The following is a 144,179-nucleotide window of genomic DNA, read 5'->3' as shown; positions in this document are numbered from 1 at the left end:
TATATTTGTGCATGGAATCACTTTTATGTGTTATTTCAAATGCCCCTCCTGAAGTTCCTATGGTGATCTGCAGGTGGAGGGGAGAAGAATTCTGAAGACAGAAGTAAATTTTCCAGTGCCATTTCTATGACTGTGAAATCATGGAAAGCAAGGGGCTCTGACTTTATAACAGTATTTACATTACTGTTACAAATCCAAATGTTTGTGGGCACTCATCACCTATTTTCTAGGTATACTTCGCCCTAGTTAAGAAGAACCAAGCAAAATCACGGTGCAATGGTTATACAATTAGGGTTTCAGAGTAGCAGCCGTGTTAGTCTGTATTCGCAAAAAGAAAAGGAGGACTTGTGGCACATTAGAGACTAACCAATTTATATGCGCATAAGCTTTCGTGAGCTACAGCTCACTTCATCGGATGCATTCCTTGCTGTAGAGGATGTTGATCAGGTGGTTCCGCAGTTTCTTTGAGAGCGTGTGGCACCAGCTGTCAGCATAGTCTGTATGGCATGTAGATTGTAATGGATTTTTTACCTTCAGTCCTTTTGGTACGATGTCCATCTGTTTGCATTTGGAAAGGAAGATGATGTCTGTCTGTATCTGTATGAGTTTTTTCATGAAGTTGATAGATTTCCACTCCATATGGCTAAATGCAGTGCCTTGCATAATGACAGGTTTCAGAGTAGCAGCCGTGTTAGTCCGCTGCTAAAAGAAAAGGAGGACTAGTGGCACCTTAGAGACTAACCAATTTATTTGTGCATAAGCTTTCGTGAGCTACAGCTCACTTCATCGGATGCATTATTATTATTATTTGGTATTATCCATTCACCAAAACTTGTAGATTGTGCAAGGACTATGAGGTTGTGACCTATATAAGTGCAGGTAACAGTGCAAAAATGAGCTAAAACGGTTTTTCTTTCTTTAATAATTGTATTCTCTGCCATGCATTGTCCGGGATTGAAAAAAGCACACGCCCAGCTTTCATTATCTGAAGATAATCTTTCAAAAGTAAACCAATGCAGAGCTGTCTTCCTGAGTCTGCAGACTGGCAGTTCCAGTGCTTCTATTCCTCCTCACAATTCTGCCAAGCAGCATGAAGTTAACAAGGCTTTCGTCAGTTTCCGCTGTTATTCAGAACCTCAAGGGTGACAGTAAAACTGAGAAACATGGTGCCACTTTCAGGCTGCTCAGAACTCTAAGTTCAAGCCGAATCAGGCACTGGACCTATTCACAGAGAAGTTCAATTCCCCCCCTCCCCCCGCCTCCCATGGAGTGGGAGGAGGGAGGTGATTTCTCCCTTTGGGTCTTGAAAAAACAAGAGTGAAAAAAAAAGGAGGCAATGTTTTCAAAAGGGGTGAAAAAAATCAGATTTGTCTTCCCCTCCCTCCATCACTCCCTTCCCTGCATCCCTCCCCCTTCCCCGCTCTGCATCCTTCACCTTCCCCTTCCCTCCATCCCTGCCCCCTTCTTCCCCTCCCTCCCCTGCATCTCTCCCCCTTCCCCGCTCTCCATCCTTCACCTTCCCCTTCCCTCCATCCCTGCCCCCTTCTTCCCCTCCCCCCATCACTCCCTCCCCTGCATCCCTCCCCCTTCCCCGCTCTCCATCCCTGCCCCCTTCTTCCCCTCCCTCCCCTGCATCCCTCCCCCGCTCTCCATCCTTCACCCTTCCCTCCATCCCTGCCCCCTTCTTCCCCTCCCTCCCTCCCCTGCATCCCTCCCCCTCCCCCGCTCTTCATCCTTCACCCTTCCCTCCATCCCTGCCCACTTCTTCCCCTCCCTCCCTCCCTCCCTCCCCTGCATCCCTCCCCCTCCCCCGCTCTCCATCCTTCACCCTTCCCTCCATCCCTGCCCCCTTCTTCCCCTCCCTCCCTCCATCCCTCCCTCCCCTGCATCCCTCCCCCTCCCCCGCTCTCCATCCTTCACCCCTCCCTCCACCCCTGCCCCCTTCTTCCCCTCCATCCCTCCCCCCCCTGCATCCCTCCCCCTCCCCCGCTCTCCCTCCCTGCCCCCTTCTTCCCCTCCCTCCCTCCCTCCCTCCCCCTTCCCCGCTCTCCATCCCTGCCCCCTTCTTCCCCTCCCTCCCTCCCTCCCTGCATCCCTCCCCCGCTCTCCCTCCCTGCCCCCTTCTTCCCCTCCCTCCCTCCCTCCCTCCCCCCCTGCATCCCTCCCCCTCCCCCGCTCTCCCTCCCTGCCCCCTTCTTCCCCTCCCTCCCTCCCTCCCCCCCTGCATCCCTCCCCCTCCCCCGCTCTCCCTCCCTGCCCCCTTCTTCCCCTCCCTCCCCCCCTGCATCCCTCCCCCGCTCTCCCTCCCTGCCCCCTTCTTCCCCTCCCTCCCTCCCTCCGTCCCTCCCCCTCCCCCGCTCTCCATCCTTCACCCCTCCCCCCACTCCGCCCGCCCCACCCGGCTCAGGCGCGCGCGGCGCTGGGGCGCTGCCCGCGGCAATGGGGGCAGCCGCCGCTGGCTCGCGGACTCCTCCCCGGGGGCTGGCGCCCAGGCCGCGCGCGCGCCGCCGGCCAGCTGCGGTGCTGGCGTCACGGCCCGGCCCGGCCCGGCCCGGCCCTCCCCCACGTGCTCCCGGAAGGTTTGTTTTTGCGGTTGCCGCGGCGACGGTGGGCGGAGCCCGGGTGGCCACGCGCGCGGGGCGGGGCGGGGGCCGAGGGCGAGGGCGTTATAAGCGGGGCGGCCCGGCCGCGCGGCCTGACAGCTCCGAACCGACCGGGCCGGCGCTCTGGGCGCGAGCCCCCGCGCGCCCCGCACCGCACCCCGCACCGCAGCGCCCCACCTCGCGGCGGCGGCGGCTCCCCCATGGCCGCGGCGCGAGCAGGGGGTCCCCGGGAACCGTCTCGCGCCGCCCGCCTCCTCCGCGCCCGCCTCCCGCCGCCCCGCGGCGGCTGCCCCGGCCGGAGCCGCCGGCGGGGATTTGGCGCGGCGGGGGCCTCCCCGCGGGCGCTGTAGCTAGAGGGCGTCGGTCTCGCCGGGGTTTGGTTTCCCCCCCCCCCCCCCTGTTTTCGGCGCAGCTTTGCCCCCCCCCCCCCCCCCGCGGCGTCTGAGCCTCTCCCGGGGCTGGGCTCTCTCCGGCGGGCTCCCGGCGCCAGCAGCGGCCCGGGCACCTTCATGAGGTGGGTGGCGCGTGCCCGCCCCGGCCGCCCTCGCCCGTCCCGGGCGGCGGCCGCGCTCTCACCCCGGCGCCCGTTTCTCTCCCGCCTTGTCCGCAGGCAGCCGCCCGGCGACTTCGACATGGCTCTCAGCGGCACGCTGCTCCCCTCCATCGCCACCTTCGCCGCGGGCCCGGCGGCCCGGGACAAAGCGCTGAGACCGGCCGGTGCCAGCAACGTGAGTAGCGGCCCCCGGGCGGGCGGCGGGGCCCCAGGGCGGGCGGGCGGGCGCCGGTTCCCCGGGCGGGCGGGCCGGGCGCGGGGGCTCGGCGGGAGAGCGAGCCCGGCGCGGGGACGGCACCGGCGCGGGGCCGGCGGCGGGGGGCGCCCGCCGGGCCGGGCCAGGCCGGGGCTGATGGGTGCCTGTGTCTGCTCCTGCCCGCAGCGCTGGAGGGAGGAGCTGTCCCATCTCAAGCGGCTGCCGCCCGCGCTCACGGGGCGGCCCTACGAGCTGCCGGCCGAGCTGGAGGCCCAGGCGGGCGGCGGCAGCCGCGGGGCCAGCCCGGCGCTCATGGCCCGCAGGGAGGCGGAGGAGCTCAACGAGCTGCTGGACTTCGACTTCATCCTCTCCAACTCGCTCATCCACCAGGAGCCGGCGGCCGTGGGGGTCTCCGCCGCCTCGCCCCCGGCCAGCGCCGGCCCCTCGGCGCCCGCCGCCAGCGCCTGCCCCTTCGCCTACCCGCTGCAGAGGGGGGAGCCCGGCCTCCTGTACGGCGCCGCCCGGGAGCCCGCCCCCGCCGCCCCCTTCGACCTGGCCGACATCAACGACGTGTCCCCGTCCGGTGGATTTGTAGCCGAGCTGATGAGGCCGGATTTGGACCCGGTTTACATGCAGCAGCAGCAGTCGCCTCTGGGCAGCCTGCACGGGAAATTTGTTGTGAAAGCCACGGTGAACGTGGGGGAATACAACCACATCAGTGTTAGCGGCAAGAGCACCCCGGCTGCTGCCTGCACGGACAGCCCCGGAGCCCCTTACGGCTCCCTGCCCAGGATGTGCCAAAAAATCAAGCAGGAGGCAGCCCCTGCTTGCACCATTGCCCAGCCTCCTCCTCCTCGAGCCCAGCAGCACGAGTTCCCCTTGGGGAGGCCGCTGCCCAGCAGGACTAACCCCTCCTTGGCTCCAGAGGAGATGATGAACAGCAGAGACTGCCATCCTTCCTCCCAGGGGCTCAGTCACCTGCCACTACCCCCAGGCTACCATGCTGCCCCAGGCTACCCTCCTTTCCTGCCAGAGCAGCTACCGCCAAGTGCACTACAGTATCAAGGTCAGTCTAAGTATCTAAATGTTTCAGGAGAGCCTTTAAACGTGCCTCCCTTGGTACAAGGGGTGATGATGCTGACTCCACCCTCTTCACCTTTAGAGCTGATGCCACCTGGGAGCTGTCTGCCAGAAGAAACCAAGCCAAAGAGGGGACGTAGGTCGTGGCCCAGGAAAAGGACCGCCACGCACACCTGCGACTATGCAGGTTGCGGCAAAACTTATACCAAGAGCTCTCATCTCAAGGCACATCTTAGGACCCACACAGGTAAGGTCCATTCAGTAAGGCTTTATTGGCATGGCAAACTATATAAGTGTTACCAAAGTGTATGAGAGAGACGGACCCCTTTCTGGGCTCTCTTTAGGGAGGTATAGTCTGCTCAGGTAATTAAATACAGCTGATCCAAAAATGTTGAATCTCCAAAATGTTTGATCAGATAAAAGATTGCATTTTTGTGGGGAAAAATAATCCCACTTTTTCACCCAGTTTTAAAAAAAAAAAACCACACCCATGCAATTTATGGCTTTACCTACTGGATTGGAGGTTACTTCATGGCTCAAAATGACTGACATGGCAGGGTGTTTTTGCAAATGAAAAGATTTGTCTGCATGTCTATTGCTATGTGGCTAGTTAATTGGCAGGTACAGTAGTTGGAAGTCAAGCTGAATTTGTTGATCTAGATAGCACTGGCTCAGCTGTGTGATAGGAGTCTATGCAGTTACCTCCTTAGATTTTACTTTCTTTGCTCGTGGTTTACAACTTTTTCTGTTCTCCTGGTTTGCTCCTCTAACTGGAGAGAGTCTATTACTGGCATTTCCGTAGTTATCGCAGTTCTGAAATCAATGGAAAATAATGTTGTTGCTTGCAGGCGAAGCAAGATACTCCCAGAACATTTTTATAATTTTGTATTGATGACATGATAAAATTTGTAGTCTACTTTTAAAAGTTATTCTTCAGCTTTATTATCACAGCAAGAAATCTAGTTTAAGGTTCGACTACTATTGGAATAAAAGTAAAATAGTAAATACATTAATATTGGTATTTGAGCTTGATCTCACAGGTATGGTTTAACTTTGCCACTGAAGAATGCTTACTGCAGTAATGAAGTTGGTGAAAGTATTTCTGTTAAATAATATTCACTACTTTTGACATTCTCTAAAAGCATGGTATAACTTAGATTTGAATTATTGAGGATCCCTGAATGAAGTGGTAGGAATTGGAATCAAAATTTATTCTGTGAGTGGAGGAGGTAGGAAAGAGATAAGGGACATCTCAGGGTTTAGAGTGCAAACTATATGGTACTTATCATGTCCCAGCTAATGTCAATGCAAGCAGGATTGGGTTTTGAATTTCTCCAGAGATAAATGGCTAACAGTTTTTCGGTATTTTCAGATTGGATGGATACTTTCCAGAATGCTAATGTGCCGAGTCTATAATCTTTAAGTTCCCACTGAAGTCAATAGAAGCTTTGCTTAAAAGGCCATGAGATTGAGCGCTCTAATTTCATAATAAAGTTGTTCTAATGAAGTTTCAAGCAGGTTCTTTATTCCCTAAATCTACTATAATCTAAATCCATTTCATCTGAGCTGTTTCTGTATTGATACTATTATCTGAGCTTTGTATTCTAAATTCCTGCATACAAGATAAAGACTGGAAATAATAAGTGTTGTAGTTAAGGTTTCAATAAAAGGAACTCTTATAAGAGACATTAAATCATACTGTCATGCAAAGAATAGATGTATTTTGCCCTTTGTCTGATTTTAGCATCTTTGTAGCTAGATATATATAAATTACCACAGAAAGCCTTATCGATCTTATTTTCTTTAATGAAAACATTAATTTTCCTGTATGTTATCAAACATTAATCAAACTTCTTGAGTGAAGATGTTAATAGGAGGCTGGAATATTATCCTTACTGGAACATACGAAAGTATGTGCATGTCTGCAGACAAATATGGATTTAATTGATGTGATTTTTTTTTTTAAGGAGAAAAACCATATCACTGTGACTGGGAGGGCTGTGGATGGAAATTTGCCCGCTCCGATGAACTTACCCGTCACTACAGGAAACACACCGGCCACCGCCCTTTCCAGTGTCAGAGATGTGACAGAGCATTTTCCAGGTCAGATCACCTAGCCTTACATATGAAGAGGCACTTTTAATCAGAAGCAGTGGATCTTTCCCATACTGCCATAAGAGATTCAGTATTTACAGCACAGACTGTCTTCCACAAGAGGGAGGAGCCCAGCTAAAGCACTACAAGGAATCATGGTGAAGTCTTCCAAAGAGTGGAAATAATCAAATGCAAATGTTGGAACTCTTCTTTTTTTAATTATAAATTAAAGAAAAAACATTGGGGTCAATGACTGGATCTTCTATCATTCCATTTCTAAATCCAACTTGAATATCTCTGGACTACAAAATGCCAAGGAGTGACTGGAAGTCAAGGATATCAGGGTTAAATAGACTGTTGGGTGGGGAGGGGAGATTATACAGGGAGATTACATTCCCTTAAATCTTGTTTCAATGCAATATGAGATGTAAATGTCATCTTGTCTTTTTTTCCTTCTAAAAGCCATTACTATGTTAAAAGAGGAGGAAGAAATTCAGGTACAGAATTGTTTAATAGCCTATTTCATGGTGCTTAGTGACTGTTGGTTCTAAAGGTACCAAAAACAGGAAGCCAAAGTTCTCAAACTGCTGCATATCTGACAAGGAAATATTTTTGTCTTCCGATCTACAATTATGACCTAAGTCAGGTAAATAAACCTGATTTATTTCTTTTTTTCTTAAGAAAAAACTTTATGCAGACAGTCTGTAATGCACTGTGGTTTCAATGTGCAATAATTTGTACAATGGTTTATTCCCAAATATGCCTTAAGCAGAACAAATGTTTTCTATATAGTTCTTTACATAATAAATATGTAATATAAATTTAAACAAACGTCTATTTTGTATATTTGTAAACTACAAAGTAAAAATGAACATTTTGTCGAAGTTCGTATTTTGCATATTCCAGTTGAAAATAAGTTTTAAATAAACCTATAATATTTTATCTGAATGGCTTTCCCACTTTTTTCTTCTATGCATTTGTGTCTAAAGAAACCTTGCTTTTAAATACTCATGAATGGCTCAGTACCACAGTCCCTTACTCAGACAAAGCTCATAGGGCAAAGAACACAAGATTAGGCTCATGCATTTCCAGGACTGCTATAAAGCTTTGTCTTTAGGAAAAATGCACTGAAAACTGGATATTCTGATTAGCGAGCCCTTGCTCACCTCTCTCCTCTGCACCAGAGAAGCCTACTTCTCAGTTTTAAACTAAGGTCTTTTGAATTACTCACGGTTAGAGTGTAACCAACTAAAATGTCTGTCTGAGACTTAAGAGCATTAAAATCAAAAACCCTTAATCTTCAGAAACTGGAAGTCTTTCCATGGTTTTGTATTGAGCAAACTTTGTGTGTGTCTTGAGTGCAACACCCATATGACTACCCGACCTGAAGTTTTTACAGTTTGAGTTTTTAGCTTCTGTTCCTGTAAAGTCACATACCTAAGCTGTTAGGTTTACACTGTTTATCTTTTCATACTGCTGAGAAATTCATGTAATATCTTGAAAAAAATCAACTATATGCTAGTAATAAACTTGGGGCATTGTGAATGTAATTTCTTGGCATTACATAGAGTAGTATAATTTCATGTGCACTGAAAATTCCCCATGACTTGTGAATTTTGAGTGTTCAGGGAATACAGGTGTGCATGGCCCAAGTTGCTTCCAAGAACCTCAGTTAAGCCATATTGATTCTTCTGCACTGAATTCAACAAGCTGTGAATGCTATGCATTAATATTAAAGATTTGTTTAGGAGCTACAAAATCAGTGGTTACAACTAAAGTGCTTGATCCTGCAAACACTTCAACATACCCTTATACCTTTCTCACTTTATTGAAGTAAATGGAACTAGTTGCATGAATAAGGTAGTCATTTATTGCAGTAGCATGTAAGGGCCCATGATGGCTTAAGGCCCACTTTGTGGTTGATGTGATATAAATACATAACAATAAGACTGACTGGTGATCAGTGTTAGCAAGATGAGGCCAAAACTGGGACTTTTTGTAAAAAGAAACAAATTGTCTTGCACTGGTTTAAAAATGTCATCTAGGTATTTTGCCTATACAAGTTGATCAGAATGAATAAAGTAGAACATGGAAAATTATTACTGATAGGGTCAGTTTATATTTTGCAGTTTCTGTAAAAACAAGTGGTAATACTGACTTGATTTTCTTTTTTCAAATCTGTCTCAAGAATGCTATTGGATTTCACATTTTGATGTGGTCTTTCTTTGTGATGACTGGTCACATCTTTTACTAAGTCCATGCCTTACTGATTATATGCATTCTTGTTCAGTTGAAAGGTGCCTTGACTTGTTTGACATACAGGTAACAGGAGTGAAGGAGAAAGAGTATCCTTTTGGATTTGCAAATTAATTTAGCTTTGTCTATTGGGTAGAGTTAGGAGTCACTTTTTAATCATCAGGATTTTTAAAGTTTAAAATATTTACAGTAGTAATTGCTTTTGACCTTTCATGTTGCCTTGCCTCAAATATTGATCCTGCCATGGAGGGATTATCAAATGTCAAAAGTGGAAACCTGTTTAACACATTGTGAACCTGCCAAGCTTTCCTGGGTTTGTTTGTCCTAGGCACTTCCCAATGTAGCCGCAGCCTATTTGCAACTCCATAGAGAACATGTGTGTACAGATAACTTGACTGTGAATCAGAGACCCTGTTCATCTTCAGAATCACATATATCCTCCGTCAGGCTCTATTAAAATCTAGCTGTAGAAAAACACTATCATTGGATAAATCTTATACCGGTTTTGAGCTTCAGAAGCACTGTCATGACAATGTCTAAGCACTTTATAAAAAATAATAAAGGTTCCCTAACCTTTGGAGACACATGGTTACTAAAGCAAACTCTATTTTTCCTTTGATGCTTTCACAGGCCTGAACTCTATAGTTGCTGAAACAATAACATTCCAAAAAGAGGCTTTGTTCTCTTCCCTCCTCCATTCAAAATGGTTTCCTACCCCAGGCTGCCTCACATTTACATTATGACTTTCATTCAAAAGCTAAATACAGATGGAAGCAGCGCAATGAAGTATTTTAAAAAACACTTTTAAACAGATCCAACATCCATGTACTTAGGGAGACAGTGCTGGCTCAACCCTTCGTCACTGACGGGGGCAAAGCCCAAATCTCTCCTCCTTGTTCTTTAGGAGGGCTCCTGGGAAATACTGAAACAAGCAATTCTACTAGTTGTACTTTAATAGGCAGGTATAGCTAAAAATAGCATGCTGAGTTAGCCACCTATTACGTTATGTCTTGCCTCCTGGAGGTGCATTTAGCTGAGGGAATACAAAGGCATCTGGAGGCACAATATAGATCATGATAGATGCCCCCTATAAAGGGCATGCAAAAAAAACCAAACAATTTTGTTATACAGTACCTTGAAAAACCATATGCAATTTACTAATGTTTACAGCCTGGGATACTTACATTTTTAGGCACCTTAAAAGAAGACATCTTAAAAATGGCCTCATTTCCAAAGGGAGCCGAGTACCCAATAGTTACCATTCGCTCAAGGCCACTCTTGCAGATTCCTAGAGAAAGCCCCCCAAGTTCAAGAAGGCTATGCATAGTCAAATACAAACTACAGCCATTATCAATCCTTATCCACCATAGCCCTAACCATCCCCTGTAAGCATGCTTGGTGTGTGAAGATGAGCCGTTTACAGGATGACACATGTCTGTCTTCAAGGTGCCAAGTTTTCAGCAGTGTTGTTTGCATACAAAAATACTCAAGGCGATATATGGGATTATTGCTCATTAATCCTTTGTTTCTGTCTGTTGTGGCATTTGGAGTGGAAACTTGTCTACTTCAAATTATTTCATTACTTGTAATCTCATGCAAATACTTCCATCTCTTCCCTATCAGACAGTCTTACTTTAATAAGAATTTCTCTTTTAGTGGATTTACTACTCCCTTGGGGACCAAGTCCTGCTTCTACTGAAGTCAACGCTGGACTCACATTGCCTGATCTACAGCACCTTAATTAAAATCAATCTCTTCCCCTTCGCTTTAAGAAGGTGAGGTCAGAGAAAGTGTAGATAATGACCCCTAGTGTTTTAATGCTCTGTTGAATACGTTTACCACATAGTCCTATAAATGTATCCTGGACCTTGGGACCCTCCTGCTTCCATTGGGGTCAGGGACAAAACTTCTATTGGCAGCAATGGGATCAAGAACATGTACTTTGGTTTTTATGCATTTATCAGGCATTTCAAATAAAGAGGCTAAAATAGTCAAATAACTCAACTGTATTTGTTAGGTGCCTTAATGCTCCTTCTTGTTATGCATAAATTCAGTTGTTTTTGCGTAACTGGGGACCTTGAGTGCCTTATAAAATCATAACTTGTCATGCTGGAATGTTCTGCTACAGAAGACTGGAAAGTCTGAGCATCGTTCTGAGACCGAGCACAGCCTCGGGTATGTGAACCTCCCACAAAACTGAATGACAGAAGCCTGAGCCTTAACTCAGGGAACCTGCATGGGTTGGCTGCATCTGGGAATATTTCCCCCTCTGCAGTGACCTGGGGTGACTTGAACTTCCACTGTTGTTAGCTCTGGTGGCGAATTATAGCTGTGAAGTTTATTATAGCTGTGGAGGTACTCTCTGGGGCACGCATGCCCGAGGCGGTGTTTCTACTGCTTTTGTTCTCGCTATACTTCAGATAAACGTCTTCTAGGCTGCATTTCACCCTTGCATAGGAACCCTCATAACAGAAACCCTATGTATGAACCATGCTTGCTGTTGCAAAGGAAAAAGAAAGTCTTGTTTTACTAGCATCTCCTCTGTGGTTGGAGTGTGAGTGTTGTAAGTGATCCAGAAGGCTAATGATACTAGCAGCTGATCACAGCAGGTGTCTCCCACATGAGTTAGATTTCCTAAGGTGATGCTGCCCTCATTTCTGAAGCTCTGACTCACGGGTGCTGCAACTAAGGGCGCTGCTGCTGCACCCCCAGGCTTGAAGTAGTTTCCATCATCTACAGTGTTTACCGTTTGGTTCAATGGCTCTCAGCCCCCCGCCTCTGACTTTCTCCATAGTAGAGACTGGACTTAAGTGAACGTATGCAGTGAGGTTTGGCAGTGTGAATGGTTACTAATCAATTAAAGTTAACATGCTAAGCTCATTTCACCTAGGAATTTGTATCAGGTTAGAAAAGGATTATAAATGTCTTATCAACACAGCTATCTAACTGCAACTCAAAATATTTTTGCATAATTTTGTTTTGGGTACAGTAGGCTTGTTTATGTGGTACAAGCTAGGGCTTGCTCAATCTTGTAATTCAAGTTCTGTGCTATTAAGGTTTCAGTCTCATTCAACAAAAATGATGCAGCTTCTCCTTATTGGCTGATTAAATATCTTTAAACAATTATAGCAACAGGCATTAGGCAGCTCTTCAAAGCAAACCTCCCCTGCCACAATTTGCTACTGATGGGGTTGGTGGTCTGATATGTAACTCTGCACCACCAAAGCATGATATTATCTACTTGAAATTAATTATGTATCACTTAATGGCTGATCCTGCACCCAGTGCAGTCAACAGTGTTACCATGAGTAGGTCCTAATACAAGATCTGATCTATAGTTCATTGAAATTACTCCCATTGACTTCCCTGGCCTTTAGATCAGGCCCACAGCTACCCAGGGTAACATCCTAACATCAAAGTGAGTTTTGCTGTTGACTTAAATAGGTCTAGGATTTTACTTCCAGGGTTGGAAGAAATACTGGGGGGGGAGTTGCCCCAATAAGCCCCATATTGTAGACTAAAGCCACCATGACATGGGAGTCTGATTTGCAATCTGGGTCTTTAGCAGATCTCTCTTGTTCGATGTCTGGTTCTCAATTTGCATCATGTAAAAAAGCATGACCTCATCAAGGCTTATATAGTTCATCACCTTTATATTCATGGTCTGGTATAATTGATATTGTATGTTACTAAATGGCGAAACTCCTGTGCTGAATGTTTGCATTGATTAAGGAAGTCTAACAGAATTTAGTTTCTAAACTGTCAAGGTTTTATGCCATACTTACTCCGCAAACATATTGACTCAGTAATCTTGTGGGCTACCAAAAGCAAAAACCTGCAACATTCCCATATTTTCCTGCACTGGAGTGAACTGAGCTTAAGCAGCCCATCTAAATTCTTGCATTTGTATATTTTAATAGCAGGTTTCCACTGCTCAGGAAAGAATAGCTGGGAGAGTCTGCTAAGAAATAATTTTTTTAAAAGTGGAATATCAAAAAGTTTGCTCATCTAAATAGCAAAAATGTTATCCTTCTCAGTTATTGTTCATGCCTGGGTATTTACAGCTGCCTTTCCACACATGTATTTCCTTATTGATTGCTATAACAATGCTGTCGTCTGCACAAGATATTTAACTACCTTTCCTTTGGTAAACAGTTTTTACTAACATTTGCTTTGACAACGCTCCCATGTAGGTAATGTAAAACCTACTAAAGAAGCTTTGTATTCAAATAAACTGTCTAATTGGTTGTTATGGTTCAGACAATTAGTCGTCCTTTTAACTCTTTTGTTTAGGAAGATAGGAATATAGATCAGCCTAGTAGTCCATGTAGTCCAGTATTGTGCCTTTGTATGAGTATGCTTCGGAGGAAAGTGCAAGACTCCAGTTGACTTTATTGGCTGTTGGATCAAGCTTATAGCTAACCAGGCAGTAATAGGTAGTTATTGGGTAATCTCCCCCAGTAATTGGAGGTTCACTTAGGCTCTCAAGTTTGAGGATGTATATCCCTTCCAAATATCTTGTTTATTTTATAATGTTTACTATTATAACTCTGGGTAGTCCTTTTGTTCAGTAAATAAATGGGTTCTCAGTACCCATGGGAAAGAATGATGGGTGCTGAGAACCCACTGGCAGCCTCCCTAGCAGCACCTCCCCCTCCCCCCAGCGCCTCCCCGTGGCCCCGCAGGTCAGCACCGCCCCCTCCATCCCAGCATCTCCTGCCTGCCGCGGATCAGCTGTTCCATGGCATGCAGGAGGCTCTGGGGGAGAAGGGGGAGGAGCAAGGGCAGGGCATGCTCAGGGGGGAATGGAAAGAGCAGAGGCGGGAAGAGGCGGAGCAGGGGTGGGAAGAGGCAGGGGGTGAGGCTTGGGGGAAGGGGTGGAGTGGGGCTGGGCCTGAGGCAGAGCTGTGGGGCACGCCCCAGCACATTAGAAAGTCAGTGCCTATGTGAAAATGTATTATTTTTTAAGCCAATCTCGTTATTGGGCGGGGGGGTTGATGTATGATTTGTGAAATGCGAGATTGACAACACCTCACTCCACCAGTGGTTAAAATCCCAGTGCAGACAAGGCCATGCTGAGCTTTTGTGTGTCTCTAAGATGACAGACACTGAAGAAAACTCCAGGCTGCAATTATTACTGCTTTTCATCTCCATTTACAATATCTGGTTTTGCTCTGTGTATTTATTTACATACAGGCATTTCTATGGCACTCATCACCATAGTGTCTAGGCAATTCTCCTCTCCTTTCTCATATCATGTAATGAAATCTATGTAAAATACATAAATTCTTGTCAGGGAAAAAATCAAGCACTCCTTTTGGAAGGAATTTGCGCCCTGCAATTCACTGTTTACTGGTGTCTGTTTCTTGCGCTGTATCATGACACCACAGTTCATTTCACGTTCAGTTGAGAAAAAAATATTTTTAGTCTAGTTAGTATTTCCAACCCACACACTCCCCCCATCCCGTCCCCATGATTGGTGGCCTTATTCTGCTGCTACTGAGGTCAATGGGAGTTTTGCAATTGACTTCAGAGTTTGTAGGATTTGGCCCTGAGTTTTATGCCATGAATAGTTCATCAGCCTGCATTGCTCTCCCTAATTCTGCATGCTGCTACTTGCACGTACTGAAAGGTTGACAAAGAGTGAAACAGGGAAGTACAAGAACCCTAGGGTAGATCCATGGCTATTTTTCAATGGATAATTCTGTATTCTGGGGGGCTGTGAGACACCATATGTGCTGTAGCTATTTATGGTCTAATCTCATAGACTTTAAAGCCACCAGGGACCATCATGAGCATGTAATCTTGAACTGCTTAGTCAGGCAGAACTCCCCCCGAAGCCCACAAACGTGAGCAGAATCCTGGAGTAGGTTCTATTTTTGCACGTGGTTGGTTCTAACCACATGTCCCTGCCCCCAGTGCAAAGAGTCGTATACTGACTCATCACTTAAACCCAATGTAGGAGTCTGCTCCTGCTCCCAAAGCAAAGCTCTCCTGGTGAAATCCTAGCTTCATTGAAATCAATGGGAATTTTGCCCATCTGTTTTCAGTGGCAGTGGGTTTGAGCCCTAAGTGGCTAACAAGTGTAATTTAACTGACACCGATGAAGTGCTGGGAATTCAGTGGCATTCTGTGAGCCGGCTGCATGACCCTGGGTGAGTCACCTCACCTCGCGGTGCTGGTTTGCCAGCTGTAAAATGAAGTTAATGCTGCTCATCTCTTTTGTGAAGCTCTTTGAAATGAAGCGGGCTATTTGTTACGTCGTCTTGTTGCTCAGCCCTCGCTGATTTTTACCCCCATTGACCTTGTGAAACTCCATGTACGATGGAGTAGACAGAGAAGCCCCAGTTGTTTTGGTCCAGGTTCAATATGCAGTTTTGCAAGCTTCTTGTGCTAGATCCTGCTCTCACGGAAATCCATTGTAAAACTCCCATTGAGATCCGCGATGCAGGATCAGGCTTATAACGAATGTCTGTTCCGTGTGAAGCTGTTCTGTGGGCGTGGGGGAAGAAGAAAGATGATGGATGGGATTTTTAGAAGCGCCTAAGCACTCCAAAAGGCAATAGGACTTGTGCTCCTAAATCACTGATGTATTTTTGAAAATTCCACCCAACTTCACTTTAAGATTGTTCCACCGTGCTTTTTTGAGGCATACTCCAGTTTGGTTTGCATCAGTGAAGGGGGGCAATCCTGCAGCTGGTCACTCTCAGAGACAAGCAACTGGATTAGGTGGACCAGTGGTGTATGGCAACTCCTTGTGGCCTGTGTTCATACACAGACAAAACAGATCTCATTTTTATGAATGAGAGAGAGAATCTTGAGTGAAATGCACCCTAGTGCAGATGGCTTGCTAAGGACCTATGCACCACTTCAGTGGGGATTTAGTGGGGAACAGTGTCTTGCTGTGTAGCACCCAGAGTGAATTTAAACCAATATGAAAGTGTTATATGCTCCTATATGCTGAGGCGAATCAGACCCCTTATATTTCAGTGGTGGTGTGTTATTTGCACTGCCATATCAATCCTTGCAGATAGCAAGGCTAAGGCTTTCTGTGATGTGCGGGCTCCCAACTTGACCTGCCTCATAAGGACCTGGTTTTTAGAAAGTAATGAACACCTGACCGTCCTCTAAAAATCAGAAATCAGGCCCCTTTTAAAGTGTCTTAAGCTGGGCACCCAAATATTGAAGCAGCCAAAATCATTCGTCACACTGGAAAATCATGACCCCCACCTTTTTTTTTTTTTTTTTTTTTTTGCATGCCTCCATGTGACCAAAGACTTGTTCATGCAAATCTTCACGAAGCCAGCGGGACTGCTCACGTATTCTGATACCTCGGTGAATCGGGGCTGACAGGCACACCACTCCCAGTGGTTTCTGAAGGCTCTGAGAGGAGAACTGGGCTTCATATAAGGTCCAGCAAACCAGGGATATTCTGCCTGAGGCTCACAAGCCCCAAGGGGCTCTTCAGTGCGTCTCCTGCGTCTCTTTGCAGCACATGCTATTAAAACACGGTGTGATTGAATTATTAACCCCGCAGGAGGCTGTTACGATGGTATTAACCAGTTGGAGTTGCCTGGTCAGTCCTTTTGCTGTGAGAATTCTATTTTCCCCGTCACACTGTTTAAATATGAATACATAGTACTGTAGTAAATGAAACAATGAATTCACGCTCCTGTGAATTCTCCTTTGGGGAATGTTGATCACTGAGCGATGTAGCTAGGTCGGCCTAAGCTTTAGTTGCAGTTCAGGCCTGAGGCAGTGTAAGGGAACTTCAAAAGTGGGAGTAACCTGCCCTTTAAGGTCTCAGGCCGAGAGAGAGCAATAAAAAGTGACCCTAGTGTAAGGGAGACTCAAGCCATGTGTTTATACTAAAGAGCTAAGCAGCTACAGCCCTGCTTGCCAAGCCAGTGATGAATTGATTTGTAGTGCCCCCGTGAGGACTACCAGCCAGCATGCAGTGTACTCCTGCATGTCCTGCACATATCTCTCCGCGCACCAAGGGCCAACAATTTGCTTTCTTAAGCACACAAAATAACTGGCCAGGCAGGAGCTTTGGGCAGCGAGAGAATCCCTGGCAGAGGACCTTTCTGCTTAACCAAGGATGGCTGGATTATTATTTTAAGTTTAGTTTAAGTCAATGGTTGTAAGGCACAGCAAACTCCAGAGAGACAAGGGGGAAGAAGCCTCAGAGCCTCCTCCTTGATTTTTACTCCTCTTCATCAAAGCACATGAGTAGTCACGGTGGGTGAAATCCTGGCCCATGCACAGTGAAAATATTGTTCGGGGTGCCTATCCCGGGGTGTGTGGGGGGAGGGGGGGCACACAGGGGGGGTTGGAGAGCAAACCCGCCCTGGACCCAGTAGTGTAAGTACTGGGGTCCCCCACTGTTGCATCTCTGCAGAAGAGAGTGGGCCCTTTCTGCTCTCGAGGGGAGTGGAGCCCCTACTCCCATTCCCGGGAGGACAAGGAGCTCCGTGCCACTGTCCCAACCTCACGGGAGGTAGAGGGGGAGATGGCCCTTCCCACCAACACTCCAAAAGGATGGTGGGGTCAGAGTGCAGGGGCAGGGTTACAGGGTGGAGCCCTGAGTGCCCCACAACATAGTGGCCTTATCGGGCGGCTGCCAAATCGCCCTATGGCATTGTTAGAGCCCCTGTCACTGTCCTGTGGAGGCTTGTGTGATGAGTTTGGGGGTCTCAGTTCCCTTCCTACTGAGCAAATACCCAGGCCTTATACAAATATTTACAGGTTTATTCCAGAGCACCGCAGCTCAACCCCAGCAGCAAAGGGGCATTCCAAAGGCGCTACATGGCATTCTGAGCAGAGAGGCCAAAGACTGCATGGGTCATGAGCGAGCCTGTCACCCGGAGCTCCAGGGGAAGTCAGGGGGCAGCAGCAGCTCCTGTCCCACAGGGCTGGGCCTGGCTCTATCCCAGCCCCGGTGCAAAGGGGAGGCGAGCCCGCCCAGCCCTCACCCTGAGCAGCCGTGGCTCCTTTTTTGCAGCCGCAGGGCTGGGCCCAGACATGAACCCAACCAGACCAGCACTCATCCTGGGCGGCCGCAGCAACTGCCCTATGGGGTTGGCCTGGGCCCAACTTTCTGGTCCAGCCCATTGGCTCCCACTACTTGGGGGAGCTTACCACAGCGTCACATGGCACCCATTAGGGCTTCGCCTCCAGCTGGACATGCGCACCGGTGAGGGCAGTTGGTGAGCAGGGCTGATAGATATGTAGGGGCTGCCACCTATGGGCCCATGGGAGGTTTGCCATTGACTTCAGTGGGGCCAGGATTTCATCCATTGATTTCAGAGGGACTGGTAATCAATGTTCCCTGTAATTTTTGACAGACCATGTGTGCAAAAATTTTCTTCTGTGTAAATGTTTGTGCGCGTGGTGTTTCACCGTGTGCGTGGGGTTTGGGACCTGTGTGCGCACGCACAGCTTAGAGGGAACAGTGCTGGTAATGTTCTTCAACAGGTAAATGTGTATAAGCACCTTGCTGAGCCCACACCATAATCTTTCTGAGTCTCCGTTCCCTATTTGTAAAATGGGTACAATAATACTGCCTTTCTCCCAGCCTGTGGCTGATTTGCCTATTTAGATGGTTACACACAGTCCCTATGCGAACGTGCTAAGGGCCAGATTGCTTTTTCTAGGGAATGAGTTGACTTGCTTTCCTGCAAAACCAACCCATGTTTATAAAGAGAACTCCAGATTCTCAGAGATCTCAATGCAGCCCCTCATTTTGACAGTGCATTCATTTGCACTTGCAAAGTGTATCGTTTTTGTGGCTCACAAATGCTGTTTGTCTTTGGAAAATCAAATGTTGTCAGTGCTTAACAGATAAGAAATAATTTGCCCCTGCCATTAATAGGGTGAATACAAAAATCAGAAGCAGGTTTAGAAAATTTGCCCCCCTAAGTGTATTTAAAAACCACGAATCCCTTTTGGTATTAAAATGTGGTATAGCTAGAAATAGCTTTTGCTTATCTGTGGAATCTCCTGATAGGACAACACAGTGTTTTTATAGTTGGCACCTTGTAAAAGAAAGCTCCCCTAAACAGGATATTCCTGTTGGCAAAGAGACACCATATTTACTTAACACAACATTTCTATGTTTCTGCAGCCCTTGACAAGTACAAACAAGGAAGCATACTGATAACTGAAGGGGGGTGGGGGGGGGGGGAAGAGAATCTCTATCGACTAGGAAGTATGGAGGCTAGACCTTGCCATTTACACAGATATCTTGGAGTTACACATGTTGTACAAAAGCATGTTTTGATATTTCAAGGTCTCGATCGTTCTCATTCTGCTCGTTTTTCAACTGAACGAGAAGTCTGGAATGCTCTGTCTCCGTTTTGTTTACTATCTTGATCAGTTACTTTCCAGCTGTCACAAGCAGACATTGTCGCTCTGTTTTTCCTTTCTTTTTTTTTTTCAAATTGTCTTTCAAGTTTTTGAGAATTGTTTGAAGTGATTGATAATAGGGCCTGATTCTCATTTATACTAAGGCCTGTGTACATCACTCTGGCAATGTACGTGATACTTAAAGACTCCATTACACTCAGAGGCTAGTGCAAAGGAGCCTAAGTGTAAGTGAAAATCAGACCCTTTAAATCTAAAGTGTGTCTACACTTAGAAGACTGCAGTCGTGGCGCTGCACCCAGACTGCTATCGTGATTCAGGCTACGTCTACACTACAGCTTATGGCAGCATAATTTATGTCGCTCAGGGGTGTGAATAAACCCCCCACCCGAATGACGTAAGTTACACCGACAGACGCGCCCGTGTGCACAGCCCTATATCGGCAGGAGAGCACCGCCGCTCAGGGAGGTGGTTTCGTTATGCGGACGGGCGAGCTCTCTCCCAACGGCCTAGGGCGCCTTCACCGGCTGTGCCGCTGCAACGCTGTATAGGTCGGCATGCCCTCCGTATAGACACCACCCACCCTGCTGGAAGGGGTTCACCCAGGGCCGTAGGCAAGACACCACCCTGAGTGGCAGGAGCTAGGTTGACAGAAGAATTCTTCCGTCGACCTAGCACTGTCTGCCCCGGTGTAGCAACGTCTCGCAGGAGTGTGGGTTTTTCACATCCCTGAGACAAGTGGCTATACCAGTGTGAGTTCCTAGTCTCGACCCGCCCTTACCGTCAGCAGTAACACTATAGGCATTACCCAGCCTTCTCAGTTACTGCTCAGTGCTAAGAAAACCATGACAAGGACATGTGTTCTCTGGAGTAGGGTTTCTCCTTTCATCATTAAATATTCAATCTAAGCAGTTCATTTAGCTTTTCTGAGGAGAAAGTGAAACTGCCCACAGGGGAGGTAGAAAGCAAGTAGCCAGTGCAGTTAAGTGAGCCTCCATGATGTGACTGTTTACTAGAAAGGCAAGTGAGATGTCAGCAGTTTGTAGATTTTGGATGTTTGACTGGATGTTGGTTTTTAGGCAATTTGAACAAATTGGTTTCACTTACATAATGAGATCCACCAAAGTGAATTGTAAGTAGCAATGCATACAGGATAAATAGCTGTGGTAAAATAACTTCAGGCCAAGACTGGAGCCAGGAGAACAATTTGAAACTAATCATTTAACAAATTTACCTCTTTTTCTGCTGATGAAATGTCCAGAAATGTCTGCCAAATTCTCATATGTATTGATGAATTCAAATTATTTGTGAATTTCTTCACTGAAATAGTTGTGGTCTGGAGCTCATTTATGAATTGCAAAGAATCCAAATTTGACATATACGATGTATTGGTTAGTTACGTTCATCACATAGTCCTGCTTCTGTTTCCTGGTTGGATAGCTTATGTAACTAACCAAGAACAGTGCAGCTGCAATCTGAAAAATTGCAAATTGACATTTACAAAGGTTTTTGTTAGTTGCACAATTTGAAATTTCATTGGCTAATGTTTCACAGCATGCTAGTGAAAAAAACCATTTTTTACAAATATTTGTGCTAGTAGAACATGAAAACTCAAATATTCATGTAACAACGTACACAAAAGGACCACAGCTACATGGAGCACTGTGTCCAGTGTTGGGCCCCACACTACAAGGAGCTGCTGGAAGCGGGGGCCAGTACGTCCCTCGGCCCGCGAGGGACGCGGCAGGTAAACAAACTGGCCCGGCCTGCCAGGGGCTTTCCCTGCACAAGCGACAGAACGAGTTTGGGAACCACTGCTCTAGACTGTTCTCAGTGGTGGCAGATGACAGAACGAGGAGTAATGGTCTCAAGTTGCAGTGGGGGAGGTCTAGGTTGGATATTGGGAAAAACTTTTTCACGAGGAGGGTGGTGAAGCACTGGAATGCGTTGCCTAGGGAGGTGGTGGAATCTCCTTCCTTAGAGGTTTTTAAGGTCAGGCTTGACAGCCTGGCTGGAATGATTTAGTTGGGGATTGGCCCTGCTTTGAGCAGGGGGTTGGACTAGGTGACCTCCTGAGGTCCCTTCCAACCCTGATATTCTATGATTCTATGATACATGTGAACTGAAATTCACTTCCAAATAATGGTTTGCACTAATACCTCAAGTCCAGTCTAGACACAAACCAGCAAGGCGTGAGACACTCTGCTGCATCTCTAAGAGGCAGAACACAGTACTTGCAGCCCAGGGGAAGGAGGGGCTAACCTGGTATAAGCCATCCATATACCTTCACAACCCTGGGCTGTTGTGGGGGCTGGAGAGGCCCTCAGCATAAAACTTAGATAGCTCCAGGGGCCTGTCTAAACTACAGCAGCCTCCCTAGGCTGCCCTATGAATGCAGTGCTGCCAGACCCCCCCAGAATGTCCCAATGCTGGAACCTATAAGGGGTTCCTTGGGAGGGTGGCTGTCTTCTGCCATGTCTGTGCCCAGGGAATCCTTGCCTGGCTGGATGCAGGGCTTTTAGGCTCCCTTTAACATAAGAGGCAATATAAATGGAATGGAGAGAGAGTTAGGAGCTCACACTGGTTGCCTAAAGTTAGGCTCTTAGATCCATCTTGAACCTGCGAAATCAGTGGCCTGGTTTCCAGAGATGCCGAGCACCATCAACTCCCATAAAAGTAAAGGGGAACTACTGGAAGCTCAGTACATTTGAAAAATTAGGCCCCTGACTACTTAGAGTGTAAGCTCTTCAGGGAAAAGACTTTGTACAGTGCACAATGGAGGCCCGGATCTTGGTTGGTGCCTCTAAGCACTATCCAAATATAAATAAAAAACAAGCATTTCAGAGCCTTTGAAAACATGTAATTTGAGATCAGTTCTAGGAATGGGCAAAAAGTTTGGGTGAGGTAGTTTCATATGTTTTTGGAACCCGTTTATCTGTCTCTGTTTAAACCTCTTGGCAGGCAGATCTCACTGGTGATAATCAAAATCGCTCTGACCGTGATGTAATTTCTAATTCTTTGCTTCTTGAACATGATTAGCTCTAACTGTTGTCTCCTGCTGAATCTATTTCTTCAATGGACACTTTATGGTCCAGCAGTGGCAAAGCAGAGGTGGTGCCCTCCCGTGGCCTCTAGATCTAAACGTGATGCATTTTTAAGCCTATTTTTCAGTGAAAAACGGCCACCGGTGACTCCTCACCAACCCCACTTCTCTATAGTTACAAAACCTGGCTACACTACTGTGGGCCATATCCTAAAATGCATTTAGGTGTCTACCCGCTATTGATTTCAATGGGAGGTTGCCATTTAAATATCTTTGAGGATCTGGATATGCCAACATCATGTTTATTTTCATGTTGGATCAATGTATTAGCTTGCCAACATGCTGGTGGTAGTATGTTTCATTTCCAGTGTAGCTAGAAAGCTTAACAAACTTTTTCCCGTGTGTGTGTGTGTGTTTTTTTTTAAATCAAATTGACAGACTGATATTAAATTATCCATTTATTGAAGCATTTCTACTGATGAGAAAATAGTAACAAAATATTAATGAACATCTTTGCATATTAGAAACCAAATTTCAACTTATCATAGACCAAGATTTTCAAAAGTGACAAATGATTTGAGAGGCCTCAGTATTTGATGTTCAACTTGAGACACTTTAAAAGGACCTGATTTTCAAAGGGACACAACAGTCCTTTCTGAAAATTGGGCCTCCCTTTCAGGTGTGTCAACACTAGCACCCAAAAATTGGGCTACTCAAAACCACTAGTCATTGTTGAAAGGGGTCAGCCCACCGTGGTTTTGTATTTGGCATCTGGGAGAGCCGTGATTTCTTTATACAAACACTAATAGAAAAACAATTTTCATCCAGCAGCAAAAAATCATTTCATACTTAAACGGAAGTTGATTGAGGTGGAAGCAGAATTAATTTCCTACTTTTTCAGTCGGTGTATCTCAGAAAAGATAGCTGTGTATTGACAGCCTGTTGCCCCAGCAGGCATGTGCCAAAGCACGCTGGTGGTGCCCCGATTAGCACCCACCCCTGGCATCTGCAATGAAACGGTTTCCCTTTCCTCACCTCTCAGCTATTACCTCTCTCAACCTGCTTGGATTTAACATCTGTAGGAGGAGAAAAAGACCTACCTTGGTGCCGTATTGCCAAATGTCTGTTTTTCCAGCCTCATTGTATGTTCCTATAGAAAAAGGCGGGCACCGACAGGGCCTTACATAGAGTAATTTATTTCCATTCCTTTAAACCCTGTACTGCAGTGCCCCCTAGAGGAGTAAGGATTCTGTTGATAAAGCTGAGCTAACTGTGTGATTTTTGCTATTATTTCATGACTAATGTCACAGAGGGAATTATATTCAGGTACATAGTAACACATTTATGATCTCTGTGTGACTTGACAGACAGAGGTGGTTGGTTTCTTCTCCACTGAAAAATCAAAGCTTGGTGAAGTCTTTAAAAAAATATTGTTAATATTGATCCATATGGTATATAGAACTCTTCTCAGAGAGATTATTCTTAATAAAACATGAGGGCAAACATTATGTTTTATGCCAAATAAAGCAGCGTTTAGTCAGGAAATCTGAGGAGGGGGAAATACCAGATTCTCATATTCATTGAAATCACAAAAATTAAAGCTGGAAAAGATTTCCATGATTAGGTTATTGTTCTGGTCATTCCAAGAACATAATCCTCAGGCTATCTAGACATTCACTTAGGAGCCTAAATACATTTGAAGATCTGGGTCTAACTTCCACTGATTTCAGTAGAATATAGGAGCCTAAACACCTTTGAGGATCGGGGCCTTAGTGTCAATGCAGTAAAGCTAAATCCCAGTTTTGATTTTCCTTCCTTTCCTGGCAGGTAAATAAGACCACTCTTTATTTATCCAGGTTTTTATACTGTACCCCTCATCTTATTGTAATGTAGGAGGTCAGATTAGATGATCATAATGGTCCGTGATGGTTTTAAAAAGCTTTTAAATTATATCTGAGCACCTAGTAAGGTACAAACTAAGGATGGTTCTTAAAAAAGTATTAAATAAACAATAGAAGACTCACTAATAGACCTGGGATGGGTAACACATTTGTCCCCAAGGTACCTCAGAGCTGTGCTAGGGAGTCGTAGAGGACAATGCCGTTGGCTCTCAGGAGCAAGCAATTCCGGCGGAACAGGGATGCACAGCAATGGTCAGCCATTGACAACACTGATGCCAAAGTCATTGCATGTGACATGTTAAGATTGAAAGGAGAATGGGCTCTCACATGCTTATCAAGAGTCACCTACCTGAAGTACACTGCAATACAGGTGTGGGGGGGAGCGGGGGAAAGTAGTGCTACTTTTCCCGTAGCTCGTCACACTTGAGTTGCCAAAATGAGCTGCTGCTGCTCACAGTAGATTGTGCAGATATTTAAAATATGCACATGTTGCACTGGGCCCCTCACTGGCCTTTGAACATGCCCCGGGACTTTTGCGCTCCTGGGGTTTGGCTCCTTCTTGACTGGGGGAAAAATATAAATAGTGGTAGCTCCCACATGTTGCCACCCTGTGGCACCAAACTTTCTCGCATTGCTCACAGTGACCTGTGCAGATCTGAGAGCTGCCCTCTCTTTTCTTACAGGAAGGAGGAAATAATTAATGTATACATCACTGGGCATCTGCATTGGCCCCTCACTCAGACGAATGGAGGACTTGTGGCACCTTAGAGACTAACCCATTTATTTGAGCATGAGCTTTCATGAGCTACAGCTCACTTCATCGGAAAGCTCATGCTCAAATAAATGGGTTAGTCTCTAAGGTGCCACAAGTCCTCCTTTTCTTTTTGCGAATACAGACTAACACGGCTGTGACTCTGAAACCTGTCAGACGAATGGAGCAGTTTGCACGCTCTGAGCTATTGTTCCATCTATTGTTCTGAGCTACTGTTCTCATCTTGGCATCAGTTACCCTCATTCAGATTGTGGAGGTTTCCTTCACACCAGTACCAGCTAGTGATATACTTTTTCTTTTTAAATGAAAGCCAGTAATAAGATGGTAGCTTCAGAATGGAGCTGGGACAGCATATGGGCACATACCAGCTATTTCTGAGCCCTGTTGCAATAGTTATGAGATGAGGGCGAGCTGGCATTCCCCTGTCATTAAATTACTCTGCTTTTCCTTCCACAATGTGGGTCATTCCGCTACTTTAGTCCTGTAGATGCCTGCTAGTATACAGGCCTTGCAGATTTTAAAAAGGATTCAGTTCAGTGGAGCTGTTTGTCCCCTGCTCGAACTCCATTGTGCTTGCCTAGGGAAGAGTCATGCCGCCTGGGGCCACGTCTTGTTACAGGTGCTTGCACGTGATCCCAGGGTCTCCAGAACCAGAACTGGGACTAGGGTTCAAGCAGAACTTTGAACTAAACAAAATGAAGGCCTCCTTGGAAAATGGGATGAAGTTCTTATAAACTAAGAATATAACAATTCCTCTTCCCTGGAGGACTCAGAGTCGGCCGTAATGTAAAGTACTTGGCCACTGTCTGCCAGAATTAGGCAGAGACCTAAGGAAGGAGAAAATGATTCCCTCCCCCAGCCACACTCGCAGCGGGATCAGCTCCGACTCTGAGGAATGAAGTGAAAATAGAATTGCTGAGTGAACCTGGCTGGTCACATGGGCTAGATCCAACCAACCAGAGACGCTGGCTGGAGAGATTCCATGTGGCTTCCCACCATTGACCTTGTCCCATCATATGAGCTGTCACAGCAACCCCAGCCTGACCTCAAAGACACACTTCAAAAAGTTCCTGTCTATGTCAGTAAACATAACGTTAGCTGGGGGGCACCCCCTCTAAGGCACAGCTCCCTCCCTGCTTCCTCCTCATGGGCAGGCGATTGCTGCTCACAACACCTGTGTGGCCCAGCAAGTATGGGGTGGAGCCTAAGGTCTGCCCATTCCCTACACATATGCTCTGGGTTGACAGCAAGCAAGCATGCAGCACCTAATTACTAGAGCACACCTGGACTGAAGATCCACATAGCCTTCCTCCCCTGCCCAAAGAGGAAGGGGAGCAGGTGTTCTTAGTCCTCCTTACTCCCTTCTCTTTTCTCACTCCCACATTCATACACAGAATAGCTCAGGACTGTGAAGTCTGGCTTCCACCCACTTTTTTAAATAAAATACATTTTCCTCTTGCATATGTGCAGCACACACCTCTTAAAGTTGAAAGAGAATTTAGTCTCTTTAGACTGCAGCCAAACAGAGAACAAAGTGCAACGTTACTGCCCTGACTAAAGGTAGCATTAGCTTTTATTTCCCCCAAATTTATGATGAAATTTGTGTCTTGTGCTGCGTGTAACGTATTTTAATGCACATCATAAACCTTTGGTCACACGCAGAAACTGATATTAAACAACTGCTGAAGCTGTGACACAGGCTGATGAAAGCCAGTAAATGTATGTTTAATGGGGCATTGTTCGTACCATATGGCCTCCAACGCTGAAACAAATGCAGTCCATTAAAAACCAGTTATGACCGGGAGGTGTCCAGGGCTGGATGGGTCACAGCTGTGTTCTGCTTAAGAAGCAGAGAGGACATTTGCATGGCTCAGCTGAGTGGGTCTGAAATGGGCACTGCAGTTCAGATGGTCACTCACCTGAGTCCCAAAAGCCCAGACCCTGAGAGGCGTATAAGCACATCACTCCCATTGACATCAAAGGGAGCCAGGCATCTCAATACCTGGGGGCTTCTGGGCCGAAGTGCCCGCTGCTGCACACAAACTTGGTGTCCCTGTTTTTACTGAATAATGATTCTTTGTTTTTGCTGTCAGTAGAGGCTAGAAGAAAGGTGGTTTACACTGGGGGGGGGGGAGGGAATCCCACAGCATTTTAACCTCCCTGTGAGACAAAAATGGGGATGTTCTGTATCAATGGGTTGTTCAGGGTTAGCTAGAACCAACCCATCTCAATGGCCGATCCAGAAAGCCAATGGGAACACGAATGGCTAACACTGAACAGTGGGAAGCTCCAGTGTGAACTCAGCAGGACTCTGCAGGGCCAAATGGTGGCTAGCAGGTGTCTGTGTGTTAAGAGCTGAGCTCACAAAGAACAGGAAGTTCTCACCTGAGACTGACAAAGAGACAGAGACAGAAAATCAAGCTGGTTCCCACAGTGGCTTGGCTTATGGGAGACCAGGCATTAGCCAGTAGAGACTATGTCTTAACTTTGCTTCTCTATGTTAACTTAAGGTCTTCCCGGAGCTGTATTCCAGTTGACTCAGAAATCCTGCTCTCATTTGAAGAAGCTGGCTGGTGTCACTGCAATTACTTGCTGAGGTGCACTGATCTCTGGAGAGAGTGAAAGCCTTCGAATACGAGTCAATCTCAGTGGGACTTATCAGGAAGAGCTCATGGTGAGCAGCAGGAATGCTGGAGCTTAGGAGGCATTGAGATTGTGAAGGCTATCCTTGGGACGAGTGGGATCCTTTGGTGGGTCTGGTGCATTGAAGGGGTACCTCCAAGGGACTGTTTAAAAGCTGGGGTATAGCACAGAGCCTCTGCGTCTGTGACTGTCCCTGCATGAGACACATTCAACAGTGAAATCCTTGCTGATCTTAAACACAAAAAAGAAGCTTACAAGAAGTGGAAGATTGGACAAATGACCAGGGAGGAGTATAAAAATATTGCTCGGGGGTGCAGGAATGAAATCAGGAAGGCCAAATCACACTTGGAGTTGCAGCTAGCAAGAGATGTTAAGAGTAACAAGAAGGGTTTCTTCAGGTATGATAGCATCAAGAAAAAAGTCAAGGAAAGTGTGGGCCCCTCACTGAATGAGGGAGGCAACCTAGTGACAGAGGATGTGGAAAAAGCTAATGTACTCAATGCTTTTTTTGCCTCTGTCTTCACGAACAAGGTCAGCTCCCAGACTACTGCACTGGGCAGCACAGCATGGGGAGGAGGTGACCAGCCCTCTGTGGAGAAAGAAGTGATTCGGGACTATTTAGAAAAGCAGGACAAGCAAAAGTCCATGGGGCCGGATGCGTTGCATCCGAGAGTGCTAAAGGAGTTGGCGGATGTGATTGCAGAGCCGTTGGCCATTATCTTTGAAAACTCATGGCAATCCGGGGAAGTCCTGGACAACTGGAAAAAGGCTAATGTAGTGCCCATCTTTAAAAAAGCGAAGAAGGAGGATCCTGGGAACTTCAGGCCAGTCAGCCTCACCTCAGTCCCTGGAAAAATCATGGAGCAGGTCCTCAAGGAATCAGTTCTGAAGCACTTAGAGGAGAGGAAAGTGATCAGGAACAGTCAGCATGGATTCACCAAGGGCAAGTCATGCCTGACTAATCTAATTGCCTTCTATGACAAGATAACTGGCTCTGTGGATGAGGGGAAAGCAGTGGACATGTTATTCCTTGACTTTAGCAAAGCTTTTGACACTGTCTCCCACAGTATTCTTGCCAGCAAGTTAAAGAAGTACGGATTGAATGAAAGGACTATAAGGTGGATAGAAAGCTGGCTAGATAGTCAGGCTCAATGGGTAGTGATCAATGGCTCCATGTCTAGTTGGCAGCCGGTATCAAGCAGAGTGCCCCAAGGGTCAGTCCTGGGGCCGGTTTTGTTCAATATCTTCATTAATGATCTGGAGGATGGTGTGGATTGCACCCCCAGCAAGTTTGCAGATGACACTAAACTGGAAGGAGTGGTAGATACACTGGAGGGTAGAGATAGGCTATAAAGCGACCTAGACAAATTAGAGGATTGAGCCAAAAGAAATCTGATGAGGTTCAACAAGGACAAGTGCAGAGTCCTGCACTTAGAATGGAAGAATCTCATGCACCGCTACAGACTAGGGACCGAATGGCTCGGCAGCAGTTCTGCAGAAAAGGACCTAGGGGTTACAGTGGACGAGAAGCTGGATATGAGTCAACAGCATGCCCTTGTTGCCAAGAATGCTAAAGGCATTTTGGGCTGTATAAGTAGGGGCATTGCCAGCAGATCGAGGGACTTGATCGTTCCCCTCTATTCGACGACATTGGTGAGGCCTCATCTGGAGTACTGTGTCCAGTGTTGGGCCCCACACTACAAGAAGGATGTGGGAAAATTGGAAAGCATCCAGGGGAGGGCAACAAAAATGATTAGGGGACTGTAACATGTGATTTATGAGGAGAGGCTGAGGGAACTGGGATTGTTTAGTCTGCAGCAGAGAAGAATGAGGCGGGATTTGATAGCTGCATTCAACTACCTGAAAGGGGTTTCCAAAGAGGATGGATCTAGACTGTTCTCAGTGGTAGCGGATGACAGAAGAAGCAGCAATGGTCTCAAGTCTAGGTTGGATATTAGGAAACACTATTTCACTAGGAGGGTGGTGAAGCACTGGAATGCGTTACTTAGGGAGGTGGTGGAATCTCCATCTTTAGAGGTTTTTAAGGCCTGGCTTAACAAAGCCCTGACTGGGATGATTTAGTTGGGATTGGTCCTGCTTTGAGCAGGGGGTTGGACTAGATGACCTCCTGAGGTCCCTTCCAACCCTGAGATTCTATGATTCAGGTGTCCTTCACTTGGGGTCTGTGTCACACACTGTGTCCCAAATCTGGGCCATGGCAAGTAGAGACATGTGCCTCTCAATATTTTCAACTGTGCTGTCATAAAGTCATTCAGCTCCAAAAGGGAGCCCATTTCTTGCTTCAGTATTAAACATCTTGCTTGGTTGTGGTCTGAGCTCAGGATTGAAAGCACAGTGCATTGGTGGTTCCCGCCCCTGTCCTGCTATTTGTGTTGTAAGAAAGTAGGCAAACAAAAGTATACTCAAAATGGGCATACAGATTGTGATAAATGAAGGGTGGGAAGTAGCTATCTTTTATGGATACCTAGCCAGCCAACCAGCTATAAAGTCCCTGTTAGTAGCTGTTCTCTTCTTGCTGTACCTGTAAAGAGTTAAAAAGTCCATAGGTAAAAGGAAGGGAGTGGGCATCTGACCAAAAGAGCCAATGGGAAGGCTAGAACTTTTTAAAATTGAAACAAGGCTCCCCTTTTGTCTGTCTGGGTTGTTCTGCTGCAGAGCAGGGACAGGGCTGGAACTATGCTGTAAGAGCTTGCGCCAGGTATGAAAAATCATCAAATCATACCTAGAAACTACTCATTTGAAACCCCAGATATGTAAATAGATTAGGAAATGTCTAGGAGACGCGATTAGGTTTATCTCTTATTTCTGTAAGGCTTGTGGACTCCTCTGTGCTAACCCCCAAATGCTTTTGTTTCACTTGTAACCATTAAGCTAGACCTCAAGAAAACCATTCTTGATGCTTTATTGTATTTACTCTTTTTAAATCTAGCAATAGACTATGTTCCAGATGTATTTTCTTTCTTTTTGTTTTTAATAAAATTTACCTTTAAGAACAGGACTGGATGTTTGTGTCCTCAGAGGTTTGTGCAGATGTTGTTGAATTAGCTGGTGGCAACAGCTGATTTCCTTTGTTTTTCTTTCTCCGCTCTTCCCCAGAGGGGGGGTGAAAGGGCTTGAGGGTACCTCACAGGGTGGAATTCCCAAGTGCGCCTTCCTGGGTTCCAAAAGGGTTTTTTCACTTGGGTGGTGGCAGCATCTACCCATCCAAGGTCAAAGAGAAACTGTAACCTTGGGAGTTTAATACCAGTCTGGAGTGGCCAGTATTAATTTTTAGAATCCTTGTGGGCCCCCACCTTCTGCACTCGAAGTGCCAGAGTGGGGAATCAACCTTGATGCAGGTCAACCTGCATGGACACAGAAAGATAAATGTTACCAGTGTGTAAATTCACTGTCTGGAGACTATTGTAGTCACATACCATTTGGTGTACAGAATTGGTGCATTGTTGTTATATCCAGGGAGACTCGTGTGGCACAATTATAATTACAGTAGCACCTACAAGCCTCAACATAGATTGGGGTTCCACTCTGCTAGGCACAGATACAAAGCCCCTGCCTCAAACAGCATACAAATTAAATAGACAAGACAGACAAAGGGTGGGAGGAGAAACAGAGGTGAAGTGATGTGCCTGAGGTCATGTTGCAAGTCTGTAGCAGAGCTGGGAACAGAAGCCTGCTCACCTGATCCCAGTCCAGTACCTTATTCTCTAGACTATGCTGACTTCCTAGAGCTAGAGAAATCAAGTAAAACATGCTCTATGAATATGCCTTTGCATTTATAAATGACTTTGCTTCAGCCATTACCCTTTTGTATTTGTTTTCCATGTGCTTTGCAAGATTTTGATTCAGCATTTGGATCTAAAGTGGAGCCAAACTGACTTCAGGGATCACTTATAAACCAGAATGCCTCATTTTTAATGAGACAGGATCCATATTTGATTTGGCTCCAAATCCCACCCCCCTGGGTCCATTTAGAGTGGGCAGCTGAGTCATAACAGATCGCAATATGGTATTTAATATACGGCAAAAACCAAGATCAGGTGTCTTGTAACACTTAGCTGAGCTTGGTAATTAGCATGTGTGAATGTGAAAAACTGCTCCATCATGAACCACTGCATACATTCATAGGAGCTTGGTCTCCAAGTATTATCATAATAAGGTAGGGGCTGACAGACCATTATTTAACCAGCACGAGGTGGAGGATAATATGCATGCAGACACAAGTGTGTGTGTATGGATGGATATAAATAAACACAGAGAGATAACAAATGGTAAACACGGAGCAGTGCAAACTTGCTCTCTTTGTCTCTATTCCATTATAATTCACATACTGATTAAGTAGTAGCGTGTATAAATCACTGTGCACAGAATTTGAAATATATGTAAATAAACGGAATTGAAATATTAATTGCTTCAATCTTTCCAGTAATCACACCCCACTTTGCCTCTGACCCATGTTTGAATAGGGCCGCTTGAGGAGAGGAACCGTTAGTTCAGTGGTTCTTAACCTATTTACCATTGTGGGCTGCATCCAATGCTACCTGTATGGCCGTGAGGATGTCACGTGGGCTGCGGCTCTGGGCTGATTGGGCTGCAGGTTGAAAACCACAGCATTACTTGTCTGCTTTACTACTGTGTTCTTTTTTGTTTGTTTGTTTGTTTTAATACATTGGGTCAAAATCCTGAGGTCCTCAGGGTGGGCTCATACATCCCCCCTCCCACTCCCAGGTCCACCCATGTTGGAAAACCCTCTCCAAGCTCCATGGCGGATCCAGGGACCACGTGGGTAGAGGGGGCTTGAAGGGCCAATGGGAGGAAGGAGAATGCATCTTGTTCTCCTCTGTCTTCAGGGAGCTCAGACCTGGGCCTTTATTATTTTTTCCACTGAGCTCACTTCTCCCAGCTCCTCCCGGGAGCTGCTGCTGCCAGGAGGAGATTGTGTTCCCCTAAGTCCGGGGCAGCCTAAGGGCAAAAGGCATGGGGCCTCCCTCTAACCTTGGCTTCCCAGGAATCTCTGGAAACACGTGGGGTTTGTGAGGGCAGGGCCCGTGGCCTGTTCGTGAGGTCAGGGAACACACCACACCTTCTGGAGGAATGAACTCTGTGAGAAAATCCTCATGGATAATTCCTTCCCCAGAGCCCCAACCCACAGGACTTTGTGGGAGGAGTTTGTCCAGCCTTACTTTCTCATCCAGGCCTTGCATTAACTTTTTAGCCTAGCTGGCCTGAAAACAAAACTAAAGGGAGGGGGGGCGGGGAAGAGATATCTGACATTTTCTGACAGAAGAATTCCCATTTAACTTCATAGCTCTGGTTAAATATTTCAACTTCTCTGCAGGAACCATGCCACAGTGTTGTATTTGCCAGAGTGCTTTTCTGTAGCCATTGTTCCCAAAATTTAGTCTTCTTCTTATTTACTATTTATATTATCATAGCCATTAGAAGCCTCAACCAAGCTCAGGGTCCCATTGTGCTAGGTGCTGTACATACAAACATCAAGAGACAGTTCCTGCCCTGGACACTAAGGGTCAAATTCAGAAAAGCACTTACATACATACCTATATCATCCACATTCAGGCCAGCACTCAAGTACACGCCTAGAGCTTGTAGTTTACCGATAAAGCACCTCCAATTAAAAAAATGGTGTTTATTCAACCAATACTGGAAAAACACCTGAAATGGTTACATGTGTTTATGGGCTTGTCTACACAGCGCAGTGATGCGGGGGGGTGAGTTCTAATGTGCTGTGCGTTAGTTGGTCTGTGTAACCCCTGGTGGTGCACACAAAAGGTTCCCACTTTAACTAACGTTGGTTGTGCCAGTAATACGTTAAAGGGCACATCACAAAGAGATTACACGTTACTGTATACACCACTGCAGTGAGTAACGTATGTAACATACGTTATTTATGACAGTGCGTACAAAGCGAAAGCACCGAAAGAACCCCACATTTTGGACTTCTACATAAAACTCAAAAACAAGACCCCCAAATTAATACACTCCCAAAACAGAAGCCCTACACAGACTTTACTTAGGTGCATGCTTAAGGTCAATGGATTTCAACGGGACTTACACACACAGCTAAGGCTCAGCACATCCTTAAGTGGTGTCCTGAGTAGGGATGCCTTTCTGAATTGGGACTTCAATAGAGCAGACACAGAACTAGAAGGAGAAACAAAGTATGGTCAGCCCCATGTTACAGCTGGCCCAGGGAGATTAAGGGAGCCGTTTAAAAGGCCTAACTCTGATCCAACAGAAGCCAATGGCTCCCGTGATTTCAGTGGCAAGTGCTTTAGAAAATCCAAAAAAAAGAAGAGGACTTGTGGCACCTTAGACACTAAAATTTATTAGAGCATAAGCTTTCGTGAGCTACAGCTCACTTCATCAGATGTATACACTGCCTGTGACTTGCCCAAGGTCCAACAAAAAAACCTTTGGCCAGGCTGGCAATCACACGCAGATCTCCTGTATCACAAGCTAATGGCTTAATCCTAAAATCACCACCCTGCTTCTCCTGGTAAGGACAAACTGTAACAGCAAGACATTCTTTCACTAGGGCCTGGAGAGTCCTCCATATGCTTCCTCCCAACTCTGGAAAGATGCTTTGATTTATTTAATGCACTGTGATGGGACTTCCCAAGAAAACACATCCCAAGTGCTCAGTGTGGAACGGGGAGGCCATTGCGGGGTGCACCACAGTGCAGAACAATGCTGAAGTGACAGCAGCTGCAGTCACTTCAATTAACAAAACCTAGCCTCCCCTTCCGTTTTTGAAACAAGACTGGAGGGATGCTCTAGTTGTCAAACTGCGGCTCTGTCACACCAGTTCATGGTGATGTTGCAGTGAAAGGACTTGATTCTCCATTCACACTAGTGCAAAAGAGGAATAATTCCATTGAATTCAGTGGAGTTATACTGGTGTAAAAACTGGTATAAGGGAGAAGAGAATCAGGCCAAGTGTGTCTGAATGAAGCTCCAAGATGTAGCCTCAAGTGCCACAATGGTCACTTAGGACAGAAGTATAAAGAGCTTCACATTCTTGTTGGTTTGATGATAGGTTATTTTACATAGCACCTTTCATAAACAACTTGCAAAACATGTTATAAACATTAATTAATGTCCCAACACCCCTATCATGTGGGCACGTATTACTGTGACCAGTTTTACAGACGGGAGACACCGGCAAAGACTACACTGGGGAAAAAGACTGAAAAATCATAGATCAGCCCAATGACCGACTTAGACCATTTTCTTGTCTCCCACAGTGGTTTGCATCTCACATGGGGAGTTATGAAATAACCTATTTATAGAGGCAGCTTCTGCCTAACCCCCATTAATCAGTCCGGCTTGTACTACAAAGCATGAAAGTTTACATTCCTGCCATATTTCCATGTGGCTTGGGGGTATTTTTTATAATCAAATGTAATGTAACTGTGGATGTCTTATCTATATGAATGGCCAGTGCATATATGAATCTTACTAAATTCTTGGCTTCAGGGATATCTTGTGGCAGTGAGTTCCACATGTTAATTATGCAGTGTGGGAGGGAGAGGGTGTATTTCCTTGAAGCAATTGTAAATTTGGTGCCTCCTAGCCCCCTAGTGTAACAACTCAATCACACTTACTCCCCTTAAAAGTTCTTTAAGGAGGATAAAATACAGGGTACTAAAGGGCTTTTCAATATAGCAGCAAAGCATAAGCACGCATGGCTGACAGCAAACATCAGACACATTCAGATTAGAAGCAAGGCACATATTTTTAATGTGGAGGGTGATTAAACATTGAAACAAACTACTAAGGGAAGTTATGGATTCTCCATCTCTTTCTGTCTTCCAATCAAGACTTTCTGGAACAGATGCTTTAGTCGAACACAAGTTACTGGGCTCAGTATCAGGGAAATTTTTGTGATAGATAGAAAGTCAGACTAGAGGATCTAATGGTTCCTCTGGCCTTAAAAATCTAAGAAGCTATAAAAAAAAGCATTCAAGTTCAATGCACATAATCTCCCCCCACCCCTGAATGCTAAATCTATGGCCTAGCAGAGACTGTATACAGATGCTACAGCTTTTACACCTACCTGGCACTGCTTATGCTGCATTTCCTTGTAGGACACGAGCAGGGAAAGCTGAATGCCCAGGTCCCAGGCCAGTTTGTGTTCTCGTGCGGGGCTCGGGCGTTGGAAATCGTTACACTTGGCGTACACAAGGCACATAAAACTGCTACAATCCAGTCAGAGGCAACCAACCCTATATGGAAAGGTAGGATGTGTTTTAAGTTACCCTTTGGCAGCTTTGTACTACAAAGCAAGCATGTAAAAACCTTACCAACCCCAGAAGAATTTATCTGGGGTGAACTCTCAGCAACAAAATGATGGAAAGAAAAAAAATGTTTAAGTAGAGCTGATGTCCCTGTGCCCCTCAAATTAAATCATAGAGTATCAGGGTTGGAAGGGACCTCAGGAGGTCATCTAGTCCAACCCCCTGCTCAAAGCAGGACCCATCCCCAACTAAATCATCCCAGCCAGGGCTTTGTCAAGCTGGGCCTTAAAAACCTCTAAGGATGCAGATTCCACCGCCTCCCTAGGTAACCCATTCCAGTGCTTCACCACCCTCCTAGTGAAATAGTGTTTCCTAATATCCAGCCTAGACCTCCCCCACTGCAACTTGAGACCATTACTCCTTGTTCTGTCATCTGCCACCACTGAGAACAGCCGAGCTCCATCCTTTTTGGAACCGCCCTTCAGGTAATTGAAAGCAGCTATCAAATCCCCCCTCATTCTTCTCTTCCGCAGACTAAACAATCCCAGTTCCCTCAGCCTCTCCTCAGAAGTCATGAGCTCCAGCCCCCTGATCATTTTTCTTGCCCTGCACTCGATGCTTTCCAATTTTTCCACATCCTTCTTGTAGTGTGCAGCCCAAAACTGGACACAGTACTCCAGATGAGGCCTCACCAATGCTGAATAGAGGGGAACGATCACGTCCCTCGATCTGCTGGCAATGCCCCTACTTATACAGCCCAAAATGCCGTTAGCCTTCTTGGCAACAAGGGCACACTGTTGACTCTCATCCAGCTTCTCGTCCACTGTAACCCCTAGGTCCTTTTCTGCAGAACTGCTGCCGAGCCATTCGGTCCCTAGTCTGTAGCGGTGCATGGGATTCTTCCGTCCTAAGTGCAGGACTCGGCACTTGTCCTTGTTGAACCTCATCAGATTTCTTTTGGCCCAATTCTCTAATTTGTCTAGGTCCCTCTGTATCCTATCCCTACCCTCCAGCGTGTCTACCTCTCTTCCCAGTTTAGTGTCATCTGCAAACTTGCTGAGGGTGCAATCCACACCATCCTCCAGATCATTTATGAAGATATTAAACAAAACCAGGCCCAGGACTGACCCTTGGGGGAACTCCGCTTTATACTGGCTGCCAACTAGACATGGAGCCATTGATCACTACCCATTGAGCCCGACAATCTAGCCAGCTTTCTATCCACATTATAGTCCATTCATCCAGCCCATACTTCTTTAACTCAAACACAAGAAGATCATAGAATCATAGAATCATAGAATATCAGGGTTGGAAGGGACCCCAGAAGGTCATCTAGTCCAACCCCCTGCTCGAAGCAGGACCAATTCCCAGTTAAATCATCCCAGCCAGGGCTTTGTCAAGCCTGACCTTAAAAACCTCTAAGGAAGGAGATTCTACCACCTCCCTAGGTAACGCATTCCAGTGTTTCACCACCCTCTTAGTGAAAAAGTTTTTCCTAATATCCAATCTAAACCTCCCCCACTGCAGCTTGAGACCATTACTCCTCTTTCTGTCATCTGCTACCATTGAGAACAGTCTAGAGCCATCCTCTTTGGAACCCCCTTTCAGGTAGTTGAAAGCAGCTATCAAATCCCCCCTCATTCTTCTCTTCTGCAGGCTAAACAATCCCAGCTCCCTCAGCCTCTCCTCATAACTCATGTGTTCCAGACCCCTAATCATTTTTGTTGCCCTTCGCTGGACTCTCTCCAATTTATCCACATCCTTCTTGTAGTGTGGGGCCCAAAACTGGACACAGTACTCCAGATGAGGCCTCACCAATGTCGAATAGAGGGGAACGATCACATCCCTCGATCTGCTGGCTATGCCCCTACTTATACATCCCAAAATGCCATTGGCCTTCTTGGCAACAAGGGCACACTGCTGACTCATATCCAGCTTCTCGTCCACTGTCACCCCTAGGTCCTTTTCCGCAGAACTGCTGCCTAGCCATTCGGTCCCTAGTCTGTAGCGGTGCATTGGATTCTTCCATCCTAAGTGCAGGACCCTGCACTTATCCTTATTGAACCTCATCAGATTTCTTTTGGCCCAATCCTCCAATTTGTCTAGGTCCTTCTGTATCCTATCCCTCCCCTCCAGCGTATCTACCACTCCTCCCAGTTTAGTATCATCCGCAAATTTGCTGATGGTTATTGAGTTTTCCAGATGTAGTCAGTGGCATGTGTTCTGACCTTTGGGGGCCAAATTATCTGATGGTGTAATTGTGCACAGCTCCACGAACATGAATGGAGTTTCATGTATTTGCACCAACAGGGAGTTTGGCCTGTTGACATCGTTTTTGCTCTTCACTGTAACAGCATTTCTCATTTGCTTGCAATCTCCACACCATGAAATAAGCAGCTTTCCTTTCTCTGTAGCTGCTTCTCAGCAATCTCTAGTCCATCTTAACTTCAAACTGGCAGCTAGCCAACATGTCACCCAGCAAAGCAAGTTACCAAGCATGTGCAGATCAGCAGATGACAGCTGCCAGGGGCTGCCTTTGTGCAATTGAAGAATGAAGATTTTTGGAGAGTCTGGAACCAGCAACTTCCCTCCGAGACCAGAAATGCCCGTAGTAGGGAGGGGGCATCAGGGAACATGAAGACCATATTACAAAACTTCCATGGAAACAGCACAATGACATGGATGCACCATGTATCTTGTTCTGTAGCTTTTGGCACAGAGGCTTAAGGAGTTCTCTCCCTTCATGACTGTCTATTGGAAACCATGTTGGGGTACTTGGGCATTAGAGGAATTGCAAAGCTAATATGTCAAGCAAATTAGCTGACTTGAATTGACGAGCAAGGGATTATAGGCCTCAGTTCAGCTGTGAGCTGAATAATCAGGCATCTTATCTCCAGCTCTGCCACTGTTCTTCTGTTTGACCTGATGCAAGACAATCTCTGTTGTCTCTTCAACCATGTCTGTCATCTCTACTTGGATTGCAAGCTCTTTGGGGCAGGCACAGTCTATGACTATGGGTATGAGCAGTCCTTGGGCCCTGATCGTGATGCGGTTCTCCAGCTGCACTGTAATACAAACAATAAATTTTGTTTTAAAGGATGACTTTTTATGGGCTTTGAGCTTATTAGGTGTTGAGCAATGTGAGTGCTCCGCACATTGTCTGGGTTATTAACAGCCACAGGGCTTGTGACCGAACATTTCCTGCTCAGCAGCATTTGTGATGGCCAGTAATAATGGCAACGTGCACAAGGTGGCTTTTTAGCCCAACGTGGAAAGCAAAGCAGACTAGCATTGCGTTCCTTCCTTACTCATTTGGTTTGCTACCACCGATCAAGGAAAGATGGGTGTCCCAGCCAGAAGAAGCACACTGCTCAACTAAAATACTTGCCTTCTCTCACAGCTGGTGGAGGGTAGTTGCAATCAAAACAAAAGAGAAGCTTGTTTGCTGGGGTTCCTTAACCAAAGCCCATTCTGAAACGTGCCTGAAAAGATATGCTAAATAAAATCAGCATGACATTTAAAAGGGGGTAAGAATGGTCATTTGGTTGAGCATTCAGGAGATGAGAGTTCATTACCTGACTTTGCCACAGGCTTTATGTGTGACCTTGGGCAAGTCACTTAATCTCTCTGAGCCTCAATTCCCCATCTGCATAATGGGAACCATACTTCCTTTCTCCCACCCTTTGTCTGCCTTGTGTGTTTACACTGTAAGCTCTTAGATGCTGAGACTCTCTCTCACTGTGTGTTGTACAACACCTAGAACAGTGCCCTAATCTTGGCTGAGCCCCTAGACGCTGCTATCAGAGAAATAATAATAGTAGCAATGTGCTAATTCTGGGCGCAGTGACTGCATCTCGCTGACCTGATTCTAATGTCTCTAAATAGACAGACATAAGAACATTCAGATCAACAGTAATGCGTTTTATTTTGGGAACTGGGATAAGCTGGTGTTAGGTTTACAGACAGCATATGAAAGACGCAACATTTAGTTGCCTTCCAGCTTTTGGATCGTCACAGAAGCAAGATTCAAGCTACCATCCCTGAGACTAACCTGCCAGACGCTCTTCAGATAATGCCCCCAGTTTCTAGCATTAGCAAACATTTGCAGAACACAGTAGAAATGTCTCGTTATTGTTTCCAAAGCTGATTTGTTGCTTGAGTGTGCAAAATGGTGCTTTGAACATTGCAAAGTAATAGGTGCAGGTGTTGTACCAAAGCAATTGCATGATATTTTGAGTGTGAGAGAGCAAAGTGACAGAAGCAAATCTCAAGCTAATGTATCAGATAACAATACAGAGGCCATAATGGAGCCCTTACATACTGCATCATTAAGGCCAAGAGCTTAACAGGGTTTTAAAAAAGTCAGACTTTATATAGCTGGATGATGAGAACATCTGGAGTTATAATAGTAAGGATTCAAAAATATTATGAGTTTTGGAAGGGCTATAAACCCTTGTGCATCAAGGAATCAGACATTTTCCCTGGGAGCAGGTTATCCAATCACTGCCTACTACAGGGGTTCTTGTATCTTCCTCTGAAGCAACTGGTACTGCCCTCTGTTGGAGGCAGGATACGGGACAAGACAGACCCTTGCTCTGCCCTAGTCTGACAATTCCTCTCTGTACCAAGTTCCTACGGCTATGGTCCGAGAGCTGCTAGGTGCCAGAGACTTGATGGAGATAGTCATATATTACCACCATTTCATAACGGTCACTACATAAACAGGTTTCAGAGTAGCAGCCGTGTTAGTCTGTATCTGCAAAAAGAAATTTGTTAATCTCTAAGGTGCCACAAGTCCTCCTTTTCCTTTTACTTCATAACTAGTTTCACACAGCAAGTTAGTAACAGGTTTGGGAACAGAAAGCACTCAGGTCGCCTAATTCCTCATCTCTTCCCTGACTATAGAAAATGTTGCTGACCTGTGGTTTTATGCACGAGAGCAGATCCCAACTTTCAGTCACACGAGGGTGTCCCTACTTACAGTGGGTGCGACCGAGAAGAAACTAGCCACCTCCTAGAGTAAGAATATTTCCATCGTAACAGTCATCTTACATGGTAAGCCATGGTATGGCATGGAAAGCTATCCCTTCTGATGTCTGCACATTACACCCCAGTCTCAGGTAAGTGAATGGGAGTTTGAACATGCAGCCTGGGCAGAATTCCAACACAGCTGTCACAGTGCGAGTAAAGGGGTGGCGTGTACACTGAATAACTAACTTTCAGTGTAATCCTTGAACTCCAATGACACCAAACTGCGTCCCGGAACTGGAGAGCGACCGTATGCCGTAGTAGTAGTATTTATACGGAGGTAACACATAGAAGCCCCAGTCATGGACCCCATTGCGCTAGGTGCTATACAAACAGAACAACATATGGTCCCTGCTCCAAAGGGCTTCCTTTATATATTTTTCTGAACAACAGAACTTGTTTCAATGAAGGTTGGAGACACTGCTTCAGGTTACTGTTTCACCTATTTCTGGGTCAATTGTGCATATTGAGAAGGGGCCCCACATATTTTAACCCACTTTCTGATACGTGAGAGGTTTAACATGTTGTTATGGTTTATCATAGGTATTTCTAAGGCACCAATTACTGTAAGCCAATGTTTTCAAAGACGAGTGAGCCCCTGAATAAGGAGCCCGATTGTCAAAAGGGCTGGGATCCTAGCAGTTCCTGTCCACGGCAGCAACTACTACGAATCAATGGATAATTTCTTCAGATTTGTGATTATACTCAAGATTTTGAAATGGCCAGGGGTTTAGCTGGATTTTAAGGGCAGGATCTGGCAAAGCACTCAGTGTTGGCCTAACTCTGCTCCTACTGAAGACAACGGTAAAGCGCCTATTGAGACTTCAATGTGTGTGGAGCTGGGCCAGTAACGAGTGCTTTTGAAAAATCCCACCTAAAAGTTATCTACACCAGAGAGAAGCAGAACAAAGACAATAACAGAAGGAGAAGCACCCACAAGGTTGGAGCTTTAGATCAGGGACTCATCCATGAACAGAACAGTCTCTTCTGACCTTGAATTGACCCATCTATGAATGATTCAACAGTTGAATGCTATATTGGGATCAGATCTGAGACACTGGTCCACGTTCTCCTTTCAGATACGCTGATGTAACTCCATTGAAGTCAATGGGAGAGTGAGAGAAGAGTTTGGTGCCATGTGGTATAAAGCATCCTTAAACTGAAGGCTAGGTTCTGATCTCAGCTGAAGATTAGAAGTCATAGAAGTTTCTCCAGAATTATACCAGTATAACTGAATTGGGATCTAGGACTTGAACTTCTCCACCAACCTGTTCCCTTAAATAATATTATTTATTATTGTAGCACCTAACAATCCCACGCAGGGACTAGGCACTGTAAAAAACACAAAACAAAGAGACAGCTCCTGCCCCAAACAGCTTCCAGACTAAGTGCTGAATTACTTGGGACTATGTGTCTGTTTCCCAATGTATCCTTGACTGCTGGAAATATTACTAGTAAGGAATTCTATGTACAGTGTTAGCTTATATTATGCATAATCTTCCCTCTGTAGTTTGTCTTATTCTATGCATGGTGTATATATATATATATGTGAGTGTGTGTGTGTTAATAGTAGGGGATGAGTGACATTTAACTATTTTTATTCTATTCTAGAAGGAAAAAGTGAATACTAGTCTCTGAGAAGAAACAGAAAATAACTAATAGTAATCTACATTTTTACCATAAGCATACAAAGTCTATGTTTCCAACGCTGTTTTAAAACCTGGTGGCATCTGCAGTGTCTAGACAGCAAAACTGTTACACAACGGTGAGAACCCCTGCGATTCTTCATAATTATGGGCTGATTCTTCAGCTGCACCCTAAAATTACCCACATGACCCTGCCAGCCATCCCCAGGACCCAGAGTGGAGCACTTCAGAGCTGTGGAATGTTTAAATGGTGATCCTAAAAAAGGAGGAACTCCCTTTCACAGAAGTGGAACCACTAAGGAACACACTTAAGGAACAGCTGATGATGTGTCTGAATGAATCCCCTTCCTTGGAATCTCCTGCTGTGCTGCTGGATTAACAGAGGGACTAGCTTTAGTAGTTGATTCGAGGACATTTGCAACATAAGGGATATCCTGGCATAAGAATATTTGTGTTTGCAAGGCATTTACAAACATTTTCTAATCATGTCAGGATTTTCAAACAGCCAGCATGTGAAGAAGTGCTGTGTCATTCGCTGTACATTTGAGATTCAGACTCCAATACCCAAGTAACAGGTGCTGTCTCTCAGCGCCTGATAGTTTCCACCACTTACAACTGTTCAGCATAATTAAGATCTTTGTAGCAGGGTCTGAGCTACTAGAAAATTCACAGCAGGCCTAGGGAAATAAAAAAATTAAAAAGCCCCCCTCCAACAAAAAAAACCTCGAATACCACATTTTCAGTGATTTTCTCTGTGTTTACTGAAATCAAAGCTTCAAAACAAAACCCAGAAATTACAGTCACAATGAGAATGACAAAAGGAAGCCATTCAAACCCTCCCACCTGAGACTCTATCCTGAAAACTAGAAGGCCAGTACAGTATGTTAGGCCCCCGTGTTGCACCCCATTCTGCCAAATTCATTCGTTTTTTCTCCACCATTGCCAGCAACCAATAACTGCACAAATAGCATCAAATAGCAAATAGAGTTTCGGGTTTCTTGTTCTGTGCTGGAACCAGGCCAAGCAGGGGCTCTGCCATAGGTAGTATAAAACCACTGCGTTCACAACTGCCAAAGTCTCAAGAAATAATAAAAATAAATGGCAAATCTTTGTCCTTCCTTAGGGAGGCAGATGATGAGTCCTCTGGTGTCTGCAAAAGTTCAAAAGCCAATTGTCCATAAGTCTCACCACATAAGAGTAATAAAAGTAATAAAAAGTGTTTCATAGTCTCCCCTGATTCAGAGCAGGGTTCCTGGGGACAGCCTTTATCTTCCTTTGCAGGTTACCTCTGACATACAGTTTACCATGAAATACTCACCACCGTATACCTCTGTACTTGAAGGAAACGCTGTGATTTCAATGGTACAGCAATGCCCCAATGAGACAATCTTCTGAGCAATTCAGTACTGCTAAATGGTGCTCTGAAAAATATTCCTTACACACCCTCTGGTGTAGCGCTCTCGTAAACTGCGAGCCACCATGCCGGAATGCTGTTGCTTGAATTTGTCAATGGGAAATGGTCCTTCTTCAAGGGGTTGGTCCTTCTTCAGGGGGTTGGACTAGATGACCTCCTGAGGTCTCTTCCAACCCTAATCTTCTATGATTCTATGAAAAACAATACAGCAATGGACTCCAAGGAAAACCTTGTCTTACCCCAGAATGCATCTGTACAGCCTCTCCCCTTCACTCTTTTATTAGTGGAACGAATACTGAATGAACGTAGAAAAGGTGCAGCCAGCTAATAAACTGTGGAGAAATACCATACTGAGAAAGGACCAACCATAAGTAAGGCAGGTTCACTCTATCAAAATTTTGGTCTGATCCAACGCCACAACATAACCCTCCCGATTTGCCCCATTGCAAATATTTCCTGCAAACTACACAAATGAGTCTGACTTTAAGTGCATTAGATTGACTAAGATGCAATCATTTCCCTGTTATTTTCCCCAGTCTCTTGGCTAAAATGGAAGCCAAAATTTGTAATCTGTGTTCCAAAGGGCAATTCACCTCCAACTCCCGATACCTTACAAATCCCCCGCTAGTCAAGGCATCATTGAAAGAACATGAGAGCCCCACAGAGACTGGAACTACCAAGATCTAATGAAAGGCTGCAGTCAAGCCATCTGCCCCCAGGGAAGTTCCCTCCTTCAGTGATAAGATAGTTGCACTAACCTCCATCTGCTTGATTGACCTCATCACAAGCAAATCCTGCCAGTGCTGGAAAACCTGCGTTACTACCCAAAAACTGCAGCTGGAAAGGAAGAATGTTTTGTCCCTTGAAACACTCACTATAATATTCCTGCACTATCCTCAACATACCAGCAAGACCCCTGTGGACCAGGCCTGTGCTAGGATCCCATAATCCCACTGTAGTTTCTTTTCCTTACATCTTGCAAATATATCAGAGGCGGCTGTCCCACCTTTTGTCCTAAAGTCCTTTGCAAAAGTAGCAGTTTCCAGCTTTCCCTTTTGGTGCTGAACCATTTGCTTCTTAACATCCTCTAAGACCCTTATTTCTCTCTGTCCCCCAGTTTGCAGTTGACTGTAAAACTCTCTCAAACAGCTCTGCAACGCTGCAGAACACGTTTAATCAGATGTATACAGACGTCCTGAAAAGGTACAGGAAGCAGTCACCGAACTCCTTTTTCAGTTCCCTCCATTCCATCTGGGTTGCATAAAACTCCAGAAGCGTTTCTCATGCCATAAACATGCCTTTAAACTTTCTAATCGCTACGGCATTATTAAGTGAATAAGTATTTAATTTCCAGTAACTGCGGCCAAAGGTCACTGTTCCATACTCCTCAAGCTAAACTTCGACCACGCGGTCAGAAACCTCCAGGCGGCACTCCATATCTCGGCCAATCACTGACGTAGCTCTCATATATACCTTGCCCAATCAACTATCCAATTCCCCCCCTCCCTCCCAAAAAACAAAACTGCAAACATCCCCTCTTTCCTTAAATCAGGATGGCCAAAAACATCTTTTAACCCAGCAGCATCACACGCTGCTTGTAAGTTTCATCAGCTCATAACCATTGAGGTTTCTTTGTTCTGTCATCCCTCAACCACACAATTAAAATCCCCCAGAAAAAAACAACTGCAATAAAAAGGAGCAACCTCCAGAAAAAAATCTTTTCTTGGCTTCACCACAGATGGTGACAAAACAATACCTCACAGCCAAACAACAGACATCAACCAACAAACCCCTTCCTGACTGCAGTTCTGCTACCCTCCACACTGATGCCACACAAGTATAAAACTGCACCCCCATACCACCATAAACATCAGGCCCTGTGGACCAAAAAGATTGGCCCCCTCTGCCAGTCCCTCAGTGTCACGCCTAGAACCTAGTCTTGCTTCCTGGATTCCTGCTAGATCCAAATCCCGCCTTAAACGGAGAGGTCCTCTGCCTCCAGCACACGCTCAGGGTGGAATGCACGTTCCACCTTGCGATGTGTAGAACCTTCTAGACAAAGACTTACGCCCGCACAGGTACTAGCGAACAGCATCTAGTTAACTGCTTTGTCGCTGCTACTAAACTGCTTGATTTATCCTTCTCTCTAGCCACTTTTTCTTTGTTAACTGGTTCATTACTCACAACTGGGGGCCTCCTGAGTCCCCAGCTCCCAATCCCAACTCTCATAGGTCTTTCTGAAGTTGTCCCAGCCCGCTAACCTGTGTGCCCCTTTCCCCCAAAGAACGTGCTTGTAACCATCCAAAGGGTCCTCCCTCTGCTCTCCCTTGTCCGCAACAGCCCCTAACACAGAATGCCTGTTATCCATTTGAACTGTGACAATGATGTGTGGTTCGGAGAGTTACTCTACCTTCAGTTATCATCACCCCAGCTGGCTGCTTGGCTCCTCTCTTCCCCTGTCCAAGCTCGAGAAACTCCTGCAACAGAGGAGAGCCCAGTACTACCACAGGGCCAGCTGCTAACCTGCCTTTTACCCCTACCTTATTGATACAGCCCAACTGTTGCAAAGCACCACAGTGGTCCTGCCCCTCCTTGAGGCCCCATGCTAAGCTTGAACTGGGGAACAGGCCCTGCAAAGCATTTCCCAGTGCGAGGGGGGCCTAGCTCCATGCCCTCCACCACAGGGGCTCCCTCTGGCAGCTGCAGGGGGACAGTGAAACTCTTTTTCCTTTTGAACACGTACTCCTCTTGCCTGTCCCTTCCCCCATCTCCAGTAGAGTTCTCAAGTCAGCTTCCCCACAAGTGCCTTTGTCCTAAGGGGCTCAACCCCCAACCCACCACAGGAACAAGGCTCAAACTCAGCAGACAGTGCCACAGGATCTACCAGCCCGTGCACCATTCACCGAACAAACAGACTCTTCCACCGTCACATCCAAAGAACTTACTGGAGGGAAAAGCTTCCCTCAGCCCCACCATCTGAGGCTGCAGCCAGCGTGGCAGAAAAAGGAAGTAAGAACAAAATAAGCCAGTTAAATTTGGGCTTTATGTGGAATAACTGTCTCTAACCCCTTCCTAAATCCCTAAACCAGCCCTGAGCATAGGTGTGTGACAATATTGAAAAGGAACTGGCTAGGAGGTGGGGAAAAAAATGATTTGCCAACTCATCCCAGATAGCTACAGCCGGCCCTAGTTGTATACATAAAGGTATCACTTCATGGAGCAGTCAAGCAGTGGTCCTCCTGGAATATTGCATTCAATTCTGGAAACTGCACAACCAGAAAAAACATCCAGTTTAGAGAAGAACAAGAAAGGCACAGGGGCTAGGGCACTGCCTTGGGATTTCAAAGATTTTTAAGACCAGAAGGGACCAATGTGAATAACACAAGCCACAGAACTTCCCCAAAATAATTCCTGGATTTACTCAGTCAGGGCCAGATTTGAACTGGGATTTAGGTACCTAAAGATGCAGATAGGAGCCTAGATTCTTTTGAAAATTCCAATAGCATTAATTTCTAAGGACTTGTCTACACTGGTGGTGGCATGTAGGGTACAAGTAGCTATGCACTGCAATGAAAAGCAGGCTGCATCCACACTGCCGAGTGTAGCTACACATAGCAGTGAGAAGCTCTGGCCGGGGGCAGGCAGTGAAAGGCTCCAGCAGGAGGAAGGCAGCAGGACACTACACTGTTAACAGGGGAGGCACTGCTGAGGAGAGTAGAGACACCCCTAAGGGTTCATTCATGTCTTTACTCACCTATGTAGCACCTCACCATCTACACTGCTATTTATACCTGTGCTGGGGGGAGAGGGGTGCAGTGTATGTACACTACATGCCACTGTAAGTGTAGGCATAGCCTAAGATGCAAAAGGGGCTGATCCAACTTCCACTAAAGTCAATGGAAAGAGTCCCGTTGACTTTAACGGGAGTTGGATCAAGCCAGGAGCTCAGATGTTTAATCTGGCTAAGCAACAAATGAGGCTGATGTAAATCCATGAACATATTGTCAGCACCATGAATAAAGAGGGATTTATTAGGGTGGTAAATGTGTGTGTGTGGGTGGGGGGTGTATTAACTATAATAGGACGAATACGAACAATGGGAAATTATAGACTGAAGAAAAAAACATCCCTACAATTAAACGTATTAATTTGTGTCTGAGTCTCCCACCGGAAGTCACAGAACCCTCATCTATTTTGTGGCTTTCTACAGAGCCTATTGCTGTAGAATCTAAGAGCTGAAAAGGTAAAAAACAGTAACTAACCTTTCACAACTGTTCTTCGAGATGTTGGTGTGGAAAAGATGGCCCGTCCAAGGTAGGAGAAAGGTGTCTGTGAGCAACCTCAGGCTATGACCCAAGAAGGAGCAGAACAGGAGACACTTCCCGTTGTGCTTCATTGTGAATGGATCTATCTGGGGAGTCCCCCGTTTCTGGAAAATGCCTTTCGTGATATCTGGATGGATGGACCACTCGTGGTGGGTGGAGAAGGATCTGCTGAGATGATCCGCTCTCTTGTTCTGTGACCCCAGAGATAGGAGGCTTTGAGGTGGATTGAGTAGGCGATGTAGAAGTCCCACAAGAGAAGTACTTCCTGGCACTCCAGGTAGAATCATAGAATATCAGGGTTGAAGGGACCTCAGGAGGTCATCTAGTCCAACCCCCTGCTCAAAGCAGGACCAATCCCCAACTAAATCATCCCAGCCAGGGATTTGTCAAGCCTGACCTTAAAAATATCTAAGGAACGAGATTCCACCACCTCCCTAGGTAACGCATTCCAGTGTTTCACCACTCTCCTAGTGAAAAGGTTTTTCCTAATATCCAACCTAAACCTCCCCCACTGCAACTTGAAACCATTACTCCTTGTTCTGTCATCTGCTACCACTGAGAACAGTCTAGATCCATCCTCTTTGGAACCCCCTTTCAGGTAGTTGAAAGCAGCTATCAAATCCCCCCTCATTCTTCTCTTCCACAGACTAAACAATCCCAGTTCCCTCAGCCTCTCCTCAGAAGTCATGTGTTCCAGACCCCTAATCATTTTTGTTGCCCTCCGCTGGACGTTTTCCAATTTTTCCACATCCTTCTTGTAGTGTGGGGCCCAAAACTGGACACAGTACTCCAGATGAGGCCTCACCAATGTCGAATAGAGGGGAACGATCACGTCCCTCGATCTGCTGGCTATGCCCCTACTTATACATCCCAAAATGCCATTGGCTTTCTTGGCAACAAGGGCACACTGCTGACTCATATCCAGCTTCTCGTCCACTGTAACCCCTAGGTCCTTTTCCGCAGAACTGCTGCCTAGCCATTTGGTCCCTCGTCTGTAGCGGTGCATGGGATTCTTCCATCCTAAGTGCAGGACTCGGCACTTGTCCTTGTTGAACCTCATCAGATTTCTTTTGGCCCAATCCTCTAATTTGTCTAGGGCCCTCTGTATCCTATCCCTACTCTCCAGTGTATCTACCTCTTCTCTCAGTTTAGCGTCATCTGCAAACTTGCTGAGGGTGCAATCCACACCATCCTCCAGATCATTTATGAAGATATTGAACAAAACCAGCCCCAGGACCGACCCTTGGGGCACTCCACTTGACACCAGCTGCCAACTAGACATGGAGCCATTGATCACTACCCATTGAGCCTGACAATCTAGCCAACTTTCTATCCACCTTATAGTTCATTCATCCAGCCCATACTTCTTTAACTTGCTGGCAAGAATACTGTGGGAGACCGTGTCAAAAGCTTTGCTAAAGTCAAGGCACAACACGTCCACCGCTTTCCCCTCATCCACAGAGCCAGTTATCTCGTCATAGGTACCTCTAGCGCGCTCCACCCTGCCTGTTATAGAACATCGCTGTTGTATTGTCTGTGAGAAATGACATGCACTTGCCCACCATGTGGGGTTGGAACAGCCAGGTGAACCGCCCTGACCTCCTTGATGTTGATGTGTAGCAAGAGGTCTTCCAGAGACCAAAGGCCCTGAGTTTGGAGGGACCCTAGGTGAGCTCCCCAGCCCATTGCGGAAGCGTCTGTGATGAGAGACACTGATGGTTGGGGTCTTGAAAAATGGAACCCCTGCACACACCAGCAGTGGGTCCAACCACCAAAGAAGGGAGGAGATGACTGACAGGGGAAGTGTGATTACCGTATCTAAGTGGTGTTGGCCCAGTGCATATACAAACTCCAGCCACACCTGTAGATGCATGATGCCAGGGGGCCGCGGAGCTTTAGGCAGTTTCTCGCTGTGGTGATGGGGTGATTTCTGAGGCTCTCTATAAGCATCCCTATTGCTTGGAACCGAGCTTCCCGGAGAAGGCTCTGGTCTGGACTGAGTCAAGGATTGCCCCGATGAATTCTATCCTTTAAACTGAGGAGAGGGCAGACTTCTGTGCATTTATTAGCAGACCTATGTCCTGGAAAGTTGACTATTAAATTTATATCAGACTCCACTTGGGCCTTGGTCCGACTGCTGATCAGACAGTCATTGAGGTAAGGGTAGACCTGAACCCCTCGCAGGAAAGCTGCGACAACTGCCATGCATTTTGCAAACTCCCAAGGGGCCGCTGATGGGCCAGACTTGAGCACTGCGAATTGGTAGTGCACATGGCTCACGATGAATCTGATGAACCTTCTGCGTCCCTGAAAGATTGAAATGTGAAAGTAAGCATCCTTCAAATCGAGGGCAGTGTACCAGTCTCCTGGATCCAGGGAGAGGATGATGGAAGCCAAAGAGACCATGCAGAATTTCAGCTTCTTCATGAATCTGTTGTGGTTTCGCAGGTCCAGAATCAGTCTGAGACTGCCATTGGCTTTTGGGATTAGGAAATAATGGGAGTAGAACCCCTGACCCCTTAACTCCTGTTAAGGAGGAGGAATGGGAAGGAGAGGACCTGAACTGAAGGGTGTATCCCAGTGCTATTGTGCACAGGACCCAGAGATCTGAGGTAATTTGTTCCCAAGAGTGCCATCAAAAGGCCTGCTCAGACCCTGCCAAGTGTCTGGGGGGCAGGCATGGACACAGATGAGGACTGGGATGGAGGACTTCTCCTGTAGCCCCTGCTCCTCCTTTTACTATAGTCTTGCCAGGCAGGTGCCAGGAAGAAACGAGTAGCTGGTTGGGGCTTGAAGTGTTTCCTAGAGGGAGTCGGTGCATGCAGACCTAGGGACTTCAGGGCAGCTCTCGAGTCCTTCAGGCTGTACAGTTTGGAGTCTGCTCTGACAAGAGCACTGTAACCTCGACAGGGAGGTCCTGCAATGTCTGCTGCACCTCATGGGGTAGGCACGAGGATTGAAGCCAGGAGTTTCTCCACATTGCCACCATTGAGGCCATGGATTGTGCTGCAGAGTCCATCGCTTCCAAGGCTGGCAGCAGGGATGCCCTGACCACAGATTTTCCCTCCTTTATGGGGGCTGCAAATCCACATCTAGACTTCTGTGGTAATAATTCTTTACATTTTACCAGTGTCCCAGGAATTAAAATCATAGCAGCTCAGGAGTGCTTGCTGATCTGCGCTCCTGAGCGAGAGGCTGCCAGTTGAATAGACATTTCTGCCAAAAAAAAAAGTCTAGTTTTTTGGCATCCTTGGCTTTGGGGGTTGGACCATGCTGACCCTGTTGCTCCCACTCTTTGGCAGCTGATACTACCAATGAGCGCAGCGGTGGATGAGTGTGCAGGAATTCAAACCCTTTAACTAAAACAAAGTACTTTTTCTCCATCCTTTTTGCTGTCGGCTGAAGGGATGCTGAGGTCTGCCATAAGACCTCGATGGGGTCCATAATAGCCTCATTTAAGGGCAAAGCCACTCTTGAAGGGCCCAATGCAGCAGAATATCCATCAGGACATGGGAGGACTCCTTTATCTGGATCCCCAGGATTTGAGATACTCTTTTGAAGTTCTCCTGATGTGCCCCATAATCGTCCTGGGAGGGTACTGTGTCCATTCCCAACACCACCTCATCTGGAGAGGAGGAAGAGGATGTTGCACAGGCGGGGGGCACTACTCTTGGCCCTCAGCACTGGGCTGATCTCAGGGTGCTGGGTCCTGCTCGGAGAGGAGCGGTGGAGGCGTTCTAGACTCCTATACAATGGACTAAGACCTCCTGGACTGTGACCCCTGAGCTGGAGAAAAACCCCAGGGGTTCCATAATGGCCATTGGAGTGTCACCTACCACTGTGCTGGTGGCCAAACCGACGGTGGGATGCATCACCTCGGCCTGCCATCGGGTGATGTCAGCTGGAGCGTCTGTGCCGGCTCCTGCAGGAGACTTACGACTCTCTTCCGAGTCCATCCCCAAGGCTTCCCTTCCAGGCAGCCAGGGTGGTGTGGTGCCGAAGGGTGCTGTCAAACAGTGCTGGGAGAGAGGAGACCGGGGCTGGGCCTTCACGGATGGTTTCCCGTTAGACAGCTCCTGGGGCCTCGGTGCCATGGGAGCTCTTGCCACCGCTGACACCTCCCATACAGAGGGGGATGGTGGTACCGGGAGAGATAGTAAATCTCACATGGCCTCAAGTGCCTTTGATATAGATGGTATTGCCAGGGTAGCAGAGCTCCGACGGCTGTAGTGTGGTGGAGAGTCCATTTGTGCCAGACTCAACAGTGGCCAGGGCCAGAGTCAATGGCGCTAGACAAGTTGCAGGGGTCTGAGAGTGGCCCCGCTCTGCTAGCGTCTCTACTGCACAGAGCCTTGGAGTTGGGGATTGCCCCCATCCATCGTCTTCTGCTTCTCTCTCGGCACCGGCGATGGAGAGCGGCGCCGAGAGTCCCTTGCTGGAGTGATCTTCTTTGGCAACAGGGATGACAGACGATGCCGGGAGTCCCGCGATGCAGAAGAAGCATCCCTTTTCATCGCCGGAGATATGGAACGGCACTGAGTCTCCCAAAGAGAAGCCGGGTCACTTCTTATCTAGGCTGAAGTACTCGGTGCCAAGTCAGAGCGACTTGGCTCCGAGGGAGAGCGAAGAGCTGCCTCCATGAGAAGCAACCTAAGCCTGGTGTCCTTGTTTTTTTGGTCCAGGGCCTGAACTCTCGCAGATTTTGCAGCGTGCCTGCATGTGAGCTTCCCCCAGGCACTTAAAGGAGATGGAGCGGAGGTCACTGACAGGCATAGGCTTGTGAAATGAAGCGCAAGGCTTTAAGCCCAGAAACTGAGGCACGTCCCAGTGCCAGGAGAGACTAGCCCCGCGGAGTGGGGTTCGCTAATCTAACTAAAACTTCACTACTACAAATGAAGATAACGATGTACAATTAAAGAACCAAAGTCCATCGAGAGGAGTATGTGCAGAAAACACAAGGACAAGCTGATGTTCTAGTGACCATCACAGGCGATAAGAAGGGGGCTGCAGGTCGGCGGAACCCTTTATGAGCATGCAACTCCAGGGGGCAGCAGAGCTGACTCGACCCAACGGATACCACGGAGGGGAAAACTTTCCGGCAGCAGTGTCCGGGATGAGCACACACCTACTTTGGAATGGGCAAGCACTTGAAGTAATTAAATTACTTTGGATTTTTAAATGGAGACTATACAGAGTGCTAGGCAACCATCCTGCACTAGCAGAAAGATAGCCTGGATGAACTAAATATGTCTTTTCCAGTTCAAATATCTATGACTTATGACTGGCTGGAAGGACATACTGTCCTGAAGATGCAGCCAAAAACTATTAACTCCAACCATTCATTAATCCCCAGGAAATGCCCCATACGAAAGTCTATAATAACCTGAAAAGAAAGGATGTTTATTAGCAGATGACGCAATTTTACACTTGGAATATGCACGTCATTTCTAGTGAATTAAGGCCTGCTTTTCAAAAGTAGGCACCTGCAATTACAGGCTACGACTCCAATCCAGAAAACACGCTCCTGCTTAATGTTCCATAGGTGAGTAACCCCTTTGAAGTCAGTAGACCTACTCACATGCACAAAGTTAAGCACATGCATAAGTGTTGGTAGGATCAAGGCCCTAATTTGAATACGCGGTTATCATAATCACATACACAAAGCCACTAACTGCAGAGACAAATGCCCACTTACATATTTAACTGGCCTATTTGCATGCATAATTACCCCCATTTGCATGTGCAATCACTAATTCCACATGTAAATTAGCCACATAATGGGCATGCCTAAGTTTTAAAATCAAGCCTATAATGCCTTGTATTTACCTAAGTAGATGCTTTAATGTTCTGTTTGTATTTCTCCGTGCTAAATTGATGCCACAAAATTCAAGTTAAGGTTTCAGAGCTAGAGTCTCCACTGGTATGAAATGACATAGTTCTATGGAAATCAGTGGAGTTATGTCTATTTACACCGGTTGAGGGTTGGGCTGGGCCATTTCAATGACCTTCATTGGCCTGTCGTGAAAGGAAAATGAGTGGCTCCATACATACATAAGCAATCCACTCTGAGTCTTTTACACTAAGGCCCCTTTACATCACTCAGAAAACAAAGGTGCCTTAAACATGTACAGTATCAGGACTCTTTACATGCCCACAGTGGTGGAAAGGGATCATAATATAAATGAGAAGCTGGCTCCACTGTATGAAGTGTTTGCACTAAGCAGGAAGCTAAGTGGACCCCGAGCAGTGGAATCTCCAAAGTCTTTTTGCCTTTCCGTGTTTATTTTTCTCATGTTCTGAGGAGAATCTGGAAAAAATCAAGAGCGTCTGGAACTCTTGCAGCATCCAGCATTCCATTGTGAAGAATATTGGAACAGATGTAACACAAAGATTTTATAGTGTGCTAAGAAAAGCTCTGGAAAAGTTAATGTGAGATCTGGAAAAACGAAAAATGTAATTACGTTACCCAGGTCTTTCCATGTTTTATCTTGAAAGGCACTGGATCACTTTAGCAAACACTTAAAAAAATAATTGTAAAATGTAAAGCTTTTAAAATGATTTGGATGGCAAGCTGGGAGCTCTGGAAAAGTAGCTCTCTCAAGTAAGGTACATTGCCAAATACAGCATGTCTCATTAATGCCTACCTGGCAGAAAGATAGCTCTGAGCAGGTCAGCTTGTGGGGATCAGTTAATGGTTGAAATACTAACAAACAGTAAGTGGTGGAAATTGATTCAGTTCTGTCAGAGGGTTGGTGATTTATGTTTGTTTTTAAATCATAGCACCCAGCTATTTCCACACCTTGGCATTTTATTTCAGCTAATACTTGCATCTTATCAATTCAGTAAGAAAGAGGCTACCAGGTCCACCTAGTCCAGTACCCGGTCTGTGGCATTTGCCACCACCAGATGCTTCAGAGGAAGGCATAAGAACCACACAGTTGCCAGTTGTGGGATAATCTGCCTGAGCTCTAACAACTCTCTAACTATGCCCTTTCCATAACTATTGTTATAATTACTTAGGTTGTGAGCTCTCAGGGCAGGGACTGGCTTTTTGTCCTGGGTTTGTACAGCGCCTAGCACAATCGGTTGCTGGTCCATGACTAGGGCTCCTAGGTACTATGGCAAAACAAATCATAAAAAATAAATAAAATAAGAACAACTCTGGATATTGATATCCCTAGACAGGGATGCGTGAAGGACCGCAGCTATGTCGATTGAAAGCCAATGGGAGTTGGGCCCCTTAACTGTGATTTGTGCCTTTGAAAATCTCCCCCTTATTCTTTTAGGATGAGACTAAGCCATAAAGCTGCAGCCGGAGTTTGAGCTGGTGCCTAGCTCAGCTGCTGCAGGAGGAGTACTGGGAAGGAATTGTAACTGTGACACACCAGGGCACAATCTAGCCCTTATGAATGAATGATTAGTATATCAAGTATTCCCACAGGAGGGGAGGGGGGAATTTCTTGCTAGCACCCTAAAATAATGGTCAGGAACATTGTCCTAATATTAGAGTAAGCTATAGTATTTGGGTCCATTACTATAGCACGGAAAAGTATTTTGAAATGAGCTAATAAGTAAACTGATAGAAATCAACAATTTATTCTTTTACAACAGGGGACCTCAGATATCAGAGGGGTAGCCGGGTTAGTCTGGATCTATAAAAGCGGCAAAGAGTCCTGTGGCACCTTATAGACTAACGTACGTATTGGAGCATAAGCTTTAGTGGGTGAATCCCCACTTTGTCAGATGCCAGGGGATCTCAGACTTTTTCTTAGGGTACAACTTAACCGAGAAATTGTCTCCTGGGCACCTCGTTCATGGACCCTCCCCTCTCAGTCATGAGCATATTACATCCATGGAGTAACTACAGCAATTACGTATGTGGGAAAGCAGTATCGGGCCTGCAAAGACCTACGTTCAATTTCCGCTCCTGCAACTGGCTTGCTGAGTGACCTTGGGCAAGTCACTTCTTGCCCCCTGCCTGTGTCCCCATCATCTGTTAAATAGAGATAATACACCAACCTTCTTTGTAAAGTGCTTGGGCCCAGATCCTCAAGAACTACCATTGATTTCAATGGTAAGTACCTTTGAGCATCTGGACCAGGGGTCGGCAACCTTTCAGAAGTGGTGTGCCGAGTCCACATTTATTCACTCTAATTTAAGGTTTTGCATTCCAGTCATACATTTTAATGTTTTTAGAAGGTCTCTTTCTGTAAGTCTATAATATATCACCTAAACTATTGTTGTATGTAAAGTAAATAAGGTTTTTAAAAGGTTTAATAAGCTTATTTAAAATTCAATTAAAATGCAGAGCCCCCAGAGCGGTGGCCAGGACCCGGACAGCGTGAGTGCCCCTGACAATCAGCTCAGAGCCGCCTTTGGCAGACATGCCATCGGTTGCCTACCCCTGCTCTGGACCTTTGAGATCGACTGATGAAAAGAGCTAGGCAAGGTGCTAGAGCTAGGCGCATCGGTAGCTACCTGTTAATGCAATTGAGCATGGACCCCACATTTGTGTGGGTTGTCGGTAATTTTGGGGCTAAAATGAGTGAGGTCCTTTGAACTGAGACACATTGGAGAGGCATGTTTCACTGTTTAATTGCTGTTTATAGTTTCTTTTGCCTTTGTGTTTGGTTCCAACGTTTGGATTTTTTTCCCAGGCTGTTCTTAATTAATAGGAGATTGTCAGTTAATGTTTTGTTTCTTTAATAACTCTCTTAGAAGCTTCCAAATGAAATTCCTTTCCATACTGTCATTTTCCATTTAACAAAGATTAATTGCTAAGTGCTTTAATGGTGTTGAAAAGAATGCAATTCAGCATATGCTTAAAGGGGCAGGACACACTCGTTAAATGTTATATAGAACTTTACCAAACAACAATCACACTTCTCATCTGGTTGAAGACAGACTTTGGCTTTCTGCCTGCTAACAACCCTGAAGTATTCATCATATCCATACACTTTCTCACGAGTTATGGGCTCATGGCCTGCTTTTCAAAGGTGTGGAGCACCTGCATTTCTGAGTGAAGGCAGCGAGAGCTGTGGGAGATCAGCATCTCAAAGTCAAGCCATAAGGAACTAGGGAAAGGATGTGCACGGGGGGCAGGTGGTGATCAGGTTCTATGTGTTGAAGGAGGGATGCGGGAAAGATTGCTTTAGTCTCTTGACTTAACAGCCTCAACAGGGTCACTGTTACAAGTAGAACTGGTCAGAATTCCTTATTCCCCCTGAACATTTTGACTTTTCAGCAAAGAAACAAACCAACATGGAAATATTTTGATTCAGAAATGTTGCGGCAGTGCTTCATAGGACTTATAGGTGCCTCATGATCCCAGACTGCTCAATAGGCCGAGCTCCCTGGTTGCACTACATGTCCCATGATGCACCATGGCCACCTCTGGTCCTGAGTGGAGGGAGTGCATCATGGGAGACTCATGGCTATAGAGTATTCTGGGAAATAAAATTTCGCTGCGGGGACCCTGGCCGCGAGAGGAGAGGAGAGCATAAGACACCACAACAGAGTATCTGAATTGAAATGATTTCAGGCAACTTTTCCTGGAAAGCAGACACATTTCATGAACAATTTTACTCAAAAACCCAAATTGCTGTCAAAAAGTTTTGACAGAAAATGTTCAACCTGCCCTAGTTATAGTCTAGAGCAACCCTGTTCTGTGACTCCTTCCATCTTTATAAGACTTCATAGAGGTGCTCAACTGGTTTCCTGCACCAGGCAAACCCAGAGCTACTCTACTGGAATTTGTGTCACATCTTAAGGGAAAAAATTATCTAAATATATTGATCCAGGCCCAACAGGGAGGAAAAAAACCATTACATAGCTTATCCAGTCAAAAATAGTAAACAGTTTAGGCCATTTCATTTCACGGGTTTAGAAAATGAACAATTTTTCACTTACCTGATTTTATTTTCACAATCCCACCCTTCTTTTCTTTCCCCAGCTCCCTTTTCTTTTTTTCCCCGTTTCCTCCTTTCCCCCTTTTTTCCATTTTGTCAGTGAAAAATGCACAGGGAGAAGGAAGAACAAAGAAAAACCAAAAAATTATTTCATTAAGAAAACAGAATTTTTTCACACAAAAATATATATTAGGAAAAGAGGACCTTTCTGTCCAAAACATTTTTCAAAAGGAAAAATGTATATGCTTTCTATCAAATATGCTGCTTACGTTAAGGGGAGATCAGGGAAGGCGAGGCTGTGAAAAATGCATGGAGGGAGTGTGGAAACTGTTTCGGTCTTAGGTTAAGAAAAATGGAGATCATTTTAGAACCGATGGTCCCTAGCAGTCCAGTTCCCCAACAGTTCTGAATAGGTTTCAGAGTAGCAGCCGTGTTAGTCTGTATCCGCAAAAAGAACAGGAGTACTTGTGGCACCTTAGAGACTAACAAATTTATTTGAGCATAAGCTTTCGTGAGCTACAGCTCACTTCATCGGATGCATAGAATGGAACATATAGTAAGATATATATATTATATTTATAAATTATATATACATATACACACACAAGGAAGGTGGAAGTTGCCATACAAACTGTGAGAGGCTAATTAGTTAAGATGAGCTATTATCAGCAGGAGAAAAAAACTTCTGTAGTGATAATCAAGATGGCCCATTTAGACAGTTGACAAGAAGGTGTGAGGATACCTAACTTAGGGAAATAGATTCAATATGTGTAATGACCCAGCCACTCCCAGTCTCTATTCAAACCCAAGTTAATTGGATCTAGTTTGCATATTAATTCAAACTCAGCAGTTTCTCGTTGGAGTCTGTTTTTGAAGCTTTTCTGTTGCAAAATTGCCACCCTTAAATCTTTTACTGAGAGGCCAGAGAGGTTGAAGTATTCTCCTACCAGTTTTTGAATGTTATGATTCCTGAATGTCAGATTTGTGTCCATTTATTCTTTTACATAGAGACTGTCCGGTTTGACCCATGTACATGGCAAAGGGGCATTGCTGGCACACGATGGCATATATCACATTGGTGGATGTGCAGGTGAACGAGCCTCTGATAGTGTGGCTGATGTGATTAGGCCCTGTGATGGTGTCCCCTGAATAGATATGTGGACACAGTTGGCAACGGGCTTTGTTGCAAGGATAGGTTCCTGGGTTAGTGTTTTTGTTGTGTGGTGTGCGGTTGCTGGTGAGTATTTGCTTCAGGTTGGGGGGCTGTCTGTAAGCGAGGACTGGCCTGTCTCCCAAGATCTGTGAGAGTGAGGGACCATTTATCAGGATAGGTTGTAAATCTTTGATGATGCGCTGGAGAGGTTTTAGTTGGGGGCTGAAGGTGACGGCTGGTGGCGTTCTGTTATTTTCTTTGTTGGGCCTGTCCTATAGTAGGTGACTTCGGGGTACTCTTCTGGCTCTGTCAATCTGTTTCTTCACTTCCGCAGGTGGTTATTGTAGTTGTAAGAACGCTTGACAGAGATCTTGTAGGCGTTTGTCTCTGTCTGAGGGGTTGGAGCAAATGCTGGTTGTATCGGAGGCTTGGCTGTAGACCATGGATCGTGTGTAGTATCACATTCACACTTCAGTAGGTTATCCAAGTTCTTCCAGACCCTTACAGTAGAACAGCTTGCTGTGCTGTGGAAGAATTGCCAAACCATTTGGGGCCTGATTCTGCTACCTTTCCTCACAATGGTACATTATCCTACAATCAGGACTCAATCCAATTTGAACACACATCAGCTGGAGGGAGGGGTCTTTCTATATTGAATGGGAGTTGAATACAGTTTCATTATTTTCTGCAGGCCTTCTGAAGAGCAAGGCAATTCTTAGCACAGGGCTTTAGTGCATACTAGTCAGTCTTGTTCCCTGGCAAAATCAAGATATATGAAAAGTTAGGATGACCCTCTACATAAATTACACACAACACACTATGTCAATAGAGCCATAAGGTTGCAAAGTCAAGCACTCAACAGTTAGGAAACACCAGTTTTAATGTCTGTGCAACATTAATTCAGCCCCCCCGGGCATAGACATTATAGTGCACTGTTTAATTACAGAATCATGTTTTTCCACTGCAAACTAAAACCAAGATTCCATCATGTGGAGTCACATTGGCCCCTATGCGGCTCATCAGCAAGCTTTCACAGAATATCAGGGTTGGAAGGGACCTCAGGAGATCATCTAGTCCAACCCCCTGCTCAAAGCAGGACCGATCCCCATTTTTAGCCCCAGATCAACTAAACGGCCCCCTCAAGGATTGAACTGAGAACCCTGGGTTTAGCAGGCCAATGCACAAACCACTGAGCTATCCCACCCCACAGCCTTTAGCTTTCCCAGACAGACTCTGCCATTTGAGGGAAGGGAGTAAACTGATGGCAGCAGTAGGTTGTCTCCTCTGTGGGGGCCAGCCCCTGGAGGAGAATGACACTCACTTTGCAAGTGGGGGTCACAGACATTTGCTGACAGCTGAGGAACGGTGTGACGAAGGCAGCCTTGGTTCAGTCCAGGTTCTGAAGTGGAGTGTACACTTGTGACCACAGAGCTTTCCGTCCCGGTTGCTTCCCCCAAAACCTGACCCCCTCTGCCCTACCCACTCCAGCCTGCCCTTGTGCCAGTCCGGTCTCTTCTCCCTAGCTCCATACTACCATCTCCCAACCTCCAGCTCGCCATCGCAGTCCCAGTCTCCATCCCAGATTCCTTGGTCAAGTCCCAGTCTCTCCTTGCTCCCTGGACTGCACGTTCAATCTCAGGTCCCCCCGACCCTCCTCCCCAACTCCTCACTCAACATCCCCATGGCTTCCAGCTCTAGTCTTCTCCCCCAAAACTCCTTGCCCAATCAACCCCTTTGCCTGTCCAGCTCTTTTCTCCTCTGCATTTCAATCAGGTTGTTTTCTCCTCCTCTTCTGTGCTAAGAACCAGGAGGAGCACTGAGAACATCGGAGAGAGAGAGTCTTCCTGCTCTCAGTTCCTGTGCTGAGCCCCACAGCAGTGGCTGGCTGTGGGGAGCAGTACCCGTCGGGAAAATCCCATTCAGCCCCTGGATGGAGCATGCCTTGTCGGGGATGGGGCATGTGCTGTCTTGTCAGCACTAGGAACCGTGAGGGGAGCAGCGTGGTCAGAGCAGATTGGACCTTCAGCGAATGTAGCTCCCCAACTCTCTAGGGCATGTGTAGAGATTTTCAGAGGCCAAACTTGGGCAGTTTTTCAGGGGAACAGCAAAAGTCATATCCCAGCCACCATATTTGTCAAACCCTCGTTCAAAACCGTGGATGTGCTAGAGCCTCTCAACAAAACGGTTATTTAAAAAACTAACTTGGAAAAATGGTTTTCCCCTAATCTCATTCGGAAATGGCCAAACTGTTTTAGCAGAAAATTTCCTCAAAAATTCAGCCAATGGCCAATGGTTTAAATTTGCAAAGTTATAAGCAACTGAAAACAAGAATCTCATAAAGGGAAGTGTCAGGCAAACAACGATATACGTGATGCTACCAGCTCTGCCTTTAACATCATAGTGACAAATATATTCCAATAATCAAGTCATGCGAACATCACTTATCACCACTTCTCATGTGAATGGAAGTTAATTAGAATTGTAGTAATCTTTAGCCTGTTCAGATCTGTTAAATAACATTCATATTTCCTTTGCTCAAGCTGGAAATAAAATATTCTCTCTTTCACCCAGATGTGAAATGCTGCATTCCCAGTTCCAGGCTGTCCCCCAGGAAATTCCATGTGGGGTTTTATTTGTACTTAGATTTACACACTCATATTTGGAATAACATTACAGCCTACACAATTACATACTAAAATTGCATTCAGACTATTGGCTCAATACAGCCAACTGCAAACATATGTAACTTTTAATAGACAAGGAAGCGAGTCCAACTCAGATACTTTTAAAATGCATTAACACCCACACCCCACATATGTTGAGGTAATTGCCATGTGATAAATAAATATGTTGTATGATTCTGCAATTTATCATCCACCTCTGACCACCTCACCTGCACTCTTCCTACTAATCTATTCACCCTAGGACACGTGAAACATTCCAAACCCTGAGCAACTTCAAGCTGCAACTTTAAAAAAAAATGCTCATTCGACACTCTGCAAGGCAGGCAAGCAGCCTTCTCTGAGGCTAGAGCTCTGCACCATGCAGAAGCTCCCAAACTCAGCCTTGTTTTGTGTATCCCCCTTCGATCGTGAAACTGCTTTTCCCAAACAAGGTTAGAAAATATGGTCACATCCACTCATCTAGTAAATCTCCCATCCCCCTTGTTTGCATCCTTAGCTCCCTCCCAACCAGCCCTCCCCTCCCATAAGTGGTGTAGGGAGGTGGCTCTTGAGAGATTTTTGATGGTAGCAGGAGAGACTTTTGCACGGACCTGACTTGAACCTCTAAGCAAGCTTGCAGGCAACAGCTCAGAAGCAAGCTGCCTTGCTGACTGCACCCTGGAATGTTCACCCAACCGCGCCCAACGTCAGGGCCAGCGTGTCATACACCCAAGAGATTGCTTTATTCTTCCATGGAGGGAGTCACATCATCCTCCTCAGTTCTCGTAGTTTGTAAACAGAGTAACTTGCACTCTCCTAGGCTATAGGACGCAATGCAGTAACAAAGTCACGGCATCGGCCCACTGCAAAGGAAAAGTATTTTGGGAATGCCAATCAGCTAATTTGATTCTGAACAGCAATCTAGGCCCTATATCCTATGGAACGAGGCACGTTTAAGTTAAACAGGTGCACAGAATAGCCAATCTTCTCTCTGTATATTGCAATCCCTTCATATTTAGGTTCACATTTCCTCCAATGTGTGAGAACTGTCACATTACCTGGGCCACTGGAAACATGTGACATGGGGGGAAAAAAACTTGCATACTGCAGATTTCTATGCCCTCACTTGGCACTGAGTCATATCATACAGGGATTGCAAAAATTAGTTTATTTAGCACTGCATTTCATGCATTTTGATAACTTCCTATCTCAACCCCGCTGCTCTTCTGAGATTAAGTACTTCCAGCAATTTCCTTGGCACTGTTCTGTAGGTCACAATTATTTAGAATTCAAGACAAGTGCCAACAGGTCTTGAATTAAAGATATGCCAGTATCCCATAATCCTGACAGAATGAATTGTCAAAATGAACTCCACATTACCAGCCCCTTGATAGTACCCATGACCCTCTGAATTGTCAAGGGGGGAATTGAATGACTTTAAATTAGCCGTAGGTACAAATAAAACAAGCAATAGTATGACCACGAAATGTGCTGTTTAGCCAGGTTCTCCCTCTCCAATCAGCTCAAATAGGAAAGGGGAGGGGGGAATTGTAAAGAAGCCGAAAAAGCAGCTAAAAAGATGTGTGTGGATGGAAGTGCGGCAAGTAAAAAAAATTTCTGACCACTACATTCACATGGTGAAAGAGTTTTACCTGTCAGTTTCCTTTTCTCCAAGCAGGGTCACACCGGCAGACAAGCAGCCCAGGTGAAATTATATTGAGACGACCTCAGAAGAGTGTCTGTGTATAACAACATATGGCTTTTATCCTTCTGTGACCCCTTTATTGTTCTCTCCCTGCCACCTCTCCTCCTGTCTCCCTCCTCACGCAGATACCACCATTTCACCCACACTCCCATTCGTTAGTGGACTCCATTTGCCCCTGCACTCAAGCTTGCCAAACTGACCTGTGCCCTGGCTGACTTGGCAACTTCTCAGGCCCCCTGAGCTCCCCAAACCTCTAACTCCTCAGAGACCCTTCCCTTCACATCATTAATGCCCCAGACCCCTCTTTCTACTTAATCTTTACTGCTCAGAACCAACCCCCTCAGCTCAGAAACCTCTGCCATCCAACAGACTCTGAGTATCGCTCCCATCCAACTTCCTCTCCACTCCTCAACCCTCCAGCCTGAGTACTCTTCTTACCAAACACACACCCCACCCCCCTTATCCTTCGTTTTCAAATGATAACAGTAGAAAATTCAAGACAATTAGAATAATTCAGCTTTTGCAACATTCCTACTGGGTCTAGAAAAGCAGTAGTGAGCACATGCTCTGAAATAGCTCCCCAGAACACTGTTCTCAGGGCTTCATCCCTCTGCTGCCTGCAGTTAATCGGCTGCATGAGCCGAAGCCCTCTAATGACAGCCCAGTGTAGCAGCAACTCTAGGGGCTACCAGCCACCCTGGCAGCAGGCGGTACTGCATACTGCAATACATAGAAACACTACAGCAGGGTGGTGCAGAGGGGGGGAGAGAGAGGTGAGGAGGAGGGAGAGAGAGACGACCAAACAAACAAAAAGTTTTCAGGGGATTTCCATTCAAAGTTTTTCACTGAAAAAAAATCAGAACTTGAGAAGTGATGACTAGCTCTAAAAATTCTCTCATGTATGAACTACAGATTAATTCACCTGTTTTCTTAGCCAAGGCTGCGGTCTTTAAAACCCAAATGAATGAACAAACAGCAATGAATCCATCATCGAGGAGGCCACAACAAACCACTGAAAGACTTACTTGGTACAGGACTATCCTTCACGTATCATGTCTGAGTCCTTGTCATCTCAGCCAAGAGGAATTCCAAAGATGCTCCCCCACGAGGGCACTGAGGATTTGCTCACACATTATTACCTTTAAGTTAGAGGCTTAAAGCTTTTTATGATCTACTTCTAAGCATTGCTGCATGGGCGGAGGTGCAGGAAACACCAGGCCCTGAACACCAACAGTTGCTGATGGATTTCCTAGTACCAATAATGTTTGATTGTTATTCTGCAGATGGCGGGGGGCTGGGGGGGGGGGGGTGAACAGCAGTAACATGACTTTAGATGGTCCTATTTATTGACAACTAAAACCACTCAAGATTGAGTGATCTGCATGGAGAAGATTGATCCTAACGAAATTTGTGGACAATAGACTTCCCGGATACCAGTTTCTTTTCTAAAGTGCATTTTGAGTTAAAAGCAGCATTAAATTGCTTATTATTCATGTTTTAATCTCTTGCCCAACCAATGTTCATTTCTTATTTCAGGAGGGGGAAGCTATTCAGAGCAACCCTGATATTTTATCTATAGTACAAGCTCAAGGTTCTTGTCACAGTGAACATCCCGATTCCTGACTGAGCTAGTACTAAGAAAAGACTCATGCATGTAACACACTAATTAGACAAATTAGAAACTAGCTAACAGCACTAGACTAACAGCGATTACAAAGGTGGCACCTCACTTCCCATTTAAACTTTTCTTTCACTGGCCACTTCCATGCATCTTGCAAAATGGGCATCAATAGGGCGAAGTGGAATAGGATCCATTTTGTTTGCACTCAGCATTCCAGCATCTCTGCAAACCACATTTAGTAACCACTCTCTCCCTTGGCAAGTCCTCTTGTTTGTCTGCTATTTACGGTCTTCAAGCATGAGCAACAGAGCCTGACCACGGTTGTAACAGCTTAATTCAGTAACCATTTTGTACAATGTCCCCTCAAGGATTATGACTAGGGCTAATGAAAAAAAACAGTTTGGATAGTTCAGTAAATTCAAAGGCATTGTCCGTTATTTTATTTCATAACAATCCAACTTTTCATTTTCCAAATGGACAATTTCATTTCAAAACTCTTAGTCACACCCTCCGACTAAGCTTCAGGAGTGACACTGGCCACACATTTGCCTACCTAACCTCCCAAAAGGGGGAGGGGGAGTACCTCATGGACCAGGAGGTCACGCAAAAATGGGGGTAGCCAAACTTACTGAATCAATAACCTTCAGCAGTTCGAGAAGCATGGTGCACACACCAGGGCTCGGGGCTTCAGCCCTGCCAGGCACCTCCTGTCCCTGCTGGGTAGAAACCAGAGGCGATGTGTGAGGGGGACACGTGGGGTCACATCCCCCGCCCTGATTTTTGCCAGCCCACCTCGGTCACATGGTGCTGCCGGGCTCCCCCCCTGCATGGCGGCTGCTGGAGCTGGCAAGCTGGGAGCTGCGCCCTGGGTGGATGCTGTGGCAAACAGCTGGGAGCTGCAGGAAGAGCAGCTGCTTTTGCTGCTGCCTCTCCCCAAGGAGCTAAAGCAGAGGCCCCACCCTGCAGCTCCCAGCTGTTTGCCCCTGCCTCTCCACACAGAGCTAACTTCGGGGAGCTGCAGAGAGGGGCCGCTGAGGGTGTGACACAAGCTATTGGGGGGAGGGCAGGACCACAAACCTTTACATTGTGCCCCCTTACTCTCAGCAGGCACCAGTCATCTGTCAGAAGCCCCTAGCCGCTGCTGTTGCCCCTCCCCGGGCCCTGGTGGGCAGAGAATGGGGAGGGCACCACCCAAACCGCAGTTTGGCCACCCCTGCTCTAAACTCTTCAGCTACAGTTAGGTCCAGGAGAGGATTTGTGATTGGGACAAGAACAACCACCCCTGCTCTTTGAAAGGGGAAGCATAGAGGACTAGGGACATAAATAGCAGAGCTGAGACTTTAAGTGAACCTTTTTCATCCGAGAAGCCCAGCACACCTAGCAACGTGCGAAAGCAGAACAGCCGATCTCCACATAAACAGTTCCTGGCCCTGGGACCTTTACTTGAAGGAAGACTGGAGATAATAAGAGGGTGACTTGTTTAGGTCATATTCCTACCTACTTAAAAACTTGACTTCCACAAGATGTGCCTTTCCAGCTGCCATTAAGGAGTGGCTGGGATTTGTCTCAGCCTGCATCCAGGATAAAAGTTTTACTCATTTTCCCAGCACTAGTTCAGGTGCATAGTATTACCAGTCTACAGTCACTGTATCTAGTAGTGACGCTTATGTTGAATATAACAATGTTCTACAGGTAAAAGGGGCTAATCTTGACCAACTTTTTGTGAAACCACGCTTACGGGACTGATGCTCATGCTTAAATTATCTGAAGTGTATTGAAGTTCTTTTGTTTTTTGAAGTCCTGAAGTTAAATTTTGTAAAACTGCAAAGGTTAAAAGATCAGTGTGGAACTATTTACTGGTCTCTAGAGCTGGCTATGATACCATGCCATATTGTTGCAGTGTTAACACTCATGGGTATTATGTAACCATGAAAGACGCTAAGGAGTTGCAATGAAAGTTTAATGAATAAGAGAAACATCAGAAAACTAAAACACAATTGAAGGCTACAGAGGAGCAGAGAACTCTGCTTAGTTAAGCCACAGGGCACAGTGAAGCTCATTATTCTAGGCACTGAAAGTTTTTGTACAGTGTAGCTAGTCAATGCAAAGATGAAATCCCAGCCTGGGAGCTATTTGTTTTACTCTCCCCCACCTCATCCCCTTTTTCAAGGTATATGACTCATTGTAGACAGTGAACAATAAGATCAGTCGGCATACTGACTACATATTCCATGTATAAAATCCCTCATCCGGTCAGAATTGTGCCATTAAAGACAGATAGATAAGGATGAAGAGATCAAAAGTTAAACACACAGTTTAGAGAGTTATTGCTTTATAGATAAAAAGTTATGACTTCTCTTCAGCCCATGTTCAGGAAATGTTGTACAAGAGATTTTTGAAGAAAGTAAAATTAATTTTCCTCCTCAGCACTGCACCACAGTTAAAGTTGTCTCTGCCAAGCCAAAATGTATTTAACAGGGAGGTTCACTGAATTAGCCACTCAGCACTCAAAATAACTGACAACGGGGCACCAAGAAATAAGACTCAGAACTCTACAATTAGAGCTTACTTTTAATAGAAGGAAAAGTAGATGTGCATAATCTTTTGGGATGCAACAACTTGATTGTTCGCCTAATTCTCAGGTTCTGAATTCCCCCACACAGCAATTTATAGACACAATGTCCTTCCTGAAAAGAAGTTCCTGGAACATTACAATCCTTTCAAGAGCAATACAATGCCAATAGCCTTAAAGTGGTCCTACATTCTCACAGAAGATGAAAAAAATAAAGCAAAGGTATTACAAACATTAGATACCTGGTTTTGAAATACTTCCAGCTGCATTGGTGAAACAACTTTAATAAAACAGGAAGTACGGTGGAATCTGACTTAATAAATAATATTTCCCTATGATGGAGAGAAGTGAAGTTTAAATTTTTTTTTTGCTGACCAAAGAAAGTGCTCAATTCACAAAAAGGGATACATCAAAACCAAACATGCAACGGTTGTTTTTAAAACCTTTACTGCAACATAACATTGAAGTAAACAGTAATTAGATAGCTATCCTTTTTCCCCAAAAAGAAAAGACATAAACAGGAAAATAAGTTTGCCTGTAGTATACAACTTCCCAGATCATGTTAGAAGGGAGTTTAATTCAATGATCAACAAATTTTAACATAACAGTAATGAGTTTTCATTTGAAGGCATTCTTCTTTTAAATCCAGCATTTAACATGAAATCATGGGCTTCTTGCACTAAATTTAATACATCTGAAGCAGCAAAATAACCACCTATATTTTGGCATGTAGGTTTACAGTTGCTCAATTGTTTTAGATTTCACAAAGCCATTATCCAGTGTTGCCATGAAATACAGATTGTAGATTCTAGGTAGCAAAAGCTATTTTCCAATACCAATGTTAAGTAAAAAGAAACATGAAGCAGGGCATTACACTAAGTTTCTGGAACTAGTACAGTAAAAGTGAAACCCTAGAAAAAAAGGTAACCTACAGTGTACAGAAGGAACTAAATACCTGCAGAAGCTGATTTTTGGTTGTATAGTATTTTACACTGTGTGATTTGCTGCATCTGCCACTTTAAAGCAGACATGCTTTTTTTATTCTTCGTTTCCTATGTTTTCTTCTCCCTCCCCCCATGCCATACACCAAGTATTGTGGATATGAGCCCAAATACCCCCAAACAATCCAGTGAACAAAGTTAGTGTAATGCACTGGTGTGAAGCGTGAGATAAAAAAAGTCTCTCCCTTTCAATCTTCATCGAAGTTCTGTTGTAGAAGAAAATTGGCAGCCAAGTTTTCATTCTTCTCGCAAGCAAAATATGCTTGTATCACAAGTCCTTCAGGAAATCCTAATGCCTTTAACTAAAGAAGAGACATGTATTTAGAAACCACTACATTTAAGTATATTAAAGCTCCTGGAATGTTTACTACATTAGGATTTCACCATTTAAGCCATTTGTTCAAATAAACATTGTGACCACAGTTAGGCTTCTCTTCCTATCCCTTATTTACTAGAGATTTTTTATTTGGTTTCTTGTGGTAAGATCAAATTAGGTTCTCATTTAAAATGTGGCTATGTCAGTCTGACTGAGTATATTAAGACACATCTCTGCTTTCACTGCTGTAATAAGTTATAAAACAGGCACCAGGAAATAGCATCTGAATGTTGCACTGCTGTAGCTAAAATTCATTCAACACAAAGCACATTTTAAATATGAATAGTATGATAGTTCGGTGCCTTTAGTAACAAGTATAGATTGTAGCAAACTGGGTCTAGCGTGCAATGACACTGGGGAACCTGACTATAGCAAAAAGAGTGTTTGATTTTAACTGAGCGAGCAGGCAAGTGCAATTGCTGCTGTGAAGACCATTAACCTCTGACCATTTGATTAGGTTTGGGTGGATAAAAGTGAGTGCTGGATTTATCCACTTTACACTTCTGCTTGTGTCTTCATTTTAGCTAACTACATGTCAGTCAGGTTAAGGAATTTGTATTTTCTGTCACAAGATTTTCTTAAAAGCCTCAGAGCAACCTGCACATATTCTAAATTAATACAAAACCAACGCTTAGTCTGAGACACTGGGTGCTCTTAACTAGGAGAGGATATCAATCCCTAATTAACTCTAGAGACTTATCATGGTGCACCTCTAGGGAGCGTGCAGGGGTAACACCACATAAGGCATTGGAGCTCTGCAGTGTGCTGAGCATCTGCTAGGAAAAGATGTTACACTCTATGAGGTTTTGAAGCTGTTTTAGAGTTAATCCTTTACTGCATAAAAATGAATTTAGAAGAGAAAACAGCAGGTTGAGGCGACCCTAGATAGAGACAGGAGTCTTATTGTGCAGGCTGCATGAGGAAAATAAGCTATTTTCGTGCATACCAATTTTCCTTCACCAACCCTGCCTGACCTACCCCACCTTTCTTATGGTTATTCCAAAAGCTGCTGCAGAATCAGGGAGCTCCATTGGAAGAATTCAAAATTTCAATGAAATATACAAACGTTTCCACAATTTTGGGGGGAATTATTAGGGCTGTCAATCGCAGTTAACTCACATGATTGATTAAAAAAATTAATTGCGATTAATCACAATGTTAAACAGAATACCAATTGAAATTTATTAAATATTTTAGGATGTTTTTCTTCATTTTTAAATATATCAATTTCAATTACAACACAGAATACCAAGTGTACAATGCTCACTTTATATTATTTTTTATTAAAAATATTTGCTCTGTAAAAATGATAAACAAAAGATAGTATTTTTCAATTCACCTCATACAAGTACAGTAGTGCAATCTCTATCATTTAAGGGCAACTTACAAATGTAGGGTATTTTTGTTAAACAAAACAATGAAACAATGCACTTAAACAAAACAATGGAAAACTTTAGAGTCTACAAGTCCACTCAATCGTACTTCTTGTTCAGCCAATCGCTCAGAGAAAGTTTGTTTACATTTGCAGAAGATAATGCTGCCCACTTCTTAATTACGTCACCTGAAAGTGAGAACAGGCGTTTGCATGGCACTTTTGTAGCTGGCATTGCAAGGTATTTACGTGCCAGATATGCTAAATATTCGTATGCTCCTTTGTGCTTCTGCCACCATTCCAGAGGACATGCTGCCATGCTGATGACGCTCATTAAAAAAATAATGTTAATTACATTTGTGACTGAACTCCTTAGGTGAGAATTGTAGGTCTCCTGCTCGGTTTTACCCACATTCTGACATATATTTCATGTTATTGCAGTCTCAAATGACGACTCCACACATTGTTTTAAGAACACTTTCACTGCAAATTTGACAAAATGCAAAGAAGATAGCAATATGAAATTTCTAAAAAGAGCTACAGCGCTCAACTCAAAATTTAAGACTCTGAAGTGTCTTCCCAAATCTGAGAGGGATGAGGCATGGAGCATGCTTTCAGAAGTCTTAAAAAAGCAACACTGATGTAGAAACAACAGAAGCCAAACCGTCAAAAAAGAAAATTAGCTTTCTGCTAGTGGCATCTGACTCAGATGATGAAAATGGAATGCGCCGGTCTGCACTGCTTTGCATCGTTATCGAGCAGATATTCCTCTGGAATAGTGGTTGAAGCATCAAGAGACATGAATCTTTAGCGCACCTGGCATGTAAATATTTTGCGACATTTGCTACAACAGTGCCATGCAAACGCCTGTTCTCACTATCAAGTGACATTGTAAACCTGTAAACAAGAAGTGGGCAGCATTATCTTCTGCAAATGTAAACAAACTTGTTTGTCTGAATGATTGGCTGAACAAGGACTTGTAGGCTCTAAAGTTTTACGTTGTTTTATATTTGAATGTGGGTTTTTATTGTACATAATTCTACATTTGTAAGTTCAACTTTCATGATAAAGAGATCGCACTACAGTATTTGTAGTAGGTGAACTGAAAAATACTATTTCTTTTGTTTTTACAGTGTAAATATTTGTAATAAAAAATAAATATAAAGTGAATACCTGTACACTTTGTATTCGGTGTTGTAATTGAAATCAATACACCTGAAAATGTAGAAAACATCCAAAAATATTTAAATAAATGGTATTCTATTAATTTTTTTAATCGTTTGACAGCCCTAGGAATTATTCCTTTACAACTATTTATAGAAAAAAACCTGTGTTTTAAAAGAACTGCATGGAAGCATTACACATACAAATCCAGATTTAGATACTTAACTACTTCCTTAGTGTTGGTATGTAGAGGTAAAAATCATCATGCATTTTACTGGATTGGAGCATTCAAGTGTAACTACTTCAAAATTCCATAGCTACGCTTCTAGTTAGCAAAATAATGCAGCCTCAGTCTATTCTACAAATTGTCGTCCCAACTGTTCAAGTTTCATTTGGTTCCAAATTACTGCATGTGTATGTGTGTCACCTTTATTGAGCAGCAAATGGAATTTAATGCATTCACTGCATTAGGTTTCCAGGGCTTGCAGATCTGCAAGTTTATATAGATGTTTACTAGTATTTTTAGCAACCTACAGAGCAAAAACTCAAACAGTGACTTTCATCTACTTCCTATGAAAGTTCAGAGCCAGTCTGAATACTTTAGGAATCAATTTTAAAGGTACAAAAGCACTCCCCCTGCACATTACTAAAACCACTATTACACTTCTGGCATTGGTATCTGAAGCTTTCACAAAAAAGAACGGCTACTCACCTTCTTGTAACTGTTGTTCTTTGAGATGTGTTGCTCATCTCCATTCCAATTAGGTGGGTGCGCGCCGCAAACACAGCTGTCAAAGTTTTTTCCCCTAGCAGCACCCGTCAGGTTGGCTGTGGAGCCCCCTGGAGAGGCGCCTCCATAGCGCTCCACATATAACCTGCCAACCTGGCGCCTCCTCAGTTCCTTCTTGACGGCTACTCTGACAGAGGAAGGCAGGTGGGTTTGGAATGGAGATGAGCAACACATCTCGTAGAACAACAGTTACAAGAAGGTGAGTAACCATTCTTTCTTCAAGTGATTGCTCATATCAATTCTAATTAGGTTACTCCCAAGCCTGACCTAGGTGGTGGGGTAGGAGTCATGGAATTGCTGATTGGAACACTGCTCTGCCGAATGCTGCTTCATCTCTAGCATGCTGGACGATGGCGTAATGAGAGGTGAACATATGCACCGAGGACCAAGTCGCTGCCCGGCAGATTTCTTGGACTGGGACTTGGGCCAGGAAAGCCACTGATGAGGCCTGTGCCCTTGTAGAGTGTGCTGTAACTGCTGGAGCTAGGATTTTGGCTAACTCGTACATGCTGATGCCACCGCTATGAAAGCTGGTTTGACTTTCTGAATGGTTTAGTGGAAGACCGTGTAAGGTGGGTCAGAGGTGAGGGCCTTCAACTCAGACACCCTTCATACTGAGGTAATGGCGACCAGAAAAGCTACCTTGTACGACAGATAGAGGAAGGAGCAAGTCGCCACCAGTTCAAACAGGGGCCCCATTAGATTGGAGAGGACCAAGTTCAGGTCCCACCCAAGAACTGGCTGTCTAATCTGGGGATGGAGGTGTTCCAGGCCCCCTTGAGAAAACATCCCACCATGGGGTTGGCAAATATGGAGTGTTCAGATACTCTTGGGTGGAAGGCTAAAATAGCGAGGTGTACCTTAATGGACAACGCTGCCAGGCCTTTTTGTTTTAGGTGTAGGAGGTACTCTAGGATGAGTGGTATAGGCACCTGGATTGGTGGTGTGTGATGCTGGGCACACCAGCAGGTGAACCTTTTCCACTTGGCTAGATAAGTGGCCTTGATAGATGGTTTCCTGCTGCAAAGTAGGACCTCCTGTTACCGGTTCCAAGCACAGAAGTTCCATGGGGTTTAACCTTGAAGCTTCCAAGCCGTGAGATGGAGGGACTTGAGGTCTGGGTGGAGCAGGCGACTGTGGTCCTGAATGATCAGGTCGGGGTGGAGTGGCAACACAATCGGGGTGTCCACTGACAGTTCCAAGAGCGCGATGTACCAGTGTTGTCAAGGCCATGTCGGGGCCACCAGGATTACCTCTGCTCTGTCCCTACGGACCTTGAGAAGAACCTTGTGCACCAGAGGGAATGGGGAAAAAGGCGTACAACAGGCAGCCTCGCCAGGATAGCAGAAACACGTCTGTGTCCAAGCCCAGGCTGTGATTCTGGAAGGAGCAGAACATCGGGCACTTCCTGGTGCTGTGCGTGAAAAACAGGTTGACTTGGGGAAACCCCCACCTTTGGAAGATGGAGTATATGACATCCAGAGCACTCGTGATTACGGAACCATCTGCTGAGATGGTCTGCCAGGTAGTTCTGAGCCCCTGGGAGATAGGACACTTCCAGGTGAATGGAGTGGGCTATGCAGAACTCCCAGAGCCCGAGGGCTTCTCAATGGGGGGGAGGAACAGGTTCCACCCTGTTTGTTGATGTAAAACACGGTAGTGATGTTGGTCTGTCCTCATTGCCATGCACTGGCCTTGCAGCCAGGCCCAAAAAGTTCGGCATGCTAGGCGTACCACCCTGAGCTCCTTGATGTTGATATGAAGGGAGAGCTCGTCCCGAGACCATAGGCCCTGCGTTTGTAGATCTCCCAAATGCGCACCCCAACCCAGAGTCAATGCATCCGTTACCAGGGACAAGGAGGGCTGTGGAAGGGGACTCCTTTGCACACCGTCTGAGGGTCAAGCCACCACTGGAAGGACTTGAGTATGTACTCTGGTACCGTCACTACTAATTCCAGGTTCTCGTGTCCTGGGCGATAGGCCAACGCAAGCCACACTTGCAGAAATCTGAGCCTCAGCCTGGCATGCCGGACCACGACCATGTGGCCAAGGAGATGTAGTCAACCCCTAACAGTAGTGGTCGGGAATTGCCTGAGGCCTGGAATGATGTTTTACATGGCTTGGAATTATGTCTCCTGCAGAAATGCTCTTGCCTGCACGGAGTCCACCACTGTCCCGATGAACTCTATTCTCTGGATCAGAGACAAGGTTGACTTGTTCACATTAAGGAGGAGGCCCAGTCTCTCGAGAGTGGATCTGATGAACCGGACCTGAGATTCCACCTGCTCTCTGGTGCGCCCCCTGAGCAGCCAGCCGTTGAGGTAGGGGTATACCAGCACCTGTCTCTTGTGAAGAAAGGCTGCTACGATGGACATGCACTTGGAGAAAACTCAGGGGGCTGTCGAGAGACCGAATGGAAGGACCTTGAACTGATAGTGTTTGTGGTCGACCACAAACTTTAGAAATTGCCTGTGCGTGAAGCAAATGGTTATGTGAAAGTACACGTCTTTCATGTTGAGGGTGGCGTATCAGTCTCCCGGATCCAGGGAAGGGGTAATCATGCTCAGGGAGACCATACTGAACTTTAACTTCACCGTGAATTCGTTGAGTCCTCACAGGTCTAGAATGGATCACACCCCCCCACCCTTGCCTTGGGGATTAGGACTCTGAGCAGTGTTAGGATTCAGAGTGGTGTCTTGTCCCTGGTGGCGCCGAGGGGCGGAGCATTGCAGGCTTTCTGCGGGATGCTATCACACGCTGTGGCATTGGGGGCTTGGTGCGAAGGGCCGGGGACTGCGGTGCCATCATGTCTATGAGGTCTCTCATGGTCTCAAATGTGTCTGGGGTGGAAGGCAGTTGTACCTCCTCCACTACCTGACATAGGGAGTACAATTGCACCGGACTCAACGATGCCCCTTGCGGGACTGAAGTCTACAGTGCTGGCTCCGAAGTTTTCGGCACTGGGGGCTCCTCCCTGGGAAACGCCCCACTGGCCGGTTCCAAGGGGTTCAGTCCCGAAGTCAGGGAACCACTCCTCCCTTGATTCCGGTGCAGCTTCTGACCCAGAGAATGGGACCAGTGCCAAGTCGTCTCCGATGATTTCCGCACCGGAGAGCAGCGATGCTGCAGGTCTCTTCCAGAGCCCTTCCGCAGAGTCATCTCCGCTGCTGCCGGGATGCTACGCACCGATGCACTCAGTGCCGGGTCCTGCCGCGCCGATGCTGGTTGCGGTCTAAGAGCTGCCTCCATGAGGAGCTGCGTCAGTCTGAAGTCCCGCTCCTTCTTCGTTCTCAGGTGAAACCCTTTGCAAATCCTGTGCATATCCACCTGATGTGTTTTCCCCAGACACGTCGAGCAAGCGTCATGGGGGTTGCCCGTTGGCATAAGCTTGTTGCAGGACTTGCAGGGTTTGAATCCTGGGACTTAGGCATGCCCTGAGTCCCCAAGGAGAGTGCAGTCGGGTTGAAGGAGAACCCCCACTCCCAACAGTGGACTATTAACACTACACTAATAACTCAACAAACTAAGGAAAACAAACACTAAGTAAACAGAACTAGGGAAACGAAGAGAGCTTGCTGAGCAAGACGCCACAGTTCCAAAGACCGTCACTGGCAGTAAGAAGGAACAGAGGCGGCGCCGGGTCGGCAGGGTCTGTATAGAGCGCTATGGAGGTGCCGCTCCACAGCCGACCTGACGGGTACTGCTAGGGGAAAAAAACTTTCAGATGACTGTGCACGTGGCATGCGCACACCTAATTGGAATAGATATGAGCAATCACTCGAAGAAGAACTTTTGTTTTACCCTCTTCCTGAATAGGGCTCTATACTCACTCAGTTATGTATGTACACAGTGGACCTTTGGCCACTTCAAATCGCAGTGCTGTGATTGCAATTGCATGGCTTTTTACGAGCTTCTCTTCTAAAAAGGCAAGTTCCAGAAGAGGTTGGGAAGCAATGGCCTATCAGCAAATACATGATTTCCAGCAGGCCAAGACTATAACAGACTGCAAATCGGACACTGGAAAATTAAGATGATTCATAGCAGTAAGGTATCAACTTCACATACAGCTTTAGTGCATGTTTTAACCTGCACAATGTCTAATCTTGGGAGAAAAAAAGATAGCAAGAGCATGTAAAGTATTTTAAACCCAAAAAAGGCAGCTTACCCTCTCTATAGCTTCTTTCTCCTGAGGTGTTACTTGAATGTAGTTCATCTGACCACTTCCAGCTTCTGCTACTCCTCCACTCCCACCACCGCCACCTCCTCCTTGGCCACCAGACTCTTGAACTGGCTCATTTAACATCTGAATAAAATGCTCCTGATGTTGGCTGATTTGCTGTGGTGCATGGGAGAACAAAAGGAAGCAATACACTGAAATAAAGCATGTTCAGTCCTGCAAACAGGCAACTTTAAAAGTGGTCTAGAGAAATATTTCGGAAGCCTGGTTAATTTTGAGAATAATGCTTGGCAGGTTCTGACTGAGAAGAGAAGCTGTTATGGTTACCATAGTCAAGTTGCAGCTCTCTCTTTACTCTCTTACACACTCTGCACCCCATGTAAAGGAAATAAGCTGTCATGCATTCTGTGCAGGAACTAAGGCGGTTTCTCCATTATTCTCACTGGCCAAAAAGACAGCTACTGAGGAAGGTTAGCTTGTCACAGGTATTACTAAAGGAATACCTACCTTCTATTGCTAACATTTGATCGTAATTCAGTTGAGTCTCAATAGCTCCCCTTTTCGGAAAAAAGCTTCTGACTTCTTCCTTCCCAACCCACTCACCATACTTATAATTTGAGAGATGGTACTTCTAAAGAAAATGAAAACTAGGAGAATTTACAAGCGTATCTTAAGGATTTAAGGACAGTGACTCAGCATATTGAGCTGCATTAGTCAGAGCATTGCCAGCAGATCAAGGGAAGTGATTATTCCCCTCTATTCGGCACTGGTAAGGACACATCTGGAGTATTGCATCCAGTTTTGAAAGGATGGGGACAAATTGGAGAGAGTCCAGCGGAGAGCAACGAAAATGATCAGGGGGCTGGGGCACATGACTTATAAGGAGAGGCTAAGGGCTTGTTTAGTCTGCAGAAGAGAAGAGTGAGGGGGGATTTGATAGCAGCCTTCAACTATCTGAAGGGGGGGTTCCAAAGAGGATGGAGCTCGGCTGTTCCCAGTGGTGGGAAATGACAGAACAAGGAGTAATGGTCTCAAGTTGCAGTGGGGGAGGTCTAGGCTGGATATTAGGAAACACTATTTCACTAGGAGGGTGGTGAAGCACTGGAATGGGTTACCTAGGGAGATGGTGGAATCTCCATCCTTAGAAGTTTTTACGGCCTGGCTTGACAAAGCCCTGGCTGGGATTATTTAGTTGGTGCTGGTCCTGCTTTGAGCAGGGGGTTGGACTAGACGACCTCCTGAGGTCTCTTCCAACCCTAATCTTCTAGGATTCTATGAACTCTTAGACAGTATCTAGTACTTCAGTTTGTGGCCAAATTGGGTGAGGTGCAGAAAGAAAGCGTCCATTCCAGTACTTTCCAGTCATGAAATTGTTTCACACCCCAAAAATAAGAGGGCACATTGCTAGTATTGATGTATTAAAGCGCCCTTGCCTGATCTAGACACGTTATCCCATGGTGCTTAAGTCACCTGCAGTAGCTGGGGGTTTTCCCGTCCTATTTGCTGTAGCAATGCTGGCAGCAAATTAGGATTCTGCTGAATAATTTGTCTCATCTGCTGGAACTGAGGTTGATTTCGTAAAAATTCAAGTGGATGTCCTGCAATATAAAGAGTTATACATTTAAGTAAAAAGCAAGCAAGTTACTAAATAGGCTTCTGTAAATGAGACCAACAATATATATTGGAAGGAAAAAACTGAATTAGCTGAAGTTTCAGAGTTGGAGGGTAATGTAAAATTCCTTTCAAGGTGACTCAAGTCTTTGAAGTGTACAGTATTCATAATGGCCTTCTTACGGACAGGCTCAGACGAAGGAATGGGCTTGGCAGCAGGACCTGTCTCACCCATGAAAGTGGCTCCTCTCTTAGGGAGGAGGTGCACTAGTGAAATGGCAGCAAAGCTTGCCTCACCAATAACCACACTGCTCCTGTTCTGTGGCTTTATACAGAGAACTTCAGTTTAAGAGAATGTCAACCAACATGGCTCAAGAATTTAGAAAATGACTAAAAAAAAATAAAAGCAGACTTTGGTCTCTTAAGGCCTAAGGTGGGGCTGTGTTGGGGACTAACATTTCACACTGTTCAGTTTAAAAAGTAAAATGTAATACAAAGGGATAAAGCAAAATATACGAGTTCAAAGGATCTTGTGGCTTTACAAGAGGTGTCTCCAACCCCAATGAGATGGTGACTAGAGATCTAATCTGAAGACCACTGCAGCTGAATTGCAGAGATCAAGTAAAAGTGGACAAATGTTCAGCCTCTTTGGGACCAGCATTTACTGCTAAAAAATCAGCTTTTAAGAGGCTTTCTCCCTCCCCCTTTCACAGATTGAACTGTTTCAGCGAGTTACTTGCCAACCACCCATGAACAGTAATGAGAATATATCACCTCAAATAAAGACACACATCTGACCTTTTAAAGAGCAGAACATAAGATTCCAAGGGTGGTTTTCCATTCTATATAATTTATAGAGGAATTAATTCCAACAAGCATACAGTATTTTATTTTGCTTTTTAGATAAAGAGAAGGATGATTCAACATACTGGAAAAACAAAGGTTTCTGCTAACCGAGGGGAGATCAAAAATTGGTGTCTGTGAACCATATAGCTAGGAGACCACCATACAACTCCCTCCCAAATATACACATCTGAAAGATAAAAATGCAGAGCAGCAGCATTATAATATGCAGCACGGGTGTAGTTTTATTCTGGTACACACACAAAAAAGGCAGAACTTAAAGAAAACTTGTCATTACAATGACAAAAATGTAGCAGACAATTTGGTTTATTTTTAGTATATGAAGGACTAACAATAGCAATGAACTGACACGCTCACTGACCCTCTCCACCCCCTCACACTAGATTTCATTTTGGGAATGCCAATTCCAAGCGTTACTCCTTTTGCCACCTTCCCAATGATGCACGTGCACTCCCTTAAGTGTCTCCAAACACCACCTCAAACTTTTAAAACTATGCAGAAGAAACTATAGGGGCTCCTTTGAAAAGTAATGTTTGAAGCTTTATACTTTGTAGTGTAACTTAGCAACCACACTGCATTTAATAAACAGGATAGGTACTTGTTAAATGCTTACGTTAAGGCAAGTTTGAGTCCTCTGAACTTAGTAGCTGAACTGGTGGGTCCCCTGCAGAAAAATGAAAAGCTCTCTGCTGCTGTGAGGTACTATATTTGAGGGGGGTATGATGCTGATGAATAGGTCCTCTTCCCAAGCACCCTCAAAGGCTTACCCAAAAGACTGATCTACGTACAGCAGAGCCCAAACTGAGATGGCCCACAGAGCATTTCATGGCAGCGGATTAAGAGCTGGGTGGACATGTAGTGCTAGCTTTGTTTCCAGCTACTCCTATAGGCCTCTTTGAAAACAGCTGGAGGCATGGAGAAGCCAGAAATAGTGGAGCCAGTCTATCTGCTTCTATTAGGGTTGGATACACAGCAGGACAAACTGGAGTCACTAGCTAGAAAGGCACATCACTGGAAGCAAAGCAACCAAGGGTCAAATGCAGAACAGGTGGAAAGGGGACAATAAAAAGGAAAACACAGTGAAACAGTGATGAAGATTGAAAAGTGAGTTGCACTGAGAGGACATTTACTACATTAAAAAAACGGGAAATATTTAATTTTATTTTGTCAACATTGCTTTTTCATGTACCATTGTTGTGGTTGCAAGAGAGGGGAGGCTCTCATGGACCACCTACTTAACAGTATTTGCCACATTTTGAGAACCCTGATTATTATTTATATTACAGTAGTGCCTAGGAGCCCTAGTCATGGACCAGGTCCCCGTTGTGCTAGGCACTATATAAACACAGAACAAAAAGTCAGTCCCTGCCCCAAAGAGCTTACTAGTAAGTTTAAAAATTTCGGTGGGCACAAGGAGGGTTGCCTATTATTGTAGGCAATATAAAAATGGACACCTTTATAAATTAACCCTAATTCTCTGTGGTTACAAGTGGGGAAGTTCTGAAGTGATGTATTGCTACAACTCTAATCCTAGACAACACGAAGCCAGAGATGAGGTTGGGGAAATATGAAGCTGTCCATATCTGTGATCTCAGAAACTTAAAACCACACACATTGGATCACAGAGTGGGTATAAAACCAACAGTGGTATTTGGGAATTTGACCAACTATGGCCCCAACATTACAGATCTTCCCACCCACAACAAAAACAATGAGGAGTCCTTGTGGCACGAAAGAGACTAACAAATTTATTTGGGCATAAGCTTTCGTGGGCTAGAACCCACCTCCTCAGATGCATGGAGTGGAAAATACAGGAGCAGGTATAAATACATGAAAGGATGGGAGCTGCCTTACCAAGTGCGAGGTCGTTGTTTTTGCCGACACAGACTAACATGGCTACCACTCTGAAACTTGCCACCCACAACAAGTGTTTCTTCCAAGCAAGTTCTACTGCTCTTTTGTCGCTCACTTTGAAAAACCTCAGGAACTTAACCCCACTGCTTAAACATCTAGTACAGATGGGCTGCGGGCGTAAGGGTAGCTGTTACGCAGCCCAAGACCGTCTTACCTCCCGAAGAGCTAGAAGTTGTAGTTGCAGCTGCTGCCGCCGCCGAAGATTGAGACGCACCAGTGCCTGCTGCCTGAGGGGGGTCCGCTGCGGCTTGAGTCTCTCTGTCTCCAGGGATACCCTAAATCCAGGGATCATGTTACAATTTACAGCATTTTCATGGGTAGAGATCAACGGTAATGGCTTCACTACACTGCCTTTGCCCTAGAAATAAGACTCAATACTTTCATTACAAATAGAAAGCATTAATACACTACAAATTTGCAGACACTATTGCTAAAAAACCTACGAACAGCTCCAAATCATTCAATATAGCATTGAATAAACTGAAAAAAAAAGGGAGAGAGGTCTCACCAATTTAGTGCTCTGTTAAAACTCAACATTTTGAACTGCACCAGGAAGTTTACTGGTAGTTAATGCAGAGTCGCGCAGTGTTCTAATATGTTTTTTGCACGATGAGCGCTTCATTGTATGACTTTAATAGAGGAAATCAATACATAATTGTCATAAGGGCCACATCCAAATGGGAAGATTGCACTTGTTGCCAGTGGCGGATGGTGAAGAGCACTCTTGCCTACAGCACTCAATAGTTCAGAAGTAGACCAGGATGTAGGACCCTTAAATAGCAAGTCTGTATTACAAGGGGCTCTGTCAGAGGTACAGATCTAGTTTCCTGAATTGCTCCCCTCAATATTCTTATTTGGGCTGAGCAACTCTTGGAACATTTCTTGAGGATAACATCTTGTTTCAGAAGGTGGAGAGATAACTATGGGGCACCCATTTTAGACTTGATTTTGACTAAAGAGAAATTGGTTGTGAATCTGACAGTGCAAGGTAATTTGGCTGAAAGTGAATCATGAAATCGACCATTTCTTGGCTAAGGAAAGAAAGGAGTGAACAGCTGAATAAGGACAATAGACTTTTAAAAAAGCAGACAAACTCAGAACTGGTAGATAGGGTCCCATGGGAAGAAAATCTAAGGGTTTGGGAGTTCAGCAGAGCTGGCAGTTTCTCAAAGAGACAACATTAAAGGCTCAACTATTCTGATCCAAAGCAAAGTAGGAAGAACAGTAAGAGGACAATATGACTGCATTAGGAGTTCTTTAGTAACTTGAAAAATCAAAAGAGGAATCCTACAAAAAATGGAAACATGGACAAATTGTTACAGGTGAATACAAAATAGCAGCACAAGCATGTTGGGACAAAATCAGAAAGGCAAAAGGCACAAAATGAGTCGCAACTAACAAGGGATAGAGAGGCTATAAGAAGAGGTTCTATAAATCCTCTCTCTTGCTTCTAATGTAAAGTGTAGGTCCACTACTTAGCAGGGAAGGAGAGCTAACAACGGATGACACCAAGAAGGCCAAGGTGTTTAATGCCTATTTTGCTTCAGTCTTCACTAAAAGGGTTAATTGTGACTAGAACGGTTAACTGTTACCACAGTTAATATTTACAACAAGGAAGAAGGAACACAAGCCAGAATAGGGAAAGAACATGTTAAAGAACATTCAAGTAAGTTAGATGTATTCAAGGCAGCAGGGCCTAACAAAATTCATGCTCGTGTATTTAAGGAACTAGCCGAAGCAATCTTGGAACCATTGGCAATTATCTTTGAGAACTCATGGAAGACGGATGTGGTACAAGAGGGAAGGGAAAATACAGTACCTCTATCTTTAAAAAGAGAACATAGGACCTTGGGAATTATAGGTCCGTCAGCCTAACTTTAATACCTAGAAAAATACTGGAACAAAATTATTAAACAATATGTAAGCATCTAGAGGATAAGTAGTAATAGCCAACATGAATTTATCAAGAACAAATCATGCCAAACCAACCCTAATTTCCTTCTTTGACAGGCTTACTGGTCTCCTGGATTGGGCAGGGGGGGAAGAGACTTAACATTTTGATTTTAGTAAGGCTTTTGACAAATATTCTCATAAGCAATCTAGGGAAATGTGATTTAGATTTAAATTACCTAATGATGGGTTCACAACTGGTTGAAAAACTAATCAAAAGAATAATTAGCAATGGTTTGGCATCAAACTGGGATCTAGTGGGGTCCCAACAGGGTTCTGTCCTGGGTCTGGTATTATTCAACATTTTCATTAATGACTCAGACAAAGGAGTGGAAAGTGTGCTAATAAAGTTGGCGGATGACACCAAGCTGGGAGGAGTTGCAAGCACTTTGGAGGACAGGACTAAAATTCAAAATTACCTTGACAAATTGAAGAATTGGTCTGAAATCAACAAGATGAAATTCAATAAAGACAAGTGCAAAGTACTACACTTAGGAAGGAAAAAAAATCAAATGCACAAATACAAAACAAGGAATAAATGGGTAGGTGGTAGTACTGCAGAAACGGATTTGGGGTTACAGTCGATCACAAATTTAATAAGTCAATATGATGTAGCTGTAAAAAAGGCTAATATTTTGGGGAGTATTAACAGGAGCATTGTATGTGAAACACAGGAAGTAGCTGTCCTGTTTTGGGTGCCACAGTTTAAGAACAATGTGGATAAACTGGAGTGAACCCAGAGGAGAGCAACAAAAATTGTAAAAGGTTTAGAAAACCTGATCTACAAGGAAACATTACAAAACTGGGCATGTTTAGTCTTGAGAAAAGACAACTTAGGAGGGAACTGATAAGTCAATAGTGATCAATTGTTCTCCATATCCACTAAAGGCAGGACAAACAAGTAATCAGCTTAATCTGCATCTAGACAGATTTAGGTTGGAAACTGGGAAAAATTTCTAACTATAAGGCTAATTAAGCATTGGAATAGGTTACCAAGGAAGGTTGTGCAATCCCCATCACTTGAGGTTTTGAAGAACAGTCTAGTCAGACACCTGTCTAGGTACAGTTAGTTGGTTCCACCTCAGTGGTGGCACAGGGTGAGGGGGATTGAACTAGTGTTTCTCAATGACTCAAACATGGCAACCTCCTTGCCGGTCCCTGAAATTTCCCTGACACAGTTTAGGAAGGCAGCAAGCTGGTCCCTGGTATCAAAAAGATCGAGAAACACTGGAGACGACGATGCCTCAAGATCCCTTCCAGCCCTACATTTCTATGATTAGCCAGCTCTCTCTCATCAAGTCCCAATCCCAGACATACAGGAACTATGCAGAAGTTTACATCATTAAAAAAAATTCTCTTACTGCTCGCTTACTAAACAGCTATGTAAAGAAATTTCTCTATTATAGACCAACACTGTGAAACCTAGAACATTAATGGGGAGGACTGAGATCTCTTTACATCTGTTATGTAGTGCAATGTTTAGTCCTCACAGTTGAAAGCTTGAAGTCAGTTTCATAAGCGGTTATACACAATTTATGTTGAAAATGAGTCATAAGTAACAAGTGCAGCACTGGCTTAAAACTGTAAATAGTAACGTGAAGGATTTACATATGAACAATGCCTACGAAAAACTGTTACCAATTTGAAAGCTTCCTAGAAAGTTCGAGTTTTTTTCCTTCCTCAGTCTATAGGAAGTCCTGTTCACACACAATCTGTATATCTCAGCTTCAAAATAAGCCAGAAATTAAGTTCATTAAGCATGAATGGGGAATAGCAAAGGGAAACTGATTTCTGGGGTGTGACAGTTTCAAATGAACTCAAATGTAGCCAAAGCTAGAGACACTGGAAATATGCATTAAATAACCATCTGTCCCACTGAGCTTCCATACCCATTTTCATATTTTTCTTAGTTTCCAGAGCTGCTTGTAACCTATCAGGCTGAGAAACAGAACTGAATGTAACCCAATACAAAAATGGAATGAAGAAGATTTTAACATGAAGTAACATAACAAGATTCACTTGGACTTGTAGCCATTTTCCATTTCCAATCAAGCAAATAGAAGTGCACTGCATTTTTAAAGCCAGTCTTACCACAGATAGGTTGCATCTTCTTCAGCAGATTGATCAATCAACTCCTCTCCAAGTTTAACTACTATTTAAAGAAAAACACTGAAGTCCAGACCCTAAGTTATTATAATACATACAGGATATGCTCCCTAAGTTCTATAGCATGATTCATACCAAGGATGAACCAACAGCTTTGGGCTTAGTCTGTTTTGTGATACTATAACTGCCAATACAAAAAAACAGTGACTATTATCCTCAATTGGTCACAATAAGAGAACCATTTTTAGTTAATTGATACAGGCAGTATCCAATTGAGACAGGTAATAGCTAATTAACCACACCACATCAGCATCACAATTTTTAGACACACCTAGCATACGCAGCCAAATAAATGAGTACAAAATATGGCAATCACAAAATTTAGACGCAGGTATCGCCCTTAAGGCAGTAGGCTCTTGAAAATCCATTTCTCAACCTGCCAGACCCTCTACTTAAAGCTGCTGCTCCTTTGTGGACTTTTACTCATCTTATCTCTTTTAGGTTATCAAATCATTCAAAGATTAAATTCTTCTCAAAAGATGGGGAGAAAGTGAAAAGATGAAAAAACAGCTCACCATTAGAAGGTATTCCACTGCTCTGTCAGGATTGTTGAAGCTGGCTCTCAGTGCTGCAATTACTTGCTCTCGCTCATAGCCCATTGACATGATCTCAGTCACCATATTCTCATAAGACTGACCTGTCACTAGAGGGGCAAAAATAACAGTTTTAAATGCAGTAAAAGGGTGCAAGCAGACTTTGAGAAATACCAAAACTGAGACATTCACTCAAGAGGAAGTGAAGGAAAGTCACACTAAACTTGCCAAATTCTGCTGATTTCATTATTCAGTATGTTCAAGTTTTGTATTAAGCAGTCAACAGGATGGCAGAGTTCCTGGGGACAGAGCACAATACAGGCTTCTATGGAAGATTCAGTGTGTTGGTGACACTCCTTGTACTAATAATTCCTCTTCCTCACTCTTCACTAAGGTCAAGGGCATCTTCACAGCTATCTAATATTCAGTTCCTGGCCTAATTTAAAAAGCTTCCTGCAGTTTAACGCCGGAAATTAATCCCAATAAACCAAAATCTGTGCCAGATTGCTTTGAAAAACCAAATAATGGCTTAACACAACAGCTGGAATGGTCACCAATGGTAAGTATAGACCAACTGACAGTTGGTAACATGGTAAGGAGAGACAGTGAAGGCTGCCTGGACAGCACAGTAAAGCATTGGATGGATCAACCCAGGATGGCAGAGAAGGGAAGTTCTAAAAAGTAACAGAAGGCTTGAAGTACTGTTTAGTGATGCAACTTGTTTTTTCTCCCCCCCGCCCCCCTCCCCAAACAGTCAGTGGATAGTGAATTGGGTCCAACAAAATTTTGAGTGTTAGATATTTATGGCCCTATCAACTGACACCCTCCTAACTTAATAGATTCTAAGTCCACAAGGCATTGTGATCTTATCTGCCTCCTGTATGATATGGACTACAGGACTTCTCTAAATTTATTCTTGGATGAACTAGAATATTTTTTAGAAAAATATCTAATCTTGATTTAAAAATCGCAGAGATGGAAAAACCACCAAAAGTCTTGGTAAATTGTTCCACGGTTAATTATCCTATTAAAATACTACACTTCATTTCTAGTCTGAGTTTGCCTAGCTTCAAACTTCCAGCCATTGGATCTTGTTTTCTGTGTCTGAGAGATTAGAGAGCAGAGATAAGATTAGTGCCCTTTATCAAATGTCAGTTTCCCATGTAGGTACATACAGACTGATCAAGTTATCCATTAATCTTCTCTTCATTAAAAACTGATTGAGCTCCTGGGGTATCACAGAAAACATAGGCAGCAGCTTGGTGTACAGCCCTCCAAGGCAGGGCTTTCTACACTAGGCTGTTGCCTCCAGAGGTCCCAACACAAAGGTAAAGGGGAAAAGGTGCACACGTGCCCTGTCTCATCATATGTAGCATACTTAAGAATTTTTTAAAGGGAAAAAATTCAGTGTAAGAGCCTCGAAAGTACATTCAGAGACATTACTATTAAATGCAAAAATCAGTCATTTTACTCTAAATGCTTTGCTTCCTTTCTTTAAGAAGAGCATGTTACACAAGTCAAGTAAAGGGCTGATTCTACCTTGAAATGTAACCTGACAACCTTCATGGTGTGGTGAGGGGTTAAGTATGGCAGAGCTGATCAGTACTAACTGACTCAATGGGACTGTGCATCACTGTTCTAGGTACCAGTGACACAGTCCGGTCACTTAAGCAAGGTTGCTAAAACAATTCACAATTGCAATTACAGCAACTAACAGTTTTGTTTTCTTGTTATTTATCCATATTCTAAATTTGTTAATAGTACTCTAAGAGTACTAAGTAACAATGGAAAAGAATCTCATGTTTTAGGGCTGGCTCCCACTCACCTCCCTCACCAACCACACAACCTGGGTGCTGCTGCACATGCAGCCCCAAGGAAGGCAGGGGCGGCCTGGGAGCAGGACAGCGAGCAGAGTGGGACCAAGCAGCTGCCATGCAGGGACGAGAGCAGCAGAGCTCCCGGCTCAGCATAGCTGGGGGAGGGATGACCCCCAACATCCAGGTAGCCGGGAGCCGGCAGGCTGGGCCGCCTGTGTTTTTCCTCTAAACCCTATATTAAATATCTAACTTAAAAACAGACAAAAATAAAAGCCAACCAAGAACACCTTCATTGAACATCCCATTTTAAAAATTAAGAATTGCAAAGTTTCATGCTAATTGTTTGACAGCCCTGGAGACTGATGTCCTAATTATCCTCAGTCTAGAGCTGGAGAGCCCAATTCTTAGATTAGATGGTAGTTCAGCATCAACCTTCTCAAACTGAAGGCATTCTACTGCAACAGTCACCAAAGGAGCTAATTATGCAGATTATGTACTCACAGGCCCCTCATGGGCACTGGAGTGACATCAACAGCACTGCCAGAGTTAGGAAACAAGGTGGGCAGTAGTTTACCTGCAGTGCATCGTGTTCCTAGGGCTAGAGTGTCGACAATTGGAGGTGGGGCGCACTAGGGACTTTGGGACAGGGTTTCTCTGACTCAGATTTGTGCACAGCAGTGTGGATGCCAGAGCCCCAGGTTTGAGCATGGGTCAGAAAACTCAACCTGTTAAAATGCAAAGTAGATGTTCAATTCCACGATTCCCTGACATGCATCAGCTGACTGGAATCCCACCAACCCTAGGCTTACACTGTTGTGTAGACATACTCTATTATCTACAATGAATTTAGGGGGTAAGTGGAGATAACATACATAAGAACCACTGGTTTATCCAAAATAACCTGGTAAACCACGTACAGAGTTGGACTCCCCAGGGCATTAGTAATGTCAATTCACTATTAAACAAAAATCAGTTTAATTCTGAGTGACTACCACTTGACTAAAATGGTCAATACAGGGTCAATAACTTTGGCCCAGGTTTAAAGAAGTGCATGCTCAAGTTATTGTGGTTGTGTGTGCATCTGCAATAAGGGATTAACCATGGTCTCTCCTTGGCCTTCCAAGTTTCCAGAAAGAAACTTCTTAAAATACAAACTTGTAAAGTAACTGATTTGTGTTTTGAGAAACAGTGTCAGAAAACCAGTGCAAGTACAATTATCTTAGGTGAGGTGATCTTAATCTACAAGATCAGCAATTCTTTCTACTGACATCAATCATTTACTCATACTACAAATCACAAACTAAGACTGGCAAAAACACGCCATAGTGCAAGTGAAGAACACCATCACTTCTGGTCCCTAACCACATTAAACTGGTCACTTTTTTCAAGTGCATTTTGTGACCACCCATGTTATCCAGGTGTGAACTAGACCAATACATGAATGGGGAAAACTAAAGGAAATCTGAAAGAGATAACGGTCAATTTATTCTGGCTACTGCAGTCATAGAATCATAGAATATCAGGGTTGGAAGGGACCTCAGGAGGTCATCTAGTCCAAACCCCTGCTCAAAGCAGGACCTATCCCCAATTAAATCATCCCAGCCAGGGCTTTGTCAAGCCTGACCTTAAAAACTTCTAAGGAAGGAGATTCCACCACCTCCCTAGGTAACGCATTCCAGTGTTTCACCACTCTCCTAGTGAAAAAGTTTTTCTTAATATCCAACCTAAATCTCCCCCACTGCAACTTGAGACCATTACTCCTTGTTCTGTCATCTGCTACCACTGAGAACAGTCTAGATCCATCGTCTTTGGAACCCCCTTTCAGGTAGTTGAAAGCAGCTATCAAATCCCCCCTCATTCTTCTCTTCCGCAGACTAAACAATCCCAGTTCCCTCAGCCTCTCCTCAGAAGTCATGTGTTCCAGTCCCCTAATCATTTTTGTTGCCCTCCAATGGGCTCTCTCCAATTTTTCCACATCCTTCTTTTGTAGCGTGGGGCCCAAAACTGGACACAGTACTCCAGATGAGGCCTCACCAATGTCGAATAGAGGGGAACGATCACGTCCCTCCATCTGCTGGCAATGCCCCTACTTATACAGCCCAAAATGCCATTGGCCTTCTTGGCAACAAGGGCACACTGTTGACTCGTATCCAGCTTCTCTTCCACTGTAACCCCTAGGTCCTTTTCTGCAGAACTGCTGCCGAGCCATTCGGTCCCTAGTCTGTAGAGGTGCATGGGATTCTTCCGTCCTAAGTGCAGGACTCTGCACTTGTCCTTGTTGAACTTCATCAGATTTCTTTTGGCCCAATCCTCCAATTTGTCTAGGTCCCTCTGTATCCTATCCCTACCCTCCAGCGTATCTGCCTCTCCTCCCAGTTTAGTGTCATCCACAAACTTGCTGAGGGTGCAATCCACACCATCCTCCAGATCATTTATGGAGATATTGAACAAAACTGGCCCCAGGACCGACCCTTGGGGCACTCCACTTGATACGAGCTGCCAACTAGACATGGAGCCATTAATCACTACCCATTGAGCCCGACAATCTAGCCAGCTTTCTATCCACCTTATAGTCCATTCATCCAGCCCATACTTCTTTAACTTGCTGGCAAGAATACTGTGGGAGTCCGCACAGGTTAAGATGAAGGAGTAAATCTGAATACTGGCAATTTATGCATCTATAGTCAACAGCAATCCATGCACTCAAATTTGATTTCTCCAGTCACTCCTAAGTAGTGTTAAAGCAGTCTTGTGACTGGTACTCTAGGATCCACTTTTTTGTTTTAACAATCCATCCTCATTCATATTCAGTTGTGGATATTCTAACCTGCAGTGAAACTTGGACTGCTTCAGTGAAAAAGGAGTAAACAGTCAGCTAACTTACACAGTGAGAAAGACTGACAGATGTGCCATCCATCCTTGCGGCACATGACAGGGGAGCAGCAGGTTTAGTCAAGTGGAGAGAGACAGACCTCTCCATAGAAAGTAATCTCTTTACTGGACAGACTGTGGAACTAAAATGTCCTTCCATAAAATCCTCTCTGGGATGTACTACAGCCCAGAGGCCAAAAGTTAAAGACAAGACTGAGTCAGGATACCTGGGTTCTAGATCCAACTCTGCTAATGTGATGTGTGATTCTTGGGCAAGTCATTTCTTTTCTAAGTCAGTTTCCACATTTAAAAAAATGTGAGTTTATGCCCACTCACCTTTGTGAAGAGTCTTAGGAGTTATGGATAACAAGTGCTGCATGTGCTATAAATGAAGACCAGCAACTCACTTCACAGGTCACTGCACTGTCTCTAGAGATAATTACTGCCAGAGACCCTTTGTGACCAGAACTGCATTCAAACTAGTGACCCTAAATTCACTAGGTACACATGCTATATAGTACTGTCAAAGTTGAAATGGTTGTTTCAATTATGTGAACATAATGGCTGAGGGTGCAAGTCAGAGGAGGGCATGTACACACATTGGTTGTGTTTACTGGCCACAACATAAAGAAAACACACACCAAACTCAGCATTCCATCCGAACCAATTCAAGCTGAATCACTGGGAAAGAGTAAAAGAAATCTGGAAAAACCAGAAAGGCTGTTATAAGTTTGTTTTCCCATCTTTATACAACACATCTTTGTATATAAGTTAAAATAACCTCTGTACTAAAGAAGAAGAATGCTTACATGAGGTTGATTTTACCACATTTACTTCTGTTCTTTGGGAACAGTGTTTTGATTATAATCTTGAGAATAAAAGGTATAGTAGAGGAGAGAAGGCAAACAACTTATCTGTTAACCCACCATTTATTTTGGCTGCAATGAAACAAGGTTTAAGTGCAAGCTAAAGTTTAGATAAACACTTACCAAGTGCACTTGTAGCATCCTCAAAAAGGTTGGATCGAGAAGTATCACCTGATGTACTGCAAGATAAAACAAGATCTCAAATATACGAGTTTGGAACACATAATTGGTAAGTAGAAGCAGCATCTGTAACTCTATGTTATTTCCTAAAGGAGTTAAGGGTGTTTAAGACCCGGTATGAAGCCAGAATTTACATACTTCTGTACTCTACGTAAATGCTACTGTTTTTAACCCTTACTCTTGCTGACTCCCATCAAGAATATCTACATTTGGAATACCGTTTATCCATTCAAGAGCTGACACCTGCTTACCTAAGCAATGCCTTTAGGGCTGGGAGAAAAGTAAGGGTAAAAACGGGATTTTCGTAAGTGCTCAGTGTTTGCCTAACTGCTCCCACAGAAGTCAACAGTAAAACTGACATTGAATTCAGTGGGAGCCGAGTTGGGCCAAGGCAGAGCACTTTTAAAAATCTCTCAGTATTGCCCCTTGAAGGACAACTGATCAAAGTTTACCCGTTCCCTTTAAAATTCCTGTGACAGATGAAGACCTTTGTTCCCGAAGTTTGTCTGAATCCACTTCCAAAAAGGCAACCATTCAGAAAACACTGTTTAAATGGATGTGAATTTTTCTACATATCAAGAAAAATGTTCTGGAAAGACTACCACACTATCATTTGACACGGAGAAGATTTACCAGAGCTAGAAATGCTAGGAAGTGAGGGGAGGTCTGTTTTTACAAGCCAATGCCAGGGAAATCCACATCCATACTCCAGAGGACAGTTATTTAAGAAACAGTTTGAGTTATTTGGGTTGATGGTAAAGCCCCCTTCCACAATCTAGCAAGATTTTAAAAAGAAGATTCTATTTCCATTACTACACTCTTCCTACCTCTAATTCAGAGTGGGCATTTACACCAAGACTTATTTTATATTCAACCTGAAGTTTTATTTGTGGCCTTCCTCTTTTCTCCCCAACAGTTTCTATGCCATCTTTGAATCACCTGCTCCCCCACCAGTCCACAACATCACTTGAGTGAATTTTAATATTTACAATCCAGAAGTGTATTTAACTAAGTGCATTTTACTCACTTGTATCAGTCCATATATGAAGTCATTCAATAACCAAGAACTCTCTCTCTTCAGACCCGTTTGTGTGTTTGAGGTATTTGTTAACTACCATCTTCAAAATGAATAGGGAAGGGCAAACAAGAGCTAGACAAGAGGTTCTCAATCTCTGAACTCCCCAGAATGCAAATGTCAAATGCAATTTGTCACAACCCACCCAACTCCCATAGACCTTCGCAGCTGGGTCAAGGATTGCTTTTATTATGAATATTTTCCAATAGTGGTAAGATGCAGCTCATTTATTAACCCTTTGGTAGAATAAGTCAATCTTTTGGAATCTGTTTAGCAAAGGTGAGAACGATAGATTCCTTATAAAATTATTCTTTCCAGAAACTATGTGAGATTCTGGTCAGAGTAAGAACTTAACACCATGTCTAGTGCATCTGACTAAGATGTTTCAAAATACGGTTTTGAGCTTCTGGAGGGCAATTCATTTAAGTCCAGAATGGCTTTACAGACATTAATTCACTATGGATCACAATACCCCAGGAAACAGGAAAATATGCTGAGCTTAGATGGGAAAACAGAGTCACAGTAATTCTGTGACACACACAAGATCAGAGATGTCTGTGACAAAGCCAGAAATAGAACCTGGATTTCTCAAACCCACAGGGCTGGGATTCAATCGTAAGACCGTCCTTTCCCTGAAAAAAGGTAGTGCACTCTGCAAAGCTTCACACCGGCCAGACAGCCATATACACACTATTGTAATGGAGAAAAATAATTAGCCATCTTTTCCTTCCGTGTCCCACTTTACTGGCAGATTTAATTTAAATCAAAGCTAAAGGAAAGAATAATGGCCAATTTCACATAGAATGGTTTCAACAGTGTTCAAGTGGCCCATTCATACCTGTCAATTGATGTTGGGCTGATAGCAGCTGTTGCCTCAATGGGCTTCTCTGCTGGTTTCTCTTCTTTAGTGGCACTTACAGGTGCAGGTTCACAAGCCACTGCAGCTGGTGTTGGAGGGGCAGGGGCAGGGGCTGGGGCTGGAGCAGGGACTGGTAGAGAGGCTGGTGCAGGGGCTGCAGCAGCTGTTGTAGTAGAACTAACAGTAGTAGTGGTAGCATTTGATTGCTGCGTTGTAGCTGGTGATGGTGTTGGAGCAGCTGCTGCTTTGGGCTACAAAAACAATGAAAGAGAATTAAGATGGCACATCCCTGCCTTAAGTATGCTCCGCAAGGACCAGTTATGGTTCAGATAGTAACTTGCCAACTCAAACTCTCCATTTAGTGGATTTTATAAAAGACACTTAAAAATATGAAGGTGAATAATTGAAAAACCTAAATTTACAACATCTTAAGTGTCTAAAGATACACATTTTTAAAGGCCAGAATTTTGCAATCAGAACTGATTTATTGAATACATAATTACAACATCCAGTACTATGTTAGACGCTTCACGTTTTGTTTCATAACCAAGTACATTCAAATCCAAATATATTAAAAGAATGCCTACTCATTTTTATAACTGTACATTTCATAAATATTCTATACGCAAAAATGTTTGTAGTGGAAATTCTTTAAGATAATCATCAGCAAATTCTTGACAAGTGTAGAGAGTGCAAGGTCTGACCACACAAATTTGAAAAAAGGTGATAAAATTAAAATTTGACATTTAACTGTTAATTTGTTGGAAGGTAAGGTACCAAGAGTTAAGATTAGACGTGAATCCTTAATATTAAGCTTAACCCACTACCAGTATGCCTAGGTACTAGAGCACCATTTTCAAAATACTGCAGAGCATTTTAGCTATGTAGTTACCACTGAAGTCCATAGAAGTCATGCAGTGTCTTCAATATAAATTAGTTAGCAATATGTGACAGGTTTTCTATTACAAACATGATGGTTTCTACAATTCTCTCTTCCCTACCACTCACCACTTGAAACATGTAAAACTTATTTACATTCATTAAGTCCTCATATATGGTCCCCACTAATTTGCCACAGCTGTCAAAATTCACAGCTCATGTCACAAATCATGTTTTTTCCTGGTTTAAACTGTTGAAGTTGACACAAAGGACCACAGGTCATGAGTTCTGAAAGGCAGCCACTAGAAACTTTGGAAGTTCTGAACCTGAGGATTTAATACTGGTCTTCCTTCTTTGGTGAATGAACTCATGAACAGGAGGACAAGAATGTAATCCAAGTAGGCAGAATGAAACAAGGGGAGATTGTAAGAAAGGGTGAACGGTAAAATTCAGACTCCACTTATCAGCCAGGAGCCATCAAAATTTTGTTGGAGATTTTTGCATTCTAGTATTGGGATTTACGCACAGTGGAGTGGATAAAGGTTTCAACTCTGAAGTTGAAGTTTCAACTCTGAATCTCTCTCACGCGCGCTCACACACTCTTCATGAATAACATAACTCTCAGATAACTTAAATAGACTTTAGTGGTTCTGTAATACTGAGAACCACAGTAAGAACTCTTTACAAAATGAATGTGATTTTGATGAGAAAATTGCAACTTACTTTTGTTACCATAACCACCACAAAGTTCTTCTCATCGATTTTGTATTCTTTAAGAGCAGTATCATCATTAAGGATTTTACCTAGCAAGTTCAATATGAAAGTTATCGAGCAGTCATTTAACAGTTTGTTAGTTCATCTTAATATTCCACTAGTGCAAACAGTATCAAGTACCTAAAAAATAGCTTTATGCAGACACTTGAATATGCATAAGCCAAAGAAGAATGTTTTACCCCTAAGCTCTGTCTGCAGAGCTCCCAAATAAAATTTTCCTGCTGTGTCCTTCTATAGCACAAGTTATTTGAAGCCAGTTCTGACTATTCCGACAGAACATTTTCAGCACAACACCAGCAGAGTCAATATGCTCCATAATATTGAAAACAGGATCATCATCTCAAGGAAAAGGTTTTGTTCACTCTTTCTCAAAATTCATCTTTTCAAACAGCAGAAGAAAGACTTCTGTGTATCAATCATTAATTTCAATCAAATAATTTAAATTTGCCTATTGTGCTTAAGAGAAAGGAAAAAAATTCAATATCCTCCATGCTTTATATCCCTACTGCATGATTGTGACTTGGTTAGACTTTCAGAGCCAGCAACTGATCAGCATAAATGTTTCTGCATGAGGCAAGCTTGTGACTCTGCAATTTTGCCAATTTAAACTTAGGAGACTCAAATACTGGCTTTATGTGAAACAGGCTTAACCTTTTTTCCATCCTGTCTTGCAAAAAGATGAAGGTAGAGACAAGACAAAAAACAGTCGTGCCTTTCTAACGTGCACCACCACTGTTGATTCGCATCTTTTGTTATTAAGCAGAAGATGGTCAAGTATACTTAAGTTCACCTATACCAGTTTGGTTTAAAACTTCATTATCCAAAACATAAATATCCTGTAAAAGTAGTCTCAGTTATACCATCACTATAGAACTCTAGTCTGAGAAATTAGGTGAGAGAAGGTTAGAGAATATTACCCTACTATAAAACTGAGCAATCGTCTCAGTTCTAACAGTCAGGTTTCCTGCAAAGGCAGCAAGTCTTGAGAAAGGGTTGGGACTAACATACATATGCACTTTTACAACTGATCCCATTCCCACATTAGTGGGGTTTAAAACAATATGCTGCCTCAGCTGTAGTTAATAGGATATTTCCTTGGCCCTGTGGTGTAGGAAGTCTGGGCAACTGAGGATATGAACAGAAGTGTCTCACACTCAGACGGCTCCACCTGGGAATTGAAGGTAGACTTGAGTCCTAAATGGTTTGGTCATTTGAACACCAAAGGTGAAATGTGGATGCAGTGTCTGAATGGCCAACGTTTGCATTGGTCTATTTGCCCACTGAGGATCCCTTAAGGCTTGTCTACATTACCCACAGGATCGAGGGGCAGCGATCGATCCAACGGTGGGAGTCGATTTATTGGGTCTAGTCTAGATACGATAAATCAACTGCCGAGCGCTCTCCCGTCGACTCAAGTACTCCAGAGTGAGAGGCACAGGCAGAGTCAATGGGGGAGCATCAGCTGTTGACTCACCGCAGTGAAGACACTGCAGTGAGTAGATCTAAGTACGTCAACTTCAGTTATGTTATTCACGTAGCTGAAGTTGTGTAACTTAGATCGATCCCCCCGCAGTGTAGACCAGGCTTTATGTATCTTGTAAGCTGTGTGGGAAAGGAACTACCACCGTGTGTATGCACCGGACTCTGCACCACACCCCCAAAAATACTGTGTTAAAGTCTCCAGGGACTACTGTAGTATAAATACAAAACAACAAAGTTATCCTCACCTTTGAACAGTTTACTGTTTAAAGCAAACCACAACAATTCCACCAGGTTGAACCAAAGCCTAGCACAGTGCTTTTAAAAAAAAAAAAAAAAACGCCAAAATAGGCCCTCCCCATTCACCTTCCTGAGAAAGGATTTTATGCCATGCTTGACATAATCAATGACACCAATACCTTACTTCTAAATTTAAAAATAAAAAAATCTTTGAGCAATAATGGTGCAAGCTAGGATTATGGAAACACGAGTCTTGACTCCTTAGTTTAGACTTTAAATCTGTATCTTATTCCCCATCGTCCCTATACAATTTTATTTGGATTAGACAATTTGCACAGTGCTTCCAAAGAGGCATAAGAATTCGAGAATTTCAGAAGTGCAGCTACTTGTGTTAAGTTTAACTTGTGTTAAATCTTGCGCCCTGCTTTAGCAGGATTTTTCAGCCCCATAACCAACAGAAGCTTCAGAATTTCATGCAATTTTAAATACATGCATAAGACATTTTATGAAGAAAGTTTTCTAGTTAATATATTTAGAAATCCATCTTTATGGACTGAAGTCAGTAAGAACGAATCAGGCAAGACAAGTCCATTTCACTATCCTGGGGACTTTCCTGCCTGTTTGTTATTGGTCTGCCTGACTTAAACCCTCCAGGACCAGAGATGTGAAGAGAATCCAGAATAGCTGCCTTAACTGTCTCTCCACTTGTTTCAAATGTGGGGTTTCCAAGTTTAATCTTAATTTTCTATTTCCTTTTTTATTTATGCTAAACTTGTGTTTTTTCTCTTAAGTTATTGACATGTGCACTCAGCCTTAACTCCAATTTAAGGACTTTTTTTGCCTCTGAAGGAGAACAGTTGTTCTGAGTTCCAGAAATCCCACCTTGATGTGTTGGGGAGAGGTCAAGACAGCTGCTTCCCATATGTTAAGGATATCAATAAGGCTTTTTCGGGGGAAGAAGGAATCTGTGCGAATATTTTGGTCCTTGAGATAAGTGTCCTCTGAACTCAGAAATGAAACTACGAGGAGAGTGGATTCAGACATTTTAAAGCCAAAAGGGACCATTATGCAAGAGGTCAGAAGATGGTTGTTACACAGCCATTGGATTTCACCAAGCGATTCTGGCATCAAGTATTAAGAATATGATTTTAAGCCCTAATGTCTATCTGCCATGGCCACTTTCTCATTGGTATATACTTATTGTCTCTACGGGATTGTTTGTGACGCACCCGGAAAACTACTACTGAGAGCTGATCCCAAAATACCAAGAACTCCCTCTACTGATGAGACAGCTTGTTTTGGTTTTTAGTACTTCTAAGGGCTAAACAAAATCCTAATTCTTGGAATAGGGTGATATTGATTAAGAGATCAATGAAAAGCAGAAAGTTTGTCAGTTTCAGACGTAATCTTTACTTTAGAAGATGTTACCTGCATAAATTAGTTTTTGGCCAGCTACTGGAAAAGCATCCTTCCCTTTTTCTGATTCAATCTTCTCTTTCAGCGCCTTCACCTAAAACACATAATTCTTATTAGAGGAAAACAGATTCACACTTCAAATCCCGCTAACACTGTGTTTGTTTCAACAGAACAGCAGATACAAATAGATAAAGTGTATTTCAATCCCACATTTAGAACATTATGTCACAAAAGTCAAACTCCCAAAGAGCTTTCCTTCCAGCCCCCGATTGGAGAAATATTGTTCAAGGAATTTTCTACGAAATCAAATGAGTTACAATCCAGTGTCACATTACAATTACTCCCCTGACAAATATGAAATAAGGATCTAGAATTCAGTGAAAAGTGAAGATGAGATTTGACACAAAGTGCTCATTAAAGAAATGAGGTATCAAGCCTAGTGGCCCTTCCTTAAAGCACTTGCTCAGAATATATGGGGCAAGCACAGAGTAGATAAGAGATTTTTTTTTTTTTAAAGTTTTTTTCAACAGAATCATGATCTCTATCTATAAATTCAGTTGCACAGTCTTTAACCACTGTAGTCACAAGTGATCTGCTAGAGCAGAGATTCTCAAACTTCACAGCACCGCAATCCCCTTCTGACAACAAAAATTACTACATGACCCCAGGAGGAAGGACCAAAGCCTGAGCCCACCCAAGCCCAGGATGGGGGGCCAAAGGCAAAGCCAAAGGGCTTAAGCCCCAGTTGGGGGACCTGTAACCTAAACACCACTGCCCTGGGCAGTGGGGCTTGGGCTTTGGCCCAGCATGGTAGGGTTCAGGCTTGGGCCCTGGGCCCCAGCAAGTCTAACTCCAGCTCTGGCAATCCCATTAAAATGGGGTTGCAACAAACTTTGGGGTCCTGACCCACAGTTTGGGAACTGCTGTGCTAGACCACTGTGGGGGCCAAGTTGTCCAGTTCTGCTGCTGAAGTTAGATGACTGCTATCCAAAGGGACTATATTCTGGTAGTAATGTGCAAAAGGATCACTAAAGACTGCTCAGAATACATAATTAAAGAAATGCTTTTATACTAATGCACTTAGAATGTTAAATATAAACACTCAAATTAAGTGTACCGGAAGCATTTTACATTTGTTGTATTTATCCCTTGACAGTTCACAAGAACCGTGACAGCTTTCAAACAGACAATCTGAAAGTCACATGCATGCATCCACAAACTAACCTATCTTCTAGAGGATTTCCATACCTGTTTTTCAAAAGTATACAACACAAGCTGATGCATCGTCAGTAAAACAGACACTGAGGTTGAAAAGTGCATGAGACACTTAACCCAGAAGACTATACTTACTAACCAAAGCAAAAGATAAATTGTGATATTAGGATACAAGTCAGTCAATACTACTTGTGCCCTGTGTAGCTGCTACATGATCAATATTGTTCAATGTTAAAATGCAGCTTACTAAGGTGAGCCCAATAGCAGAAATATACTCAAATGCTTGCTATTCAATATCTGATAGATTTGTTAACTTGGGTATTACAAAAAGCTGTCAAGTTATGTCACTTAACACTGGTGAAATTGGTCAAATATTTGCTCTTACACATTTCTTATATCTTTCCTGGCATCACTTATGTAGTTCATCCTTCTCCCTCTCCAGTTCCCTACCCCGCACCTAACGACTTTGCTTCTTCCATCTTTTTTCCGCTACATTATACATTTTACACACTGACAGTATTTTAACTTTCTCCCATCAGCCTCTCCCCACAGTGCTTAGAAATGAGAACCCACTGTCCAAAGGAAACTCAAATGAGGAGTCACATCTTCCTTTTCCAGCAGCTGGGAAGAAGACTGTGCTGATATTCCCATTAGATATGCTGCCCTGGGACCTATCAGCAGCTCTCTCATATCAGCCTCCTAGCTAATCAGTTGTATTTCTATTGGAAAACTAGCCAGGCTCTTGAGTTTGGATCTGTTACAACTCCACGACCTCTACATGGCTTTACCATGGACAGGATTTTCTTTGTTTATAAAGGGCACTCTATTCCCCTCTGAATTTTTCCTACAATACTACTGACTTGCTGGCAAGATGCATTATATTTACTTTAAATAATAAAATGCCAGTTTTATCCAGTGTTTACTCCAAAAAGACTTTACATGGAGTCTACAAAACTATGACTGTTCAGATGTGAATTCTTCCTATACTACTTCTTGAGGCTGAAGGTCATTCACCTTGCTTTTTGAAATGTTAACTCAGGCTGTGTCTAAGCTGTGTCTATACTGCCACTTTTGGCACTAAAACTTTAGTCATTCAGGGGTGTGAAAAACACACCCCCAAGTGACAAAAGTTTTCGTATAGACAGCGCGTTATCGCCCCCCTAGTTCGGGGTGGTTATTTTTTATTTCCGGGAGATCTCTCCCCCGGCCATAAAGCATGACTACAATAGCCACGTTGCAATGCTGCAACATGGGCAGTTTAGTCATACCTTAAGTCTGTGTCATTTGTTACCACAACAAACAAACCTGTAAATGTGATCTGTAAGCAAGTATGATAAAGTTTTAGGGACTTCACTGGCTAAGACTAAAAGCTGTCATTAGCAGCTGAACTAATCAGAACTTGGCTGATCGTTGTCACTCTCAAACTCAGCCACCACATTCAGTTGCACTCATTTGACCATGCTATTTCATCTTTAGGGCTTGTCTACACTGACAATTAACAGCGCTGCAATTTTCTCACTTGGGGGGGTGAAAGAACACCCCCTGAGCGCAGCAAGCTGCGGCACTGTAAAGCGCCAGTGTAAACAGTGCCTCAGCACTGTGAGCCACACTCCCAGCGCCGAGAGCTACGCCCCTTCTTGAGGTGGGTTTTTTAGAGCACGGGGAGAGCTCTCTCCCAGCGCTGCGCCACGACCAGACAAGGCACATTAAAGTGCTGCCGTGGCCGTGCTTTAGTGTTGCCAGCATACACTAGCCCTTACATGTTTAACACCCTTTCGTAAGGGTGTTGTAGATTTTATTCCCTTCCTCTGGGAGACTAAGGGCATGGCTACACTTGAAGATGTAGAGTGCTGAGAGTTAACCCAGCCCTCAGAGAGCGCAGCAGGGAAAGCGCTGCAGTGTGTCCACATCTGTCTTGTCAGTTCAGACAGCAGCAGACCCCCCTCCCTCTCTCACACTCACAGCAGCAGCATTCCACAGTAATGGTTTGCTTTGTCCCAGAGCAGATAAGCAGCCGGCTGTCAGAAATGGAGCTTTGAAAGGGCATATCTGCATTCCTACAGCCGATTACAAAACAATGACAAGAGTGGCCACTTGATTTAAGGGGATTATGGGATGTTTCCAGAGGCTGATCAGAGCACAGTAATGCAACACCTCATTCACCCAGAGGCTGGGGCATTTCAGCCGAGGTGCGGCAAGGGTTATGCTTCTGATGGAGGCGGATTACCAGGAGCGCTCCAGCTGCAGAGTCCAGGCACCTTGCCAGTGTGGATGGGTCATGCGTTAGGGAGCCCGGGACTGCTTTAATACACTCTAACTTGCAAGTGTAGCCAGGCCTTAAGACTAAGGCTAAGTCTAAAATGGTGCGGCTGTTGTAAGGTGCACAGCGCAGTTGCTCTGCCACTGGGAGACAGCTCTCCGGGTGACAAAATAAAACCACCCCCACTGAGGGATGGTTGCTTTGTTGAAGGGAGAGTGGCTCCTGCTGATGAAGCACTATCCACACCCACCGGTTTTCCGTCATTAAAACTTTTGTCATTCAGTGGGGGTGGGGGTTTTCCACACCCCTGAGCAACAAAAGTTTTAACAATGGAAGTTCAAGCGTAGGCAAAGCCTAGATCAATGTGCTAACTGTGGTCACCAACAAGAGCAATAGATTTCAGCTAATGACTTGAAGAATACTGAATTGAAAATAATCTACTAGAGTTCAAAAAGGTGGAGTTTAAAAAAATATTGGAGATACCTAAAAAACTACCTACCTAACAAAACCACATAGGATGCAGGGCCAAACCACACTCTTCTACACCAGATCACGGATATACTTTTGACTAGACTGAGCCAGAAGATATAAAATTGAAGTGTTCCACAACTGGTTTATAAGAAGCAAATTGACGGTAAATTGAAAAAAGCTATAAGAGATGTGTCATTACAGTACAATACCAGTCTTGATCTGCTCTTCCAAACGGTCTCAAACTTAGGACTTGTCTACACAGGGAAATCTAGGAAGAAGTTCATCAAAGTTAACTAGAAGCGTGAATTTGAAGTGGATTAGTTAAACTGCATTAAATACATGTGAACACCCTCATTCAGAATAAAATTGGCCTTAATTTGGTTTAGCTGAATTTACTTCCGAAGACAAATTAAGGCCACTAATTCTGAACTATTTAATGCAATTTAACTAATCCACTTTAAATTCACACCTTCAAATTCAGATTAATCTTCCAGAACACCCCTGTGTAGACAAGCCTATAGTTGTCCATCAGTTTAAAAACAAGGCACATATTAATTTCATAGAATATCAGGGTTTGATATTCTGTTGATAGTCTGCTACCACTGAGAACAGTCTAGATCCATCCTCTTTGGAACATTTCTGACATTGTGGGCCAGATTATCCTCAATCATGCTTGTGCAACTCCACTGACGTCAATGGGGATGCATGGCTGTAACTGAAGGTCAAATTAAGCCATAAATTAAGAGAATTTCTATTGACCAGCTGAATTTATTACCGTTTTATGCAATACTCAAGTTGCTTCCTAAAAATATACACTTATTTTTGATAAACCTAAAGAATCTCAATCACACCCTAAAGAAACACATTTACTTAAAAAGAAAAGGAGTACTTGTGGCACCTTAGAGACTAACGAATTTATTTGAGCATAAGCTTTCGTGAGTTACAGCTCACTTCATCGGCTGTTTCTCTGAAACATTTACTTAAGTTTAAAGTGGTTGTTTCTCAGAAAAATAATCAGAATGAGAAGTTTTTCTGCTGTTACCAAGTCAGTACTGGTGTAATCTGTCACAAAATGCATTCAGTACAGATACCAACAGACTTCTGCTACTAGAAACAGAAGTAAATTCTTTAAGACATTCAAGCTATAATTAGTTTCTGCAACTGTAAACTCCTCTGGTCTTTTGGACTATCCAGCCAAGAATCTCCTCACCTGCAGAGGGTTTATGAGTAATGCTAGACCTGTGTTATGGTTGCCACTGATTCTATAATAATGTTTAATTATTTATGACTCAATTTTATATTAAGCCATTTGATCACAAAAATATTAAGCAACTCAAGTTTCACTAAGAGCTACAAAATTAAATCTTTGAGTAGAGATGAGACAAACAGACCAGTTGCTCAGCAGTACCACCAGATTAGGGGACAAAGTGAAAACCTATACATTTGAAAAAGCAAGCAATGTTAAAGAGGCAGAAGGACAACTAAAGAAACATCCATAACCTTACGACCACTGTTCTCAAAGCACACACCAACCAGGCAGACATCCAACCTGCTGAGTAAGCATTCTATATAACCCCTTTTCAAAGAGCAAAGCTTGACTCCACCCAACCTAGCAGTCAAATACAGCTATCAACTCTGAGGACTAGGAAGTGTTTCTCCAACCTGGCCACATCTACACTGGGGGTTAGCTCACTATAGCTACAGCTTTGGGGGGGGCGGGGGGGACGGACGACTTTCACATCCATGAATGCAGTAGCTGTGTCAACTTAACTTTTAAGTGTAGGGCAGGCCTTACACAAGTTATATATCATAGCTAACTGATTTCATTCAACTAGGGAAGTTTAAAAGGGACTGTGCCAAGGTAGCCATTGGCCTCTTCCACAGCTGATAGCTCTTACAATTAGACAGAAGAGTCATGCAGACTGAGGGCGTTCCCCTCACACATACCACTGATTAAGACAGAACCTATAGCATGTAATAGCCCTTGAATCCTTCAAGTCCTCAACTGGGGATGAAGTAATAGTATGGGAATTCTTCCAATCAGCAAATTTAAACATCCTGAGAAACTGGATTTTGACGCTTTTGAAAGAAGCGCCTCACCCGCTTACCACTGTAATAGTTTGCAACAAATCTTATATTTAGTGCATGGCTGGCTTTTCCTCAGCTCTAATGGTCTAGTGACTTCATTATAGAGTAAGCAAAGGATTCTCCACATTAGCTCCACAGCCTCTGCTTAAACCAAAACCCATCGGAGAAAAAAAACTTGCAGAGAGCAGTGAAGGGCCTTGGGAGACACACCCAGACCCCTCCTGACAAGGGTGACAAGATTAAGGCATCTCCATTAGCATACAGAATGAAGAACAGAGACAACTCCCCTAGCCTCATCTGCATGAAAGATGGGACAGGGATTAGCATAAAGAATGAAGAACAGAGAACCGCACTGAACTCTGGGACCAGAAAAACAGGGACACACTGCATCATAGATACTAAGGTCAGAAGGGACCATTATGATCATCTAGTCTGACCTGCACAACGCAGGCCACAGAATCTCACCCACCCACACCTGCGAAAAACCTCTCACCTATGTCTGAGCTACTGAAGTCCTCAAATCGTGGTTTAAAGACTTCAAGGAGCAGAGAATCCTACAGCAAGTGACCCATGCCCCATGCTACAGAGGAATGCGAAAAACCTCCAGGGCCTCTTCCAATCTGCCCTGGAGGAAAATTCCTTCCCAACCCCAAATATGATTCTATGATAAGGGGAAGGCAGCTGAAAGTGCTGCTCAGCCCAGTCTATTGAGACCAGGGGCACATAAGGGCGAGAGCTTGAAAGTGCTGCTTAACCCATCCCAGTGAGTACAGCGACATATAAGGGGATCCGTTGAGAGTGTTGATTCGAATCATAGAATATCAGGGTTCGAAGGGACCTCAGGAGGTCATCTAGTCCAACCCCCTGCTCAAAGCAGGACCAATCCCCAACTAAATCATCCCAGACAGGGATTTGTCAAGCCTGACCTTAAAAACTTCTGAGGAAGAAGATTCCACCACCTCCCTAAGTAACGCATTCTGGTGTTTCACCACTCTCCTAGTGAAAAAGTTTTTCTTAATATCCAACCTAAACCTCCCCCACTGCAGCTTGAGACCATTACTCCTTGTTCTGTCATCTGCTACCACTGAGAACAGTCTAGAGCCATCCTCTTTGGAACTCCCTTTCAGGTAGTTGAAAGCAGCTATCAAATCCCCCTCACTCTTCTCTTCCGCAGACTAAACAATCCCAGTTCCCTCAGCCTCTCCTCAGAAGTCATGTGTTCCAGCCCCCTAATCATTTTTGTTGCTCTCCGCTGGACTCTTCCCAATTTTTCCACATCCTTCTTGTAGTGCAGGACCCAAAACTGGACACAGTATTCCAGATGAGGACTCACCAATGTCGAATAGAAGGGAATGATCACGTCCCTCAATCTGCTGGCAATGCCGCTACTTATATGCCATTGACCTTCTTGGCAACAAGGGCACACTGTTGACTCATATCCAGCCTCTCATCCACTGTAACCCCTGGGTCCTTTTCTGCAGAACTGCTGCCGAGCCATTAGGTCCCTAGTCTGTAGCAGTGCATGGGATTCTTCAGTCCTAAGTGCAAGACTCTGCACTTGTCCCTGTTGAACCTCAGATTGCTTTTGGCCCAATCCTCCAATTTGTCTAGGGCCCTCTGTATCCTATCCCTATCCTCCAGCTATCTACCTCTCCTCCCAGTTTAGTGTCATCTGCAAACTTGCGAAGGGTGCAATCCACACCATCCTCCAGATCATTTATGAAGATATTGAACAAAACTGGCCCCAAGACCGACCCTTGGGGCACTCCACTTGACACCGGCTGCCAACTAGACATGGAGCCATTGATCACTACCCATTGAGCCCGACAATCTAGCCAGCTTTCTATCCACCTTATAGTCCATGCATCCAGTCTATACTTCTTTAACTTGCTGGCAAGAATACCGTGGGAGACCGTGTCAAAAGCTTTGCTAAAGTCAAGGAACAACACGTCCACTGCTTTCCCCTCATCCACAGAGCCAGTTATCTCGTCATAGAAGGTAATTAGATTAGTCAGGCATGACTTGCCCTTGGTGAATGCATGCTGACTGTTCCTGATCACTTTCCTCTCCTCTAAGTGCTTCAAAATTGATTCCTTGAGGACCTGCTCCATGATTTTTCCAGGGACTGAGGTGAGGCTGACTGGCCTGTAGTTCCCAGGATCCTCCTCCTTCCCTTTTTAAAAGATGGGCACTACATTAGCCTTTTAGCAGTCATCTGGGACCTCCCACAATCGCCATGAGTTTTCAAAGATAATGGCCAATGGCTCTGCAATCACATCCGCCAACTCCTTTCGCGCTCTCAGACGCAGCGCATCGGCCCCATGGACTTGTGCTCGTCCAGCTTTTCTAAATAGTCCCGAACCACTTCTTTCTCCACAGAGGGCTGGTCACCTCCTTCCCATGCTGTGCTGCCCAGTGCAGTAGTCTGGAAGCTGACCTTGTTCGTGAAGACAGAGGCAAAAAAAGCATTGAGTACATTAGCTTTTTCCACATCCTCTGTCACTAGGTTGCCTCCCTCATTCAGTAAGGGGCTCACAGTTTCCTTGACTTTCTTCTTGATGCTAACATACCTGAAGAAACCCTTCTTGTTACTCTTAACATCTCTTGCTAGCTGAAACTCCAGGTTTGACCCGGTCCGCTTAGACTTGCTCTGTTAGTGTGTGCGCGCGTGCATGTTCATCTAATTCTAGCCCTGGAGGAACCCAGTCCTGGGGAACGTAGGTCCTGCAGGATAGCTCCATTGGGAGGGGACCTGCAGAAGGAAGGAGTAGAGCTCCATATGGACACACAAGTGACATAAGCACTACATTAATAGAATTACAGAACCCCCTCCCCCCGCAGAAGAGCAACCCTAATAAATGAGCATACCCCAAAGTAACAGGCATATCTGGTAACAAATGATAAGCCAACTACTGATTTTAAAATTGCATTTTACAGTGCTGCTACAAAGTTCAGTGAGAGTCCCAGGAAACCATCTATTTTCAAACTAAGATTTTGATTACACTGAGTTTTTACTTTGCAACTAAATAAGTGCAAGATACCCAGTGTGGACAAAAATTACATTAATGGCCTGTCTGACTCTAGCTCTTAAGTGGGGCTGGGGGGAGGGATAGCTCAGTGGGGGGGAGGGATAGCTCAGTGGTTTGAGCATTGGCCTGCTAAATGCAGGGTTGTGAATTCAATCCCTGAGGGGACCATTTAGGGATCGGGGGCAAAAATTGGGAATTGGTCCTGCTTTGAGCAGGGGGTTGGACTAGATGACCTCCTGAGGTCCCTTCCAACCCTGATATTCTAGGATTCTATGGTAGACTGTTTTGAAGTAATCATCACTCTCGCTATTACAAATGTTAAATTATTTAAAAGGGATGTCTGGTTTTATTTAATTCCATACGCGGGGAGTATTCACTTCATTTGTTTTTTCTACCACCATTTGATCCACAGTTACTGCAGCAGGGGAAGCGATGGATGGATCAGCGTTTACGACACACTCCCTATCAGTACCCGGCCTGGTCCAGCTAATGATCAACCAGCGAACCAAATTTGGTGGTGAATCCTGATCATGTACTACCTGAGGCACATTGTGACGATGACTGAAGCAGCAGCTTCCAGTTCAAATGGATTGTTAAGTACAGTATTAGTGGATTCATCAAAGCATTTACAAAGTTCTTACCCATCTTATAAGTTCTACAGGTTGCTTACAAAACATTTAAACCAAAGCATCTTATACTTTTTTTTGTATTTCACTTTGAACACAAACTAGTGGACTAGCGTCCACTTTTTGGTTCTCAAGCATTGCAGTCTAGCCTTTGAAAGGGATATTTGCATTGTGATGATTGCTATATAGTGTGTGTTCAAAGTCAGCCCATGCTATCACTGCTAGATCAAGAAACAAACTGACTGATAGCCTGAAGTCGTAAACTGACCAATATAACAGGTTTTATTCCCCTACACCCTCCTCCAATACTACTAAGAGACAAAGGACCAACATCTCAGTGACCACTAAAATAATCAGTGTATTAGTGTAAGGTCAGGTCTACGCTAAAAAGTTAAGTCAATCCAGCTACATCACTCAAGGGTGTGAAAAATCTATGCTCCTGAGAGACACAGTTAAGCCAACCTTACCCCTAGTGTAGACAGCATTAGGTCAATGGAAGAATTAGTCAGACAACCTAACTACCGCCTCTTGGGGAGGTGAGTTAACTACAAAAAATGGGAGAACCCCTCTCATCACTGTAACAAGCACTACAGAGGAGCAGCTGCAGCATTTCTCATGAAGATAGCCTAAGACAACTTCACTGATAAGGGGTACCTAGCTCCAACTTTTAGTAGAAATATCAAAAACCGTCTTGGTTGACATGAGCCTACTTTACAGTACGGCCTTTTACATGGGACACGGTTTTATTTATCCTCAATTTATATTATTCCTCTGGACCAGGAGTAGAATAGCAACTTGCATTACAAACAGGGCAATTTAGTGAGACAGAACAAAAGTTTGATTAACCCAACGTGGTTCACTAGTTTTATTGGTTAGTTTTGATGTTTCTGCCATGCTCTCATACCACTAATACTGAGACAATACCAGGACTTTAAAGTCCATTTGCCAGTAGCAAATAGGATTCTGTCCCTGATAAGCATATTGGGGGGGAGGGGGACTAACCCAAATCGTTTTCTTTAAAAAGCTTCTAGACTTCTGTTTGTGAAGCTATGCTTTTGCAGGTGTACCAAATTTAAACTAATGCATTTCTCCCCTCACAGTTTGCAGAGAGGCAGCTGCAGTGATATTGCTGTCCGTAGATTTCTCAAGCAGTATCAAGGGGAGATTAACACTGTTAAATTTCAATCCTCATTTTCAAAAACCCTATGGGCAGGAATGAAGCCACACAAGAGTCACATCAACTTCACTTTGCTGCTGACTGGAGAAAGCTTTGAGCAGTACAGGCAAGCACTGGAGTTATTTGAGAAAGAAAAGGCTCAAAAACCACCAGAACCCAGGAAATTGGGTAGAACAGAGGTCTATTTGCCCAGTAGTCAAGACTACAGCGGGTGTAAGATTTCTATTTCAGCAGAAAGAACCAGGGGTAGATTTGATATTTCAGACACCTGCTAGTCAAAAGCTGATACACGAGACAAAAATTCCTGTCAAGATTCTATTTGCCTTCCCAATACCTGAAAGTTTTTGGGGGAGTGGCATAGCAGGACAGAAAAAAAACAGAGAAATGCAACTGGATTTCTCACTGCTACACCGTGAGCGTATCTGACAGACAGTTTAGACCTCTCACAGGTAGGTCTGGTACACTTTTCAAAGCACTGGTCTACATTCCTAAGAGTTCCACCTTAACAAAAATCAACAGTAATGGGCCAGCAAGCTGCTCAGCCAGCTCTTCTAAACTCCTGGATAAAATTTATCTCGACCTGCTGATTTATAAATATCTAACTTTAGTAGCAGCTCTTTAACATCCTCATGAATTACTACTAGAATAGAAAGCATCATCACCTGGACTTTTCCCCAACTAACGAACAGAAATATTCATTGAACATTTCTGTGTTATCTGTTAACACACAGCCCCCAAAAGTCTTTAGTAAAGTTAGCTTGATAGTTAACTCTATCCAAGGAAAGGTGTGATCACTGAAAGGAGTATAATATAAAATACAATTTTTTAAAAAAAATCCACATGGATAGTTTAATAAATTAGGGTAGGTATACAAAAATTATTAGAGAGGGTGTAAACATGTATGGTTATAAAATAGCTGAGAGTCCCCAGTACTTCAGATACAATAATCAATCCTATATGGCCACCCTGTAATGTATCTGAACAAAATTAGTTGTGAGCACACCTGACATTTCATGCAGTCTTAGCATTCCCTTAAAGAAGGCTTATAGAATACAATATATTTATATTAAGAAATGCCACAGAATACTGAAGAGGATTAGAAAACCAAAGAGAACTGGATTTTACCCTTCTCTAGCCTAAAAACTCAAACTGTGGCTACAAGATTGGATGCAAACAGAATTTCCAAAGACGAGCAAAATGTGCTTTACAGAAAAATACCAGTTTGACTTCTCAAAAGGACGTCTAACCTTGCCCACAGATCTTAATTTGGAGGAACGCACGACAAATTATGAAACAAAAAAGGTGCCACAAGTACTCCTTTCAGAGTAGCAGCCGTGTTAGTCTGTATTCGCAAAAAACAGGAGGACTTGTGGCACCTTAGAGACTAACCAATTTATCTGAGCATAAGCTTTCGTGAGCTACAGCTCACTTCATCGGATGCATTCAGTGGAAAATACAGTGGGGTACGAGTTTTTTCATGAAGTTGATAGATTTCCACTCCATACAGCTAAATTCAGTGCCTGTTCTTTTTGCGCATACATACTACTAAATGTTTATTCTGACAGCATAGAATTTTGAAGTTACTATTTTTACAGAGTCATCCACTGAGTATCAAGAAGCAAAGTACAGGCCCTTATACTTCACAGCTTCCCCAACTATTTGTGCAGTAGCAGTTAAAGGAGAAATGTAACTAGCCTTTAGAGGGGAAACAAACTGCCATATCAGGGCTGATAAAAATCGTTCGTGAAGACAGAGGCAAAAAAAGCACTGAGGTTAAATCCCAAAGCAGTAAAGTCAAAAACAACATATGGCTTAAAACTAATGACTAGTCTGCCAACCCATATGAATTTATATTACCTAAAGATTCAGAACTTAGGTAACTCAGGGCCTAGTGGCTCCTGCTGGTATTAGAAAATGAAATTAAGTAATTGAAACTAGAAGGTATGTTGCAGACTTAGTTGTAGTGATCCACTTAGATAAGAACATAAGAATGGCCACACTGGGTCAGACCAATGGTCCATCTAGCCCAGTATCCCGACTTCCACTGACAGTGGCCAGTGCCAGATGCTTCAGAGGGAATCAAATAAAACAGGGAAATTATGGAGTGATCCATGCCCTGTCTCCAGCTTCCGGGAGTCACAGGTCATGGGACACCCAGGACAGGGGCTTCCATCCTTGACTATCTTGGCTAACAGCCATTGATAGACCTATGGTCCATGAACCCTTCTAATTTTTTTTTAGCCCAGTTACAATTTTGGCCTTCACGAGTTCCACAGATGTGTGAAGTAGTACTTCCGTACTTTAAATTTGCTGCATATTAATTTCATTGGTGAACCCTGGTTCTTGTGTTATATGAAGGGATCAATAACTTTCTTATTCACTTTCTCCACACTGTTTGTGATTGAATAGACCTCTATCATCTCCCTCCTTAGTCCTCTTTTTTCTAAACTGAAGAGTCCCAGTCTTTTTAATCTCTCCTATGGAAGCTGTTCCATACTCTTAAATACTTTAATTGCCCTTCTCTGTACCTTTTCCAATTCTAATATCTTTTTTGAGAGGAGAGATGACCAGAACTGCAAACAGTACTCAAGGTGTAAGCGTACCATGGATTTATACAGTGGCATGGTGATATTTTCTGTCTTATGTATCCCTTTTCTAATGGTTTCTAACCTTATCTTTTTTGACTGCTGTTATATATTGAGCAGATATTTTCAGAGAACTATCCACAATGACTTCAAGATCTCTTTCTTGAGTGGTAACCACCAATTTAGATATCATCATTTTGTATATATAGTTGGGATTATGTTTTCCAATATGCACAACTTTGCATATATCAACATTGAATTTTATCTGTCATTTTGTCATCCAGTTTAGTAAAATCCCTTTGTAACTCTCTGCAGACAGCTTTGGATCTATCTTGAGTAATTTTGTGTCACCTGCAAAGTTTGCCACCTGTTTACCCACTTCTCAAGATTATTGTTGAATAGCACAGGTCCTTGTCCAGCCCTTTGGAGGACTCCGCTATTTAACTCTCTCCATTGTTTAAACTGACCATTTATTCCTACCCTTTGATTACTATGTTTTTAATCTGTTACTGATCCATGAGTGGACCTTCCCTCTTATCCCATGACTGCTTACTTTGCTTAAGAGTCTTTAGTGTGGGACCCTGTCAAAGGCTTTCTGAAAGTCCAGGTACACTATATGCACTAGATAACCCTTGTCCACAAGCTTGTTGATACCCTCAAAGAATTCTAACAGATTGGTGAGGCATGATTTCTCTTTGCAAATACCATGTTAACTCTTCCTCAGAGCATTGTGTTTATCTAGATGCCTGACAATTTTGTTCTCTACTATGGTTTCAACCAATTTACCAGGTAATGAAGTTAGGCTTCTTACCGTGTAATTGCCAAGATAGCCTCTGAAGTCTTTTTTAAAAATTGGCATTACATCAGATTGGTCGCATAAGGAAATCGAGGCTCAGGTGATCTTTAGTGGGATTCTGCCTGTTCCTAGAGAAGGGCAACAAAGGTGTGACAAGATTATGATGCTCAACAGATGGAAAGGCACTTGTGCTATAAGGAGGGCTCTGGAATGTGTGGCCACTGGGAAGCATTCATGGACAGAGGACTGTTCTCTCGGGATGGACTTCACCTGAGTAAGGAAGGAAATAGACTTCTAGGATGGCACAACTGATCAAGAGAGCTTTAAACTAGGAATCTGGGGGAGATGGTTGGGAGATATCCAGGTAATCTCCACGCCGGAGTTTAACATTGAGAGGGAAGAAAACTAAGTAAGAAAGGATGCAGCCGTGGGTAGGAGAATGGACATAAGGAGGAAGGGTAGTGTACATACCAGTCTAATAGGTGATACTGGCGGTAGAATGTCTGCTCCTAATCGGGTAAAGAATGTGAGCGAGGCCAAACAGCAAAAATTAAAGAGGTTTGTACACTAATTCGAGGAGCCTAGGTAACAAAATGGAGGAACTAGAGCTACTGGTACAGGAAGTGAAATCAGATATTACGGGGATAACAGAAACATGGTGGAATAGTAGTCATGACTGGACTACATGAAGGGTATGTGCTGTTCAGGAAAGACAGAAATAAAGGCAAAGGTGGTGGAGTAGCACTGTATATCAATGATGAGGTAGAATGTAAAGAAATAAGAAGCGATGGAATGGATAAGAGAGTCTATCTGGGCAAAAATCACTTTGGGGAAGAGAGCTACTAGAGCCTCCCCTGGGATAGTGCTTGGTGTGTGCTATGGACCGCCGGGATCCGATCTGGATATGGACAGAGACCTCTTTAATGCTTTTAATGAAGTAAATACTAATGGGAATTGTGTGATCACGGGAGACATTAACTTCCCAGATATAGACTGGAGGACAAATGTTAGTAATAATAATAGGGCTCAGATTTTCCTGGATGCGATAACTGATGGATTCCTTCATCAAGGAGTTGCTGAACCAACAAGAGAGGATACCATTTTAGATTTGGTTTTGGTGAGTAGTGAGGACCTCATAGAAGAAATGGTTGTAGGGGGACAACCTTGGTTCAAGCGATCATGAGCTAATTCAGTTCAAACTAAATGGAAGGATAAACAAAAATAGATCTGTGACTAGGGTTTTTGATTTCAAAGGGGCTAACTTTAAAAAATTAAAGAAATTAATTAGGGAAGTGGATTTGACTGGACTGAAGAACTTGTGGATCTAAAGGCAGAGGAGGCCTGGAATTACTTCAAGTCAAAGTTGCAGAAACTATCAGAAGCCTGCATCCCAAGAAAGGGGAAAAAATTCTTCGGCAGGAGTTGTAAACCAAGTTGGATGAGCAAGCACCTTAGAGAGGTGATTAAGAAAAAGCAGACAGCCTACAAGGCGTAGAAGATGGGAGGGATCAGCAAGGAAAGCTACCTTATTGAGGTCAGGACAGGTAGGGATAAAGTGAGAAAGGCCAAAAGCCATGTAGAGTTGGACCTTGCAAAGGGAATTAAAAGCGATAGTAAAAGGTTTTATAGCCATATAAATAAGAAGAAAAGAAAAAAGAAGTGGGACCCCTAAACACTGGAGGATGGCGTGGAGGTTAAGGAAAATCTACGCATGGCCCAATATCTAAATACTTTGCCTCAGTCTTTAATGAGGAGCTTAGGGATAATGATAGGACGACAAATGGGAATTAGGATATGGAGGTAGACATTACCACATCCGAGGTAGATGCCAAACTTGAACAGCTTAATGGGACTAAATCGGGGGGCCCGGAAAATCTTCATCCAAGAAGATTAAAGGAACTGGCACATGAAATTGCAAGCCCATTAGCAAAAAATGTCAATGAAACTGTAACCTTAGGGGTTGTACCGTATGACTGGAGAATCGCTAACACAGTTCCTATTTTTAAGAAAGGGGGAAAAATGTGATCTGGGTAACTACAGACCAGTTTGTTTGACATCTGTAGCATGCAAGGTCTTGGAAAAAATTTTGAAGGAGAAAGTAGTTAAGGACATAGTGGTAACTGGGACAAAGTACAACATGGTTTTACAAAAGGTAGATTGTGTTAAACCAACCTGATCTCTTTCTTTGAGAAGGTAACAGATTTTTTAGACAAAGGAAACCTAGTGGATCTAATTTACCTTGATTTCAGTAAGGCATCTGATAAGGTTCCACATTGGGAATTATTAGCTAAATTGGAAAAAGATGGGGATCAATATGAAAACTGAAAGGTGGATAAGGAACTGGTTAAAGGGGAGACAACAACAGGTCATACTGAAAGGTGAACTGCCAGGCTGGAAGGAGGTTACTAGTGGAGTTCCTCAGGGATCGATTTTGGGACCAATCTTTTTATTACTGACCTTGGCACAAAAAGTGGGAGTGTGCTAATAAAGTCTGTGGATGACACGAAGCTGAGAGGTATTGCCAATACAGAGAAGGACCGGGATATCATACAGGAAGATCTGGATGACCTTGTAAACTGGAGTAACAGTAATAGGATTAAATGTAATAGTGAAAAGTGCAAGGTCATGCATTTAGGGATTAACAACAAGAATTTTTGTTATAAACTGGGGACACATCACTTGGAAGTAACAGAGGAGGAGAAGGACCTTGAGTATTGGTTGATCACAGGATGATTACGAGTCGCCAATGTGATATGGCCGTGAAAAAAGCTAATGCAGCCTTGGGATGCATCAGGCAAGGTATTTCCAGTAGAGATAAGGAGGTGTTAGTACCGTTATACAAGGCACTGGTGAGATCTCATCTGGAATATTATGTGCGGCTCTGGTCTCCCATGTTTAAGAAGGATGAATTCAAACTGGAACAGGTACAGAGAAGGGCTACTAGGATGATCCGAGGAATGGAAAACCTGTCTTATGAAAGGACACTCAAAGAGCTTGGCTTGTTTAGCCTAACCAAAAGAAGACAGAGGAGATATGATTGCTCTCTATAAATATATCAGAGGGATAAATATCACGGAGGGAGAAGAATTATCTAAGCTCAGTACCAATGTGGACACAAGAACAAATAGATATAAACTGGCCATCAGAAAATTTAGACTTGAAATTAGATGAAGGTTTCTAACCATCAGAGGAGTGAAGTTCTGGAACAGCCTTCCAAGGGAAGCAGTGGGGGCAAAAGACCTATCTGGCTTTAAGACGAAGCTTGATAAGTTTATGGAAAGGATGATATGATGGGATAGCCTAATTTTGGCAATTAATTGATCAACTATTAGCGGTAGATATGCCCAATGGCCTGTGATGGGATGTTAGATGGGGTGGGATCTGAGTTACTACAGAGAATTCTTTCCTGGGTGTCTGGCTGGTGAGTTTTGCCCACAAGCTTAGGGTTTAGCTGATGGCCATATATGGGGTCGGGAAGGAATTTTTCTCCAGGGCAGATTGGCAGAGGCCCTGGCGGTTTTTCGCCTTCCTCTGCAACGTGGGGCACGAGTCACTTGCTGGAGGATTCGCTGCACCTCAAAGTCTTTAAACCACGATTTGAGGACTTCAGTAGCTCAGACATAGGTTAAAGGTTTGTTACAGAAGTGGGTGGGTGAAATTCTGTGGCCTGCACTGTGCAAGAGGTCAGACTAGACAATCATAATGGTCCCTTCTGACCTTAAAGTTTATGATTCTAAGATTCTATAAGAGGCTCTACTCAGAAGCACAGCTTCAGTTTCAGCATGCCACATTATATTCCCTTTTGGTTTAAAATTGCCAACTTTTCCCTTTGAAGATTTATTGGACTGGAAAGAAAATACTTGATTTTTCTACCACACCATAGGAAATAAAAGTAGCAGAACTGCAGTATTTACTTTTATATCATAACACCACAACTTGGTTGTTGAGTCAAGAAGCATGCCCTTCCACGCTAGCAAGCATAAAGCATACTATGGCATTGGCAGCTGATGACAATGTTTAGGAAAGAGCTAATGACAAGTTACAGTAGATGAATGGAAGAATAGGGATACTTCCAAACCTTAGGTTTGGCCTAAACCTAAAATTTAGATCAACCTAGCTAACACCTTCTGTCGCTAAGTGTCTACACCAGAGGTCGGCAACCTTTCAGAAGTGGTGAGCCAAGTCTTCATTTATTCCCTCTAATTTAAGGTTTCGCATGCCAGTAATACATTTTAACATTTTTAGAAGGTCTCTTTCTATAAGTCTATAATATATAACTAAACTATCATATGTAAAGTAAATAAGGTTTTTTAAATGTTTAAGAAGCTTCATTTAAAATTAAATTAAAATGCAGATCTTATAAACTTGGTGTAATCCTTGCCTTTGCTTTTCCTTGCTGAGTTTTCCAATGTCTGGCATGTATTTGGATACTTCACTGAGAAGCCTGTGTGCAGCTTGATCATTTGTTAACTGGCTCTGAGAGGGACAGAGGACAGATTTCATGTGTGAAAAATACCTGTTCACACAGGTATGTGGATCCAAATGCTGAAAGCATTGCAAACGCAGTTTTCTTCAAAAAGTTAAATTTCACTGGCAGGGATGTCCAGCAGGTCAGAATTGAGGCCCCATGATCTCTCTTCGTAGCTTCAAGTGCACTCTGCAGATCTCCAAACTTCAATGCCCACAAATCTGAGCTTTTTTTTAATTGAATGAGCTGCATTTTGAAATCTTCAACACCCATCCACTAAAATACAGACAAATCCAAGTTGCTTTCATCAAACTTTTCAGGTTTAATTAGAAAAGAAAGCTTTGGGCCAAATCGCTAGAACTGTTGAAATCTGTCGGAATATTCGGATTCCAGTTCTTGCATGTACATTCTAATCTCAACGTCAAACGCAGCGCGCTGGTCCACGTGGCGTGAGAGTGATATAAGCAGCAAATCAGGACTTAAAAATATCCCAGTACGGTGGCGCTGGAACAATTCTTAAGGTGGGGGTGCTGACCTGTGCCCCCTCTTGCCCCTACCTGCACCCCTCACTGCCCCAGGCTGGGGCCAGTGGGCCACAGCTGGGGGCAGCTGCAGAGCCCTGGGCCAGCAGCCAGGACCCCAGGCTAGCAGCATAGCCCCCAGACAGGTGGCCAGGACTCGGGGCTGAGGGGGACTGGCAGACGAAACCCCAGCTGGCAGGGGGCCGGCAGCCAGTACCCCAGGCCAGCAGCGGAGTCCCCGGGACCGATGGCCAGGACCCAGGCAGTGTGAGTGCCACTGAAAATCAGCTCGTATGCCACCTTTGGCAAGCATGCCATAGGTTGCCTACCCCTGGTCTACACTACAGTGGTGATCTGTGTCACTGCAGTGCTTGTAGTTGTAGATCTGCTCACAAGGTGATCTGTTAAAACTAAGGGCAAATCTAAAATTTAGACAAGTAAAGCAGATCATTTTGGGGTATTTATTACTCACTTTATTCTTGAATATTGACCAAATGCAAAGTCCTATCTGCCACAAAAATCAAGTGTTTAGGGCTAGATGCCACTCCTGTTGATTTCAATGGCAAAACTACCACTGACTTCAGTTAGGGCAGGATTGTGCTTTTAAGCGCTGTGGCCTTCCCACTTCATTAACGGCTTTTAAACAGTCTTTAGCAAAACTTCTGAAGTACTGAAGAGATTAGAAACTGATGGGACCAATATGTCTTTCAGTCTCAAACTTGCATATAAATCCATTTGTAAAGTTTCAACCACCCAAAAGACTATTTGGTTTAGTAACATTATCTGATTCACAAATTTGACATTACCACTACAAGTAGGACCACAGAAAAGAACCAGAGTTAAGTTTTGGGATTTCCCCCACATATATGTTTGTGATTACATCACCAGAAAAAGCATTTCAGATTTGTCAGATTTTACCTAGGCTCTGTGCTCCTCTGACTGACAGGTTTTTACCCACATCCTTTATTGTAAGCCTGCTGCCTTACTCCCCACCCCTCAAAGTCTCCCTTACCTTCCCTGCTAGAGTAGTCACTTCTTCCTATCACCCTCCAAGACCCGAGTATCATTTTTGATGGAGCACTAAGAACGCTGACTCAATGAAGCCCACATGCAACACCACCATCCCCACTGTAGCTTTTCCCCCTTCCTCTTCCCATTGCAGCTTCAATGGAACCTGCTTCATGTCCAGGATTCCTTTTGTTAGACCCCACCCTCCAAGCAGATTCCATAATGCTAAAATTTGAGAGGCTGACACTTTCATCACCACCACAGATATCTTCTATGAACAGGGCTTTTTGATGTGTACATACTAGTTATATTTATATTTTACTGTTAAAATTAACATGAACACAAAATTTGTCCAAAAGTTGTTTTTAAAATAGCTTCCACAACTTTTTTAAAAAAAGACATTTCTCAAACAGGCATTCCCTAAAGAGTGCTAGCACAGGAGAATTCAGGCAATGTTAACTAGACACTTTTGGAAGAAGAGTGACATTTTTGGCATTTCTCTCAGCTTGGAAAGAGAGATTTACTTCAATAGCCTCGTAAAATTTAAGTTAAACATAACTTAACCAGGTTGAATTATTGAGATCAGTATTCAACATATTAGGGAAGCTTAAAAACATTTTACCCAGCACTGCTGTATATTTAGCAGCATGCTTTTCCTGGGCCACATCAACTGCACCTTGGTCTAGGCATTCCCAACAACATAACACCTTTCAAAGTCTACAACTCTGGATTGTCATAACTGTCTTTCAGCCACAGGAAAGAACTCCTTTGCTAGACACTATTGCAAAAGTCTCAGGTAGTGGGAATTATTTCAGCCTGTGGTCTTCTACTGCATTCACCATTTCAATCAAACATTGTCAGTAAACAGGAGTACCAACTATTATGCCAGGACTCCTTGTTTTTGTGGATACAGACTAACACGGCTATCCCCTGATATTATATAAACAGGTGCTTTTATTCATCCTGAACCAAACAGAATGCATTACAAGTATTCAGCCAGCAAAACTTAAAACACTGCAACTGCTCCAACTGGCAAAACGATTTTCCATTGAGAATGAGGGGTGTAAATATGATCTCTGCACACTTGTTCCAAAAGTTGACTGCCCAAAATTCAGAGGCCAGAACAAAGTGTGGCACGTATTTCCCCCCCCCAATGCAAACCCCACAGAACTTCTCCAACCATGAGGCCTTTAGCCAAGACTTTCTTAAACCAAGTATTATACCAGATGACATGTTGTACAGTTTCTACCTGATAAATTTAGAATGGTACTTCCATGGACACAAGACAGGTCCTGCTTCAAGTCTAGTAATTAAAAAGGGGAAGTTCAGACCATGCTAGTACTTAAAATAAATAAATAAATAAATAAAAGCAACACCAACATCTAACTTAGGACCATAGCAACAACATTCAATAACTTGGTTATGTGAGCCTGTTCTTTGATTAAGGGAGATATAGTCAGAAGTTTATGCAAAATGCTGAAATTGTTACTAAATTTGTGGTTATTTTAATATAAAATGAAAATTAAGTGTGTTCTTTCATGTTCTTAGTGGAAAGTATAGTTAAATATTTTCCTGACTTCTGATGGTTGAATACTTCTAATGACAATCTGTAGTGTTTCTTACTTTGCACTCAAGATCAGTTATTTCTTTGTTCTTTTAAGCTTGACTTATATAAAGAAAGTTAAAGAAGTGGTCAGAAATTGCTAGAATAGTAGGAGGTTTAAAACATAAATTTCCTGAGCCTATCTTAACTAGATAATTTTGGCCATGTCACAGTACAGGGCAGTGCTCCAAGTAATCAAACCTACCTTTGGCATTGAGCACATAGAAACAGTGAATTGACTAAATGTAACGTTTCAAAAACTCCCAGGAGTTAACACGTTTTGATTCAACACAAGTCTAACATTTGGTTTGGGCACTAGTACACTTCACTATAAAGGGCCATTTTCAAAATTAGACTGAAAGGGAACATCCAACCAATAAAACAGCTTTGAAACCTAAATTAACAAGACTATTTTAAAGGATTTGGTGATTTAAACTGATTTTGGTTTTTAACACAGGCCTCATGAGCATGTTTTTTTATAAAGCTGGCATTACAACTGTATCATCAGCTGTTCTAATGTTTGGCATACTTTTTCCAACTAGTTTCTCCTGAATTTGCTAGTTTAATACTTCAACCCTATTGCTGCAGAGTTACCAAGATCATGGTTTCATGATATATAATTTGACATAAGATACCCAAAAAATCTTCTCATATTTTTAGCCATAATTCTACTGAAACATTGTGTGTATGCAAAGCCCCTAATTTACTGGAGCAAGTTCTTTGCTCAGGTACACCTACACAGTGATCAAATGTTTATTAATTGGAGAAACCATTCTACTTCCCCATCCTCCAACACCTAGCCCAAGGGTGGGGAACCTACGGCCCATGGGCCAGATCCAGCCCGCTGCTTCATTTTAGCTGGCAGCTTTCCGTGGAGTGGGCCAGAAGCTCTGAGTCCCCCCACCCCCCAAACTCCGTGCCCTAAGTCAGAACCCCCTCCCTCACACCCTAACTCCTCCCAGACCCTGCACCCCCACCCAACTGGCTGCCCCAGCCCTGTGCCCCCTCCCACACAAACTCCCTCCCTGAGCCCGCACCCCAAACCTCCTCCCACACCCCAATCCCCTACCCCAGCAATGAGCTTGCTCCTGCACTCCAAACTCCTTGGGCCCAGCTCAGAGCCCTCTCCTACACCCCAAAGCCCTCATCCCCAGCCCCACCCCAGAGCCTGCACCCACCAGCCAAAGCCCTCACCCCTCCCGCACCCAAACTCCTTGTCAGAGCCTAGAGCCCTGTACCACACCCTGAAACCCTCATATCTGGCCCCAACCCGGAGCCTAGGGGAAGCCCCGAGCCTCTGCACGCCCCTGCAGGGCTGTGTGTGGCCTGTGACTGATTTTTTTATGTGGGTCAGTGCCCTTGATAGAAAAAAGGTTCCCCACCCCTGACCTAGCCAATACTTTTTGCAGTCTCACATGCATGGCTTGTGTGGCTGGGCAAACCCCCCCCCCTTAATCCCCTCCTTTTGCTGAGGTTTCCTAGGACCTCAGAGCTGCTCCAATTCACTCAATATGATGAGAAGGGGAATAAAAAGAGAGAAAGCGACTCCCTGGGTAGGGATTAATTATAAAGGCTAGTGTTTTAAGCCTGTGAAGGACTCCGCTGTGTACATTTCAATTAAACATTCACAGTCTCTCTCAGCCAACTTGTCTAGACCCAAGCACCCCTGTGAGCATGCTGCAGCTACCCTTCACAACACTCAATTATCTTTTCTTTTTGGGGGTGGGGGGAGAAGAGGAGAGCAGAGGTGTTTAAACAATCAAACCTAGGGAAATGATGAGGCACAGAGGTCTTTCGTTTCACTGCGGAGCCCTAATGGGCAAGGCCTGGGGAAGATCCACTGAAATCCCAGTGGGGTGTTAAAAGATGGCAGCACGTATGGGTGTAACATGGGGGAACAAGCTGTAAGAGTTTGCACCCACATTCCTCTCTGAGTTTAAAGGGCACCGTAGTGAACTTCCAAAGCTGGACAGGGTATAAGTACCTAACCCTCATTTTAGTTACACATAAAACCCCCACCACCACCACCACCCCAATATCAATATTTTGCAGTAACACCCGTCCCCCACCACCTTGCAGAGTTAGTCTCTAAGGTGCCACAAGTCCTCCTTTTCTTTTTGTGGATACAGAGTAACAGGGCGGCTACTCTGAAACCACTCACAGGGACTGCCAGTGAAGTCACCCCACGCATGCACCCCCCCCACAACAGAGCAGTCACTGCTAAAGGAACTACTAGAATCCCGCCCCCCAAACACACACACAAAAGCCTCTGGGGTCTCTCAATTCACACCCAGCACAGCCACCCCCCCTCCAAAGCTCCCCCCCTCCCCGAGGAGAAGTGCAGTCACAGCAACCTGCACCCCAGGCCAGGCCATGAGTCTCCCCACATACACCAACCCCACCAGACACACACAGGCCTCACCCAGCAGAGACGCACCAGTCCTCCCTCGCGCCCTAAGGAGACACATGCCCTGCAAAACGGGTCTCCACTATTCACAAACTGGAACAGCTGCTAACCACCCACCCCGGCCTCCCCACCTCTATCACCCCCCCACGCCCCTCCCCCCACAGCCTCCCCACCTCTATCACCCCCCAAGCCCCCCCGCGCGCCACTCCCCCCCCAGCCTCCCCACCTCTATCACCCCCCACCTCCCCCCGCGCCACTCCCCCCCAGCCTCCCCACCTCTATCACCCCCCCACCTCCCCCCGCGCCACTCCCCCCACAGCCTCCCCACCTCTATCACCCCCCAAGCCCCCCCCGCGCCACTCCCCCCACAGCCTCCCCACCTCTATCACCCCCCAAGCCCCCCCCGCGCCACTCCCCCCACAGCCTCCCCACCTCTATCACCCCCCCAACCTCCCCCCGCGCCACTCCCCCCCCAGCCTCCCCACCTCTATCACCCCCCCAAGCCCCCCCGCGCCACTCCCCCAACCCCCCACAGCCTCCCCACCTCTATCACCCCCCAAGCTCCCCCCGCGCCACTCCCCCAACCCCCCACAGCCTCCCCACCTCTATCACCCCCCAAGCCCCCCCCCGCGCCACTCTCCCCACAGCCTCCCCACCTCTATCACCCCCCAAGCCCCCCCCGCGCCCCTCCCCCCACAGCCTCCCCACCTCTATCACCCCCCAAGCCCCCCCGCGCGCCACTCCCCCCACAGCCTCCCCACCTCTATCACCCCCCAAGCCCCCCCGCGCGCCACTCCCCCCACAGCCTCCCCACCTCTATCACCCCCCAAGCCCCCCCCGCGCCACTCCCCCCACAGCCTCCCCACCTCTATCACCCCCCCAACCTCCCCCCGCGCCACTCCCCCCCCAGCCTCCCCACCTCTATCACCCCCCCAAGCCCCCCCGCGCCACTCCCCCAACCCCCCACAGCCTCCCCACCTCTATCACCCCCCAAGCCCCCCCCCGCGCCACTCTCCCCACAGCCTCCCCACCTCTATCACCCCCCAAGCCCCCCCCGCGCCCCTCCCCCCACAGCCTCCCCACCTCTATCACCCCCCAAGCCCCCCCGCGCGCCACTCCCCCCACAGCCTCCCCACCTCTATCACCCCCCAAGCCCCCCCCGCGCCACTCCCCCCACAGCCTCCCCACCGCCTCCCCACCTCTATCACCCCCCAAGCCCCCCCCCGCGCCACTCCCCCCACCGCCTCCCCACCTCTATCACCCCCCAAGCCCCCCCGCGCGCCACTCCCCCCACAGCCTCCCCACCTCTATCACCCCCCAAGCCCCCCCCGCGCCACTCCCCCCACAGCCTCCCCACCTCTACCACCCCCCAAGCCCCCCCCGCGCCACTCCCCCAACCTCTCCCCCGGAGGGGCCTACTCCCCCCCCCGCCCCGGGCTCCCCACCTCTCTCACCCCAACCCCCCCCAGCCTCCCCGCCCCCCCGCGCACCGTCTCCTCGGGGTCGATGTCGATCTTGAAGGTCTGCTGCTGCAGGGTTTTCAGGGTGATCTGCATGGCGAGGGCGCCGCCCCGGGGCTCGGCCGCCCCGCGCTCGCGGCCTGCGCCTCCCGGACCCGCTCCCGCCGCCGCCGCCGCCGCCGGGGCCCCGGGGGCCGCTCCCGCCGCTGGGCGCGCGGGCAGGGGAGGGGAGGGGAGGGGAGGGGGCGTCGGGGGAGGGGCGGGGGCGCGCGCGCGGGCGGGCGGGCGGGCGGGGGAGAGTCTCTCGCGGCTCACAGCCTGGCCGCCGCCATCATGACTCGCCTCCGCAGCCCCCTGCACAAGCGGGGAGGAGGGGGAGGGGAGCGGGGCAGGGACGCTCGGCGCGCAGGCGCGGGAGGGGGCGGCCGGTGCGCATGTGCCGGGCGGGCTTCGGCTGGGGCGGGAGAAGCCGCTGGGCAGGAAGGGGATTGCAGGAGGGGGAGGGGCTAAATTGGGCTGGGGCGGGCCAGGTCCACCTGGGGGCTGGGATTGGGGGCAGGGGCTTCTGGGGGCTAGGTTACGGCTGCTGGGGGGCAAGAGCTTCTGGGGGGCTGGGTTACGGCTGCTGGGGGGAAGGGGCTTCTGGGGGGCTGGGATTGGGGGTAGGGGCTGCGGGGGGCTGGGTTCGGGCTGCTGGGGGGCTGGGTTAGGGTTGCTGGGGGGAAGGGGCTTCTGGGGGGCTGGGATTGGGGGCAGGGGCTGCGGGGGGCTGGGTTAGGGTTGCTGGGGGGAAGGGGCTTCTGGGGGGCTGGGATTGGGGGCAGGGGCTGCGGGGGGCTGGGTTCGGGCTGCTGGGGGGCTGGGTTAGGGTTGCTGGGGGGAAGGGGCTTCTGGGGGCCTGGGATTGGGGGTAGGGGCTGCGGGGGGCTGGGTTCGGGCTGCTGGGGGGCTGGGTTAGGGTTGCTGGGGGGAAGGGGCTTCTGCGGGGCTGGGATTTCGGGCAGGGGCTGCTGGGGGCTGGGTTCGGGTTGCTGGGGGGAAGGAGCTTCTGCGGGGCTGGGATTGGGGGCAGGGGCTGCTGGGGGCTGGGTTCGGGTTGCTGGGGGGAAGGGGCTGCTGGGGGGCTGGGTTCGGGTTGCTGGGGGGAAGGGGCTGCTGGGGGCTGGGTTCGGGTTGCTGGGGGGCTGGGATTGGGGGTAGGGGCTGCGGGGGGCTGGGTTCGGGCTGCTGGGGGGCTGGGTTAGGGTTGCTGGGGGGAAGGGGCTTCTGGGGGGCTGGGATTGGGGGCAGGGGCTGCGGGGGGCTGGGTTAGGGTTGCTGGGGGGAAGGGGCTTCTGGGGGGCTGGGATTGGGGGCAGGGGCTGCGGGGGGCTGGGTTCGGGCTGCTGGGGGGCTGGGTTAGGGTTGCTGGGGGGAAGGGGCTTCTGGGGGCCTGGGATTGGGGGTAGGGGCTGCGGGGGGCTGGGTTCGGGCTGCTGGGGGGCTGGGTTAGGGTTGCTGGGGGGAAGGGGCTTCTGCGGGGCTGGGATTTCGGGCAGGGGCTGCTGGGGGCTGGGTTCGGGTTGCTGGGGGGAAGGGGCTTCTGCGGGGCTGGGATTGGGGGTAGGGGCTGCGGGGGGCTGGGTTCGGGCTGCTGGGGGGCTGGGTTAGGGTTGCTGGGGGGAAGGGGCTTCTGCGGGGCTGGGATTTCGGGCAGGGGCTGCTGGGGGCTGGGTTCGGGTTGCTGGGGGGAAGGAGCTTCTGCGGGGCTGGGATTGGGGGCAGGGGCTGCTGGGGGCTGGGTTCGGGTTGCTGGGGGGAAGGGGCTGCTGGGGGGCTGGGTTCGGGTTGCTGGGGGGAAGGGGCTGCTGGGGGCTGGGTTCGGGTTGCTGGGGGGCTGGGATTGGGGGAGGGGGCTGCTGGGGGGGAGGGGGCTGCTGGGGGGGAAGGGGATGCGGGGCGCTGGGATTGGGGAGAAGGGGCTGCTGGGGGGCTGGGATTGGGGGAGGGGGCTGCTGAGTGCTAGGTTGGGGTTGCTGGGGGGAAGGGGCTGCTGGGGGGAAGGGGCTGCTGGGGGGCTGGGTTCGGGTTGCTGGGGGGAAGGGGCTGTTGGAAGGAGCTAGGATTGAGGAGGGAAGGGGCAGTCCCGGGGCTGTCTGGGATTGGGCGTGAGTGAAGAGCAGTTGAGACTGGAGGAGGAGCTGGGATCCAGGGTCCTCTGCCCGGCTGCTACCCCTGTAGAGTGTTTTTCAGTATAATACACAGGAGCCTGAGCACACGGGGGTTGTGATGAGCATTACACATGGATGGCACCTCTCCCACATATTTTAGCAAAAGTGTTATACTCTTTTTATGATGCCCCTATAAAAAAAATCCTGTCTCACTATACTTCTATGGAGCTTAATGATGTCTGTCTGTGTCTCTGTAACCCATTAACCCCCACCCTTTTTTTGTCCTATGACTAGAGGGTTGTTAATGGGCCACTTCACTTTTAATGGTCCCTTGGTGCATATTCTGTCTGTTGGATCTCCTATTTAGCTGTGACACACTAAGGCTATGTCTACACTGGCAATTGAATGACAAAACTTGTCTTTCAGCGGTGTCAGCCTCCTCCCCCCGCCCCCCCAAAGGCGCAAGTTTTGCTGCGACAAGTCTCCTGCCGACAACACAAATGCTGCTCGTTGGTGGGGGGTGGAAGATTTTTGTCAGACATTGGCTACGCTGCCTGACTTTTAGTAGCATGGCTGTAGCGACGCAGCCGTGTCCCTAAAAGCTGTGTAGTGTGGACAAGCCCTAAGGCCAGGTTTACTCTGCAGACCTATGTTGCTCAGAGGTGTGACAAATCCACACACCTAAGTGACCTACTTATACCAGCCTAATCCCCCCACTCCCCATGTAAACAGCGCTATGTTGATGGGAGAGCGCCTCCCATCAACATAGCTACTGCCTCTTGGGGAGGTGGATTAACTAGTATCATCTTCACATACAGCGATACAGTGGCGTAGCTGCCCCGGTGCAGATACCCCACTGTAGTGCTGTAGGTGAAGACAAGCCCAAAGTACCTGTCCCAGACCTGATGAAGAGCTCTGAGTAGCCTGAAAGCTTGTCTCTCTCACCAACAGAAGTTGTTCCAATAAAATATATTACCTCACCCACCTTGTCTCACTCACACACACAGACACACCTAAAATCCCCATTAAATATCAATGTTGACATCATTTAGATGTCAACATATATGAATGCTCCAACTACAACACTATTATACTATAAATAATAACAAAATCCCTCCTCCTTCTTATCCCAGGATGCCTTGCAAAGTTCTCTTCACTCTCTTTATGCAGGGTGAGTAGAACTTTGTAATGAGTAAGTAAAATATTTGGATCATTATCATCATTAGCATGGTAAATTGGAGGATTAGATTTTGTGCTTAAACTGATGAATGTCTCTGATAATTTTGCAAGGTTCCCAAGCAGCACTGAGGATCAGAAATTGGAGGATTTCTCTGTAGTCCAGGGGAGACTTAGGAGGAGCCTCATAGTGAGAATGAATGTGTGAGGGGCATTGCTGTCTGCATCCACTGCACCTTGGGCTCTGACACACGCTTTTACCAGACAGCCAAAGAAACTGCTGACTGTTGCTAATTGGAATCCAGCAATCTTGACAGCAGAGAATAACTTGGTTGCTTTGTATTCAGGGTCATTCAAAAAGAGAGTGATTGAACTCAAAACCGTGGGTTTAGCAGGCCAATGCTCAAACCACTGAGCTGTCCCCTCCCCTCTGTGTTCAAGCACATCTAATATCACTTGTTTTTGTACTGGTTGTTAATTTACAAGTTAAAACATCATTTACCCTCTTTTACTACTCCTGCATGCTACTGTATCTAATTTTTTGTTTTGCAGCTAAAACCTTTAATTGTACTTTAGCGTTTCATTTAGCAGTGTTTGAATTAAAAGCAATCAAACCTCCTTAAATGCTGATTTCAGCATGTAAATATAGATGTTTTGTAGTTAATAGGTGAGCACAAATGTAGATATTTTGTAGCGAATAGTTCAATTTCCATCAATTGCACTACCCTTCACCACTGAAATCAAATAGAACCAGTTAAACATAAACAATCCCTTTTATCATTTGTGCATGGTTGCAATTTATACATTGCAAACTTCTCCTCCCAAATATAGGATCTGATCCTCATTTTCGCTGAGGCTGTTTTGCACCTCTCTGCCAGCATACGGGGCTTTAAAGATGGCTTCAAGAAAACGAATGCCCACTTTAAGGCCCTTTTACCTTGGCAGAGTAGTATAAAATGGCATCAGTGTAAATGAGAATCAAGTCCAGAGCTAATTTCCTAGACCTGAAGAAGAGCTTTCTGTAAACCCCAACTTTTGTCTCTCCCCAACAGAAGTTGGTCCAATTCCTCACCCACCTTGTCTCTTTCGAATCCAAAGACATTTAATTTCTTAGGATGAAATTATCAAAGCCTGTTACTTGGGCTTTAAGTGAGGAATCAACAGCGGATGAAAAAGAGCATAATCCTCCCTAGTGTAGAGGGCAAGGCCCTGGGGCAACTTTACCATCTGCTTCTCCTTTGCAGGGTTTGGAACCAGTGGATCTGAGCAGGACAGAAACCCAGTAGTCGCACACTTGACAATCGTACGGCCCATACATAACCTCTTCATTTCCATAAAGCAGGTCACTGCGGATGTTGGCTGTTGGAGATGTGGCATCTCCCCCGCCCACCCCACCACCACCTGCATGCTCTTTCTGCAGCCCGGTTCCTACAGGTAGTAGAATTGTGGTGCTTCCACCGTGTTTGGTCCTTCGACAGCAGAGAAATATTTTCTGCTTTGGAATCTGTTTGTTTTCTTCTCTTTTCATTCTACCACATTGGGAACAATTATTGCTCTGTGAGCATAACAAGGCTCACAATGTACACTTTGGTAACAATTTTTTTTTTTGTTGACTCTGTAAGGGCAACAATCCTGCTTCCATTCAAAGTCAATGGCAAAATTCCTGTTTGCTTCACTGGCAGTAAAGTTGAACCTAAGATTTCACTACTTTCAGTTAAGGTCTGGATTGCAAACCTAAATGCCCCCCGTGATTATTATCTGTTCAAAAGACCTGATCTTTCGTTTCTAAATATTTGTCCCCATCAGTTCGCCCATGTCTTTCCTCCATTATCTAAGACTCTTCCGTAGCTGATCTGACATTCATTAGCTTAAAATCAAATCACCCAAACAGAGGTTTTTGTTTTCATTTCTTTACTATTACAAAGTGAAATTATTAATTACAGAGCTGAAGGAAAACAAGCTGAAACAAAAATCATACTGAGCTGTTAACTGAAAAGATGAAAAATCTCTTGGGCCTCAGGGAGTACTGAATAGTAGTAAGGTCCCGATCTTGCAATTAGATCTATATGTGTGGGCATCTGTGCCCATGGAGGCTTTCCTTGGGCACATGGATACACTCACATTGAGCTAGTTGCAAGATCCTAAATATGTTTGGACAACAGCAATTTTCAATTGACAATTGATATTAAATGGGTATCAGTTGTACCAAATTAGTACTATGTGTTTTGGCCCAGGGGTTGCCCCCCTCCCATTGGGGTGACATTCTCCACTGAGTCAATATTAAGTTACCTATGCCATGCTTGCTTATAAGCTCTGATTTCTTTGTTGGTGTTACATCCATTAGTACAATATTGCAATGGACCTTTATGGAATGTGTTACAGCAAAATCAGTGAAACCCGCTGCAAACACAGCTCCAGAATAGGTGAATTCGTAACATATTTCCAGTTTGAAAGAGAAATAACTTCTGTGTAAATGGTTTATATTTGTCAATACTTAGCCTAATTTTAAATATTCACCGCTTTATTCATCTTTCAACAATAAAAGTATTCTTTCCTTTCAAGGTTGACAGGCCTGGTCTTTAATGTACATTAAAACTGCCATTTAAAAATAAAATTTCCTCCTGATTATGAAAAATCTATCAGCTTTGAAGAATCCCACTGAACGCAATGGTGCTACTTATGTGAGTAAAGTTACTTGGGTGTAAGCATTTGCATGGTCACACCCAAAAGTGAGAAAATTCACAGTCAAGTCTCCAACCCCAAAATACAACAGACTGTCAGACCTGATTCTGATCTACCTCATGCAAGTGCAAATCAAGAGTAATTCTACTGTAGTCAATAAATTTGCAATAATTAATAACACTAGTAGGAGATCAGAATCAGACCCAGACTTCCTTCCAGGGAGGAGTATAAAAATATTGCTCAGCTATGCAGGAATGAAATCAAGAAGGCCAAATCACACTTGGAGTTGCAGCTGTACTGGGCAGCACAGCATGGGGAGCAGGTGACCAGCCCTCTGGAGAAAGAAGTGGTTTGGGACTATTTAGAAAAGATGGATGAGCACAAGTCCATGGGGCCAGATGCACCTCATCCGAGGGTGCTAAAGGAGTTGGCGGATGTGATTGCAGAGCCATTGGCCGTTATCTTTGAAAACTCATGGCGATCGGGGGAGGTAGAAGAAGGAGGATCCTGGGAACTACAGGCCAGTCAGCCTCACCTCAGTCTCTGGAAAAATCATGGAGCAGGTCCTCAAAGAATCAATCCTGAAGCACTTGCATGAGAGGAAAGTGATCAGGAACAGTCAGCATGGATTCACCAAGGGAAGGTCATGCCTGACTAATCTAATCGCCTTTTATGATGAGATTACTGGTTCTGTGGATGAAGGGAAAGCAGTGGATGTATTGTTTCTTGACTTAAGCAAAGCTTTTGACATGGTCTCCCACAGTATTCTTGTCAGCAAGTTAAGGAAGTATGGGCTGGATGAATGCACTATAAGGTGGGTAGAAAGCTGGCTAGATTGTCGGGCTCAACGGGTAGTGATCAATGGCTCCATGTCTAGTTGGCAGCCGGTATCAAGTGGAGTGCCCCAAGGGTCGGTCCTGGGGCCGGTTTTGTTCAATATCTTCATAAATTATCTGGAGGATGGTGTGGATTGCACTCTCAGCAAATTTGCGGATGATACTAAACTGGGAGGAGTGGTAGATACGCTGGAGGGGAGGGATAGGATACAGAAGGACCTAGACAAATTGGAGGATTGGGCCAAAAGAAATCTGATGAGGTTCAATAAGGATAAGTGCAGGGTCCTGCACTTAGGACGGAAGAACCCAATGCACAGCTACAGACTAGGGACCGAATGGCTAGGCAGCAGTTCTGCGGAAAAGGACCTAGGGGTGACAGTGGACGAGAAGCTGGATATGAGTCAGCAGTGTGCCCTTGTTGCCAAGAAGGCCAATGGCATTTTGGGATGTATAAGTAGGGGCATAGCGAGCAGATCGAGGGACGTGATCGTTCCCCTCTATTCGACATTGGTGAGGCCTCATCTGGAGTACTGTGTCCAGTTTTGGGCCCCACACTTCAAGAAGGATGTGGATAAATTGGAGAGAGTCCAGCGAAGGGCAACAAAAATGATTAGGGGTCTGGAACACATGAGTTATGTTGAGAGGCTGAGGGAACTGGGATTGTTTAGCCTGCAGAAGAGAAGAATGAGGGGGGATTTGATAGCTGCTTTCAACTATCTGAAAAGGGGTTCCAAAGAGGATGGCTCTAGACTGTTCTCAATGGTAGCAGATGACAGAACGAGGAGTAATGGTCTCAAGTTGCAGTGGGGGAGGTTTAGATTGGATATTAGGAAAAACTTTTTCACTAAGAGGGTGGTGAAACACTGGAATGCGTTACCTAGGGAGGTGGTAGAATCTCCTTCCTTAGAGGTTTTTAAGGTCAGGCTTGACAAAGCCCTGGCTGGGATGATTTAACTGGGAATTGGTCCTGCTTCGAGCAGGGGGTTGGACTAGATGACCTTCTGGGGTCCCTTCCAACCCTGATATTCTATGATTCTATGACTGGAAAAAGGCTAATGTAGTGCCCATCTTTTAAAAAGGGAAGAAGGAGGATCCTGGGAACTACAGGCCAGTCAGCCTCACCTCAGTCCCTGAAAAAATCATGGAGCAGGTCCTCAAGGAATCGATTCTGAAGCACTTAGAGGAGAGGAAAGTGATCAGGAACAGTCAGCATGGTTTCACCAAGGGCAAGTCGTGCCTGACTAATCTAATTGCCTTCTATGATGAGAAAACTGGCTCTGTGGATGAGGGGAGAGCAGTGGACATGTTATTTCTTGACTTTTGCAAAGCTTTTGACATGGTATCCCACAGTATTCTTGCCAGCAACTTAAAGAAGTATGGGCCGGATGAGTGGACTATAAGGTGGATAGAAAGCTGGTTAGGTTGTCGGGCTCAGCGGGTAGTGATCAATGGCTCCATGTCTAGTTGGCAGCCGATATCAAGCGGAGTGCCCCAAGGGTCGGTCCTGGGGCTGGTTTTGTTCAAATCTTCATTAATAATCTGGAGGATTTGGATTGCACCCTCAGCAAGTTTGCAGATGACACTAAACTGGGAGGAGAGGTAGATACACTGGAGGGTAGGGATAGGATACAGAGGGCCCCTAGACAAATTAGAGGACTGGGCCAAAAGCAATCTGATGAGGTTCAACAAGGACAAGTGCAGAGTTCTGCACTTAGGACGGAAGAATCCCATGCACCGCTACAGACTAGGGACCGAATGGCTCGGCAGCAGTTCTGCGGAAAAGGACCTAGGGGTTACAGTGGACAAGAAGCTGGATATGAGTCAACAGTGTGCCCTTGTTGCCAAGAAGGCCAATGGCATTTTGGGTTGTATAAATAGGGGCATTGCCAGCAGATCGAGGGACGTGATCATTCCCCTCTATTCAACATTGGTGAGGCCTCCTCTGAAGTACTGTGTACTTTTTTTGGGCCCCACACTACAAGAAGGATGTGAAAAAATTGGGAAGAGTCCAGCGGAGAGCAACGAAAATGATTAGGGGGCTGGGGCACATGATTTACCAGGAGAGGCTGAGGGAACTGGTGTTATTTAGTCTGCAGAAGAGAAGAGGGAGGATTTGATAGCAGCCTTCAGTTACCTGAAAGGGGGTTCCAAAGAGGATGGATCTAGACTGTTCTCAGTGGTAGCAGATGACAGAACACGGAATAATGGTCTCAAGTTACAGTGGGGGAGGTTTAGGTTGGATATTAGGAAAAACTTTTTCACTAGGAGGGTGGTGAAGCACTGGAATGGGTTACCTAGGGAGGTGGTGGAATCTCCTTCCTTTGAGGTTTTTAAGGCCTGGCTTGACAAAGCCTTGGCTGGGATGATTTAGTTGGTGTTGGTCCTGCTTGCTGAGGGTGCAATCCATGCCATCCTCCAGATCATTAATGAAGATATTGAACAAAACTGGCCTCAGGACCGACCCTTGGGGCACTCCGCTTGATACCGGCTGCCAACTAGACATGGTGCCATTGATCACTACCCGTTGAGCCCGACAATCTAGTCAGCTTTCTATCTACCTTATAGTCCATTCATCCGGCCCATACTTCTTTAACTTGCTGTCAAGAATACTGTGGGAGACTGTATCAAAAGCTTTGCTAAAGTCAAGCTATATCACATCCACCTCTTTCCACATACCACAGAACCAATTGTCTCATTATAGACGGGTTTCAGAGTAACAGCCGTGTTAGTCTGTATTCGCAAAAAGAACAGGAGGACTTGTGGCACTTTAGAGACGAACCCATTTATTTGAGCATAAACTTTCGTGAGCTACAGCTCACTTCATCGGATGCATACTGTAGCTCACGAAAGCTTATGCTCAAATAAATTGGTTAGTCTCTAAGGTGCCACAAGTACTCCTTTTCTTTTCATCATAGACGGAAATCATGATGGTCAGGCATGACTTGCCCTTGTTGAATCCATGTTAACTGTTCACCTTCCTATCCTCTAAGTGCTTCAAAATGGATTCCTTCAGGACCTGCTCCATGATTTTGTCAGGGACTGAGGTGAGGCTGACCGGTCTGTAGTTCCCCGCGTTCTCTTTTTAAAATATGGGCTCTGTATTTGCCTTTTTCCAATCGTCCAGGACCTCCCTGATTGCCACGAATTTTCAAAGATAATGGCCAATGGCTCTGCAATCACTTCAGCCAACTCCCTCAGCACCCTTGGATGCGTTAGATCTGGACCCATGGACTTTTGTATGTCCAGCTTTTCTAAATAGTCTAGTCCAGTTTGTCTAGTCCAGTTTATGCAAGGAGGACTAAAGGGAGCAATTGTGACTTGAGGGGTGTTTGAGACACAATTCCTCCTGCTGCTACTATTGGGGTGGTGCAGCTTCTGCCCCTCTCCTTGCAACAGGGATGCACCTCAAGTTATTATATACAAAGGGCTAGTTTCTATTTTTTTTTTTTTTTTTTATAATTTGGTCATAAGTCTCTCTTCAAGTCATATCAGTGTCCCTGTCACTTCTGCCGGTGAGGCTTGCCAAGGAAGGGAGTTTGTAACTGAACACCACACTGCACACTACATGATTCCCCAAACATTTAAAAGTAAAGATCATTTTCCAAGCTTGTAATTATCATGACTGACAGTTCTGGAAGCTTAGCCTCTCATTATGCATGCCCACTAGAGAATATTGATTGGTCACAGGGATTAATCTTTGTAAGTTTTTGTATGCATAAAGTTTAGTTATTTTTAAGGGGGCAGTGTATTGAATTCAATATGACAAGAGATTCTACAAGTGAAATAAACAAAAATCTAGAAAATCTTTGGTTTCTGTAATAGTAGTTTGGTCGTTTAATCAGAGGCTTTCTTTTAAGTATAAGTGATTTATGAGGGGAGAAGGCAAAAAATAGTTTTTGAGTTTGGACAGTGATCATCAGCTGAATCTCCTTGGCCCATTTTTTTTTTCAATGCATCAGGATTCTGACTCTGTTTGCCCATCTGTGTAATATTTATGCTTTGTCTGGGCTTCTATCTTGCCTTTGTCCCTGTGAAATAATGACAGGAACAACTGGAAGCAGGAGATTGCATACTGGGCTGCTGTACTTGAGCAAAGCTGCTATAGAGGAGGGCACACATCTGAACATCTCCACGACAATATTGAGTACCATGATGGTCATCAAAAGCACAGAGGGTGTGTGGTCAATTTAGTTTAACCTAGTGCTATTTGTGTGATTTCATAGTGTCACCATCAAGGGTCTTCCCAAATCCAAGCCTCGACTAGGCAATTGTGGAATGTTACTGCTGACTGCGCTACAAGGAACTCTGAGAGGGACCTTACCTCAGCTATTGGCTGTGATTAATCTGGAACGTTGATTCCAAGCATGCCTGTCATATTAATAAGTATCGTAAAATTGTGAGACAAATCCTTTAGGACTAACTTGGGAAAAACTCCCTTTATTTGGGCTATTATTAAAAAGTTAGAACAGTTTATTATCATATGATTTATTAATAACATATTACAGCTATCATTGTCATTATCAGGAAGATTTTAATCAAAATGCAGTTAAAATTAATTTAAACAATTGTTGGCCCAAATTGCACTGTTCCACACGTAGACCAAACTTTTCAAACCTGGGTGTTTAAAGTTAGGCCCAGGTGTCCATATTTAGGAGCACACGCTTTTCAACATTTTGCTTTTAATGCCTGTTGACTAAAGGAGAACAATGTGGTAAGGCCCAGGGGGCTGGTCACACTATTAGCAGTCTGTACAGACCATCTGTTGTGCAGCAATACAGCTGCTAGAATACACTGCTGTCCTACAATATGGGTCGTCTGACAGCTGGAGTGTGTGGTTCCTCTGGACTTCTCACGGGATTGCTCATATGTGTAGCTACTCTAGTTACTTAAGTACTTTATGTAAAACAATCTTAACTTTTAGGTCTTGGTGACCAACAAGCTTTCAAAGTGGCAGAATCTCATCAAAGTTCCTACCCCATTCTATAGCCAATGCAACTCGAGAGCAATTGAAAAACGTATATTATGACTCATAATCAAACTGCTCTCTGCAAAGCATAGTCAATGGAGCTGCCAATTTCTTGATGTTGGCACCTTCTCATTGGACATCACAAACTTTGCAAATGACTTGACTTCAGGATAGAGGTGATAAATCCATCAGTTAGGGAGGTGAGGTGTTCTTGCACTTTTTACCCATCCAGTAGGTGGCAGCTAAGCTTCAGAAAAGTGAATCTTTCCGTGCAGATTCAGTTTTTCCTGGAATTCTTTAATTCCTTTTTGGTATTGTCAATTCACATGTATAATACTAACATAATTGTGCCTTTTTGTTCTGTTTTCTATTAATGCTTTCTGAAACATTTAACAACAGTGATAACTGTCTTTTTCATATTCTTTTGTAAATTATTTTCTTGACGTTTCATTTATCTTGGAGTTTCTACACTGGGGGTTAGGTCAGATTAACTGTGTCACTCAGGGGAGTGGGTTTTTCACACTCCTGAGCAATGTAGTTATACCAACCTAATTTCCTAACATAGACCAGGCCTCAGGCAAGAGGAGCTGCCTGATCTCCCTGTCAAATTGAGTGAAGTCTGCACAATGCCCTGCCTGACCAAAGCATCAGCACACCAGCTTACATGGAGTTTAAAGTTTATTCTTCATACTTCCTTCAATTAGCTTTAATTTGAGGACAATTTATCCTGCCTTCAAGCATAGGAAAGTCTTATTTCCCAGTTTGATTCTAATTTCAAACTACTTTTGGGGTTCATTATGAAATCAATATCCTAACTCCTAATTTTTAGAATCCTGTGACTATTCTAAGCATTATCCCAGATAAGTTCTAACTAATATATCCTAATGTTAAATTCACAGTTGTTACTCTTAAACTCTGTATAACATTCCTATAGTTCATAATATGTGAATATGCATTTCAATACCAACAATCCCTTATAGTAGTAGCTTAATTATTAGTCCTAAACTAATACCTACAGACAAATATACAGTTTGTAACAAACCTAGTTAGACATTCTTGCTTTTAGTATATTTAATTCAAAGCTCCATGCCTTGTTACAAGACAGGAATTTGTAATTGTTATACTGATTGTTAACAGAACCACCATATAATCCATTTGGTCGACTGATTCTTTGATTTCCTAGATGGCAAAAAACACTTGATTGTGTCCTAAAATCTGGTAACCTTCATAATAAAACTCCTATGCTAATTTATTTCCTAGCATGTGTCTCTCAGCTCTTGTCTATGGAGGGGAAAAAAGGCACGAGGAACATGGAGGGTTAAACCGGGTTGATTTGATGCACATCATTTAACTCACAATACATAACCTGCAGTAATAGCATGCACATGGTTTAGCTGTGCCTTCTTTTTATTCACATAATTGTGTACTCATGGCAGTGACTTGTTGCGTACTAAGCATGTGGTATTCTCAGCAGGTATCCCATGGTCCTTTGCTTTGCTGCTGAGCAGTGTGCAGTCTGAGATATTTTCACTATGCAATGTGGGATGCATAGCAGAAGCCAGGCGGGTTCAAATTTTTAAAAAATAATCCCATGTTTCTTCTGTCTCCACCTCCCGCTTTCTTTCTGGGCAGGCTCGGCTGCCCGCATGGATCCAACAACACTCCACGCCACTATGCCACCAACCACACATATGCAGGAGCTGCTTGGGCGTAGTTCAGTACCTAAAGCCAGGTAAATTCAGCATTGGCCTTTGCCCGCCGCACCACCGAGCAGATGCTATGGCAGCAGCGTATTTTTCACCTGGTGATACGTGTCTAATCTTGGAATCAAATAATGTCCCAGGGCTTGTTCTTGGCAGGTAACAAAGAGGTCTTTCCAACTCCCAACATCTAAGATGGCGTGCAGCTTGTATATGTTGTTCAATTCCATATACTGTATATTCAGTGAAAAGGCAATTTCTGATCATTCAGAGTTTATGTGGATGGCCATGGCACTTCTGAGATAGTAGGCAAGATGTATCTGTATGTCTTCTGCAGGTGTAGAAGCAGCTTTGGTTAACATGTCTTTCACTAGTTCTTGGGGTACAGAGTACAAAGGAATTTATCTTCTTATGAGGTCACTGACACTGGTATGTATTTTTTCTCTGTAGTTCCTGTCTAATGTTCTTTGTTAGCTGCTTTTATTTATCTTCTAGTTTTGTTCACGTTATTAATTCTGAAAATTCATGCCTAGCACTTTTAGTCATTTCAGATTGAGTGTTCAACACAACAACATTGTCTTCTACAGTTCTACCAACTTTTGTCAGGTTTGCTTGTTGTTTTTCAGCTTGGATACTGGCAGTGTCAAGATCTTGTTGTAATGCTCGAATATTCTGTTGTCTCTTATTTGTAGTAAAAGAAGGAGCAATACAGGCTGTAGTGGAAAATAAAGTAAAAGCTATCACCACTTTAAGGTGGCAAGGAATCTCTTCTGGCAATGGCAGTTTACTTGTCCTTGGTAACACAGAATTTTCTCGAGCTGGACCAGGAAACTGGATGTCTCTTAAACTTAACATAGTTTGCATTCCACTTAAGGTAGTCTGGATCCCAGCTTAGTATTTTCTTTTTAACAACTTCTCTGGGATCCAGAAGTAGACAAATTCTTTGGGTGAGAAGAGAAGTTACTTTTCTTTGTAACTGGAGGTTCTTCAAGATGTGTGGTCCCTATCTGTATTTTATGGTGGAAATGCATGGGCTCCCTGCACTGGAGCTGGAGAACTTTGAAAGTAATGTCCGTTGGTCCATGCATGCACCCGCGGTCTCCTTGTGCCTCCAACTGAAGAGATAAAGGGTGGGGTGGAACCACGTCTCCATTTCCTTCTCTACCACCAATCAAAAGATGATTCGAAGCAGAGGAGAAAGAGGGTGGGTAGTGGAAAACAGATAGGGACCACACATTTCAAAGAACCTCCAGTTACGAAAGTAAGTAACTTTCTCTTCTTCTTTGAGTGGATTTTCCCCAGTAGGTGACTGATGAGCAAGGGAGGAAGTAGGAAGAGGGTGTGAGGGGTACAGCTGAATGAAGGACTGCCATTCCAAAGGATTCATCAGTGGAGGAGACCTGTATTAACATAATGCCTCACAAACATGTGGATGGAACTCCACACAGCTGCTTTGCAAATATCAAGTAGAGGTAGTTCTTGAAGCAGTGCCATAGAGGTCGCTTGTGCTCTCGTGGAATGACCCCTCTCCCCATGAGGGAGTAGGGAGATTAGATGGCTGATAGCAGAACAAAATACAGCCTGTGGTCCAATTCAAGATTCCTTGAGAAGATACAGCTTGACCCTGAACGATATAGCTTGACTTTCCACCATGGCGATACAGTCTGGCAGATTTTCTTACTGTTGTTTTTTTTTCTTTCCAGGTAAAAGGCTAAAATGCATCATACATCAAGCCTTCTTTCTTCTGAGGATGCGTGTGGTTTCAGAAAGAACACTGGTAAGTGAATTGACAGGTTCGGGTGAATTTAGGGCATAGACACAATGAAACCTTGTCTCTATGGAATATGGTACAAGGAGGATTCACCATCAGTGCTCCAAGTTCATGCTCCAAGTCCTCGCTGAGGTGATGGCTACCAGGAATACAACCTTCATGGATAGGAGGGACACAGAATATGCACCTAATGGTTCGAAGGAAGGCTTAGTGAGCATGGAAAGAACAAAGTTCAAGGCCCATTGAGGAGTAGGTTTTTTTCTTGGCTGAAAGGTTCTGATTAGGCCTTTCCAGAATCTGTTACTCTGCAGGTGCCCAAAGATGGAATAACCTGTGAAGGTGGATGTTATATACTGGCTCCAGGATGATATTTGTAACAGGAAGTGCTATTCAGCTGGAAGTGGAAGACTGAAGGATGTCCCAAAGCTTATGTTGACGATTCTGAACTTCCTCAAAAGAAATCTGAAATTCCCCTGCAATTCTACTTAACAGTTCCTGGAACTACTCATGGTCATTGGAGAGGAGGGGGTTAGGAGAGACAGGAGCCATTGTTTCATCCAGATAAGAAGGTAACAATCTTGTCGGTACCAGTGGAACCGCTGGATCCAGTGCATACTCCTCCTCTTCAATAGGGTCAGATGGAAGTTCCAGTTGTCCTGTTTGGGGGGGGGGGGCATGGGAGAAAGGACTGATTCTCTAGCACATCAAATAGGATGGTACAGGACCCACAGTCTGGAGTATGGCCAGTAAAATGTGCCAAAGGGAGGTTGTGGAGATTCCCATGGCATGGGATACCAACAACTCTGAGGTAGGTGTTGAGATGGAAGTTGGCCCCAAACTGATTGAGATCCCTTGTCCAGGAAGGGATGCTCTGAGGAGAAAACATCAGTTCATTGGGTGGTTCAGATTCCCCTGATGAAGAAAAAGCCAACTCTGGATCCATGGGGGGCCCCAACAGTTCCACTGGAGGGAAGTCCTAGCTGGAGGATGAAATGGGAGATAGGCTTTCTCCCATAAGTCACATTTCACAGTGGAGTCCTTGTGAGGGAAGGACCTGACGGAGAAGGAAACATCTGCCCCAGGAGGGTAAAATGGTCCTCAGGAGGAGTGTAAATATTGGCTCTTCCCAGAGTGCGAGGTATCCTGTCTGCTTGAACCAATGGGGCCAGAGCAGTGACAGTCTGTGCCACAGTCAAACAAGACCGAGTTGGTACCATTGCAAGTGATTCTCTCGATGGTGGTCGGTGCCATCAGAGTCCAGATTTTATGCTTGAATGGCCCCAGAGGCAAGGTTGTTGCTGGATCGTGGTCTGATTCCGACAGAGCCCTTGATTTGTGGGCTTTGTCATCCTGCCCCTATTACCAGATTTGCCCGTTACTTTGGGGCATGCCTATTCATTAGGATTACTCTTCTGCGGGGGTGGGTGTTTCTGTAATTCTATCAATGTGCTGCTTGCGTCACTTGTGTTCTCATACAGAGCTCTGCTTCTGCACGTTCCCTCCCAATGGAGCCATCCTGCAGGACCTGGGTTCTCCGGGGCTGGGTTCTTCCAGCCCCAGAATCAGACAAACACACACACATTAACAGGGCGTGTCTGAGAGGACCGTGTTAATCAGCACTCCCAAGCTGACCCCTTCTATGTCCCTGGACTCAGCAGGCTGGCTCAAACAGCACCTCCATGCTGTCACCCTCCTATGCCATGGGCACCGCACCGGAATAGAGCCCGCCTGAGCAGGCCGGGTCGAGCAGCACTTCCAAGCTGCCACCCTCATATGCCCCAGGTTCAGCGCATCCCTTTCCCCACTTTCACGTTACCATTGTTCTGGTCGTAACCCACTAGATGAGCAAACCCCACAGGACTTTTGGGTGCTACAGGGATCTTTAGCTTAAGTACGAGGAACGTTGCTGCAGAGTGAATGAGGAAGCCAAAAAGCACCCACAGGGGGCAGGAGGAGGTGGGGGAGAGAGAGAGAGAAAAGCAACCAGCTTAACCATGACAGTTATTTATTGCCATGTAATAACCATAAGGGAGCCAAACAAATAAAACAGTGATAATATTGAATCTAACTTAAATTTGATTATAAAAGTCAAGTTTAGAAAACTATAACTGATCACACAAGACAGGGTCAGAAGGCTATACCTAGAGAGAGAGAGAGCTGGGTTCTCGCCACTCCGTGAAGCTTGAACCGGTCGGGGTTCCCAGGTACCGGTGGTAGCTGCAGGTCCGGAGTGCTGGAGTCAGGCAGAGCCCCCAGCACCATCAGTCAGGAGAAGATGGAGTCCCAAAGGAACTGATGCAGATTTTGCATCCAGGCATCAGAACACTTACTTGAGTGTGGGTAGAGGGTTTTGTAGGGAAAGAACAATGGTTCAAGGGAGAACACTAGATTTGTTTATGAGTAAACTGATGGCTCAAGGGAGCATACCAAAGTTGTTTTGTTCAGGCTAGACAATAGAAACTGATCATTCCTGGCTATGGGTGGTGTTCCTTCGAGGGAGCCCACAATGCAATTAGGGAGTTTCACTGTTCTGGATATCAATAAAGGATTTATTACTAGAATTGGTCTGATAACTACTGAGCATTCATGTTCCTCCAATGCTTGGTCTTCACAGATATAGCCCAAACCTTCTTTTCTCCTATACCCCTTTACATTTACTGTGTTCCACACATTATCTTTCTGCCAGGTCCAAGTGTTAGGATCTCTGGAGTATATTACTGAGTTATCATTAATCTGTAATCCCAGTGGGACTACTGCGTGGATTACTCTAATTTCTTTGCCTGCCACAGTTATCAGGAATAACTGCAAACTTTGCTGATGGTGATTGTATGAAGCGTTAAAGTCTCCACCAGGGATAGAGGACTAATTCTTCCTCTGTTACATGGGGCCGAATCAAGTTGATTGCCTCCATGGGAATTTGTCCTGCTATGGCTTGCCAAATCATTCCCATGTTTACGTTCTGGGTGACAGCCTGAGCTTGCGCACATGCTGAGGTCAATGAGACATTATTCTGGAAGGACTGTACACCAGACATCATTACCTCTTCATCTTTTTCTGTGAGTCTTTCCCACCCAGGAAATACCTTACTTATTAACTGCAGTTCCTCACTTAACTGTTTCAATGATGCTATTAATGGGGTTCCCATCTTTCCTATATTTTCGGTGGCATATGATAATTTATAAGCCAGAACTTCTATGTTTGTGGCATCAACTAAAGAGATTCCTGTTCCTACAGGTGCAATCCAATCACTTAATTCCCTTTTTACTCTATTTACATGGTTGGCCCCTTGTCACATTCTTACTCATTCATCCCAACCCTTATGGCTAGTTCCAATCAAGGGAGTACATATAGATGCTATGTGAGAGAGATACTCATGCCTTTTAAGTGGATTTGAACCTCCTTCAGTAAAGTCTGAGGTTGAAGAACCAAATGTTCTTGTTGATCCAATTTCAACCAATGGGGTCCTGAAATTGGGGCTCTTAAATTTCGGAGGGGAGCGAGGTTTGTGAGCAGAGGGTCAAAATTTAAAACTATTTTTTGCTGTTGGCCCAATTCCATTCTGTGTTATCTGGGCTCATGGAATCCCTCCAAAATGGTAATGTGTGAATAGAATTTAAACCAAATTGTTGGCATGAGCTTGTCACAATGTGTGCCCTTTAATGGAGCTGGGGGACTTTGCTGAATCAGGTCATGTCCAGCTAAAGTCCAGTTCAGCAGTTCCCAGTTTATGAGGAATTGTGTGATATTCTTGCCTGCTGGCGCGATAAGAGACAGCTGCAGTTCTTCTTTGGGTAACGGAGGTGTCTGGGTTCCAACGACAGTGATGACACGTAGGGGCACGGTAGCTCCCCAAACAGCGGAGGAAACGAGGACTATCCTGCACCTTCTGCCACGCAGAAAGCTGTCACTGGTTGCGTTTAATGGTGTATGTCCCTTTCGAGACTACACGGCTTATAGAAGAATGGGATAGAGTCTGGGGTGGTCTTAGTTTCATAACAAAACTTGAGTGACTCCCCAGTGGCACTCTGCATGCAATTGGCAACGCTTTCCCAGGGGCAACCCGAGGAGTTGCCAACAGCGGAGAACTGGTCGCGACGCGGCAGGGCCAAGGGGTTGCTCCCATTCCCATGGAATCCATGCATGTAGCACAGTAGTGATTTTACTTCCTGGGGTGCAGCTGGCCAGCACCTCCAGAGGCTCAGAGGGATCCCAGGTCCAGCATAGAGCCTGGGCCGCATCAGACTCCAGACACTTATGAACAGCAGGGGCTGGTGCAATGGTGGGATGTCATGGCTCATGTTCGGGACCTGTGAGAGGGCAGAGAAGAGAGAAAAAACTCCCACGCTCCCCCCTGTATATACTGGGAGAATCTGGGACCAGTATTGCAGGGTGAACATGAAGCAGTGACCTACGTGAGGGTGGCCATAATAAGTTGAGGACTTCTCTGGCCTTTTCCTGCCTCAACATTGGGCTGGGTACTGGCAAGCCCACCCGCCGCATATTTTTCCAATGGCCCCACGCCGTTTCTTCTTGCTAGCCAAGAAGGGTGGCTGGCAGGATGGAGAAGACAGTTATACTATCCCTTGAGGGTCAGGTGGTTTACCCTTCCACTCTTTGAGCTGTGAGGAATGAAACCATTTCTGCCAGAGTTTCCCATTTTGTCCACTCAGGATTTCTACCTGATAAACGCTGGGGCTGGCCCGATTCACAGTAAAGCAGGGGCCATCCCAGGGGTGTGCCAGAGTGCTCCTTCGCTGAAAGCCTTCTGTCCCATCACTGGTTGGTTTAATTCCCAGATCAAAGGAGGTTTTCCCCAGCCTAGTTTTTTGTCAATGGTTTCCTGTACGATGCCGGGCTGTGCTGCCTCTCGCTTGTGTAAAGCAGCGATCATCTCTGCTCAGGTTGTACCCGTTCATCTGTTCCCACCTTCCCTTCCCAGGCACTAGGCAGCTCCACTCCCAACCGCCAACTTTCAGGCATGCGCATTTGCCTT

The 144,179-nt window shown here is 45.0% G+C and overlaps 2 protein-coding genes across 6 annotated transcripts; one reads left to right on the top strand and one right to left on the bottom strand.

The window, feature by feature from the left end:
- Window positions 1–3,017: 3,017 nt before the first annotated feature.
- KLF4 (KLF transcription factor 4) lies at window positions 3,018–30,525 on the top strand. 4 transcript variants are annotated; one of them, XM_075128920.1, is made up of 5 exons: window positions 3,018–3,117; window positions 3,214–3,331; window positions 3,539–4,418; window positions 4,515–4,679; window positions 6,400–7,357. In XM_075128920.1, the coding sequence occupies exons 1-5, from the start codon at window positions 3,113–3,115 to the stop codon at window positions 6,573–6,575; spliced, it is 1,344 nt and encodes a 447-aa protein (XP_074985021.1). In that variant the 5' UTR covers window positions 3,018–3,112; the 3' UTR covers window positions 6,576–7,357. The 4 variants fall into 4 exon arrangements, with proteins under 4 accessions (XP_074985021.1, XP_048705667.2, XP_074985022.1 ...); XM_048849710.2 differs by having other exon boundaries at window positions 3,539–4,679; XM_075128921.1 differs by lacking the exons at window positions 3,018–3,117; window positions 3,539–4,418; window positions 4,515–4,679; window positions 6,400–7,357 and adding an exon at window positions 27,374–30,525 and having other exon boundaries at window positions 3,226–3,331.
- Window positions 30,526–67,798: 37,273 nt separating this feature from the next.
- On the bottom strand, window positions 67,799–124,091 carry RAD23B (RAD23 nucleotide excision repair protein B). 2 transcript variants are annotated; one of them, XM_048849717.2, is made up of 10 exons: window positions 123,936–124,091; window positions 98,204–98,285; window positions 95,006–95,085; window positions 93,383–93,654; window positions 91,413–91,468; window positions 85,718–85,845; window positions 81,241–81,361; window positions 78,168–78,295; window positions 76,686–76,856; window positions 67,799–69,120 (listed from the first exon to the last, which is right to left on the bottom strand). In XM_048849717.2, the coding sequence occupies exons 1-10, from the start codon at window positions 123,999–124,001 to the stop codon at window positions 69,007–69,009; spliced, it is 1,218 nt and encodes a 405-aa protein (XP_048705674.2). In that variant the 5' UTR covers window positions 124,002–124,091; the 3' UTR covers window positions 67,799–69,006. The 2 variants fall into 2 exon arrangements, with proteins under 2 accessions (XP_048705674.2, XP_074985020.1); XM_075128919.1 differs by lacking the exons at window positions 95,006–95,085; window positions 123,936–124,091.
- Between the last annotated feature and the right edge of the window lie 20,088 nt (window positions 124,092–144,179).

The sequence above is a fragment of the Caretta caretta genome, chromosome 5 (assembly GCF_965140235.1).
Source record: "Caretta caretta isolate rCarCar2 chromosome 5, rCarCar1.hap1, whole genome shotgun sequence".
In the NCBI taxonomy this organism is placed as follows: domain Eukaryota; kingdom Metazoa; phylum Chordata; order Testudines; family Cheloniidae; genus Caretta; species Caretta caretta.
This window is presented reverse-complemented; position numbering and strand designations above follow the sequence as displayed.

What these genes read in the sequence shown, in the direction of transcription:
- KLF4 (XM_048849710.2), top strand. An exon ending in GACCGGCCGGTGCCAGCAAC is followed by an intron (nt 3,332 to 3,538) that starts GTGAGTAGCGGC and finishes TCCTGCCCGCAG; the next exon opens with CGCTGGAGGGAGGAGCTGTC. An exon ending in ACATCTTAGGACCCACACAG is followed by an intron (nt 4,680 to 6,399) that starts GTAAGGTCCATT and finishes TTTTTTTTTAAG; the next exon opens with GAGAAAAACCATATCACTGT.
- RAD23B (XM_048849717.2), bottom strand. Translation starts at nt 124,001, where the DNA reads ATGCAGATCACCCTGAAAACCCTGCAGCAGCAGACCTTCAAGATCGAC. An exon ending in AGCCCAACATCAATTGACAG is followed by an intron (nt 91,469 to 93,382) that starts GTATGAATGGGC and finishes TTTATCTTGCAG; the next exon opens with TACATCAGGTGATACTTCTC. An exon ending in GGATGCTACAAGTGCACTTG is followed by an intron (nt 85,846 to 91,412) that starts GTAAGTGTTTAT and finishes TTGCCCCTCTAG; the next exon opens with TGACAGGTCAGTCTTATGAG.